This window comes from Elgaria multicarinata, chromosome 7, assembly GCF_023053635.1.
Source record: "Elgaria multicarinata webbii isolate HBS135686 ecotype San Diego chromosome 7, rElgMul1.1.pri, whole genome shotgun sequence".
In the NCBI taxonomy this organism is placed as follows: Eukaryota; Metazoa; Chordata; class Lepidosauria; order Squamata; family Anguidae; genus Elgaria; species Elgaria multicarinata.
In genome coordinates this window covers 52,551,170-52,662,354 of record NC_086177.1, presented here as the reverse complement: position 1 = coordinate 52,662,354, position 111,185 = coordinate 52,551,170, and the positions used below count along the sequence as shown (strand labels likewise).

General features: G+C 40.4%; 3 protein-coding genes across 5 annotated transcripts; 2 read left to right on the top strand and 1 right to left on the bottom strand.

Moving 5' to 3' along the window:
* The first annotated feature begins 7,221 nt into the window (after positions 1 to 7,221).
* Positions 7,222 to 26,826, top strand: TWSG1 (twisted gastrulation BMP signaling modulator 1). Of its 2 annotated transcripts, none has more exons than XM_063130568.1 (5): positions 7,222 to 7,280; positions 10,569 to 10,732; positions 18,395 to 18,494; positions 22,954 to 23,217; positions 25,670 to 26,826. In XM_063130568.1, exons 2-5 carry the CDS (start codon positions 10,610 to 10,612, stop codon positions 25,849 to 25,851), a joined length of 669 nt encoding a protein of 222 aa, XP_062986638.1. In that variant the 5' UTR covers positions 7,222 to 7,280; positions 10,569 to 10,609; the 3' UTR covers positions 25,852 to 26,826. The 2 variants fall into 2 exon arrangements, with proteins under 2 accessions (XP_062986638.1, XP_062986637.1); XM_063130567.1 differs by lacking the exon at positions 7,222 to 7,280 and adding an exon at positions 7,554 to 7,559.
* Positions 26,827 to 31,989: 5,163 nt separating this feature from the next.
* Positions 31,990 to 64,346, top strand: RALBP1 (ralA binding protein 1). 2 transcript variants are annotated; one of them, XM_063130559.1, is made up of 10 exons: positions 31,990 to 32,234; positions 43,866 to 44,162; positions 46,653 to 47,111; positions 50,248 to 50,597; positions 54,021 to 54,182; positions 56,068 to 56,199; positions 57,164 to 57,271; positions 58,680 to 58,801; positions 59,197 to 59,317; positions 62,929 to 64,346. In XM_063130559.1, exons 2-10 carry the CDS (start codon positions 43,919 to 43,921, stop codon positions 63,205 to 63,207), a joined length of 1,977 nt encoding a protein of 658 aa, XP_062986629.1. In that variant the 5' UTR covers positions 31,990 to 32,234; positions 43,866 to 43,918; the 3' UTR covers positions 63,208 to 64,346. The 2 variants fall into 2 exon arrangements, with proteins under 2 accessions (XP_062986629.1, XP_062986630.1); XM_063130560.1 differs by lacking the exons at positions 31,990 to 32,234; positions 43,866 to 44,162 and adding an exon at positions 45,557 to 45,671.
* Positions 64,347 to 69,887: 5,541 nt separating this feature from the next.
* Positions 69,888 to 110,542, bottom strand: PPP4R1 (protein phosphatase 4 regulatory subunit 1). The gene is made up of 20 exons (XM_063130564.1): positions 110,357 to 110,542; positions 109,792 to 109,836; positions 96,152 to 96,287; positions 93,931 to 94,037; positions 91,895 to 92,037; positions 90,498 to 90,644; positions 88,431 to 88,538; positions 87,496 to 87,561; positions 85,819 to 85,977; positions 84,165 to 84,295; positions 83,283 to 83,794; positions 77,423 to 77,598; positions 77,151 to 77,249; positions 75,715 to 75,900; positions 74,581 to 74,742; positions 74,156 to 74,256; positions 73,272 to 73,392; positions 73,043 to 73,177; positions 72,302 to 72,443; positions 69,888 to 70,988 (listed from the first exon to the last, which is right to left on the bottom strand). Exons 1-20 carry the CDS (start codon positions 110,361 to 110,363, stop codon positions 70,825 to 70,827), a joined length of 2,847 nt encoding a protein of 948 aa, XP_062986634.1. The 5' UTR covers positions 110,364 to 110,542; the 3' UTR covers positions 69,888 to 70,824.
* Between the last annotated feature and the right edge of the window lie 643 nt (positions 110,543 to 111,185).

Sequence of the window (111,185 nt, the reverse complement as noted above, 5' to 3'; positions counted from 1 at the left end):
ATATGTTTAAATACTATGGTCTTTTCAATACCTCTTCACCTGAGGTAGAGGTTAATTTGACAGGTCTGTAATTTTTTGGATTCCTTTAAACAGGAGTGTTACATTTGCAACCTTCCAATCCTCTAGTAAGAATGCTGATTTTAATTCTGCTGCACATTAATGTTAAAAGATCAGCAATTTTTACATTTGAATTCTTCAGGCTGCAATCCTTATATATGTTTACCTGGAAGTAAGCGCCATTGAACTCAATTGCACTGTTAAGGATTGTTGGATGAATACCATCAGATCCCAGTGACTTCTTAATTTGTAATTTAGCTAAAACTTCATCCTTTGTCATCTCTATCTGACATACCTCTTCAAATGCCCTCTTAAAACAATGATTCAGGCGTATCTCTCCAACATGCAAATAATTTAGTCTCTTCAGTCTCTGTCATTAGCTATTGTTTGTTTCCTTCTCTCAATGTGTTTAAGGATGCATGTTTAGACAGAAAAAAGTCCTACAACTCCCAGCATTCTCCAGCTAGCCATGTTGGGGGTTGTAGGACTTTTTTTCTGTCAAAACATACATAAGACAGCAACCTTAATAAATGTTTTTTTTTCATTAAGTAATTTGTCCTCAATTAATTTGCTTGCGATTCTTTATTTGCCTGCTTTTTAAAATCATTGATAGAGTTTCTGCTTTTTATTTGCTCATGCATTCATTTGCTTCGCTGCCTTTTATTACTTTCTTGCAACTTTTTTACACACCCAGGAATCCTCTTGCACTTGGTCATACCTTTTCAAATGTGTGTTATACACTTTATCTGAGTCCCTGGTTTTCTCAGGGAAGTTGTTCTTCCTGACTTTCCCCAACAACTTTATTTTAATTAATCCCCGCACTTCTTAAAAATACTCTTTTCTTAACATTAGCAACAACTGTGTTGGATCTTCACTCCAAAAGATGTTGAAATTGATGGTGTGGTCAGTATTTCCAAATGGTTCCGCAATAATTACATTTCTAACTAACCAGATCCTAGCTCCATGGTATCAAATCTGTTTACACACAAGCCTGTAGCCAGGAAAACCCAGACTGCATACTTGGACAAGGTGTTCACAAAGCTGCTTATCAGACATGAGATAATAGCTTTTCATGGTTTTACATAAGGTATTTTCAAAGTGGATTTTAAGAATTAACAAAGTGGGATTTAAGAATAAAATAAAGAAATAGGAGTTATAAAGTTACTCCTTTCCATTGTCCTATTTACACTTCTGCATTTTGAGTCTCCATTTGTATTATTGGATTCGGAATGTACCAGAGCAGGGGTGTGGAAACCACCTTACAAATGTTGGACTCCAACTCCCATTGTGCCTGACCATTGGCCATGTTGGCTGGAACTGATGGGATTTGGAGTCCAATAATATCTGGAGGGCTCCATTTTCCCTACCCCTGTTCTAGAGCAAACCCATGGATGACGAGACAGCTGAGTTCCCCTCACCTGTCCCTTCAATGGAAGAAACAAATGGATGGAGGGAAAGCCACATCCTGTTAGGTCCCCAGCAGAACTGAAGATCAACTCTTCCCTCATATCTCCTCTCATAGAATCATAGAATAGTAGAGTTGGAAGGGGCCTATAGGCCATTGAGTCCAACCCCATGCTTAATGCAGGAATCCACATTAAAGCATATGTGACAGATGGCTTGCAGGTTCATCTTGAATACCTCTAGTGTAGGTGACATGACTACCCCCCCCTAGGTAATTGGTTCCATTGTTGTACTGCTCTAACAAGTTTTTCCTGACGTTCAGTCAGAATCTAACTTCCTATAACTTGAGCTCCTGCGTTCTGGGATAATCAAAAAGAGTTCCTGGCCCTCCTCTGTGTGACCACCATTCAAGTACTTGAAGAGGGCTAGTATGTCTCCCCCCTCAGTCTTCTCCAGGCTAAACATGCCCACTTCTTTCCATCTTTCCTCATAGGGCTTTGTTTTCAGGCCCCTGATCATTCTCATTGCCCTCCTCTAAACCTCCTCCAGCTTGTCTGCATCCTTCTTGAAGTGTGGTGCTCAAAACTGGGCACAGTTCTCAAGAAGAGGCCTAACCAGTACCAGATAGAGGGGAACCAGTACCTTGCATGATTTGGAAGTTACATTTCTATTGATGCAATCCAGAATAGCATTTGCCTTTTTTTGCAGCCACATATTCAGCTTGTGATCTACAACAATTCCAAGATCCTTCTCTCTTGTAGTATAGCTGCGCCAAGTATTCCCAGGGCTGGTGCTAGCCTATTTTGCGCCCTAGGCAAGGCAAGCTACTTGCACCCACCCCAAATTGCCAACTTCGATTCAGCCGTTCAAGAAGAGTTTCTGAACTATTATACTTTCCTTTTATTATGTTTTTTCTTAAAACATCTAATTTGTATAAAACTGTGACCCTTAAAGGTCAGTACTGCGCCCCTCTGAGGTCTGCACCCTAGGCGGCTGCCTAGTTGGCCTAATGGTAGCCATGGCCCTGAGTATCCCCCATCTTGTAACTATGCATTTGGTTTCTTTTTCCTGTGTAGAACTTGACATTTATTCCCTTTAAATTTCATTCTGTTGCTTTCAGCCCAGCATTCCAGCCTATCAAGATCACTTTGAACTTTGTTTCTATCTTCCAGCTATCCCACCCAATTTTGTGTCATCTGCAAATTTTGGTAAGCATTACCTGCACCTCCTCATCCAAGTAATTAATAAAAATGTGGAAGAGCACTGGGCCCAGGACTGAATCCTGCAGTACCCCACTTGTTACCTTCCTCTAGTTTGAGAAAGTATCATTGATAAGCACTCTTTGAGTCCAATTCTGTAGTCAACTGTGGATCCACCTAATAGTTGTTCCATCTAGCCCACTTTTAGCTAGTTTGCTAATCAGAATGTCATGGAGCACTTCATCAAAAGCTTTGCTGAAGTCAAAATATATTATGTCTACAGCATTCCCACAATCCACACGGGAGTATACCTGATCAAAAATGATATCAGATTTGTCTGGCAGAATTTGTTCTTGACAAATCCATGTTGGCTTCTAGTAATCACTGCATTGTTTTCAGGGTGCTTACAGACTGACTTCTTTATAATCTCTTCCAAAATCTTCCTAGGGATTGACGTCAGACTAGGTTCCTCCTTTTTGCACTTTTTGAAGATAGGAACAACATTAGTCCTCCTCCAGTCGTCTGGCACTTCATCTATCATCCATGATTTTGCAAAGATAATAGTGGTTCTGAGGGTTCTTCTGCCAGTTCCTTTATTACTCTAGGATGCAGTTCCTTGGGCCATGGAGATTTGAACACATTCAAAGAAAGTAGGTGTTCCATGACCATTTATTTATCAATCTCAAATTGCGATCCTGTCCCTTCAGCTTATGCTTCATGCTTGCCAGGACCCTCACACATGATGCCTGAGACCATGAATTTTATTTATTCTTCTTCTTACACAAGTGTTTTTATGTGTAGGAAATATATATATGTGAACTGCATTTGGGGTGGAAAATATATCCTGGCATAATAGCTTTATTCCTTCAGTCTCCTGTTGAGGTATGAAAATGGATAGGAAAAGAAGAGGCAGGTGCTCATGCAGTATCACTTAATTTGCTGTGAGATAGATGGGCCTTGGAATGCACAAATCACAGCCAGAAAACTCTATTCAGAGTTTTCTTTTAACTTCCATGCATGCCATATGCTTATTCTTCCCAATGTAGATATTCCTGGTATTCCGGTTTGAAAAGGAACTCATTGCTCTTTAGGGCGTATGATAGACAGATAATTGCAGAGCCTTAGTTGTCTGGGCAGGCACTTTATCATTGCTATGCTCTGCACAGTTCCTCAGGGATGGCTCTATTGTAAGGCAATACAAATAGTTGCCTGAAACATCTAACCACACTAAGCAACAACAGGCACCACCATGCATATCCATACACAGCCCCACATACATGTTCTGTTTGCAAGAAGTGGGTGCTTCTCCCCTTCCCTTTTCCTCACCATAATGGAGGAGGGACGGAGGAAGGTATGTGCTGCACATGCAGCTAAGCTTAAAATGTATGCCTCGAGCACTATGTGGAGGATGGAGCCAGTTGTACATGATAACCACTGCCCCACCTTCCTTCTCCAGGGATGTAAGTAAACCACAGGGTCTGATAAGAGGGGTCTGGGTGGACAAGAGGTAGTAGCAAGCTTGCTCAAGGCTACTAAAGCAGATATCGATTGTCAATGTCCATCCTTTCCCCCATCTCACTGCCACTGCAGGACACCTGTGCTTTTAACAGTTTTATTACAAAGAGAAATTGACCCTTGAGAAAGCTTAACTTGCTGAGTATTTGCCTAGGATGCAGCCCTAGAACCCAGGCATTTGACATTTTAGAAATTACCCACTGGTGTTAGATGTACTTAATTGGGATATGCAAAATAATGGATCGGTACACCTAGTAAGAAAATACTGTTGCCCTGTTCCCATTTATATAAAACATCTCTGTACAGGTTTTTGCATTGTATATGCATAAAATATTAACAGGGATGTGAATTGGATTTGACAGGTATATTAACAGAAACTATGAAGATTCTTTATGACACCTTAAAGACTAACAATTTTATTCTAGCATAAGCTTTCATGGATATTGTCCACTTTGTGAGATTCATGAAGAGTTAACTTCAAATTGGCAGATCATTGTACACATGCTGGGGGTGGGAGTGGAAGAGATTGGGGGTGGAGGAAGAGGTGTAAATAGTGCTGTCAGAGGAAATTGAAATGCAAAATATACATAGAGTATGATAATCTTAACAGTTCCTTGTGCGACAACACAGACATCGTTGCAATAGTGAGCCGGTTAACTTATGTAGTGTGATTTAAAAAACAAGACACCCTCAATGAATTTACCTTCCCATTGCCACTGTCACCAACTGCAATTCCTCATCTCCATCATTGCAATCACTTGCTTGACAGGCAGTGTGCCAATGTAGGTGGTGGCATTTGCTGCTGCTCCTTTCCACTACCACCATTTTCTGGGCCAGGGCAAGAGGCAGAGGAACAAGCAGGTTGCAATGGTGAAGGGGAGGAGCAGATCTAGGGATCACTTGCCAATGGGTTCCTTCTGGTGTGTGGTCCCTTGGCTGGTGCCTGACCATCACGACCCTTGTTCCAATGGCCCTCACCCTTATTCAAACGAGAGGAAATAGAGTAGAATGTCATATGTTAACTGGCTCACCATTGCAATGATGTCTGTGAATGACAACTGTTATGGTTATCTTTACTGTCTGTACTTTTTTGGCATTTCAATTCCCTCTGACAACACAGTTTACATGTCCACCTACTCCTCACACCCCAGCATGATATAGATCTGCCAGTTTGAGGTTAACACCTAATGGATCTGATGAAGTGGACAGCAGGCATAGGAGCCCTGATCTGACAGGGTGGGTTGGATGGCGTGTTGTATTCTTCTCCTCTAAGTACTTACACCTTCTTTCCATTACTGGAAGGGCAAATTATGGAAGCCACCATCTCCATTTATCCCCATGCTCACCTGTCCCATATGAAAAACATTCAGCCACTGTTACTGTGGGTTATGTTGGATCACCTTCCCCTCATCTGACAGAGTACAGAATTTATTTCCTTTCACTTCCTTTCTGCAGGCTTTCTTAATTTGAAAACTGAAATGTTTGATTTCTCCATGAATTTATTTGACCCACTAAGGCTGCAATCCTATATCCACTTACATGGAAGACTTACTACAGAGTAGACATGCATTTATTTATTTAAATCATTTATATGCTGCTCTTGCAAGGCTTACACCAATTAACAATTAGACAACCCTTGTCCTCAGCTCACAAATTAAAAAGGGACAGGACACAAGGGCTGAGTCTGGACAACACGCTAATCAATGGTTGTTTCCCATTCTGTTCCTATTACCTCCCCACCCTTGATTAGTGTGTTGTCTGAACTCAGCCAAACAAAGGGGGGGGGGGCAGTTGCCCAGATGGATGGGAATATATCAGTTGCATTCAGGTATGCACGGCATCTATTGTCCATCTGGGCTCGCCTCTGCCTCTTTTTCTTTTTCCTCTTCTGCAGTTTCTCTTCTTTAGAATTCAAGCGTTATCTGTTTCTTCTTCCATTCCCTCAAGGCAAGATGCTTTCTGAGATGCCCTTCTGGTGGATAGAGTCATATTGTTATTAAGGCTTTACTCCCATGCACATTTGGGATTAAGTCTCATTGTCCCTTGTTTATTCGTTCAGTCCCTTCCGACTCTTCATGACTTCATGGACCAGCCCACACCAGAGCTTTCTGTCGGCTGTCCCTTAACATGCTTTACAGTGCAATCCTATATGGGTCTATTCATAAATAAGGGCCATTGGGTTCAATTAGACTTACTCCCAGGGTAAGTATGTATAGGATTACATGTTTTACTTCTGCGTTTTCCACAGATAGCTGGTTGGTCACTGGGTGAACAGAATCCTGGACTTGACATACCCTTGGTCTGGTCCAGCATGGCTCTTCTAATAATTGCTGCCTTAACCTCCCATAATTTAATTAAGGCAGAAAATTTATACACTATGCTGGTTGGGGGATGCTGGGAGTTGTAGTCCAACACATCTGGAGGGCAGGGCACCCAGATTGGGAAGTACACACTTACCTTAGAATAAGCTCCACTGAATATAATTGGACTTAGTGGACATGTATAGGGTTACACTGCAAAGTATGAGAAAGGATGAATTTTGCTCACTTTTGGAGTCTTTGAAATCACTTTTGCAATGTATACTTACAGATAAAGCTGGGGTTCTAGTGATTGGATCTTTTCAATTTTGCCCTAGCCTGGTGGCAATCTATTTTCCCCTAGTCACGTTATTTGGCCTAGAAAAACTTGAGCCTGTCCTGTATACCTTTGAAAAAGGAATACAAGTTTAGTAGAAACTAGGAGCCTTTATAAAGTCACGCCAGGGCCTTCATTTCCCTTGAGTCCAAACGTAGAGAGTCTTTAGCATCTATCCTTGAAAGAATTATGAATCCTCTTTCCGGTCAGATCAAACTGTAACACTAGTCAGCCGCAATCCCGCTGAGCTGTAAGGTGCTACTCCACGACGCCAAAGAAGTTAGTAGGAGTTTGTTTTGCCGTTGAAGTCAATAGTTAGTGGGCAGGACTTTCCCACAGAGGCACTGCTCTCCTCCACCCCCCGGAACCTTCCCGCCCCAAAATATTAAAATACAGAACTTCTGTGATGTATGCACGGGCAGCCTGGGAAAAGCGACGGCGTAGGCGAGCCCTAGAGACGCCTTGAAGTAGGTAAGTAGGTAGGTAGGTAGGTAGGTGTGCGGGTGTAAGGCCGAGAAGGAGGAGACGAGTTGGCCATCCTTTTCCCGCCTCCCCTCGCAACTGGAGCCGCTTTGGAAAGCAGGAGAAGGGGCCTGTCCCTTTAAGGTACCTCTAGGCTGCCCGCCGCCTGGCCCTGTGCTGAGCGCAGCCAAGCGGGGCTGCTGCTGAAGGGAAGGCGCGGGCTGAGGTCCCGCTGCTGCCGCCGCCGCGCAAGCCAAAGCCGGGGGGCTGGGCGGTCTCCAGAGCAGAGTAAGGGGGCGCCCGCCTCGGGAGGAATTTAAGAGCACGCAAGGGCCTCTCTGCGAGGGAAGGAGTGCGCTCGTTGCCCCACTTAGGGGGCGCCCTAAAAGGGCGGAGGGAAGCGAAGAGAAACACTGAAAGAAGTGGCAATGCGAGGGAGTCGTCGGGGCACAGCCGTGTTGTAGGGGACGAGGTGGGAGCGCGGGATCAGGTCGTTGTTCTGTCCGGGGTGGGGGATGTGTCCGATGGGATTTTCTGTTTGAGGGAACTGCGTGGGCTGCTTCTCTTGCCCCGAGGCGAACTCCTTTTCTTTGGAGCAGGGATGGCCGACTGGCCCCTCCATCTCTCCGGCTTTCCTTTATCTCTCTCGCTCCAAGCTCTCTCTTCCCCCCCCCCCCCCCGGCCCTTTTAATGTTTCCCTAGCTGCTGCTGGTCCATGCTGCTCGTGAGGGGGTCGGCATTCGTTTACTCCGCGGAACCCGCTCTTCTGTTCTCTCCCCCCCCGCCACTCGCCGCCAAATCCGCTTCAGCAAGGCTCGCCAGAGGTGGGGAGCTGTTTTTGTCTTTCTTGGCTCGGTTTTGTGCTTTTTGGCCGGTGCGTTCGCCTTTTCCCCGGAGGTCGGTCTCTCTCTTTTTAAAATAAATTAAAGGAAAAAACTTCAGCATCCTCGAAAAGTTTCCTTCTACCCAAGGCACTAGACCAATGTTTTACTGAGTAGGGGGGTAGTTTGAAAGTTGGTGGGTTTTTTAGCATGTCAGTGCAAGTCTCTTTAACACATGTTGTTTGTCTCTGACTTGCTAGCACGCGAGTAGAAAACAGGATAGTTCCTTATGGGTGAAGAGGTGTAAAAGATAACTTCTGAACAGCTTGAAGTGCCCTCTAAAATGTGTGTGTTTTTGTGTTACGAGAACATATTTATCATATGGAGTTAGAAAGGTGGAGTCAAATGAATTCCATAAATTAATCTGCAGTAGTCTTTTGTGATAGTGATTTGCTGTTTGTTCCTAGAAGACTTCTAGGGGTTTCATGCCGGGCCTCAAAAGTTCTTAGCCTTTCAAGGGAGATGGGCCAACCTATCTGCAACAAAACAGCCAACACAATTATCAGTCGGTTTGTCAAAACTCAGTTTTACAAGTGGCTTATTGGCTGAGGTTATCAGACCGTAACATACATTCTCAGATGTGTTCCTCTACATTCTGGAATACTAAGAAGCAAGAAGTGTTTGATGTGGAATGAACTAACCTGTTAGAACCCCATGCTGTGATATTCTTCCTGTAAAGTGTCTGGAACCTACTGTTCAAGCTAGTATCTGGTGATGCAGAAAAGTTCTCCTTGTGTGCTTGTAAGCAGTAGTATCACATGAATGGGAATAACAGAGCCAGTCATTTGTCATTTCGACTCTCCTAGGCCTGCTTCAAATCCTGCATTTTTTATTTATTTCCAACTTCAGACAAGTGCTGAATCAGTTGGCAAATAGAAGATGTAGAGTATTGTCAGATGAGCATTTTATTGCACACTCATTACTGGCCACTCGTGCTTTTTTGCGGGTCCTTTTGATGATGCTGTCCACCTCCTGTGTGCCTCCTGTTCCTTCTGGCCTTCTTTCCCTCACAAAATAGACCCCAGTAAATCCGATTTTGGGCGGGGGGAGTGAAATGTGCCGCTATTTCCTGCTGTATGCAGGATAAGCAGTGTGGGGAAAAACACGCCCACTGAATGGGCCACATGTTTTTTGTTTACTTCCTCTTTCTTCAGCTTCTGAAGAAAGAGGAAGCTGCTCATCACAGAAGCATGATTCAAAGTGATGGGAGGGAAACGCGATCCACCCCCCACCCACCCCGCCTGAAGAAGCTTGTAGTTTGTCCAAGGAAGGATCTCCCTGGTATTTTTTACTTGGTGCTCTGCTATTTCTAGACTATCACTAGATAGCATAATTTAGTAGGATGTATTGCCAAAAACAAAAACTAAAAAAGGAAAATGCAAATTTCCATAGTATCTGCATATGATCATTTATAGGTATACACAAATATTTCTCACTGTACTGAAGTGAGGGCGGGGGAGAGACCATGACTAGGGCTGTTTCTACCCCTGCCTTTCCCCCTGGGATCATCCCTGTGCATCCAAATGACACACAGGGGATCCCAGGAGCAGGCAGAGACAACCCCTCCATTTTCCTGGGATAATGCTTAGGTGTAGAAGGGGCTTAGGTGACTTGTGTGCCTCAGCCTGCAGTCTAGGTGCTAAATGTTGGTTAGCTCCAAAGCCCCCTACTCTCCCTTCTTTCTGATATTTTTCTTTAAATCAGCCTGACCCTAACTTCCAATTGAAAACACCTTCAAGCACAGGACTGTCCTCCAACAACCCTTCAAATAAAAAGGACATATGGTCATCCTATGGTTTAGGGACCCAGAAATTAGGAATGATGAGAAATGCATATGGAATACAACTAAATAAGAGGTAGAAGTAGAAAGGGACGTTGTCAAATCACTCAATTCACAAATGCATATACTGTACTAATACAATTGCACAGCATTCTGTTCATGAACATGTGGTGACCATCCAACTCTTTGTTCAAAAGCCTTGTTTGTAAATTAATATGTCTATACAGCTGGTGTTGAAACAGTTTGGGGTTATGTTAAAACATGTTCTCATTTATTTAAATATCAGAGAGTAGTCTTTTGTATCAGCACCCCTGCTAGGCCTTCCCATTATAGAAAATATCTTATTTAGATCACAATGTGTTTAACTGAGCAACTGCCATTTTCCCCTAAAACTATTACCTTGATTAGAATTCATTGTGTCAAGCTTTACATAAACTTGAAGTCTATAGAAAAGTAGTGCCTGGCCCATGATTATACCAGAGCTCCTGCTTTTTGCCACATATGCTGCTCTGTTGAGTATAGAAAACCCACAGAAACAAAACAAAAACTGCCTTAGAAGGATTGTGTGGTAAATATGAAAGGGACTTAACTTCTGCTTCAGCAAATATGGGCTCTTCATACAGCTTTTTATTTCAGAGCTGTCTAAAAGTGCCAGAACTCTCCCACCTGCAAGAAAGATGAAGTTGTGGTACTTCACAGTGCCTGTGCTAATTAGTCTGCTGCTGTTTTTCTGGATCCCATCATCAATGTGCTGCAACAAGGCTCTCTGTGCAAGTGATGTCAGCAAATGCTTAATACAGGTATGAGAAAATATTCCCTTTTGTCTGTCATAAAATACTTCTAGCAGTTTGGCTGTCTACAGTATACATTTATGTAGATAAATCATAATTCTGAAATAAGTAGAATAATATGTTGAAGAAATTGGGAACCTTTATTTTGCCTCTACCTTTCTTTAAAGTGAATAAAACAATATGTAACTGTTAATTCATTTCCATATATTGTTGAACTAAACTGATTAATGAGATGAATTAGCAGCTTTAGCACCTATATTTTTAAATAACATTTTTGGGGAGTTTGGCCCCACTTTTCCCCAAAAGGCGGAGTTATCTGGAGGTTGAATACAGGACCTTTTGCTTACTATCTGCTCTCTTAAACAACATGCATGTAGACTTTTGTAGAATTAGATCTCTGGAATAAAAGTTAGCTTGTAGGAAACTGTATGTGATGGTGAAGATTAATTAAATATACTGCTCAATTGAAAATGGAATAATTACTGTAGTGATGAGGTTATTGTTTTGTTTTCCATAACATATGATTGAGAGAGAGAGAGGCTATTCCATCAGAATGGTAATATCCTTATTGAATATAATGTAAAATTATAGGATGTATTCACTCTTGACCTGATTAACTGCTGTTATATTCCTTAGAGTTTGGCCTACTTCCACATTGCTTTTCATAATATTGACACTGTGACCAGAGTTGTTTATATATATATACATACATACATACATACGGAAATATAACTGTGCCCTGAAATGTATGATTCTGTAAAATCCATTAACTGTGCTAATGAAGCATATTTTCTCTTGAATCTGATGGTTTTAGGTTGTTGTTGTTGTAATGGAGCAATGTGGTACTAGGAAAAGACTCATGGATAACTGAATTGCATGGATAGGTGAATATGTGGGAAGGGGAAGTAAAACCATGCCGGTGGCCAAAGGTGAATAAGCCGGAATCTCTTGGGGTCACTGAGAAGGCATTTGTCCTTTAAACAAAAAACAAACAAACAAAAAACTTGACAGGAGGGAAGCTGAAATTCTCAGGAAATCAAATTTTATTCAATGCACTGTATACTGTACCATATTCTTTATATGCAGAATCATAGAAAATGAATTGTTCTTAATACTTGTCAGAATTTTAAAATAGTACTCAATGAAGAATTAGAGTTTGGAATATGTCAAAAAGTGCTCTGTCTTCCTGATTCAATCTATACAACAATCTTGGGTAAATACTGCCAGTTATTGATGGGAGAGGCTGAATTTAGGCACCATCCATTTCCTTCCCTCCTCCAAGAAGATCAGAACAACAACAAGAACAACAACAACTACCCAGAACAAAACACAATAATCTGTTAGAATAGTGGCAAGTGTGGTAAGGAAAAGGTTGTGTACTATGTGGACCAAAACCAATATATGTCTATATATGCACACACATACAAAGCTACACAGGGAAAACTTGTTTAATTTCTACCCCTTAGAAAAGAAGTATATTAAACATGAGGCAATTTGTGAAGTTCAGCAGGAGTTTGTGCTTTAGCATGAGGATGTGGCTGTGCTTCATGTGGAAGAAAAATGTGTAGTAGATTCACTGTAAATAAAATGGGCCTTCTATATTTATAGCCTATCTTGTGGCCAATGTCATCATGTAGCATCAGCCTGAGGATATGGCCTGAGTAAGCATAATTGAGAAAATACTGAGTAGGACCTGGAGGAAGGAGCTGGACCACTCATGTTGTAGGTGGGCGGGTGGGCATCTTCCAACTGTCCTTCCCTAGCTATTTGGCCTAAGGAGATTTTGCACAATGTTGTGGATTTGAGTTGTTGCCAGCTAAACAACAGAGAATCTGTGTTCACCTTCCTCATAGCAATTACCCCATCCCTTCCAAAATCACATGGTGTTATTTTCTGTATTATTGTGTTGCCATTTGTGCTTCTGCAACAAGCAGGGTCTCAACTAGATGGAACACCAATGAACATCAATTGGGAAGGGGCTTCTTTAAAAGGGGCCGCAGATTTTTAGCATCTAAAACTATGCCATAGAGATTTGATAGACAGAAGTCATCTGTTTAATTTGGTATTTGTTTCATGCTATTCTTTCCAGGCATGCTACCCAGCATTCAGCTAGGCCTTAGGTCCCTGCCAAAATTGTTAAACATTATTACTATGATAAACGTACTGCCTGTTTCCATACTACACAATGTGTCAGTCTCTTTCTGTCTTTGCTCCACTCTAGTCATGTCTGCACAGTTCTCATTTTGAACTGTACTGGCAAACTATGTTTAAAATTAGGATCTTGATGAATCCTGAATCAAGGCTTAATTTGTGGTGCTGAGGAATAAGAGCAAAGATGTCATTGCTGTGACATGTTTGCTTTTCTTTGTACTATGTTTAGGAAGTGGTTCTAAAAATAGTTTAAAGTCTTTCCATGTCAACTAACACACGTATACATGTTATGCTAAATTTATGACAGAAAATATCAGTTTAGTTCTGCCAGATTTGCAGACTCACCCTGGGATCTGAAAATAGAGATCTCTATGTGTTTATGTATTTATACTGAAACATTGCCATCAGTAACAATGTTCCTGTATTTGTTACCAATTTAACACTTTTGTAGATGATACATCATCAACAGAAATACTGACAGAATGAGAAGAGAAAATCTTAAAATATATATTTTTGTCAGTGAAGGGAACACAGAACTTATTCATAAATGGTTTGGGTTCAGCTATTGCTTATGAATATCAGTAGTAGAGGAATTTTTTTTTTATTTGTAACATTTCTATACCGCTAATTATAATAGAATCAGTGGTTCACAACAGGAGACATTTATTTATTTATTTATTACATTTTTATACCGCCCAATAGCCAAAGCAGGGGTTCTGCTTGTGGTCTTCCATTAGGCATCTGATTATTCACTGTGGAAAACAGGATGCTAGACTAGATATAGGCCTTTAGTCTGATCCAAGAGTCCTACTCTTATGTAAAGATCTAATATAGATTTTTTATATACAGTAATCCTACTAGCAATACATTAAACATATTTTATAAAAGTGGAATTATAAACCAAGGAAAAGAATGGTTACTGGACATCATATTGCACTGAGGTTCGCTCCAAAATATAATGAAACTCATGAATGCACATGTTATTAAATGCATTTTATTAAATGTTGTCTGTAAAATAAAAGTGTCCCCTGAACAAGCAGGACGTGAATGCAACAGCACCCTCCCACCCATGTGGCCCAGCAGCTGGTGTACATAAGCTTTCTGCCTCTGATATGGAGATAGCATATAGGCTTTCTGCCTCTGATACTGGAGGTAGCATAGAGGCATCAGGACTAGTAGCCATTAATAGCCCATTTTTGCCCTTTTTCTAGCTCTATAGTATCTTTTTTTAGGTACTCAGATAGTTTCTTCCAGCAGTTTCTTGTAGAAGTTTAGAAGATAAAGCAGTACTTCCAACCAGGCAAGTCAGTAGTTGAAAAGTCCAATAGAATAAAATGTGGATCACCAAGGATTCAAGTGACTAGGACATAAAGAAATTTGCTAATCTGGGCTGTCACTTGTATATAAATATAATCTTGAAATCTATTTTTTGTCTCTCAAGAAGAATATCTGCCAGGTCCAATAAAAAAATAAAAGGGAGGTAATTCTTATATGTTCCTGTTGTCATTGTTGCATTCTCATGGTTTTTTTTCATGAGATGAGCAACAGAATGCTAAGGTTTCTGAGGTAATAAATAATCAGCTAACTAAGAAGACATGAAGGCAACAATCTGTAAAGAGAAGTTGAGGTTTAAACTGCTGAAACTTTCAATTAGACACCAGTTGTAGTTCTGATTAACCTATGTGTCTTTAGATTAATCAGAACATTTCTGTATTGGGGAAAGATGCATTTCAGTGTTGTGGAAAAATAAGATTAATAATGTCTCTCCAAACAATGTACAAAATTATGCATGGTATGGAGAATGTGGATAGGAAGACATTTTTCTCCCTCTCTCAAAATACTAGAATCCGGGGTCATCCCATGAAACTGATTGGTGGGAGATTCAGGACAAATAAAAGGAAGTACTTCTTCACACAGCGCATAGATAAATTATGGAATTCGCTACCACAAGATGTAGTGGTGGCCAGCAATTTGGATGGCTTTAAAAGGGGGTTGGATAAATTCCTGGAGGAGAAGGCTATCAATGGCTACTAGCCCTGATGGTTATGGAGTATCCGAGGTAGTAAACCATTTGCTGGGGAATGTGGGTGGGAGGGTGCTGTTGCTCCATGTCCTGCTTTGTTGGTCCCTGATCTACAGCTGGTTGTCCACTGTGTGAACAGAGTGGTGGACTAGATGGCCCCTCTGTCTGATCCAGCAGGGCACTTCTTATGTTCTTAATGTGAAACAATGTGTGAATAGTCATACTGGTGTACTTCTATTTCAAAGCTTGATGGACACACAGGCATTTGAAAAAAAGAGATTTATGCTTTACTAGATATATCCAGAGAAAGTTTGTCATGTTTATGTCCCATTAAAACTTACGGAACTTAATTTAGTCATGATTGATTTGTCTTATTGATTTCAATAGAACAGGTGTTTCTAGCTTTCTGTAGGTTGAAACTGTATAAAGGTAGGAGGGCACTGAACTGAGAGAAGAGGAAAAGAAGTCATTTATTTTATTGCATTTATATCCTGCCTTTTTTCCTCCAGGGAACCCAAGGCAGTGTACATAAACCTCCTCCTCTCCATTTTATCCTCACAACAACAACCCTGTAAGGTGGGTTGGTCTGAGAGTTTGTGGCTGGCCCAAAGCAGTGGGTTTCCATGGCAGAGTGGGGACTAGAACCCAGATCTCCAGACTCCCAGTCCAACACTTTCACCACTACACCACACTGGCTCTTGGGGGAGATCAACCAAAATGTATTGTTCTAAATATTTTTTCCACCCACTTAGACAGCAAGGATTACATGAATTGTTCTGCATTTTATAGAATGCCGAAGGGTGGTCCACATAAATATTTATTTTATCAGCTCTGTAACAGATGTGAATGAGATCAACAATTTCTTGTCTTGAGACTTGCTTGTTTTAATATCCTGTTAGTCATTTCTTCTTTCCTGAGAGCTTTGCCTTTCATAAAGTTCTTGGCAATCTACATTTTAACCATTGGATAGTTTGTGTGAATTGCAAGCAGAAAAGTTAGAGCTATAAGATATAGTTTGAGTGTAGGCTGCCTTATTTTAATGAGGTGTATTAATAATGTCTCAATTGGCAATTTAACTCAACAGTAATGTGTGACTGTTTCACAGCAAATAGTTCAAGGCAGTAATGCTATTTATAAACACAACCTAGTAATACTGGTGATACTTGCATTTTTCAGCTGAAATTATTACTACTTCTTTAAAGAGCAGAGGAAATCTAAAGCAGGGGTTCCCAATGCGGTGCCCATGGATGCCATGGCATCTGTGGTTTCCCAAAATGATGCCTATAGACACCTTTTTTAAAAAACCCTTTTATTATTATTCTTTTCCATTTTTGGAATTTGGAATTATCAACTATAGTCCACTTTATTATCTCCTTCAATCATACCAGAGTGATATTTTATAATTCTGGGACATAACATGTCTCCTTGAGTGTTTGCCATATTGTTAATGCTACTCTACATTTTTATTAGACCATATAAAATTAATTACTATATTTTACCAAGTTGCATGTTTTCTTATTGATATCTTAATAGGAAAATTTTCCATTATCATTTTGGTAGTACTGTCATTTTTATCAAGACTATCTTACCAAACCAGGATATGTTCAATTTAGATCATCTTATAACATTATGATATTTGTGATGTATTGGCACACAAAAGATAACAGGGGAGGCTTTTTTTTTAAAAAAAAAAAAGTCTTGTTTACTAAATACAAGTAAAATAAAGACGCTACATTCAATCTCTCTAGGGCTTCAGAAGGTTTTCTAATTCAAAATTTTCCAGAAACACCACCTCACAATTTGTGGGGCCTGAGCATGTTGACAAGTTGCTTGGTCAGATTAAGCTGACCATGTGCTTTCTCAGTCCTTGTCTGTTGTGGCCAATACCATCTTGGCAAGATGAGGACAGCTGGTTGGGTTTAGGAGGTAGTTGACTCCTATTTGAGAGGGAATGGTCCCAACTTCCTCAAAGAAGCCAGTGGTATGACCACTCAAGGAAAAATCGTTGGTGAACCAAAAGGTTTGAATAATTATAGGCCAATGGCAAATGTTGTCTTCTTGGACAAGATGCTCAAGTGAGTGGTGGTTGACCAAATCAAGGCTCTTTTGGATGAGACTGGTTTTCTGAGTCAATATCAATTACTGTTCAGTACAGGTTACAGCACTGAAATAGCCTTGGCACCCTGTTAGATAACCTCTATCAGGAGAGAGATGGGGAATTTACTCCAATAATTCTCCTTGACCTCTTGATGTTGGAGTTGGGTGTGGATGGTACTGCTTTGCAGTAGTTCCACTCTAACCTCAACCCCTGTTTTCAGAAGTTGGTGCTAGGAGAATTCTGCTAGACTGTGGCATCTTCATTTTGGGTTCCCACAAGATTCTATCTTCTCCCTCTGTGACAACCTCCTATGTTCTGATTAACTCAACAGTGTGATCTAGAGTATCTGGGAAGTTGGCACCATGCCAGGAAAACTGAATATACTTATGTCACCTTTTTGTTCTCCAATACACATCCAAAACGTAAACTCTTTTATACAATGGTATGTCAAAAAACTAACTGGCCAACTCTTCTAGAATTCAAGTGTAGGGTTCAGCCACTAAGTATATTTTTTATTTGCTGGACAGACCACTGTAATCAGAAGGGGATGCCTTTTTGATTTCTATAAAATTGAGTTTTCTTACTCCTCATCATGTTTCTAATAATACCTAATCTGACACCAAAATACTGTTTGTCAGACAATCCTCTCTGTGATTAACTCTGCATATGTTCTGAAACCCAAGACTCTAACAAGCAACTAGATAAATGTCTGATTGTGTATTTAGGTTCTACTATTTATTCACTGTGGTGTGGTTTTAGCACTTTCACCTGATAGTAGTTTTAGGTTTTTTTATCCATATGTTGTTGTGCTGTGTCAGTCCCTCTTTCCTCTGCATTTTAAAAGAATTTGATTATATAAACAAATGTATGTATTCTTTATTCAGTGCAGAAAAAAGAAGAGTCTTACCCTTCCCCATTTATTTTTATATTATAAAGGGATAGAAAAATCAGACAAACTCATGTGTCATATGTCTATCCCTATCTAATTTAAAAATAAATGGAAATGTAAAATTTCTCTTTAAAAGAACAAAGCAAATCATTGTATGTTGTACAAGTTTCACATGGGTTTAAGTGTAGATAGTTGCCTACCTTTTAGTTGTGGGTTTAACTGAAGATTTTGTGGATCTAACTCTTTTCTTCTTCACTAAAAAAAGAGCACACATCATTTGTTAATTCATTATTATGTTTGAAATGCTATGCTGATGTAAAGTCTAACCCTTACTTAATATTTGGATTCACATTTGGGGAATACTTTTATTAGGTCCAACAAATTCATAAACAAATATATGGGGTCTCTTGTGCAAGATAGGGTTTCATTGATTTCAGATTTATAATTGTACTAGTGAAAAAAAATCAGCTTGTCTTCAGAAAGATGTAATGTGATGTGGTGTATTTCCAGGAGCTGTGTCAGTGCCGACCTGGTGATGGAAACTGTTCATGTTGTAAGGAGTGTATGCTTTGCCTAGGCACACTTTGGGATGAATGCTGTGACTGTGTTGGTAAGTTCATTCATTCTTTATTGCCTACTTTCTCACCACTCCTTCAGATGGTAAACTTTGTACTCATGAGCCTTCAACTTTTAAGATCCATGTCAATGCCATCATTAAAGGGTTAGATGCATGTCAATTCCATATTGCATTTTGGTCTATACATGAAGTCAAGGAACACCTAACCATTCACAAGAAAAAGGTGAAGTGTGAGAGCCCTCTGTGCTTTAAGCAGAGGTTTCATAAAATATGGTTCCTCAGCCTCTAAAGGAGTACAGGGCCTTTTATGGGGACTGGGGGCTCATCTACACCAAGCATGATATTCCACTACGAAAGTGGTATATAAAAGGCAGGAGTCACACTACTGCTTTATTGAAGTGCACTGCAGGATCTACACTACTGCTTTATAGTGGTACTGAAGTGCACTGATAACTGTTGGGGGCCATGACACATTACACCAAGCAGGATATAACACTATGAAAGTGGTATATGGTATGTGTCATAAGCCCCAACAGTTGTCAGTGCACTTCAATACCACTATAAAGCAGTAGTGTGGCTCCTGCCTTTTATGTACCGCTTTCATAGTGGAATATCCTGCTTGGTGTAGATGAGCCCTGGGAGAACGTAGTGTAGGCTGAAAAAAATTCCAGCTGCCTGGTCATTCCTAAAACCTTTTATCTCTGAATATGATGCGAGAGCATTTTAGAGTTCAGAAAAACTGTCATCTATTAGTTTGAGATATTGAATTTTAATTTGACGTGCTTAATGCATCTTTAGTATATTCTGCTGTTACATGCTTATGGGTTGCACATGCACACTTCCCTCTGCTGACAGGGAATGTCCTCACAGCAGTGCACAGGCACAAACCCAGAGGAAGGATGGGGATTTAATAGTTTTGGTTCATGGAAGCAAGCACTGCTTTCCCTTAGCCAGTACAGGAAGCCATATTTCCAACCCTCAACACTTACATCAGAGATGAAGGGAGGCTGCACTTTCTTCCCCCCTTCAAATTGACCATAGTGTGTATATGTAAAATTGGGCATGGAGACTGTGTGAAACTTAAGTCTATCCCCTGACAACTGCCTTGGGGACAAAGGACTGAATCATCACTTCCTTTCTGAAGTAGCTGTGGGGAATGCGAGTTAATCCCTCACACCCACAATATTAATTTTGTGGCTTACTTACACTTCGGAGACTTGAACCATTTGGCTAATGGAGGCTCACTAAGAGAATTGGGTTTAACTGTGAACCAGATTTGTTTGGGAAGAGGAGGAAGCTCCCTTCTTCTGTGTGTGTCTGCACTGGTTGATACGATATGTGAACAATGTGGTTGATGCTTCCCTGTGGGAAATCCATTCACTGCTCTGCGAATGGATCCACAGAATTAAGATGAGTAACAAGGTTCCTTTCCACATCAAGAATCAGTAGCTCCCTAGGAGGGGAGGTGCAACACTGGCTTGGGAAAGAACCAAACTAATTAACCATACCATGTTCCTCTTCATAGATGTTATGGGACAGGAGTGGGATTCAGCCGCACTGTTCCAGTAATTAATTAATTGGCCTCCTGATAGAGGAAATTACTGCATAGCAAGGCTGCCCTATTCCACTGAAGTGTAAAACTCCGTTTACTTGTGATAGGAGCTGCAAAACTGTACGGCTTATCTGTATTCCAGTTTACCACAGGTCAAAGTTGTATGATATTGATTTCTATCTGACAATATTCTTCTAACCACTATCAAATTAAATTGTCCTGGGTTTTACTGAGCCATGGGTTGTTCTGTGTAAAAAGATTGTCTTTTTTCTCATGCTGTTCCCCAGGGGGCCTGAAAATGGGTTATTCATTTTCTAATCCCCAAGATTGTACATTAAAAAAAAAACACCTTTAAAAATTACAGCTGTTCGTTTTGTTCATACTGAAGCGTCATTTCACAAACTCATGCTGCAGGTGTAAGCAAGAAAGAAAACAAGAAGCAACAGAACATGTTTACCTAGGTACATAGTCTTTTGTGCCAGGCAGAATGGACAAAGGTAGCTTGGAGAAAAGGGTGTGCAAGGATGCTGCAGCTATAATGGCCATGGTTAGCTTGATATTTCTGTCTCTACTGCAGAAGGGGAACAGTGGAAGGGTGGTGGAATCTCTACAACATACTTTGTCCTTGGATTTCTTGTGAGATCCAAGGACATATTGTATTCTGTTTATGCCAAAGCTCAATGTATCTTTCCATATCTCAGTTCCTACAGCTTCCCCGCATTATCTGTTCATTACATAACAATAGTTTTCTTCAGAACAGCTTAAGGAAAAGAAACAAAAGAAGGACCAGCAATGTAGCATAAACTGGGGATGGAGGGAAGCTATGGGACCAAACCTTACATAACTAATATTTTTCCATATTCAGTCAGTGCTTTCCAGACACCAAAGCAGACCACAACTAGGCATGTATCTGTGATGGTACATTCATAAATGTCCACGCATGCACATATAAAAACAACTTTCAAAATATGCGCAAGAGAAATATGTTAAATATCTTCTGTCTTTTACATAGTAACAGTCAAAATATGATGGAGAATCTTAAATACAATTAGGGTGCAATCCTATGCATATCTAGACAGAAAAATGTTATATAACTACCAGCATTCTTCTGCCAGGCATGGTGGCTGGGAAATGCTGGGACTTGTAGGACTCTTTTTTACTGTCTAAACATGCATAGGATTGCACTCTTAATGTATTTTTGTTTACACTCAATTTAAAAATTAAGAACGTGTAACACAAATGTCAAGATGCAAATAAAAACATTTCATTATCTAATGCTATGTATTTGAGCCAATTGGAACAGGCACTATGAAATGCACAGTTGATATTTATGTTTATATAGATGTCATGCACATCTTCAAATTGAATTTATCTGCAAATTGTTTTTCATCTTATGGAAGAATTATTAAAATCATGGCATGCTCTACTGAAACTCTCTATTTTAGTAGATGCAGCTACTTCATCATTTTTTGTAATTGTTTAGATAATGAGTAGCCTGCAGAATAACTAAGTTATGATGATACCTGGTTAGTTCAGAGGTCAAATGCAGTGAAGCAATTCTTCAGACCTCCGTTTTCACATCTGGTCATGTAACCTGTATATAGGTATGAACATACCATTTATTTATTTATTTATTTATTTATTACATTTCTATATCGCCCAATAGCCGGAGCTCTCTGGGCGGTTCACAAAAATTAAAAACATTCAAAGTATAAAACAACAGTATAAAACCATAATATAAAATACAATATAAAAGCTCAACCAGATAAAAACAGCAGTAATGTAAAATTACAAATTTAAAACACTAAGTTAAAATTTATTTATAGACGGTTAAAATACTGGGAGAATAAAAAGGACTTCACCTGGCGTCTAAAAGCATATAATGTAGGTGCCAAGCGAACCTCCTTAGGGAGCTCATTCCACAGCCGGGGTGAGAAAATAATCCTATGTGAGAAAATAATGCACATGCCATTATTGTCCTTCAGGGAAGTAATATTCTGGTGAACTAGCATAATCTGACATCCTCATCAATGTGCAAAAAATTAGAGAAATAATGCAATAGCAGTTCCAGGCATATAACACTGAATATGTTTAGTTATGCCATGACATGGATGCAGAGTCTAGCGTGTGTGAAAATGTGGTAGAGGAGAGAATTAAGCCCACAGACTTGATCTGGTAATTCTGAAAAAAGTTTGAAGTCATTGCTGAAGCAGACAAGATCAAATTCTTGAAATGTGATGAAATAAGCCTTCATGAATATGATCTTGAAATGTTATGGCTGTTACATTCTGATTTATATCGAACTAAAGGGGACTTGGAATTTGGCCTTCTATCAGAAGGAGACAAAAGTTTCAGTGTCTGCACCCGTGAAACAGGAAGTACAAATATAGATGTTTGAGGTTCAGTCTATGTCCTTATGTCCAGGGCTTTCATTTAAATTGGTGGTGTTTTCTTGGTATTGCTTGCTGCAAACACTGGATTTAAAAAAAATCTGGAAGAAAAATTTCCAGATAGGTATACAGTAGGATTTGTATTCTTTCAGTCTCTTCTTCCTGGACTCACATCCTTGCGTAGCAATGACAAAAATAAGCCACCATCTGAACAATACCCTCTGTAGCAGGGGTCTCATTTATGATCTAGTGAGTTGGAGGAAAGGCTCCTCTTGTCCCACTGAAAGATTGTTAACCTCTTAAAATGTGGACTGTGGCATACGAATTTCCATATATGTCTCGCCAGATAATTTTATGCCACCTGTAAAAGAACGTAGAAAAGACAGAACGGTAAGACGTTTTTATTTAGTGCTGCAGCAATTTTCCATCCCAGAAGATGCATCTGTAAATACCCACAAAGTTATTAAAGTCAATCTTTCATAATATTTTTTAGAATGCTGGTTTTCATGGGTGCATCTTTTTGAGCATTTTCTTCTTAATTTACCTACAGGTATGTGTAATCCTCGCAATTACAGTGACACACCTCCTACTTCAAAGAGCACTGTTGAGGAGTTGCATGAGCCAATTCCTTCTCTTTTCCGGGCCCTTACTGAAGGTGACACTCAGTTGAGCTGGAATATTGTTTCTTTCCCTGTTGCTGAAGAACTGTCGCATCATGAGAACTTAGTCTCCATTTTAGAAACAGTGAACCAGCCCCAGCATCACAATGTCTCTGTTCCAAACAATGTCCATGTATCATACTCCACTGAAAAAGGTAAAGAATTTCTGCTGAAAGACTGACCACCTAGAGTTGTTTTTGTGAGTTTTTCCCTTTAAAAAGAGAGAGGTGGGGTGAAATAGAAGGTACATGTTGTTTTTAAGTACAGATAAATGTGGTTCCTTCTCCAAAGTATTGGGATATGCTAAATGAATGTAATGTGACAGTTCAGAACTAGAACCAAATGTGAGTTAGAAGTTATACCAGAGAGGTTTCAGCACTGCTCTTATTCCATAAGGGATATATTTTCTTGTTAATGTTATTTCAAACCTGAAATGTGTTTGGGTCAAGGAAAAGGTTGTTCTGCCCTGAATTTGGCACTTAGCCATTTTCAGTAGTGTAATGATCTGAAGCCTCACTCAAACTACAGTGTTGGAAAATTCACTTTGATCTTTGCCTTTTGTATTAATTAGAAGCTTTTTCATTATTTTAATTGGAGGCTAGGTGAAAAATGGTTCAGAATGTCACAATTATAAAATAGTCCAATTCATGTCTACTTGGAAGTAAGTTCCATTTAGTTCAGTGCATCTTATTCCTAAAGAATGGTCCATAGGATTGCAGCCTCAAATGGTTTTAAGATACTCCTTTTACTAGAATGGCTTTCTAAAATTCTTTTAAATCCCTCACAAATCCCTCCTTTATACACATTCTGCTATATTTTTTGTCTCTGTTAGTTGTCAGAGTGGCACACAGAATCACCATGTTGGCCTTTTCATGTAACTAATAGACTGAATCGTAATTACTTCAGACACATTGGCTCAGTTCAGACAACACGTTAGTCAACGCAGTGTGAAAACTCCACTCAACAGTTGAGTTTTTAGGAGGTACTCCCCACACAGCATGTTCTAACTCCATAATTGTGTGATTGTAGGCTACTGTGGAGTTGAGTAAATCCACTGTGATGTTTGATTGGCAGTTCCTCTGCCCTCTCTCCTCCCCTGGTCCTCCTGATGGTATCCCAAAAAAACAATCCCGGCGGCTCTCCTAGAGTGACACTTGTTCCTTTTGGCGCTCTTGCCAGGGAACTCTGTAACCAGTGGGAAAAGTCAATGCAACACAACAGAAAACTCCACGGAGCCCACTACATAACACACAACACAACAATTGTTCAGGAACTCTCCTCTGCACAGCATGCATGTTTCCAAAAAAACTCCACCATTGCATGGCATTTTCCCGCCAGACAACACCTTTCTCAACAGTGGTGTAAAAACTCCACCATGGAGTTCTAAAACCACTATTGAAAAATGTGTTGTCTAAACTGAGCCATTTCCATTTCATACTGATTTTGAACTGCTGACCTGGTTATGTGCCTCAGTAATAATACCCTTCATTCAACGAAACTCAGGTGTTGAGCTTTCCTAGTTTCCTTTGAATATGATAACTCAATTCATTCCAGATACTTTAAAAAAATGCAGAAATGTTTTATATTTGCATGATATTACTAAAATACTCCTTTATCAAGTGTGGGGGACAAGAGAAAGCCAAGGTACTACTTTCCTTTGTGTGTTCCGTTTTAGAGGCAGGACCAGCATCAAAGGGGGGCATACTTGGGCACCTGCTGACAGCTCATAACAAAGCAGGGGCCCACTGACAAGAGCCCCCTGGACCTGCTGCTCCTCTTCAGCATTGCAACCTGCTTGTTCACATGCCTCTCACTCTGGCCGAGACAACAGTGGTGGTGAGAAGGAGAAGCAGTAGATGCCACTGCCTCCTTGTTCACTGGTTCTCTGCCTGTCAAACAAACAAGTGGTAGCAATGATGAAATAAGAGGAGGAGCAATAGCAGCTGGTGACAATGGCAGCAAGAAGGTAGACTCGGTGAGGGAGAGAGCCCATGGAAGGCGTCTTGCCCATGGGCCCTCAAAAGCTGGAGCCAGCACTGTTTATAGGGCTTTGGTATTAGGTTGCAGGGGCTAGAATGGAACTTTTGATGCCTAGAACCTTGGCAGTGTCTCCATTTAAGCAACCTAGGGCAGCTGGGAAGCAGAGCTTGAATACTGAGGGGAAAGTATGGGGATCCTTAATGAAATTCATAAGCCCCAGCCACCGATTCCCACCCTGCAATTTTAGCCAAATATGATCTTCTGCTCCCCTATAATTTGAGCATTACTGGGGAGACAACAACATCCACTCCCACTGAAATCCATAAGATGGAGTACATATGGCCCATCAGTCCTACAACATGAAGTTCTCCAGACCGCCAATCCCAGTATTGGTATCTCTGAAGAGTAAAGTCATCTGTAACTTTTCAAATCAAAGGCATGTGCAAAATACTGTGATAGGAGAAGACAAACCTACACAGTCCTGTTATCGTTGGGAAACTTGGGTGGAACCATCAAAAGGATTATGTTGAAAAGGCCATAGCTGCACATCAGTCCTGTTATTTGAATGATCGGTAATTTAAATCTTACGCAACAAACTAAAGGCTTTTTCCTACTCTCTCCATTTAGAACGCATGTGTACTGTGGTTTACTTTGATGACTGCATGTCAATACATCAGTGCAAGATTTCTTGCGAATCTATGGGTGCATCCAAATACCGATGGTTTCACAATGCCTGCTGCGAATGTATTGGACCTGAGTGTATCGACTATGGTAGTAAAACTGTAAGATGCATGAATTGCATGTTTTGAAGCTGAAAAGTTGAACTTTAATATTATAGACACCAAAGTTATTTTTTATTGATAAAAATTGAACTTGCAAGTACTGCTTGCGATTTTAATAGCTACAACACAATTGCTGGGATCTAGAGATGTATAAAATTTTAAACATGTAATTTTACCCCTCTTTGCATAAGTATACAGTATTAACTAATCAATAATTACTCATTTTCTTAATTGGTTAGTATAGTCAACCTTATGATTAGATTGTTTCACTTTGATCTGCATATATCAACTTAATTAATTTACATATTGTAGTTACTACAGTATATCTTGAGTAGACAATCATGAAACGTCACAGAAATTGCTACTCAGAGCACAAAACAAAGTGCTGTAATTGTTTGTGTTTGCCACATATTTCCAAACATTCCCCTTTGGACTGATGCATAGCTTATTGCTACAGACCACATGGATTTCAATTATGCGAAGTCTTTTAAAAGCAAGTTAGCAACTGCAGAAAGAATTATCTACCCCATGACCGTTTGTTTGTAAGAAAGAGAGAAAATTGATCCTGCATTTTAATGCATCAAAGCAAATTTGCTAAACTTAATTATGTCCATAGCATCTCTTACTCCCCTTACTTCCCCTAGTTGTTGAATTCAGTGGGGCCATTATGAACAAAAAAGAGAAGGTGCATTAATTTGGAACTGAGGTGTAAATGTACTGAACTTGGAAATTATTGATATAAAAAAACACCAAAATGTTTGTGTACAACGCAATTGTATTAGAATGTTTTTTTAAAGTATCTTTTTTTATAAGACGGCTAATGCTATATATGACTGTTCATAGTTTCTCCTCTTTTCCATCATAGCTTTTGATAATACATAATTACTTCCCAATTCACTATTTGTGTTTGTCTGGATGTGATCTGTGGGCACACAAACTTGCAGCATACAGGGAAAAATGCATCTAATATGCCGAGGAACTTGCCAAATAAATGATTGGTGTTCTAAGCTTTGACATCAGCAATTAGTCTCTTGGGGGCGGGGCTTCTGGCACAGCCTTTTCCCCCTAACTCTTTCAACAGTATAGGTGACTAGTATGGTCAAAGCTGACAGCACCAATTATGCGTCTAGCTGGGCAGAAGTTGGCATGCAGTAGCATGTGCCGCTCAACTATAACTACAGTGTTCTAGGAGTTCAGTGGCTAATAGGAAGGATTGTTGGTTCTACTTAAATTATTTGTATATAATAATTCATATGTATTGCTGTGTTAAATCTCCTAGTTCTTTAATTGAAATTCAGAAGTTCTCAGTAAAATATGCTTTATAGTTATATTGTGTATTCTTACTATCACTTTGTAGATCTCTATTACCTGCTGAGAGAAATAATCTGGGATGCAAACCTTATTCTTTTCCCTCAGCACTAATGCACAGATCCAAGACTGTATTTCTAAATACGGAAGTGCAGCTCCTTAAAGGAAGAATCTGTACTTGCCATTTTCTCCGGCCTTTGAATATTTATATTCCCTTTCTTCTGCAAGTAAGTGATCTTACAGACCAATAGTCCATTGAATTACCTTCGGCCTTTCAAGAGGGTCAGGGGGATCTACCAAATATTACATGCTGTGTCTTACAGGGTTGCAGTGGGAAGGGGAAATTGTCAAAACTCTGAACCATGTGCAACTATTGCAAGATACCTCCATCTGATTTTGGGCAATTCCCACCTTTCACTGAAGTCCTGTAAGACGTAGCTCAATGTTCAGTAGGTTACTTGCCCCCAGGCATCTGAGAGACTCTTTGGGGGGTACAGGGGGCTTCAGGAGGAAATTGCTTTAGCTGCCTTTTGCTTGTGCAATGTTGGATATTAGCCTTTTTTTTCAGTCAAAAAACTTTGCCCAAAATTGTGTACATATATTGGTGATCTACCAAAACTTTGGATTGTATTTTTCCTTCCTAGTGTTACTGAACTTACACACTTTAGAATACTAACAATGCATATTGGATAGTCTTCTTTCCTAGAGGAAAATATAACTATCAATTAGCCTTTTCTCTTTTTTAGTGGTTTCTTATCTCTCATGGAAAGCTACACCTTGACTTATGAAATTTGGTAGTATCCAGTTACTTGGTGAGGATGTTGCAATATGAAAATTCCCCTTTAGGATGGCAAAGAAACTTGTTCAATGGAATTAATTGAATAGCGTTGCAGCTATTGAAAATCCTTGTTTGACAATGAATATTACAACTGTAAAATAAATAATTCTAATGAAGTCTTAAGTTTCAGTTTAAGAATCTGTTGCTGTGGATTTCTGAGATCATCCTAATAATATAAAGATGTTTATAGGAAGTGTTATACTCAAAGCTAGTCTCTGGGTTATTTTTAATGACATACATTAAAATCTTGAAATATTTATTAAAGATGGTCCAGTTACTTTGTAATATTTTAGTTCATTATACTGCCTTGAATCACCTACTGGGTACTCAGTATACATACAGTAAAATGATCTATGGCAATATTAATGTATTTTCTTAGATTTACATGTTTCACTTAGTATTTTAATAAACAACATTCTGTTTAATTGTGTGGTTTTCATATATTGTTTCGCTATATAAAAACATTGTAAATAAAGATTAATTAGCATTGTCTTTTCTTTTAATAGTTCTGTTACATAAATCAAACATAAAGCCTGAAAACTCTTTATCTGAAATCCCAAGTTTCAGTTGACCCTGATATGGGGAATCACAGCTCATAGGAAATCCTCTCAAATAGAGGATTAGGGCAAGTTTATTGAGCAGAATCAAGCAGTAAAGCTTTCACTTTTGGTTTTGTGGTTGCATGGGACTGCATATTTTTATGGCCCCATATGAAAAAGTTTCCCCACATATAGATAAATTAGCCTATCAGCAAGGAGAGTTCAACCTAGCTTTCTTCCTGACATGTTGTTTCCTGACATGTAGGTATCTGTCTGGATTTATTTATTTGTTTATTTATTTATTGGTGGAAGCTTCAAAGGTTCAATTCCTTGCCTGTGGGCCAAAGTCAAACAGTCCAGGGAATGCTTTACCACTTGATTCTACTGAATGTAGAAAGTGGCTCCAATGGGGTGTGTGTGTGTGTGTTTCTTTCTTTCTATAGTGGTGTTTAAGTACCTGCCTAATGGCAGGCTAATATAGAAGTTATGATTATTTATTTATTTTGTTTGTACCCTGCCTTTCTACCAAAAAATGGCACTCAAGGTGGCTTACAGAATCAATTAAAATTGACAACAGCAACCTGAACATGAGTCAGCAGTGCAAAATAGCTGCTAGAAGGGCTAATGCAGTTCTGGGCTGCATTAGAAGAAGCATTGTATCAAAGACGCGTGAAGTCCTTATTCCTCTCTATTCGACACTAGTGAGACCATACCTACAGTATTGTGTACAATTCTGGGCACCACATTTCCAGAACGACATAGACAGGTAAGAACAGATTCAGAGGAGGGCAACAAAGATGATACAGGGACTTGAGGACATGCCCTAAGAGGAAAGAAGACTGGGGGTGGGTGGGGAGACACGTTAGCAGTGTTCAGGTACATAAAAGGGTGCCACAATTAAACAATCCCTTAATTGTTTGTGAATTAAGGGACTGCTTCAGCTCTTCCAATTAGGTCTGGGAGGGCAAGTAGCCCCTCCTCATGGAAAACAATCAACATATTTAGACCCTGCCTGCTGTTCCAGGACAGCTGATATCCTGAAGGTTCCAAATGAGCTCTATGACACAGAGAGAACAGGAATCCACCATAAGAAACTCTTCTGCATAGATCAACAAATCATAGTTCTTCAACATTTTTTTAAGGTTAAAACCTTGGTATGGTGCAAATGGCATCCAAAAGAACAGTTCTACAATCTCTATGTTCTTGCTCTTGACAACTGATTCCCTAGTTATTTAAAATTGATCAGCTTTGAAGTGCCAAGGCTTGTGGCTAAACAATGTAGAGAACAGTGGGAAATTTGCTATTGGAAAGCCACTCCCTGTGCTGAATGTCTAAATCAACTCTAAACCCCGTGTCTAGAATAAATAAGAGAATATTCTCAGATTGACTTCAGAAACCACAATGAGACACTTGAAAGGTGATGTTCTTTTAGGCATATAGGATAGTGTCCAACTATTGTTCCAGAACATTAGTGCCAAGAGGATCACCAGGCCTATGACAACATATGTTGGTGTTACTGAGGCAGAAAGTTAAAAGGTCAATTAGTTCTCTTATGAAGTAATAAAATGAACAAAGGTGAATCCTGAACAAGGATTTAATTGTTTGTGGGTCTTGCTAGCTTTGAAACCACTGCCCTATATCAGTGCCACTTGTGCGTTAGTTGTTGGAGAAGGAGGGGAAAAACAATGGCTCACTTATTAGTTGTATTCTAAAAAGAGAAAAAAACAAAAGAGCAGAAAGAACTGAAGTATTTATAAATAAGAGTGTAACATGAACAGACCAATTAAGTCATCATTCTCTTTGATTTTCATACCCTTTCTTTCAACTTTCCCCCTCATTAATTTATAACGCTGGCTGGGAGCCCAAGTTTAGCAATACGAGACTGGTTCAATGTTGTGTGAGCTTACCAATAATTGGGAAATCGGGAAGGAGATTATTTCTGAAGTAACTAGATCCAGATTACAGGTCCTGAAAGTGAGACTGCTTGATCTCAGCATATTAAATTTCACAAGAAACCAGTGCAACTTAACATGCTCTTGCCTGTTTGCATAGATCAGAAATAAGAGACATTTCAGTGTGTTTGTCAGCTAAAGCACCTACTGTTTTTCCTAAGGGAGTAAGTAACAGCTCCTTTTGCATTCATCTCGAGAGTGGATCTGAGGAGATGAACTCAAACACCTTTGTTGTTGCAGACAAGTTATTACAAATACATGTGATACCTGTTTGGAACTCTTGGCATTAAATCTATATTGCTTCCAGTTACAGGAAGTGAGATAGTAGCTACATGATTATGCAACACACAAAGACTACAGTGCTTATAAAGACTAATCGGGATGTTTACAGCCTTAACCTTGGTAGCTTTTGCTGAATAGAAACATACACATTCCTGTGGTGGACTTGTTACGTTTCCACAGAAATTACAACAAAGAACTTATTCTGTGTAAGGCCTGAAGAAAGCAGCATCTCAAATGAATACACAAAGCAGGTGGCAAAACTGCCACACAAATATAGGGGGTCCAAAAGTTCAAGGATTATAATTGAAACTTGTGGAAATGAATTAGAACACTCATTTAATTAAATTCTCATGCTTATTAGGAAATTTGAAGGAAAAAAAGATTTGAACCAAGCAGTTGAATTTACTCCAAAACTCAGTTTTCTTTTTTAAAGGAAAAGGTTGAGAAGGGTATTGATTAATGAAGTAAGGAATAATGAAACCATCCTAAGAAATGGCATGGGGTGTATTTGTATGTGTGAAAGCCATATATACTGCCCAGAGCTCATTGGAGGAAGGACAGGGTGAAAACATCACAGATCCTTCAACAGGAACCTTTGCATCACTGGGAATACAAGTTCTTCTGGGTGGAATCAGCTCCTGTGTATCAAGAAGACTTGGCCGATGAAGACAGAATGTCATGGTTGAACAAGTTTCACTTTCACCATATACCAGTTTTTGTTCCAGGGATGGACAGGAAGATGTTTTGGACTTACTCCCGGCATCCCTGACTATTTGCTATGATGACAAAGTCTTCTGGAGTTGAAGTCCAAAAAATCTGGAGATCAACCTTCTGTCCACCACTAGGCCAACCTTCCCCAAGTTGGTGCCCTCCAGATGTGTTTTGTGCCGCCATTATGAATGGCTCCGTAGCGCCATCGTGGCTCCCGCTGACACGAAGACCAGCCCCAGAACGAGCGAGCATTCATTCTTATCTGCCTATCTTGCGCGTGCATACCCGAGGCTCGAAATGCTTTCTCTCGCCAAGAACTACATTTCCCAAGATGCATCAGTCCGAAAAGTGGTAGGGAGAACATGAGGCCAACTTTCTACCGTTATGTAAGCAGATGAGAAAGAGGGGGAACGAACGCGCAGGCGCAACTTCTCTCCCAGCCCGTATTCGGCTTCTCCGGGGGAAGCGCTCTCTCTCCTTCAGCGACTATGACGGCCCCTCCCTGCGCGTCATGCGCGTGCGCTGCCTAATTCCGGCCTCTGCCTTCGGCAGCCAAAGGGCTGGAAGAAACAGACCGGAGAGAGGGAGACGGGGAAGGGAAAAGGGCGTTCGCGCATGCGCCTCGAAACTGCCGCCTGCTATTCCCCAGACCCGACCTTGTATGCGGGGCGGCAGCGGCGCGGGGATGGGGCGCGAAGCGGGGCCCGAATGACACCGGAGGCCCGGAGCCGAGCTTAGCGCAGCCACGGGACCCCCCACCCACGCACCCCACGCCCTCAGGTCAGTGCTGGCTCCCCATGCCTCGGCTTCTCTCTCCCTCGAGGCAGCACCATTCTCGGCAAGGCGGGTTGGGGGCTGGCGGGGGCTGGAAAGGAAGAATGTGGCCGCGTCGGTAACCGCCCCGGTGGTGGTGGGGATGGGCATTCGCTGAGGCGCATCCGGTAGTGCGCCTGCGCGCAAGCCCCTCTGCAGCGCCCTCTTGCGCGCTGGGGTGAGTTGAGTTGCCCAGAGCCTTCCAGTAAGATGGTGCCCTCCAGATGGACTACAACTCCCAGCATCCCCCAACCAGCCTGGGAGTTACAGTCCAATCCATCTGGAGGGCACTAGCTTGGAGAAGGCTGACCCAGAGGCTTACCTGGGACCTAGGTGGTTACTTCTTCCTCCACTTTTTTTAAAGAGTACTTCTTAGTGGTGCCCTTGGTAATGGGCTACATACTGGGGGTCGGGTGGGATGGAATGACATATGCCCCATACTACACACAAACAGAGTCTTCTAACTTACCTTAAGTGATTTCAGGCTGCAATCCTATTTGCACATATAGCTGGGAATAAGCCCCTTTGTACATTTGCACTGTCAGAGTATCTTCACTGTTCCCTAACCAGTTTTATATGCTTGCACTGATTGGTATAGTGGCAGTAGAATCTGGAACCCATCCTCATGCCTCTTTGCAACTATGACAGGATGGTTGACAGGTAATAATGATCTTAAAGCTGGTTCATATGTTGCTGCATCTGGCTTAGCCCTGTCAATAAGTGCTCATGTAAGTGTTCTGATCATGGAAGCAAAGAAGTATCTGAAGTAGGATTCTGCAAGGGCAGTTTCTGTAGAAATATTGCAAAATACATTTTTGTAGTTGCATAAGTCACGGTTACGATCTTCCCAGTTACCAACTTTAGATTATTATTTGCAGGCGCAAGAGCAAATTGAAGTTCTTTTTTAAAATGAATGTCTGCAGAAATTGTGCTTATACATGTGTATTTCAGCTGCTGCCATTCTCATGAAATGTCAAGAAGCTTCTTGGTTCCACATCTGTCTTTCTTTCAGTCCTAATTATGTATACAGCAGACAATGTATGAATATATAGATACCCATATAGCCACAAATATGAGAGAGAGAGAGAATAGGCAGTTGGTGGCCTAGAAGCTTCTTCTGACCTTAGTATAACCTCCACTCTCCAAAATGACTCCATTTATTGGCCATTTCCTAAGAACCCTCTTGTCTTTCTGACACGGAATGTGCAGTTGAGATGAATAATAAATTATTTTTTATTATTATTATTATTATTATTATTATTATTATTATTATTATTACATTTATGTACTGCCCCATAGCTGAAGCTTTCTGGGCGGTTTACAAGTTAAAAACAGTGAATATTAAAAAGTATACAAAATTTAAAACCATCAAAAACGCAAATTGGATTCTGTCAAGTCACTGTTGCTTTTAATTATGGCGAGAATATTAAAAAAAAGACTTTTGCTGTCTCTTGATTTGTGTGAGAGGAAATGAGTGGGTGGGAAAATGTTGCTGGACTTATAGTTGCTGACCAGAGATACAGATGCTAGTTAGTCTATGAAATTTCACAGGTGATTTTTTTTGGAAAAGTCTCCAGCTTTTCTTTTTGTCCATTCCGTGTTCTTCCCTACATCTCTACATCCCTTGCTTTAGTCTTTCTCTATTTTTTAATGTCTCTTAAGTTAAAGATATATGAACCCACTCCGTACTAATCTTTGCTTTCTTTGATATGCATTGAGTATGACAAAAATATTGAAATGCTGAGAACTGGTGTGTGTGTTTTTAAAACACAAACACATAGATTACTTTTATGTGTTTTGGAGACAAGCCTATGATAACATGAATGCCTGATTTCATCAGGGACTTTGAGACTTGAAGCAGCAGTTTTCATTGCATGGGTAGCAGTAGCATAGATGAGAATGGCTCAGTTCAGGCAACATGTTTCTCAGCGGCGGTTTTAGAACTCTGCAGTGGAGTTTTTACGCCACCATTGAAAAATGTGTTGTCTGATGGGAAAACTCCACGCAGAATATCATCCACGATGATGGAGGTTTTTTTGGAAAACACTCCACGCAGAATATACACACTATGCAGAGGAGAGTTCCTGGACAACCATTGTGTTGTGTGGTGGGCTCCGTGGAGCTTTCTGTTGCGTCGCATTGACTTTTCCCACCAGCTACAGAGTTACCTGGCACGAGCAACGAAAAGAGCGAATGCCACTCTAGGAGAGCCGCCGGGATTTATTTTTTTTCAGCAATGGATGATGGGATACCATCGGGATGACCGGGGGAGGAGAGAGGGCAGAGGAACTGTCAAACATAGCAATAGATTTTACTCAACTCCACCATAGCCCACAGTCACACAACAGTGGAGTTAGAACATGTGTGGGGAGTACCTCCTAAAAACTCAACTGTTGAGTGGAGTTTTTACACTGTGTTGACTAACGTGTTGTCTGAACTGAGGCAATAAGTATATATTTACCCATGTTCTTTGACATGCTATTCTGTTTTATTAAAATGAATGTGCTCCTTGTGTATAAAATGTAAGCTATGCCATCAGTATTCTCCATGATGTTGCTATTGATCTGATGCTTTCCTTAGATGTTCAAGAAGCTATGGCCAAGAGTTCTTTTTACCAGTTGCAGTTTTCCTAGAGAAATCAGACTTCCCCTCAATTACTCATGCCCTGTCTAAACATACATAGGATTGTGCTTTTAATTGTAGATTTTCTAATTGACTTTTGGCATGTTTTGATTATTCTGTTTGGTTATTATTTTAACGTTTTTATGTTTTTGTAAGACACTTTGAGATAATTCCTTATAGTAAGCAGGATGAAAATTGAAGTGTTTTTTAGAGTAAGAATGTGATATAGTTGACAAATCATAGAATCATAGAATAGCAGAGTTGGAAGGGGCCTACAAGGCCATCGACTCCAACCCCCTGCTCAATGCAGGAATCCACCCTAAAGCATCCCTGACAGATGGTTGTCCAGCTGCCTCTTGAAGGCCTCTAGTGTGGGAGAGCCCACAACCTTACCAGGCAACTTATTCCATTGTCGTACTGCTCTAACAGTCAGGAAGTTTTTCCTGATGTCCAGCTGGTATCTGGCTTCCTTTAACTGGAGCCCGTTATTCTGTGTCCTGCACTTTGGGAGGATCGAGAAGAGATCCTGGCCCTCCTCTGTGTGACAACCTTTTAAGTATTTGAAGAGTGCTATCATGTCTCCTCTCAATCTTCTCTTCTCCAGGCTAAACATACCCAGTTCTTTCAGTCTCTCTTCATTGGGCTTTGTTTCCAGACCCCTGATCATCCTGGTTGCCCTCCTCTGAACACGCTCCAGCTTGTCTGCGTCCTTCTTGAATTGTGGAGCCCAGAACTGGACGCAATACTCTAGATGAGGCCTAACCAGGGCCGAATAGAGAGGAACCAGTACCTCACGTGATTTGGAAGCTATACTTCTATTAATGCAGCCCAAAATAGCATTTGCCTTTCTTGCAGCCATATCACACTGTTAGCTCATATTCAGCTTGCGATCTACAACAATTCCAAGATCCTTCTCGTTTGTAGTATTGCTGAGCCAAGTATCCCCCATCTTGTAACTGTGCCTTTGGTTTCTATTTCCTAAATGTAGACCTTGGCATTTATCCCTATTAAATTTCATTCTGTTGTTTTCAGCCCAGCACTCCAGCCTATCAAGATCACTTTGAAGTTTGTTTCTGTCTTCCAGGGTATTAGCTATCCCACCCAATTTTGTGTCATCTGCAAATTTGATCAGCGTTCCCTGCACCTCCTCGTCCAAATCATTAATAAAAATGTTGAAGAGCACTGGGCCCAGGACTGAGTCCTGTGGTACCCCACTCGTTGCCTCTCCCCAGATTGAGAAGGTTCCATTGATAAGTACTCTTTGAGTCCGATTCTGTAGCCAACTGTGAATCCACCTAATAGTTGTTCCATCTAGCCCACTTTTAGTTTGTTAATCAGAATATCATGGGGCACTTTGTCAAAAGTTTTGCTGAAGTCAAGATATATGACGTCGACAGCATTCCCACAGTCCACAAGGGAGGTTACCTTATCAAAAAATGAGATCAAATTAGTCTGACAGGACTTGTTCCTGACAAATCCATGTTGGCTTCTAGTGATCACCACATTGATTTCAAGATGTTTACAGATTGACTTCTTTGTAATCTGCTCCAGAATTTTCCCAGGGATGGATGTCAGACTGACTGGTCTGTAGTTCCCAGGTTCCTCCTTTTTGAAGATAGGGACAACATTAGCCCTTCTCCAGTCATCCGGCACCTCACCTGTCTTCCATGATTTTGCAAAGATAATAGACAAAGGTTCTGAGAGTTGTTCCGCTAGCTCCTTCATTACTCTAGGATGGAGTTCATCGGGTCCTGGGGATTTGAACTCATTCAAGGAAATTAGGTGTTCTTTGACCATTTATTTATCAATTAATCCTGCCCCCTCAACTTCTGCTTCACTTTCTCCAGGGGGGTCATAGACCCACTTTTGGGAGAAGACTGAGGCAAAGTAGGAATTGAGCACTTCAGCCTTTTCTTTGCCATCTGATATTAATTTGCCATCCTCATCAAGCAGTTGAACCACCATTTCTTTCCTCTGTCTTTTATTACTTGCGTATCTGAAGAAAGCCTTTTTATTTCTTTTAGCATCCCTCCCTAATCTCAGCTCATTCTCAGCTTTAGCCTTCCTAACGCCATTTCGGCACTTCTGTGCCACCTGTCTGTACTCTTCTTTTGTAGCCTGGCCTTCCTTCCACTTCCTATATGTATTTTTGTTTTTGTTTTCAGGTCATCTCTAAGTTTTTTGTGGAGCCACATTGGTTTCCTCTGTTGTCTTCTCTCTTTTCTCCTTGTTGGAATTGTTTGTAACTGTGCCTTTAAAATTTCCTTTTTTAAATACTCCCACCCATCCTGCTCTCCTTTTCTCATTAGGTTCACTTGCCACAGGACCTTACTTATCATAGTTCTGAGTTTATTAAAATCAGCTTTCCTAAAATCCAGAGTACGTGTATGGCTACACTTAACTTTTGTCTCCTTCATAATCAAGAATTCAAGTATGATGTGGTCACTTTCCCCCAGATTTCCCCGTAACTGCCACTTTATCCACTAAGTCATCTCTATTGGTCAATATCACATCAAGGATTGCCGATCCTCTAGTTCCTTCCTCCACTTTCTGTAGGAGAAAGTTATCACCCACACATGTCAGGAATTTCTTGGAAGGGTTGCTTTTGGCAGACTTTGTCTCCCAACAGATATCAGGGTAATTGAAGTCCCCCATCACTACTACGTCACACTTCCTTGAAACACTGGCAATTTGTTTCTCAAAAGTTTCATCCTCGTCTTCTTGATTGGATGGTCGGTAGTAGACTCCGATTATCATGTTCTTTTTATTCCTTGCCCCATTTATTTTAATCCAGACGCTGTCGACGGGGCTCCCAGTCTGATCCGCCTGTATTTCTGTGCAGGGATAGGTATTTTTAACATATAGTGCAACTCCACCTCCCTTTCTATTTCTTCTGTTCTTTTTGAACAAGTTATATCCTTCAATTGCTATATTCCAGTCATGGGAGTCATTCCACCAAGTTTCAGTTATACCTATCAAGTCGTATTTGCCTTCATGTAATAAGAGTTCAAGTTCATTCTGTTTGTTTCCCATGCTCTGGGCATTAGTATATAGACATCGAAGACCATGTGTTTTATAGTCTGGCTTTGTTCCTACATTGTTGCAGACACTATTTGGGGGCACTATTGGAGCTGTTCTCTGTACTGTGGTGCATTGGCCTTCATCCATTGTTGCCTCAAAGTTTACGTCTCCCACCCCCATAAGATTCAGTTTAAAGCCCTCCTGATCAAGTTCTTCATGCTGTGGCCGAATACATTCTTTCCAGCCCTTGTGAGGTGCAACCCATCCCTTGCCAGCAGTCCATGTTCCAAGTAGCGTAGCCCATGGTCCCAGAATCCAAAACTTTCACGTCGGCACCACCTTCGTAGCCAGTCGTTCATCCAGAGTATTTTTCTTTCCCTTTCTAATCCTCTTCCAAGAACAGGGAGGATGGATGAGAAAACTACCTGGGCCCCAAAGTTCTTCAGTTTCCTTCCCAGAGCTTCAAAGTCTGCTTGGCGACATCATTTGTTCCCACATGGATGAAAAGAAAGGGGTATGTGTCCGTGGGCTTTATGAGCTTTGGTAACCCTTCAGTCACATCTCTAATCTGTGCTCCAGGGAGACAGCACACCTGGCGAGTCCATGGGTCTTCACGACATACTTGGGTTTCAATCCCACGCAGCAGGGAGTCTCCCACAACGACTACTCTTCTCCTCTTCTTGGTTGATCTACCTTCTGCCTCTTGTTCATTGTTGCACGGTGTCTCCTGTATTTCTTCCTCTGCAAACTGTCCTTCAGTCTCATCCTCCAGTAGCTGAAAGTGGTTGCTTAACTCTAATGGTTCCACCGGTGCAGAATGCCTTCTAGTTCTTCTGCTCCTAACTGTCACTCTTTTCCAGGGAGTTTCCTCTTCATTGGTTTTCCTCTCCTCAGCATACTCCACTTCTGCTTCAGCTGGCTGTTGCTCTTCAATCTCATGTGCTTCTTGTTGCTGTTGCAGTTCCATCGTTCAGTCTAAGAACTCCTTGTCTTCTCTTATTCCTTGGAGGGTGGACACTCGCCGCTCAAGTCCTATCACTTTTTCTTCCAAAAGTGCCACCAGCTTGCACTTGTTGCAGGTGTACGCCATGTTGAGCTCAGGCAGAAACACGAACATTGCACACCCTTTGCAGGTCACCACCTCTAAGGACTCCTTTCCATCTATATTGTCTATTTCTGCTTTGTTTTTTTCCTTTCTGATTATAGTGGAATTGCCGTTGCTTTGTCCTGTCCTCTCTGACGGTACACAACTATATGAGTATGTCTTCAGGGAAAATAAGATTTTTTTGGTTGGGTTTTTTTGGGGGACGTGGTTTGTTTGTTTTCTCTTTATGTTTCCCCCCTCCCCTCTTTTTTTTTTCTTCGAGGCCTCCCCCTTGACCTCCCCTGCCGAACTCCCCCTGTCAAACTCCTGTTCGCTCGCTCTCTGTTCGCTCTCTCTCTCTGGGAACTGGCTTACTTTTCTAGCTTCTACTTCAGTTGGGCCAGCTGCTCTTCCCTGCTTCTGCTCAGCTCCAAGTCAGGAAACAGAATGAGTTGATGTGTAGTGCTATAACACCATAGCTTGTAGATTGCTTTTAATTCAGTTCTCGCATTGTTTATCATGTATTTTAATTACAGAATTTAATGAAAACTGAAACGTATCATGACAGGCTGAGGAAACATACCTAGTGATTTGTTTTATAGAAATGTTTAGATTTGTAACCTTGCTAATTATCAGCAATAGAGCATATATAAAAGATCCCAGGGTAAATCTTCAGTATTTCTAGTTAAAAGGTTTAAAAAAATACTTTTGCATGAGATCCTGGGGAATTCCTGTCAGGCATGGCTGGCTATAGTAGTTTAGATGCGCAATTGGTCGGGCTCAGTATAAGGCAGATGCTTATCTCTGTCAATGCCAAAAGAACTTGCTAAGAAAGGTTAATTTTGGTACATTTTGTTTTGTTTGATCCTTTTGTTAACATTTTGGAAGAGACTCATAATTGTTCTCATCACGCAGAATGGCTATGTTAGAGGTAGCAGCAATTTTCCCATAGGGTTTGAAAGCATCACTTCTCTCTCACAAGCCTTGGGAGGCAGACTAGTCCTACAGACAACCTCCCAACCTGAAGTGGACACTAACCATTCAATAGACCCAAGCGCCAACTCTGCCCCCACATCTATTCAGGCAACGCTGTCACAGGACCCAACAACATCAGTCACACCATCAAGGTCTTTTTCACCTGCATCCTTATATAATTTGTGTTATATGCCATCTCTGACTCTGTCTATTGATTAGTTCTTAATAAACACATAACACATGTCTTAATTTTTTCACCACTTTTTTCAACTGCATGTTATCAGATTTCCAACTGCACATTTTCCCCAACAACACATTTTGTGTCCAACTGCACACTAAAAAAACCAAAAAACTGGTTGTGCCATTTCTTCTCTAGTACTGTAGATGTGTTTTTAAAAATTTAATTGGATAGTCCATCCAGCTAAGCTATTTTTTTTCTTTTTTGCTAACATGCTATTAAATATGAGCATATATGAACACATGAAATTAGCTGCAGCAGAGTAGTTGTGGGGAATTGGCATAAGCAATAGTTTCCCAAAACAGTTCAGAGAGGAAACATTCTGTATTTGTTCTTTCTTCCAACAGAAGTTTGAAGAAAACTTCTGATGATAAATGTTGAATTGTATCTGAATGTTTACTCATAAACTGTGTGAAAAGTAAATTGTGTGTGGGCTTCTCGGTATTGTTGTGGCTGTTCTAGTCACAAAATTGGAACTTGAAATAGGTCAAAGCAGGTTTATATGTGGTGTATATGTTCTTTGTGTTCTTCTCTGTGACCTGAAAGCTTAAAGCTACTTACAGAAATTTATTTTTCTCGCTTGTAGTCTTACGTCACTGGGGCTGAAAATCAATAGGATTACTGAAGACCCCAGTGGTTTAGGTTTAGAACCATGAAGCGTAACCCAATGTATGTTTACTGAGAAGCAAGTCCCACTGTGTTCAAATATGCTTAGGACTGGAACTTTAGGGGAGAAAAGCAGTTTCATGCAGTTCTGAAATAAAGCGCTGTCTTTTCAGAAGGAGTTCAGAAGACACCTTAAACCATGGCTTTAACCACGGTGAATAAAGCAAAAAGCCTTATTCACTGTGGTTAAAGCCATGGTTTAAGTGTCTTCTGAACATGGCCTGGCTTACTGGCTTAACCACCATGGTTTAAGGTGACTTCTGAACGGGCCGTTTCTCTTCAGTTTAAGTTCTTGAATATGCATTTTGAAGAATTTGATTTACATATTATTATTATTATTATTTATTTATATAGCACCATCGATGTACATGGTGCTGTACAGATAACACAGTAAATAGCAAGACCCTGCCGCATAGGCTTACAATCTAATAAAGTTGTAGTAAACAATAAGAAGGGAAGGAGAATGCAAACAGGCACAGGGAAGTGTAAACAGGCACCGGGAAGGGTGAAGCTAACAGTATAGAGTCAGAACAAACTCAAAGTTTAAAAGCTATAGGGAAAAGAAAAGTTTTTAGCTGTGTTTTAAAAGCTGTGATGTGATGTAATACAGGAGATTTCTTAATGGATTGCCCAATTTTATTTTTAATTTAAAACAGTTGCAGGTGATCAGATTTGATTGGACCAGTAGTGCTGGAAGAGGGAGTGTTTAACCTTTTCCCTTCACACCATTTCCCCAATCTAAAGCAAGCTAGTATTGGCCCTGTGAGTGAAAGCATGTTAGTACCTCTTGCATCACCTGTGGTTTTGCCCTGACTTTTCCTGTGAAACTTTTGTTAGCAGTAATTGTAGACACAGTGATTCACATGAGAATTATGATTTACCCTGATAATTTTAATGCCATGATGCTGGTTTTTGAAATAAAAACCTGTTCTACCAGTGCATAATGTATGCTTGATATACTTTTGAACTGAGGACAGAGTGTACCACTTCACTTACCTGCAAGTCAGCCTGAAGGCATTGATAGCCAAGACAGGAGTTTCCAACAGGAAGGTTTTATAGTTTTGCCCTAAAACAACCCTCAGATTCTATGGTGGAAATAAACTGTTTACATGCAGGAAATTAGCAGAGGTATACGTTAAAACGGTGGGCTATTATAGTGCTTGCTTTGGCTTCCTCCCCTCCCTCCAAGATATGAATTTCCCTATCTCTGAGCATTGACATAAAAGAGAGGAGAAATTATGATGAGCTAATAGCACTGTAGGGCAGGTACAAAGAACTGGGGAGAAAAGAGAAGTGTTCAGTGTAGGAAAATCCCTTGAGCACTGGAAAGTCTGGTGAAATTATCTCTAGCCTGTGAAACTTTAGCAGATATGTTTGAAAGATATCTCTAGATATTCAGAGATATTCTTGATCTTTTTCCAGTTGCAGTGCTTCCATTTAATTTCAGATTTCAAGTCGCTTGCTTAAAGTTAGGGAAAAGAGAATTGTGAAGATTGCTTCCTTGCTCATTTTTTCCAGGGAGGTGCTCCCGTTAAATCCCAGTGCCTTCTTTAAATGGAAGGAGCCCTTTAGTTCACAAAATGGTCAATCTGGATCTATCCCATTTTCTCTGGTGGTAAACAACCTGGAGAACTGGATATTACATGTAAGAAAAAGAAAGACCATATTTGAGATTTTGGGCCTGTCTTGTTTAATTGATATGCAAGCAACTCTGGGAGCCTATTTGGATGAGAGGTGGCATTAAAATGCTTTACATGAATAAATAAATAGTTGCCAACCTTAGAACCCAGAGGGGCTGTTAAGCAACCAACTACCCCAGCAAACATTGACAATTAATAAAGAACAGTCATATTTTAAAATCTCCTTACCCTCAGTAAAGCTAATATGTGTTTGCGTGTGTCAGTGTGTTTCCTGAAAAAGTGTAAAAAGTCTGGAAAATGGTAGAAATGCAGATGTGGGGTGAAGTGTGCACTGTGCAAGCAGTTGCAACATATTTCACTCTGCCAGTTTCATTTGAGCTGCCAGTCATTTTTTTCTTTCTCATGAAACCATTTGGTTAGCTTTAGTGAAGTACTCAACAACTGAGTAAGTGGAGCATTTCCCATGGTTTTGTCTGGAATATTTGGCAGGGATTTAATTAAGTTCGTTTGATGATCAGATAGCTGTAAGATGCTTTCTCAAATATACTAATCTTGTGGCACTTTATAACTAACAAATGTATTTTACCCTCTAGAAATTTCCAGAAATATATCCAGTTATTGATACTTCAAATGAAGAGTTGAAAAATTAATTGGAACCTTTACCTTATTTTGCATTCAAACCATGTGCTGGGTGTGGCCTATTAACCCTGGTGTTATAGACAGCTAACGGATCCAAGATTGAATCTGTTGCCCAGAAGAGTATCTTGTCTGGCTGTGCTGCTGCTCACTTCTCATAATAAAGTGGGTCTACTTTGTGCCCTTGAATCATCATCATTGGCCCAGTTGATATATCACAATAACTCAAGTGTTTTTAAAAACCCTGGGTGGTTGTTCGGAATTCGGCAATGTGCTGGTACATGCTGCCTGGTTGTTGCCATTGTAAATGGGAGTGGCTAAGTAATCCAGGTTAATGTCATTCCATATGAACTGGGCCATTGTATTTTCAATGGAAGATGGTGCTTGCCTTCAACATGGGATAGGGGACAAATGTATGCAAAAGAAAGGCTGGGATGCTTAGCCCGTGAAGAGGAAAATGTACCAATGCCTGATTCTCGGAGTTAATTATATAAAGCTGTTTGAACAAATTCTGCAAACTAAAATTGTATTATATGGTGGCATATTTCTAAACTAAATGCGACTAAATGCGTGTACTCTCATGATTGGTCCTGTTTATATCATGTGGCTAATTCTTTGCTTGTGAATCAAAATTCAACGCATATAGTTCTGTATGGAATACATTTCCTTGCACTGTGGAGTATTTTGCAGTGACACCATTGTCCCTTTTGTTGCAGGCATAATGGACAGGTAACAAGATATAGTTCTGCTGTGGTGTCAGAGAGTAAGAATGACGGAGTGCTTCCTGCCTCCAACCAGCAGCCCCAGCGAGCACCGCAGGGTGGAGCATGGCGGGAGTCTTGCCCGGACCCCAAGCTCTGAAGAAATCAGTCCAACAAAATTCCCTGGCTTATATCGAACTGGTGAGCCTTCACCACCTCATGACAGCCTTCATGAACCTCCAGATATTGTATCTGATGATGAGAAAGAGCACGGGAAGAAAAAAGGAAAATTTAAGAAGAAAGAGAAAAGAAGTAGGTAGCTTTTTCATCTGTATTATACCTGTCTGCTTTTTAGTGCCTCTGCGTGTGAGTGTGAGATGTTGTTCTTTTTTACTTTTTGATTTATCCGTCAATGTACCTGGCACTACCAATATAAACATTTTTACTTTAAGCGTCTCTTCTTTAAGGCATGAGAAATGGTTGTAAAAGAAATCTACAACACTTCTTCTCAAATGTTTAGTATGGGATGCCTCACCATTTATCAGGTTATTTATAAAAATGGTAGAGCTTTCATAAAATCTAAATGAGGGTTATAAAAGTGTTTCCAAATGGGACATAATATCATCTTCACTTTAAAGTAAGAAGTTTACCTTTTAACCTTGTGCCTTGACTAGTGGCGATCATTTGGTTCTCTACTGTGATAACTGCTTTATATTTTTATGTATTTTATGTAAGCCAGTAGGCATTCTGAGAAATTAAAGTGTTTAGCTGCAAATTATGGACGTATCTTGCAATATCTTTTTTTTAATGATACTTCGTTAGCACATTCTTGAATATTAATACAATTAGTGGAGTCTCAGGAGTTTTTTTAAAATTAAAAATGGTAGCATTCTTATTTCCAGTCTGTTTCTAAAGTTCTGATCAGAATAATATACAGAATTTGAACTTCTTACATTACAATCCTATGCCTATTTACTTGGAAGTAAGTTTATAGGGGAAGACAGATCATAGGGGAAAAGGAAAATAGGACATATGGTGAAGCTGAAGGAGTTATTGAGGAGTTTGACATTTATAGAGAGGTCTTGTAGGGCAACACTAGTTGGCCAGGAGCAAGCGTTGTGGGACCATGGGAAGGGGAAAAAAGTATCTGTGAGCCAAAGGAGGTTTGGATTAGAGGAAAATCCATAGCCCTGTCTCTATGAAGGACTGGAACAAAGGCAGGATCATGGGTTTTAAAAATCTAGTAGGCTAGGATGAAGAGGCCTAGTAGATCTTTAAAAATCTGAAATTGCAAAACCTTCATGATTTTCTTCTTTCAAGCATGTTTCTGAAAGGCTGTACCGTGGCAGTACATCCACCTCTTAGTTCCAGTTTGGTCCATATCCATTCTCTGTACAGAGTTCAAGCCCTCACATTGGCAGCATGTCAACCATGCTGGAAAATCCTAGAGATGATTCTTTATCAAGTTTAAATGCTTGAAAACTAAAAATTGATGTAGAGTGTTTTCTGAGCCATTCCCTCCTACATCTTAGCACATATGCTGCAATTAGTGATGGGTGTGTGTGTTTATATTTTTAAAAAATATTTTCCTGTTCTTGCCTACAGGATAGGCAGGGCTAGTTGCAGAAGAGGTGTAGCTTATTAGACTCCTGTGCATATATTTCAGAAGCAGTAAAGTACCTGATAATTTGCAGCGAAAGCAATATTTGTCTTATGACTGTGGAATTGAAATCACGTATGCAGTTTGCATAATCCAAATGAGCACAAGTAGTTGATGATGTGTCAGGATGGTTGGGACGACTTTGCCTATCGAATTGAAAAGTAAGTTTTCTTTCTTTTTAGAGGGTGTGCCTGAGTATATTAATACATTTATATTTTTAGAATATCTGGTTTAGATGTTTTTAAGAGAGTGGTCAATTAAGGTCTCAATCCTATGTATGTTTAGACAGAAAAAGAAGAGCTACAACTCCCAACATTTCCAGCTGGGTGGGAATGCTGGGAATTGTGGGACTTCTTTTCAGTCTAAATATGCATAGGATTGTGCTCCAAGTGATTTTGAATACAGTCCTCCACTTCCCATTGAAGTTAGTAGCAAAGTTCTCTTTTATTTTAAGGACTCAGGATTTGGATTATATCATTTGTCCTTTTCAAAGGTTTTTTTAAAAGTGTGTTTGCAGAGATGTTGATTTGTGACCATGACAACTTACTATGTTGATCACAGGAATACATAGAATTTTGGACAGTTCCTTCCCTTGAAATCAACTAGGAGCTGAGAAGAAGTTTAAGATAAGCAGATATGTGCCATTCATTCTGGTCTTTGCAATAGAGTCAGTTCTATGTTGATCTTGATGTATTTTCTTATATGGTGAAAACACAGACGGAAACCATTAAGGCTTCATTTCTAAGTCTACTTATCACTGAATAATCCCATTGAACTCCGTGAGTGTTTCTTCAGAGTAACCATGCTAAAGATTGCATTGCAAGTTGGAATGAATGCAAACTGTGTACTGCAATAAAGATCCATGAGTAAGGGTCAGCAGGTAACCAAATGATCCCACTCGTGGGTCTCTCCTGAAAAATGTGTATGGATACCAGGTAAACTTTTTCATAAATATTCTTCTGTGAAGGAAAAATACGTCAGAATCAGCCCCAAGTACTTGTCTTTCTTAATTCTGCAAAAGGTAAAGCATGTGTTGGTAAGTACCGCGTTATTGGTCAGCATGACATTTTCCTCCTTTTTCTTGAGAGATTAAACACTTGACATTTTCTGTCCTTCACTACTGCTTCTTTCTCTCCCTGCAGCGGAAGGCTACGCAGCTTTCCAGGAAGACAGCTCTGGGGATGAAGCCGAAAGCCCTTCCAAGTTAAAGCGCTCCAAAGGGATTCATGTTTTCAAGAAGCCAAGTTTCTCCAAAAAGAAGGAAAAGGATTTTAAGATCAAAGAAAAACCCAAAGATGAAAAGCATAAAGAGGATAAACACAAGGAAGAAAAGCACAAAGAGAAAAAATCAAAAGACTTGACAGCAGCAGATGTTGTTAAACAGTGGAAAGAGAAGAAGAAAAAGAAAAAGCCAGCTCAAGAGGCAGAGGTACCACCGGTGGATATCCCCAGACATCGCCCTGTGTTTGGAATCCCTTTGGCAGATGCAGCAGAAAGGACCATGCTGTACGATGGCATCTGCCTGCCAGCAGTTTTCCGGGAATGTATAGATTACGTAGAGAAATATGGCATGAAATGCGAAGGCATCTACAGAGTTTCAGGTATTTGTGGCGTACCTGAAGGCAGATTTCTTGTCCTTCCCCTTGGTTAAGACTGGGGGTAGTGATGGAACCCTCCATCTTCAGCACTTCCTGAACTCAGTAATATCTGTAATTTTGTTTGCAGTTTCCTAAAATTAAATGTGTTTAGCGATGCTGTTGAATTTATGTTTAGCTCTGAATTTGAGACTGGAAGGCTCCTTGATATGTAGGTATAGCTGAGAACAGTCCCAAGAATTTGTCCTATTTATTAGAACTCTTAACAGGTTAAATTAGTGTTTCCAGTCTTCTGTAGTTGAGGTCAGAGAACGCTTTATCAGATCCATTAAAGTTCTGCTTCCCTAGAGTGGCACTTTTGATTTCCAAGCCGTTTCCTCAGCAATCTGCCACCTGCTTGCTGAGCATAGCAGTTTAAAAAAAACATAGTTCAGTCTTTGTGATGGAAAGGGAAAATTGGCACATGACACTTCTCAACCCCATTCTTCACAACACTTGCTCTGAACTCAGCTGTGGACTGCAGTAGGGCTATATTGGTATAAGTAGTTTGTAGATTATAGCCATTTATATGTAATCAGAGACACTGGGTACCAAGATCTTATTCCTGCTGTTTGCTGTATATTTTTATTTAAATATATTGTATAAAAAGATGCTGTGCTAGTAAGTAATATAGTGATTCATCAAGCAATACAGCAGGGAAAGAGTATATTCAATTGCTTTTTCTTCCTGCAAGTTCGTTTTGACTTTCTTCCAAAAGGAATTGATGCACAGTCCTCAGAGAAAATATTGAGCAATATTTTAGGATTTTAGTTTGGATTTGTAGAAAACACCCTGTAGTAATGCCAAGATAATTAGCAGTCACAGTAGTTGTGTAACCTTGGCCACTTAAAAGTAACAATGATTTGAGTCATTTATTTAATGATACAGCTGTATTTTGAATTGTGAATGCCACCTGTGAGACACATCATGCCAACAATCTAAATGCAATGCACGAACTGTTTTGACAAGAAGTGAAATGCAAATTTGGAGGCAGAGTTTAAAGACACAACTGCACAGGAAGTAAATATTTTGAAGGTTTCTTATAAGTGAACATTTCTTGTTAGTGACACACAAATATGAAAGCTGTTGTCACACTTTCTCTGGCGCTGTAAGTCAGAAGTATAGCAATTTATTTTCCTCTCAGAGGGCTTTTTGATGTTCGAGGTTCCCAGTCTTTTATCCTCTGTTATGCCCATCTCTACGACTGCTCAAGCAAGAAAGCATAAAATATGCTTCTCTTGGTAACGGGGTGAGGTACTGATCTGTATCTAGGCTGGAAAGAGGATTCATGCAAGTATCAGAAAGCATTCAGGCAATAGTCAGAACAATAAAGACAAATAAGCCATTCTGTTTGATTATAAGAGTCTTGTAAGGAACCCTATGTAAGAAGAGCCCTGCTGGATCAGACCAAAGGTCTATTTAGCCAGGCACTCTGTTCACACAGGGGCCAAGCAGCTGCCTGTGGGAAGCCCATAAGTAGGACGTGATTGCAACAGCACCCTACCGCTCAGGTTCCCAGCAACTGGCAAATGAAGGAATACGCCCTCTGATACTTGGGTAATATATAGCCATCATGACTAGTAGCCATTTATAACGTTATCCTTCATGAATTTGTCTAGCCCCCTTTTAAGTGATCGAAGTTGATGGCTATCTCTACATCTTGTAGTAGTGAATTCCATTGTTTTACTATGTGGTGTATGAAGAAGTACTTCCTTTTGTCTGACTTGATTCTCCCACCATTCAGCTTTATTGCATGAGCTTGGGTTCTAATATTATGAGATAGGGAGAAAAACATCTTCCTGTCCACTTTCTCCACACCATGCATAATTTTGTACACCGCTATCATGTCTCCTAATCTTTTTTCTAAGTTAAACAGTCCCTGATGTTGTAGCCTCTTCTCATAGGAGAGTTGCTCTAGCCCCTTGATCATTTTGGTTGCCCTTTTCTGCACATTTTGCACCTCTACAATATCCTTTTTGAAATGTGACCAGAACTGTACACAGTATTCCACGTATGGCCGCACTATTGGTTTGCATAAGGGCAGTATGATATTGCTAGTTCTGTTTGCAGTTCCTTTTCTGTTTCTGCCCAACATGGGCTTTGCCTTTTCCACAGCAGCCACATCCCGGATCAACATTTTTGTCGAACTGTTCACCACCACCACTTCCCCAAGATCTCTCCCTTGGTCAGTCAATGCCAGCTCAAGTCCCACAAAAGTTACTGGGCTGAACTCTTTTTTGTACTACCCTGCTATGACACTAGCAAGCTGATTTCCATGCTGGCCACAGAGGAAAAACAGTCCCTCCTCCTGATAGCAGAGTAGTAAAGCTGTTGCCATCTGCAAAATTGACTGTTGGAGGAGAGATGAAATTATGTGTTCCCCGTCTGCCAGGCTGCTGTATTTTGGGGTGAGGGGAAGAGGGACTTCCTCTGCCACAAGTTGTTACATACAAAGCTATTTGGATACAGTGGATAACGCACCAGAAAGATTGAACCAATGACCTTCTGAAAAGAATATTTAGTTAATAAACTAAAAGGGATGGTCAAAATTCCTATGCCTAAAAGTTACCATTTAGGTTGCTGCTCCTCTATCTTCACCCGCTGCTGTTCCCATAAGTTAGAGATTAGCCCTTTGTTTGTTCCTTCCACTACACATACTTTCATTGTCCCTCCTTCCCTCATACGTCATCTATGTCATCCACTGGCCCAGTGTTTTGTGGCTTTACAAAATGAAGATAGCACCAAAGCCAGTGTCTCAGCATTTTTCAAGGCAACTAGAAGAAGTTTCATTAGCTATTAAAGATAGAATCCTATGATAACTACCTAGGAGAGTCCTATGATAACTACCTAGGAGTAAGTCCCACTGAACTTGCTTACTTCTAAATCAGATTGTGCTGTTCAATGGGATTTTAGTATATATTTCTCTTATAATGATTTGGTTTTCATAAGGTGTCAGCAGTCCTGAGCCTCTGTGGTGGGTAGGACAGGTTATATAAACATAATTTAACAAGTAAGATAACGGCTCTCTACATTAAATATTGTAAATTTGGTTGAATTGTGTTCTCGGAGGTTTTTAAAGAAATCATTCCAAATGTTTTTGAAGGAATTAAATCAAAAGTGGATGAGCTAAAAGCAGCATATGACCGAGAAGAATCCCCCAACCTGGAGGAATATGAGCCCAACACTGTAGCCAGCTTGTTGAAACAGTATCTGCGGGAACTGCCTGAGAACTTGCTTACCAAAGAGCTGATGCCTCGCTTTGAAGATGCTTGTGGGAAGAGCCTGGAGGCTGAGAAACTGCAGGAGTGCCAGCGTCTCCTGAAAGAGCTGCCCGAGTGTAACTTCCTCCTGATCTCCTGGCTGATTGTGCACATGGACCATGTCATTGCAAAGGAACTGGAAACAAAAATGAACATCCAGAACATTTCCATAGTGCTCAGTCCAACAGTTCAGGTACAGGTGCCAGCCGGCATATATTGAAGGTGCTTTTTGAAATGAATGTTTAGAAATCACCCTGCTCGTTCTGTGCATGTCATGAATTGCTCCAAACCCTATAGGTGTATGTTACAGTTCTGCTGCTGAAGCTAAGTGGGCTGGAGACTGCTTGGGAACCATGAGGAAGCTGTCCTGGGCTTTTCAGAGGGGGGTCAAAGTGTAATAAGCTGTGGCCCATAGCATCATGTTGGTAGGGACAAACAAGACCAATGTAATGGCCCCATGGCAGGACCCATCTGTACTCTCCAGCTCTCAGAATCCCGACTGGTGTGTCACTTGTCAGAGACAAGCTGTGCTATAGAAAAGTACCTGCAGAGCACGTAGCTCCAGATAGTACACAGGCAAGTAAGCTAAGCCAGATGCTCCTACACTAGTTCTCTAAATTAGAACATTTCTGCTTAACAAAACTGAGTTTGGTTTGTATGCCTTTCATTGCCTACCAAATCTCAGATGTCAGAGCTTAAAACAGGCATGCTTTATTTGATGCACTTAGTGTCCTCTTTACTATCTTGGATGACTTTAATTACAGAGGCCATTTTTTTGGTATCCTGATGACAGATTAGGTAGGAACTTTGGAACTTAACATTTTGGCCCAGAGAACTGGTTTCAACTATCTTTTAAAGTCTTTGGCCATGCAGGCATCAGGAAGAGGTGGGAAAACTTAGGCTGCAGTCCTAAACACACTTACTAGGGAATAAGTCCCATTGAACATAGTGGGATCTTTGAATAAACCTGCATAGGATTGGACTGTTAATCATATGGCAAGACGCTGCTAAACACTTGAATCAGAATTAAAACGAGCTTTTAACTAACACTAGATTTGGGGGTTATGCTAGGGATTGACACTTTACCAGTCTGTTCTTTTTCACATTTCAGCAAGAAGTCCCCATTTAAATCATTTAGAGTAAAGGATAAAGATCAGGTGTCTTTAGCACAGAAAAAGCAACATTGGACTCAATGTAACATCCAAAAGTCACTGCTAAACTTGCATGTTTAGTTGCCTGATCTTTTCATGATATATCAAAGTCAGTTGAATGTATGGCAAGTGTCCTTAATCTATAGTTGATACACTTCAGAGATGGAAAACCAGAAAAGTACATACATAAGCAGCATTTTCCGTTCATTAAAAGCTTTTAAAAGAGCAAAAACAATTTGCACCGGGAAGGGAGTGTTTGGAACGCACTGGTGACATAGTTTAATATAACAAATGGTTAATTGAATTCAGATTTTAGGGTGCCTTCATTTCTTGTTAGCACTTAACGGCTTAATCAGAGAAGGTGTCATTATGATGTTCAATTAGATCAGTGGCAGCCATTAGATTTGCCTGCCTAGGGTAATGTGACATCAAAGGAGATCAATTAATGGCATAAAGGAAGGTGAGGCAGTCTGAATGCATTTGTTCTTATAGAAAAAATATTCAAAGGCTGTGAGCATGCTAATCTTGGTATAAAAAATGATAAGTTTGAAAACAGGGAAATTGGTTATTTAAAAAGCCTGCTTCCCAATCTCTGAGTCTTTGGCGAGAATGATTCTTTACTGTCATAATGTTCAAAGATATTTCTAAAACTAGGAATATCAGAGACTTAAAAATAAATGAAAATCAGGATTTTTATGCTAAAAACATTAAAAACGTGTGTAATGAGAGTGTTTTAAACATGCTAACAGTAGCCAATGTCCAAAATCCAGTGCATAGTTATGTGTACCTAAGTTCTACTAAAATAATTGGGGTATCTCTTAGATAGTTGGTAGTAATGAACTGTAGACCTCTGGTCTCCTTCCTGAATGAGCACTACAGTTCTCGTAATCTAGTTTTAATTTTATTATTGAACAATGATCCTGTCAGACCAGTTGGTTGAGTAATGTACAAAAGCTTCCGGATGAAATAGCTGTGCAATTTGTATTGATTACTGCAGTCTTATAAAAAAAATCAAATCATTTGATAGTGTTATGCTACTGTTCTTGTTTTAAATATATTCTGTTGTGTCTTACAATTTAAATTATTCCCTTCTTAGAACTGGAGTCTAGGTAATGTTTCCTTCTTAAAGGCACTATGATTTTTATGTGATTCAATGGCAGTGAGTTCTTCTTGGCATAAGGATTGGGTAATGTTCTTTGTTGTCTCTGCTTTGCCAGCTACTCTCTGCTCCATCTTCCTTCTTAACAGAGCCAACATAAATGAAGGCAACATGGTCATACTCTGCCAGGTCTCATTGTGCACATAGGATTAAGATACAAAGTGCAATTCAAGTCAGGACTTTCTGGACTCCAAAACCTTTCCAGGTGTTACTACAATAGCTAAATATCAAAGCAAATCAGTTTCAAAATCATGAGCAGTACTAGCTCTTTTCAGCACTGCAGCAAACTTCTGACAAGTGATTGGAAGATATTTGTTAGGTTTGTTACAGTGCAGGTGAAGAACATTTTTTTAAAAAAGAATCATGTCATCTTTATCAATATGCAGTCTGCTACTTAAAAGGCTTTGTAAAAAGGATTGCATCGGATTAAAATTTTATTTTAGCTGGAGATGCTGGAATTGTTATTCTTAGCATTTTTCAAAGCAAGTATTTTGCTTTGTGAGCTTTGTGACATAGTGCCTGACTTTGAACATTGCACTAAACTATAGTTTAGTAAGTTGTGAATTAGCCTAATTTAGTCTCTCCTTCACCTCTCCTCCTGTGCAGCCAGTTTAGAAGGTTTTCTTTCCATTTTTGTTTAACTACAGCTTGTTTTGTCTGAAACTGGCATATTTTGGTTAATCTTACCTATAGTTAGTTTTGAACAAGGCAGCTTTGTAAACCAGTTTGAAATTGGTTTGTTTGAAACTAACCATAGTTAAGATTAACCACAAATGGCCAGATTAGGGTGGCACAGCAAGCTGTGGTTAATTGAAAGCTCAAATTTCGTTGTGCTCTAGAAAGAATGAGGAGGCCAGGCTCGCTTAACAAAGTTTAACATGACATTCACATGCAGCCATTCTATAAGAAAGTAAAATTAGTGTATAATAATGTGTTAGGGTTAGGTCTTCAGAGGTGCCTATTTGACATGTTGAATATCCATATCAGTTTAGAGAAGAATGTTCAACGATAGTCAAATTGGCCTAAATAACATAAATTCTGTGGAAAGAAGAAAGGAAAGATTGTCAGAAAGGATCTTGCAGGTTTCCTTTCTTGATTCTGCCACTGTCCTAGAACCATGTACAAAAAGGCCATTTAGTCCTCTCTGAGCCTTCATCCTAGTCAGAAAGTTCAAACATTATTTTCAGAAGGTGAAGAAAATGTTTGTACATGTCAGATGTTTTAGAATTATTTGGCATACATGTTTGCAAAATGTTTGGACAACTCTCTCTCTCTAAAGTGTACTGTGATTGTTATGTCTTCTCAGATCAGCAACCGTGTCCTGTATATGTTTTTCACTCATGTCCAAGAATTCTTTGGTAATGTGGTTCTAAAACCTGTGACAAAGCCTCTTCGCTGGTCTAATATGGCAACAATGCCAGCATTGCCAGAAACACCGGAAAGCATCAAAGAAGAAATTAGACGACAGGTTGGTCTTCATCTGAAATCTATCCTTATTCTGTTGACATTCATCTTGATTAAAGCAATTCTGAAGTCCCAATCCTCTGATTTACCAGCATTTTAAAATGCTTTATTACTCTAAATTACACATTATACATCCAATTAATACTAAACATGATATGAACTAAATTGTATACAGCCAGTAAGAAAATATTTAACAATATAATTTTTTATTTGCTATACCTCAGTCTTCTAAACTCTTGTTAGTTTTGTCAATTCTGCAATTTTCCAAACATCAAGTGAGGGGATGGTGTTGCTTCTCCACTTTTGAGCCACCAAAATTCTTGCAGTGATTGATATGTCTCAAATTAACTCTTTGTGGCAGCTTTTAATTATAAGAAGCAATCAATTCATTCTAGGATTTTTTAAAAACAACAACTTGGATTTAAGAGAAGTGTTAAGGCTCTTACAGTTTCACTTATGCTCCCAAAACATGGCCATGTTAAATGTATTTATTTATTTACAAATTTGAATACTGCTCTATACCTAAAACAGATTCCAGACTAATGAACAGAACATAAGAAGTAAAACAGTAAAGCTCAAAACACCATATTAAAATTATACCTTTTAAAACAGAATGCCAATAAAAAAGGGGTTGTCAGTTAAGGAATGCTTCCTGGAATAGAGCTGTTTTCAGGAAGCACCGGAAGCATCACAGTGTTGGTGCCTGCCTGACCTCCAAAAAGGGGCTAACATACAGAAGGCTCTTCTCCTGGTGGACTCTTATCGGGCCATAGGTCCATGTGGAACTACCAGGAGCATGCCCTCTAAAGACCTCAGTGACCTGGCAATTGTAGTGGCTGTCGCCAGAGAAAGAAGTGGTGGCAGAGGAATCCCACCTCCTGCCCTGTCATTGGAGGTGATGTGCCTGCCGGTTATTGCTGTGGTGGCTGCGCGGGACAGGTGATGGGGTCGTCGCTCGGTGCTGACCGGAGGATGAATCTGGTGCCCTGACATGTGAGGAGACCATTCTGCAGCCTCTTGTTTCTGTGGCAGCCGCCAGTGGAGAAACACGCACTGCCCCTCTCGCAGAAGCAAGAGGCTGCGGAACAGACTCCTCACATGTGAAGGCACCAGATCCATCTGCTGGCAAAGCACTGAGCCATCTAATCTCTTGACAGGGATGACGTCGCTCGGCACTGACACACCCTTCCCCATCTGCACCATAGCAACAGGGAAGTGGGAGGCTGCAGCAACACTGTCCCCTTCCCTGTTGCCTTGGCCCCAAGGGGAAGGAACTGTAACAAGCAGGACAGATCCTTGCGTGTCCCATCCACATTCGCCAGAAGAGAAGGGGAATCTTTTCCAGTGGCAGGAGAGATGCTTGCATCTCCAATTAAACCTTCTCTTCTGGCGAACGGGGACAGGATGGGCAAGAATCTGTCCTGCTTGTGACAGCTGCAGGACAGATCATTGTGGCCCCCTCCCCGATATTGGCAAGTGGATTTCTCCCACAGTTTGATATTACGTGTCCAGCCGTGGGAGACATCCTTTGCACCCTGCCATGTGATCCATTTGGCTCAAGGGGATAGAAGGAGCTCCTTCTATCCCCTTGAGCCAATATCCAGATGGATCGCGGGGCGGGGGCAAAGGACATGTACATCTCTGGCAATCAGCGGCACCCCACCCAGGGATGGCATGTGGGGAGCCCCCGATTGCACCAGCCTGCCAAGGTATGGCATGATCAGCGCCTGCCCAAGCGCTTCCCGGGACGGGATTATTTCCCATGCCGATAGAGGTTGCTTAAACAGTCCACTTTTGACTAACGCATTGTCCTAACTGACCCGGGGAGAGTTATTTTTAAGCCTAGAAAATGAGTCAAATTGCTGAAAACGGTGTGCTTGTGTCACTAGGAGTTCCTTTTGAACTGTTTGCACCGAGACCTACAGGTGGGGATCAAAGATTTATCCAAAGAGGAGAGATTGTGGGAAGTGCAAAGAATTCTGACTGCTCTCAAAAGGAAGCTAAGAGAAGCTAAAAGACAAGTAAGTTTCTTTGTATTTTAGTTCTGTAACCCGCAAAGGTTGGAAGGAAAGTTGCCTGTTTTCAGCTGAGGGGATAGAAACATGGCTTCACATGGGAAAAGTAGGCCTGTCTAGTCATCCCTTTCTACTAGGGTAGCGTTTACCTGAATACAGTGCAGGATTGTGTGGCCCTTTATCATTCTGATGGATCAAAATACCAGGTTGTGTGCTGCGCTTCCCTCTTTTCTTTTCTTTTCTTTTTAATAAGTGACCCATTTTCACCTGGCAGTGCAGCATAGGTCCTCTTGGTCAACACTCCATTAGAGGGAGGAGATAAAAACAAGGAAGTAGCCCTGGCAGCCGCTGCGCATTGCTAAGGGTTGCATTCTGGGACCTGAGTGATGCTCCCTATGGTGATCACCTGCTGCTTGGGAGTCTTTGCGCCCTGCAATGAATGGCCTGGAGCAGTAGCTTAAAACCTGATGTGTTAAAATACTGAAGCGGAGTCCTGATAACTCACTCTTTGGGCTTTGGTTTCTGTTGGGAAGGCAGGGGCCATTGTGCCAGGTGACCCACCCACCCACCCCTTGAGGAAGCTCTGGGTTTCTATCTTTCAGTTTTACATTTTAGGGGGTCTGACCTTTCAAACTTCTGTTGTAATTACATTGCGTTTTATCAGGCATTGCCTTTTGCGGTTAATCAAGCTGTGCTCAGGTATGCAGAAGTGTCTCAAATTGCCACCATGCACAGTCTGCTTGTTCCTGGAAAATTGGAAGCTGCTGCACTAATTTTAACACCATCATCTGTCCTAGAAAGGACAAGTGATTAATCTGCCCAACTAATGTTGTTCTAGAAAGTTTGAAAAGCCTTAAGATATTGTTTCAGGAAAGTGCAAGAACTCCATGCCACACTATTTAAATACTGTGGCATTTAACTATTTGATTCTGTGAGGCAGCAGGCATTAATCAAGCTTTTTTCAATGCAGGAGTGTGAAACAAAGATTGCACGAGAGATCGCCAGCCTTTCAAAGGAGGACGTTTCCAAAGAGGAAATGAATGAGAATGAAGAGGTTATTAATATTCTGCTCGCTCAGGTAGCTCCTGTTGTTAACCATATTTACTTTCTGATTCTTTTTCCTTTAAACATTGACAAAAAAAATCCCAGGAAGCCTTTCCTTAATGACCAGCTATGGTTCATGGTTCACTTTTGAATTTGATTCTTTTAAAAATCTTTTTAAGGTGTTTTATTCTGTTTTTATTTTATTTTATCTTGTACACCACTCTGAAATTTTGAATGGGTTGTGGCATATAAATATTGTAAATAAATAAATAACTAAATAAAGTTGAGAGTAACAAGTGCTCATATTTTAAAGAGATCTTTTCCTTTTACTGGTGCAACTATAGATTAACATTTATTTAAAACAATCTGCATGCATCTAAGTTGAGTTTCTTGGCCACCTGAAAAGCTTTGGAGAAGTGGTTAAAAATATGTCACAATCTCAGAACAGCCCCTTCTTAACTCAGTTCTCTGGGATTCATACAGTTTGGGAGCTGAGGGAGAAGACTCCAGGCAACTTGCGTTTTCAACCACTAGTGGATCAATTAACGAAGTTGGGTACACGTAAACACATCTTAACTATTGTTTGATTAGGATAACAAGCTTCCTTTGAAACAACCACTCATTGGATGCATTAAATGAATTCTTGTCAACCAGTCAGCCCTACTACCTTTCCTGCTACTCTGCAGCATCATTGGCCGTCCGTACTAATGCTACTGGTTCTTTAGTTTTTCAGTAGCAAGTTCTTTCACCATTCTGTACTATCCTCAGTTCTTTCCCTATTTCCAAACAGATATACCAAAGCAGTTCCTTAGGTGCCTCCAAAACACCAACCAACCCCTCCTTCATTCCTTCTTCCTCATCCTTCCTTTGCCCCAGCCCCACCTCCCATCCACCAAAAAAGGTACAGTCCAGTGCAAAGTTACCTACATTTTGCAAACATAACTCAACAAAATCATACAATACACTCCAAACATGTTTACTTAGGGATTCTGTGAAATAGACCACACTTAGATTTTTCATTGGAGCTAAGAACATTCAAGAGTTTAAGACTTAGGGGCGTGGTGGGTGGGTGGGTGGGTGGGAAATATAACTGCATAAAAGCTGTAGCTACATTTATCTGTTTTTGTATATTAAAGATCAAGCAGAAAAAGGTGCTTCCTCCTATAAGGATGTGCAAGAAATGCCTCAGTCTAGAAGAGTACATGGGGAGATGTCTTTGTGCTGTGGGGCATTATGCTCCCCCCAAAATCACACACACAAATGTCCCTTCCCCTCATCCTCTTCTACTCAACTGCATCCCAAGCTATACTATGTTTTGGTTGAGAAAGAAAATAACAAGCTCAGTATAGGGGCTAGTGATTATGATATCCCTCATATTAAAACACCCAGTGTAGTATCCCTCATATGGGGACCTACTGAAATAATCTAATTGCCTCTTGCAGGAGAATGAGATTTTGACAGAACAAGAAGAGCTGCTGGCGATGGAACAGTTTTTGCGCCGACAAATTGCCACTGAGAAGGAGGAGATAGATCGCCTCAGAGCAGAAATAGTTGAAATGCAAAGGTAACACAACTTTTTTCTGATCAACGTTTGCCTTTAAATTCTAAAACAACATTTTAAAAACAATAGCTCAGATTCTAGTTCCACTGAAGTTGAGTTGAAGGACTATTAGCTTGAATTTAACTAAAATCCAGTAAGTTTAATAGCTCCATCAACAGAAACTGTTCTATGTTTTCATAGTAGCTCTAACCCATTAGGTAAGCTAACTAACTGTAGTACCTTGAAACTTCTTTGTAACTATAGTACCTTGAACGTTTATATTCATATATAGTTACTTTTCAGGGCACACTTAATTGTGCTTCATATTGCGTCCATTATGTGAAGATTCTTGAAGAATGTCATATAACGGACCAGGCCGGCAATGATAAATGCTAGAAATCTGTGCTTGTACATTTTAGTCGCCAGCATGGTCGAAGTGAAACCGAAGAATATTCATCTGAGAGTGAGAGCGAGAGCGAAGATGAGGAAGAGCTGCAGATAATCTTGGAAGATTTGCAAAGGCAGAATGAAGAACTGGAGGTGACGCTGCTTTCTTGCAAACTACGTATTTGTTTAACTTTCTGCAGAACTGGGAGAGGTTTAATCAGTAGGAGAAGATTTGCAGGGCTGTCACATAGATTTTCTTTCTTTATTAGCCAAAGCTTTCTGGGTGGTGATGATGGAGCAGATTTGTTTTCTGTTGCTCCAGAACAGCCTTCTTGAACCTGGTGCCCACTGGATGTTTTGATCACAGTTCCCAAGATTCCTGACCATTGGTTCCAGTGGCTCAGGCTGATGGGAGGTGAAGGCCAAAATATCTGGAGGGCACCAGATTGTAGGGAAGGCTGCTCCAGAGGATAGGACCAAACCAGTGGGTTCAAATTACAAGGAAGAGGATTTCGACTAAACATTAGGAAGAACTGTCAGGGTAATATCCAACTGTGCCCCAGCACTAGCATAAACCAACCGTTGCACAGCATAATGAACGCTTGCTAGGGAAAAGGGGAAAAAGTGTCAATTTGCTGCTGAAATTGGAAGCTACCTCCTTGACATGAATCAATTGTGGAACAGTGTGTGCCTCAGAAAGCGGTAGACTCTCTTTCGTCATCAGAACTTTTCAAGTCAAGGCTGGATGGCCCACCTATCAGGGATGCTGCAGCAGCACATTTTCCACAGAGACAGTGGGTCGAATGAGATGACCTTTGAGATCCATTTCACAGTGGAGGCTGGTGGCTCTGTTGTCAGTGGGTGGTGAATCCGCTCCGGGTTTCAGTCAGAACTCTGAAGGAGCTATCCAAAGTGTGAAGGATTCTGACTGAAACTCGGAGCAACCAGCCTCCACTGCTGTTTCAACTCTGTGATTTTTGATAATGTGTTCTGAGAACACGGCCTCAGATGGGGCTTGTTCTCTCAGGCTGCAATCTTCTACCCAGTGACCTGGGAGTAAATCTCATTACTTCTGAATAGATGCAGAGAGAGTTGCACTGTTTATGCTGTTTCTGTTGATAGCTTTCTGATTGGTTAGAACTTTTCTATTCAAAGAATGGTATACCTTTATAATTAGAAATGTGACTGTTAAAGGTAGATATGTTTTGCATCAAAATTACAAAATAATCGTAATTTGGCAGGCGTAAGTTGATTTTAATTGAAAATGTCTTGAATATATATGCAGTATTACTGTAAGGATACCTACAGCATAGGCAATTAAAAAATGTTTTGAGTAATGGAAAAACTGTCCTTTACTCATTTCCATTGGTTTTACTTGGAAAATAGAAAAAAATAGAACATGGAGCTACATAGATTTTAATAAGACTAGTGATACATTGCAATTGAATCAGTGCTCAGCTAGTTTTGCAAGTATAGAATAGATATTTTCAAATTTTGAACCTGTGTCCAAAGGTCAGAAACACGCTTGGCCACTTTACTGTATTTTATAATAACTGCAATATCTTGCATAACTTAGTAAAAAGAAAAGAAACCAAAATGTGGGGGGCTGGGCATTTACAATTTAAGCACTGAATTGTATAGTTCTATATTTGCCTTCTGTATGTGGCAAATTAAGTGCTTAGTACTTCAGCAGCCTTTATTATATTTGCTCTTGCACAAACATTTTACAAATCGAGAGACTAGCCTATGCCCCTCAGTGAATCCTTGTTTGTTGGCACTAGAAAACAGGTATTCCACACACAATCCCACTCACAGGAGTCAACACTAGCTCTTGTACTGGTGCTGCCTATAGAGCTTACCTTTGTATTTAAGAATCATAAATGTGTTTAAGAACCTTCTAATGCCTTTGATAAGCACAATTTGAAAATGAAACTGACTCTAAACTGTGTGCAATCTACTCCAGTCTCCCATGCAATGAAAAAGCTGTAATTAAAAAAAATCTGTAGAAAATAATCATGTCTTCTATTAGGACTCACCCATTTTCTAGTGTAGAGAAGCACACACACACACCCCAGTAATAATAATAAAAAAACCTGCACTGGCAAATAACTTGGCAACCCTGATAAATCTTCCCTTCAGGAAATATGGCCATGTCCTTTTGTGGGTTCTCTGGACAAGAAGCTTGCTTATTTATTTATTTTTATTTGAAGTATTTTATCCTGCTCCTGAGGCAGAATGGCCTTGAAGTGGCTTATATATAATCAGTAAAACAAGACAGTCCCTGCCTGCAGGCTTACAATTTAAAAAGACACGTTATGCAAGGAAAAAGGAATGAGGAGGGAAGAGGGGAAAAGTTAAGTCTTTCAGTAGCGTTGGTGGAATGGCCATGCTTCCTCTCTCCTCTCCCGCCAAACAGCCTGCTGGAATGACAGTTGAGGGCTTGAAGTGAATCTCCCTCCCATTCAAAAATCTTGCCCTCTCCCTGGCGAAAGCACTCTGTGTAATCTGTAATACACCGAAGTGCTGGAAAGGCAGTTTTGTGATCTCATGAGGTGGGTTAGGGAAGCTGATGGATGCAGTAGATGGAAGATTGAGTCCAGAGGGAGGCTTCCTGTTCCAGTGAAAACATGCAACTTGCATTGTTTCTTCAGACCTTAATCCAGCATTTTCATTGGTCTCCCAAGTGCCTAGAGAACATTGGGAAGAGTGGGTTGGGGATTGTGCCATGGAGCTTGGCCCCACTGCCTGAATGAGAGAGGACTTACAGGAGAGCACTTGTCTATTTTCCAAGACCCTAGCCCATGCGAATAGTAACTAGGTGTTGTTGTCATTGTTGTTGTTGTTGGCTAAACTTTAAGGCATGCAAATCTACCCCACCCTCCAAATGAAATTGAGCCACTTGAGCCTGGTGTAAATTTCAATACAATAGAGTAGATTAACTGTCACACATAAACTGCCCTACTAGAAGAGCTGACCCAAAATAAAATTTGAGGAAACTCCTTGAAATTGACATCTCAACGGAAATGTTTAATGTTCACATAGCCTTTTACAAAGCCCTTTAAGGGTGTTCAGCTTTGAATTACTATCTCAGTAAACTTTGTAACCATCTGAAAGGTAGTTCAATATTATTACCATCTTGCAGTTGGAAAGGTGAGGTGGAGAGAGAATGGCTTAAGAAAGTCTATCTAGGCTGCAATCTTACGTTCCTTTTCCTGGGAACAAGCCCCATAGAACTCAGTGGGGGTAGACAGGTATAAGATTGTACTGCTCGTGAGTTAGTAGCCAAGGCAGGATTTGAACTGCAGACTTCCACTTCATATTCTAGCCACCGCGTTACTTTAGCTTTCGTAATATTCTTTTCGGAGGCATAGAGCTTCAGAATAAAGTGTAGCTGTAAAAACTCTTGTATATAAACAGACCATTTTAGAAACGTTCAAACAGAATTTTCCAGTGACTATTAAAAATGGTTTTTAACTTTGAATTACTACAAAGACCTCTTTTACTGAGCGGCAGAGAGTTGGGAGCAGGGAGTTCAGGGTGTCTTGTGTTGCGGTTTAATCTTGGTTGTCATAAATTTCCAGTTCTTCCTGAGGCTGGCTTTTCCATGTGCCTCACCCTCCTCTTTTGCTCTGCCGTGAGCATTCTTGTTCCCCTTCCAAGGCAAAGCGGCAATGAGTGATCCCCTATTAATGATTCATTAGCCACATAAGTAGCTGCTTGATTGTAATTGAAGTGACCCTTTTCCCCCTTTGTGCTGGGTAAAGATTAAGAACAACCATCTGAACCAGGCGATTCATGAGGAGCGTGAGGCCATCATTGAACTGCGAGTACAGCTTCGGCTCTTGCAGATGCAGCGAGCAAAATCAGAGCAGCAGGTGCAGGAAGAAGAAGAGCTTGAGAAGCGGGGAGGCACATCGCCACAGCCGCCGCAGCCGCCAAGAGACGTCCTCTCGGAGACAAAGACCGCAAAAGAGCCGCCAAAAGCAATCAAGGAGCCAGTGAAGCCATCACCAAGCAAAGACCGAAAGGAAACGCCAATTTAATTGGATTCCTAAGGTATTCAGGATATTGCCTGGGCAAAGCCAGGACTGTGCAACTTACTGTAAATCTGAGGCTTGTATATTCTGTAAATACTTTCTCTTTTACACCCTGGAGACATTTTGTCTCCTTCCTACCTGTGGCTTCTGCCTATCAGGCTCAGGTAACTTGGAAGGACAAAGCAATGAGAGGTGGGCAGGAGGGTGCAGCGGAGCGGTTACTTGGCCATGTCAGACGTTGACTTCAGGTGACCTTCAGTGATTCGGGGGGGGGGTGTTCTTTCAAAACAACTAGTTAACCGCTTTGAAGCAGTCTTGGGTGACAATGCATGAGAATTGTCTGCCCACGGGCTGCTTCACACATGACACTCACTACATAGGTGTAGGAAAAACCACATACCAAGCCAGGTATTTAACAACTCACCTGGTAGCCATTAGCAACCAGGAATTGCATGCAGGCAAGTGAGCAGACTGGGGAAGAGGAACACATTGCGCCATCCATCTTTTGCCAGTCTACTTTGTTTCCATGCAAAATGGAAAACCCCTTTCTCTGCAACTAGCACGGAAGCCAAGCAGGCTGGCGGAAGAGGGACAGATCGCTCCTTCCGTTCTCCGCTTATCCACTTGATGGAAGGCATTTTGTTCCGAGCCTGTTAATGGGGTAGTAGCCTGCAGTTTCCTGCTGGTCACGGAGAAGGGGGCTTCTCTTCCTCTTAAGCCAGGATTGGAAACTCAAGCTCCTAGCCTCTTATCAGACTGGTAACTTTGATGGAATTATTTACAAGGCAGCACATACCCATGTGTGTGTCATGTGCAGATCATGGTTGTGTCTATTTTCCTGTGTGCAAACATGTTTGGGATCCAAAACTGTTGGTAGCAAAACACATATGAATACACCGTGTAGGTAAAACATCCTGTGTGAAGTGGCTCTTGTGTGATAATTGGGAGACCCACCCATAACTGTACATTACTTGCTTTGTGAATTACTTTGCTCTCATTCATTGTAATTTCTGCTTATACTCACTCTTGCTTGTGCCTTTTGGTAACAGGAACTTTATAAAATAGATTTGTCCTGAGCAGGTGGAAGGTCTACAAGTGCAAAACATTAGTTATTTAACATTTTCACCTTCTCCTAAGAATTTTTTTTTTAAAAAAAACCCTGTATGAAAGTACATATTAAATTAAAATGAAAAATAAGCATATCCCTGTAAATGAAAGGTGTCCACTAAGAGCTGTTGAACCGTGGCAATGCACTTAATTATAGGATTGATTAACGGGAATGTCAAATTAGTTAGCGGTGGGAATACAAGTACTGTGTATAGTAAACAGCCTCTTAATGCAGACTAAAGTTTCATTTCTTCCCTTCTTCAAAGTTGATTTCTACAGTAGATAAATCTCTGTGGATAATGCTTTGGTGATAGCCAGCCCAAAATTTGTGGACAAGACCCAACAGAGGCTCCAAGTTTGGGAAAGGGTCAGAGCTGATTGTTGCACTGTTCTTTTATGGTGCTAAGATCAATTCCAAAGTACAGTACAATCCAAAAGAACTCCAGCCTTCCTCCCAAGCTTGGAGCTGGGCTGGATGCCATCTACCCCATCTGCCACCATATTGTGCTTCTGAGGAGCATTGAGTTTGGAAGAGGACTCCAGCGTTGCTCCAATAGTTGCACTGTGCTTCTGATGCTTGGAAGTGTGGCATGATGCAAATAAGTGCCCGCCCACTAAAGCTTAAGAGTTGGAAATGGAAGGGTTGATTGTCCTCTACACTCATTCAGTGCTTCTGAGGCCCTCGGAGCATCTCTGGAGCATAGTGCGATGGCTAGGCCAAGCCACCACTTCCTGGCTCAGAGGGAGAGTTGTGGCTCCTCATACTTTCGAGAAGGTGGTGGGTCACTCACTAGCCAAGGTTGAGCATATTTGTAAACTTCTGGGTGATGAAAGAGGGTGGCCCAGAAAGATAAATGTCTACCCTAACCAGGTAATGTGTCTTTCTGTGTACAGAGGTTCAAGCTATTCAAGTGTTCTCAAAGAGCTGGACCAAGGGATTCCTGATGGAGATCAGGGTTCAGCTGCCTTGTGCTTGATTATTTATTGTTGCCAGCAATTGGAATGTTAGGGTAGTTTTTGTCTTTCAGCAGCAACCATTTTTAAACACCTAGTTTAACTGAATTGGTCATCTCAGTAATGTTGAACGGAACTCCACAGGGTGCTTGTTGCTTGTTTAGTTTCTAGTCTGCATATTTATTTTTGATGTATTTGTTTCCTTTGCATATTGCACTGTTGTGAATCATTGGCCGTGATTTAATTTTTGTACTAATAACACTTTTGAGATATGTTACAGAGAACAGCATATTTTTAAAAAAATCTTGGAAGAAAAGAATTTATGGAGACTGGTCAGATGTGTGTGTAAAAGCATTTTCCTTGGCCTGTTACATACCTTTTATATTTTCTTGCAGTATTTCAACTTTTTTTTAATTCACACTAATTTCTATTAAATTGAAAAACTTTTATATAATCCATGTTCATCAAGCAAATCTCTTGCTGACAGTTACCTTATATTTTGTCAAGACCATGTTAATCAAGTAAATAAATTCATCATCCATCTGCAAATGCTTTTATTAATTTGACTGTAGAAAACACCAAATATAGGAGTGCCCCTGGTTTCTCTGGCCCACATCCAGAAATTCTCATTCACTTGTAATGGTTGGCCAAATCTTGAGAGATAGGAGCGGATTGCTTATATTCCCTCTCTAGGTCCCATGGTGCCCTGCCACTCCACACAACTGGGTCACACCCCATTGTTCAGCACAAGGCCTCTACAACGGATGAGTGAGGGCTCTTCCAAACCACTTCTGACTTTTCTTGTGGACCAGGAGTTCTTTGGAGCTGCTTGGAGTTCCCTGAAGCTCTACATTTTATATCCCCTACAGAGATATCCATATAGTCTTTCTCCTCAGGAAAGGTGACAGCGTTGTAGAAAAGGTATTCTTCCCCCCACTCCACTTACTTAGGAGTACTGCTTTTAGTAAAAGTCCAGAGAACCAGAAATGAGCAAGAGCAGCGATACTTTGGAGATAGCCAGTCGCCTTCTGCCATGCATCCACGTTGCTGGAAATCAAATTTGAAAGCTCTTTCAGACCTGCTGAGGGGGCTGCATCCTGTGTGTGCCCCTGCCATCCCTCAGCATATAACTCTTAATACTTTACAAGGTTCCCCTTCCCCTAATGAAGGATGACACGTGTTCTGGCCCTAAAGTCCACAAGAGGTGGTGGCTCCTTGTGCTGGTTTCCATAGGAGTGTCCCACCCCAAGTCAATTGTGTCTCCCTATCAAAGGTGTATTTGTCCCAACATTAACAAGAGGTCTCTCTCAAGGCGTCCTTTGATGTATAAGGTTACTTCAGCTAGCATTCTAAGGCAGGACAAGAGAGCTGTTACAGAGATTACTGTTTTTAGACATCCCACTTGATTGCTTTTCACTGGCTTAATATGAATTTGCTTTCTTAGTGGCAGATGTGCCGTTAGTCTCACACACTGGTTTGTTACAGAGGGATACTAGTCTGTTTGCAGATTCGTGTAGGCTCTTCTGAGGAAGTTGTCTTGCAAGTTCCATGAGGTACTTAGTTATTTCAGAGTTATCCAGTCATTGCTTCTTTTCTCAAGTCACTGTTCTAATGAAAGGTTGCCTTTAGAGCAGGAAAAGGCTGATTTTAATTAAGCTTCCAAGGATTCATGTTCCAAGTTAAGGTGAGTTGCACTGTGACCATTGTTTTTAAAAGAGGAGAAACACACGAGACGCCCATCTAGATGGGGCTAAAAGATGGAAGGTGAATATAAAAGTCTACTCCTGCGCGGCACCTGGTACACAGCATTAAAATATTAAAACAGCAAGTGGATTAAATTTTTAAACGATTGTGAGCACTTCATAATTGCTAAAGAAGGTATACAGCAAATGTAACAAGAATTTTTTCCCCACTAACAGGTTTGGCATATGATCAAACACCACGGCTCTGTTCAGATTTAACTTGGAGAAGGGTGGTTAGCGCTATCTACACCAAGTGCTCCCACCAGGTGACCAGGGACCCATGCTCCATAGTGTGGTTACCCTAATCACCTACTGCTCCACAGAAATCCATATCCTCTGACTGGTCCATCACGTATCCCAGCGGCCTCAGTGGCACTACAGCCAGCTGCAGGCAGCCATTCTTCTTTCTTTCAAAAAATAGGCAAAACAGCTAAAATGGGCATTTCCCCCATAGGCTAAAGTGTGCGGATGTGCATTTTTTGCAATTTCGCAAAAGTGCATTTGCACATTCTCATGCTTTAGTCAATGAAGGAAAAGCACATTTTGCGAGTTCTTTGTGCTCCATTTGCTTCTTATCCTGTGCCATGGAGATCCCACATGGTAGCAGGAGTGGCAGCCCTGTTTTTGACGGCTCTTGTGGCTAAGCTCCAGGACAGTGTTTGCTTACCCATGGGGTCCTGATAGATGACACACTAAGCCATGGTTGGGGCCACTAACCCTTTTGCAGCACATGCCTAGTAAGGGTGGTTAAACCCTGATTATGTAGCCACCATGGTTAGGAAAAACTACCTACAAATGACACACTAAGCCATCATGATTAGCTCAAAACTTAACCATCATGACTTAGTGTGACATCTGAACAGGGCCAATGTTTTTCCAGTTGGAGCCAAGTGATGGGGAAATAAGTTAAAAGAAAGGGATTAGTTAAACACATTAATATGGTCAGTGGTGGGGAAATAAGTTAAAAGAAAGGGATTAGTTAAACACATTAATATGGTCAATGGGGCAAATTAATCATTTGACATTTTATTCTAACCCTTCTGTGGGAATGATATAGGTAAAAAATATAAAAGAGGCTGCATGAACATGGAGGTGGGCATACAGATCAAGCTTATCTTTATGCAACAGACCAGTGTGGGTGGTGCAATGACTGGTCTGATCTTGCAACTTTGCTCAAGTTAAACAGGTGTAGATCCAGTTAGCCCCTTGAGTGGGAGACAATGACAAACTCCATGGAAGAGAAAGACAAATACAAAACAACCAGTCAGGTAGTAAAGGAGCCTACAGTTAACAAAATGTACAAAACCACCAAAAGCACCAGCTTTATGCACACCAAAACTGACAAGACAAAGAAATGTAGTAGCCATTAGGGATACACTGTATGTGTGGTTTGCAACTGGCTTGTGGAATCTAAACAGTAAGCCCTTATCATGGTGGACATGAACACCAGGAGACTGCATGACATTTGGATAATGTTTGAACTGTACATCCCAAGTCACAATGTTCCCACTTTACAACCCAGCCTTTCTGCTATACCAGAGCACACAGTGGTGGCCAAAATTGTGGACACTTTTTGAAATTTTCATGTTTTGCAACTTTGCATGCTTATAGAAAATGTTCTGTTTCACAAAATTCAAATGTTTATGTATCAATTGAAAGACCTGATTCACTTAATACAACAATCCTGCTTCTTTTCCTAGGTGTCCAATCAACTCTTTTCTTTGGTGCCATTGTTCTATGTATGATGTACGTTCGTACATTTTTAATTTGAGAAATACTTCAAATATTCACACAATCTTCAATTGCGCTTCAGTTACAGAACAAACAGCAAAACTGACTTTCCCCAACTTGAAACATGATATATCACAGCTACTGCCATGTGATTGGTCCCCAGAACAAGGATTGTGATTAGCCAGTAGGGTTTGCAATTCCAATCCATCTTCACTCAATCACACCTGTGTTTGTTTTTAGACAAAGTAAGCATAACGTTTTTTTGTACTGAATTCAGCATTAAATTCTCTTTCAATTGATATATAAACATTTGAATTTCGTCAAACAGAACATTTTCTATAGGCATGCAAAGTTGCAAAACATGAAAATTTCAAAAAGGGTCCACAATTTTGGCCACCACTGTAACTTCTATACTACTTTCAGCCAGAACAATTTTCTTATGCCAACTATTGGGAGGATTTCCCAAATTCATGAAAAATTATTTCATTCAAACCAGTTGAACATACTTTAATGCTCAGGCAGTAGCCTGGACTTCTCTCTTCTCAGAGCTTCCAGGCTATGGCCCTTGTGTAAAGGGCTTTATCTAAGTAGCACAGGTTAATGTAGAAATGTGTGTATGCATGCACACACAAAGAATACATACAAACAAAGATGAAAAGTAACAAGGCAGCGTGAAGGCCAGGTTATGGTCTAAGGATTCATAGTAAGGTGTTGTTAAGTAGTTCTACTCTAGTGATTTTAACTGCCACCTTGTTAACTATCATGTCTCTTTGCGTTCAGGTATAAACACACACATCTGCCACAATCTAAATAGGAAGAGGTATGTGCGCATATCCAGGAGTCAAAAGCCCAGTCCACAAACCTGGCTTTGCATTATGACTCCTGAACAAACAGGGTTCTTTTCCCTCATGTCTCCTGGATTGGGCTTTCAGTACTGGTTGTACAAGTGCTTCTTCCAATTGTGCCAGGACATCCACCTCTCATCTTGAGGAAAACATGAATAAACATTAAAATGCAGTGACACCATCATGCTAATTTAAACACACAATTTTAGGCACGCACATCATCAGAATAGGAAAAGGAGAGACTTGATAAAACCATTACATATTTGCAAGCTTTTATGTGGTATTAAGAGAAGGAGATTGCATTCACTCTTATTAATAAATTTTTTATTTGGACAAGGAGAGAACATTTTAACACAACAGTTTGAAATAGCATGATTAAAGACTGCAGCACTCCCAAGAGTGGTAACAGATATGTACAGTATATGAAGAAAAAGTTGCACCTCAGAGCCAATCATGATCAAGTTAAAAATACCTGACTTGAAGTACATGTGCTAATACGTTTCCTTCAGGTCATGACCAGCATGAAAAAAAACACCATTAGGACACAGGTACTCAGTGTAGATTTCTGCTAATGGATACAGCAATATGCTGTGTTTAAGGATTAAAATCAAATTCTGGTTTAGTGTTAGCACTGAGCCCTTAAGGTGAGAAAACAAACACCAAATCTCTACTTTTCCCTCATTTACACACATCAAAACTATTCACACTTCAGGATGTGCCCAGCTGCACACAAATTACACCTTTTCAAGGATAAAAACTTTTAATAGCTAATACTGGAGGCGTCTCTTGCTTCTTGGTACAAATCTGCCTTTACAGGCTATGAGAATTTCAGCTATCAGTTCCTAAGGAGAAAAAAGTTTGCTAAGTGAACTCCTCAGGAGAAAACAAATGCCGGTCTCTGGGAATCACATCCCTTCTACACTGAAAATGCTCAGCCCATTCAAGTTTCACATATTCAGGAAGACAGAAGATTTAAGGCTCCGGTGGCAAATACAATCCTCTGAGCAAAGTTTTTCTAGAGTCAAGATTCAACAGGTAATGTTTATTTTTTTTCCCTTGACTCTCTAAATTCTTGGTCTCAGGTTTAAACAACATCCAACTGAAGTCAAGTCTGGCAAGAGAGTCTCTCCATGAAAAAGAGTTTTCAGTCATCCATTTTAGGAGCACTTGAGGATTGCCTGCATTTTGTAATGTTTGGTGTGTGTGTTTTTTATTAAAATTATAGTAACATTCAGGAATTACTTTTAGTAAGTTGAAGAGGCTGTGCTCATGGCATCATCTGCAATTTTGGTACTGGCGGGGTGGATACTTGCGAAGTATTTTACGTCATTGTCATTATCCATTTGGAGAGCCACGATTGTCTGTTCCACTGCTTCTTGATGAGAATTGACACACATTAGAAAATATTCTGTGTGGAGAGAGAGAATGAAAGGGGGCGGGAAGTTAGCATTGGAATTAGAAGTGCCACGTCTCACGCAAACTCTAAATTAGATACAAACAACACAGCAAGCCAATACTAACGATTCACATGGTGATGCAAGCAGAACACAACTCACACAGCCCATCTTTCTCTTCCCCCTCCTCCTCAAACCTCTCTAGAGGGCTGAGTAATGATGCTGAACAGCATGGGCTGTGTCACATACAACTCCAGTGGTGGGAGGGTTCTTGCACCATTAGAGCTACCATCAAATACAACTCAAATGTTTTTCCACTTTTGATAGAGAAAATGATTTTTTTCACATTCAATTCCAGATAAGATGCTTTAAAACAACAACAACAACAACCCTCACCCCACTTTAAATGCTTACGGTCATAGTTTAACAAAAAATCATACCCACCCTTAGTAGGTCCATATACTGGGAGCAGGATCCTATTTCCTTCTGGCTCAATACGAGGTGCTGGTTATAACTTAAAACAGGACCAGCATGAAATGAAAAGCATTTCCCCCCCCTTAAAACTGATTAAGAGCACCCCCTTAAGCTCATCATCCAGGCCCCAAGTGAAGACTGTCCCTCAAACCGCAATGCACTTCCTCTAGTAATGCACAAAAGCCAGAATCGGAACTTGCTTTTGAAGAAAGGCAGCCTTTCTTCAAACGCAAGTTAGGGGTGGCCAAAGCAACAAGTGTACCAAATGACAATGGTGCACTAAAATCTCTATGGGCTGGTTTGTATGATCGCCAGCGCAGTTTAAATAAGCCATGGTGAGTTGCAGTGCATACCAACCACCATTGTGAATATTCAAGCTGTGGCTTATTGGGATATGCGAACCTGGGCAGGGTGGCTTGTTGCTGCAGGTAAACAAGCCATCCCAGAACCCTACTACAAACCATGGGTTCCAGGTGGCTTCTTATCCATGGCAACAAACCACTCTCCCCGTGTTCGCATGTCACGGCAACCGCCACTACATTATTCCCAGTGCTAAGCCAGTATGCATCCCAACCCATCATGCCTTATTGTGCAAACTGGGTTTATGTCTCCCTTCCCCAAATCTGGCTCCTAGAAGATCTCACTGCCTCCTAGCTAGAAGTATTTCAAACATTAAGATCTAGTACAAAGCAAAAGACGGGCTTCATAAAAATATAATGGCATGAGAATACTTTCATTGGCTAACAACAAACATACGGCAAAAGAATACACATAGGAAATGGGCAGAGATTTGACAGTTTTCTACAGAACAGGAAATGCAACAAGAGCGCTCGAGGCCTGTAGTGCCACCAACCTTTCTCTAAAAGCGTCTGCCTTAAGGTTTTCGCAAGTAGGACTCTAACATTTGGAACTCTATCTGAGGCCAAGTACAGTAAATGGGGCAGGAGATGTTCAGCAAAATGGTCCATTGGCAGGCAGTCATCTTCTATAATAGTCTGAAAGGAAGATGAAGCAAATACTCTAAATTTCAGTAGAAAAGAAAGCAATACAGATTCCAAGAATAGCCCACAAGGACTCCTGTCTACTAATACAGCTGAGCAAAACAAGAAGGAAAAAGAGGCAAAGCCTCAAAATACCATGGGGGAAAATATATATATCTGCCACTACCCTTTTGAGGGTTTGCATCTTTTAAGGCTTCTTGTGTTCGGGGCTGTCCCCTCCCTGCCCACCCCTTTCCCCTCAGCTCTAATACATCTAGCTAATTACAAGGAAAGCTTCAAATTATCTTTTGGATAATGAAATAAACATTAAATTAGAACGAAAGAAAGATCAATGTTATTAAGGCTTAACCAGTGGTGAGCTCTGAGAGCTCTTTACCTTTGTGTACGGAGCACAGTAACAGGGATAATAAAATCCAGTTAAGCCCTCACACCTCTCATTCCTTTTGTAACTATCTCCATACACAAAAACACACACACACACACACACACACACACACACACACACACACACACATATATAAATAATCCAGTGTTGAAAATAGAAGTGCCAAGCAAGTTGCTGGATACCAGCAGTAAGGAAATATAAAACTTACCTGACAAATAAAGACAAATGTTTGTCGACCAGACCATTTTGGGCATCTGCAGAACCTTTCAACCAATTCATTCATGAGGTCGACCACAAATGTTGGCGTTGGAGCATTATATAGCTTCTTTACCATTTCACCAACCTAAAAAACATGTAATGAGTCCAATACATAGGTTACCTGCTAAAATGGTTACTATATTAAATTCTATTTTTAATATCAATGATTTAGCTCATACCAGCTTGTAGGAAATCCAACGAACAGAGGAAACTTTGTCAGCACAAAGGCTGAGAGAAATAGGTCGCAGGTAATCGTATATGTCTCTGGCACTATACAGATCTAGAAGCAAGATCAGCTGCCTACAAGAATAGAATGAACAAAGGGCCAAAACTAGTAAGAAATCATGAAGATGGTGACCACCCCTTGGAAAATGTCATAATCCTGAATAAAAAAAACCTGGCTGAGTGGCAGCAAGCAAGCATGCTGTCTCCTACGCGCTTGCTGCTTCCTTCAATCAACAACCCAGGAAGGCTCAACTCCTAGGTTGTTGTTGTGATGTCTGGCCCGGGACTCTGGGTTGTTCAGGGGTTAACCCAACAATCGCCCATGGTTTGTTATTGGGACTGCGTTACACTGGTCCTTTAGTTGCTACACTGGTACCAGTTAGTTTCTGAACATAATTCAAAATGCTTAGTGTTGACTTCTGATACCCTATACTGAGAGTAAGCACATCAGTAGTGGTTGTCAGTCTGACTGCTGGCCATTTCTGGGAACTGCTGGCTTCCTCCAATCTCTCAGGCCAGGACTCAATGGCTGTTCTCCACAGATGCTCTGAAACTTTCCAATTGTTAGGCATTTTGCTCTGTCATCTTACAAACCTGAGAGCCAGTGTGGTGTAGTGGTTTTGAATGTTGGGATTAGAACTAGAAGAGGAGAGATTCTCCTAGTCCCAAATCTCTCAGCCATGAAGCTCTCTGGGTGACCTTGGGCCGTTATGTACTATCATCTAGGAACTCCCTCACAAGGTTGTTGTAAGGATAAAAGAAGCACTAGTTACAATGTAGTTCTTTGCTGAAATAAGGTTTAATAGCAAGATTTGGAAGAACTAGGTAATGAACTTACTCAGCAAGCTCTGCTCGGAAACGCCAGTTCCTGCTGTTATCTGTGACTAAGAATTCCTGAAGCTGGTAAAGATATTCCCGTCTTTTATCTGGGTGAAGAAGCTGGAAAAATAATTATGAACATTGTCAGAGCCATGGAGACACAGAACACAATTTTTTAAAATCAAAAATGAGGCAGTTCCAAAAAGAACTTTTGAGATCTCCACAAAATATCCTAGAACAAGACAGCAAAGTAAAATGCAATGTAAATCATAGCAGAAATTAAATAATCACCAATTTCATTACAGATGACAACCATTAAGTTTTACTTCCTTTTATTTTAGAAAGAATACTAGATATTTATGTATTTCATGATCTCACATAACAGACCTTTGGAGGGAAGTGAAAAAGCAACTTTATTTTTGTATGCATAAAAGAAGAATGTACCTTCAGAAAATCATGCAAGTGCTTAAGCACACCAATCCTGACTTCATCAAGGTCCTTTAAGAAGCCATTGAAAACTGGAACCAAATCACCAGCTGTAAGCTGGTCTCCAAGGATGACTGCAAGTTCATGTATAGAGAATGCCAATGTCCTTCGAACTTTCCACTGACAGAGAGAGAGAGAGACACACACACATTCATTCACAAGGCACACTAGTTAGTAAATTTTACAAAATGGTTTCAAGTCTAGGCTTAGTTTCCTTGCATAAATATTAAAGCAAAATAAAAGCAAGTTAGTCCAGCATTTTGTTTTAAGACGACTAGAAAAAAGTTAAAACGAAGAAGGCTAAAGCTTTCGGTGGCAACAGGGGAAAACAACACATGCCTTGTCTCCCTCTCCCTGTTCCCCAGGAGAGACTTTTGCGAAACCAGTAGGAGAAGCAGCACCAAAAACTGTAGCATCAGAGCCACGTAAGAGGCATCCCTCGCACCAGTGCCGGGTGCCCAAAGCATAACCTTAGGCTTTCCACCACTGCACAGTGGAACACTGGACTGGAATTTAATCCTGTTTGGCTTCTTTGTCTGGAACTTTAGAAGTATTAAGATTAATCCTGCACTGCTAGTAAAGTCTGGACTTGTATGAAAGCTATAGGAAACTCTTGTGATAAATGTCAGCACAGAGCAAAGTATTTGTCTAATCCTTGCTTTTAATTCTCTTACTAGCTAAGTGGATTTAGCATTTGTTTATTGCACAGTGTTTAAACAGGAAGAGTGGTGTTTTATAGACATTACATCACAGAAAGCTGTTCCAACAGCAAATCTATTATATAGCTGATCTGAGTAGACTGAAGTAAAATTCCAACAGGTGCTCTGCTGCCGAGAAAGATAAATATAACACAGGCATCCACAAATCCACTTCCTAAGATACCAGCAGTGACTACTCCTTCTCAGGTACCTCTGCTCTCAGGAAAAGTAACAAGTGTTATAGTAACCAGAATTGGCCCAATATATTTGTTTTCTCATTACATCTATTGGGGACTTTAGGCTTATTTCTGGAAGACTAGAGAATCCAAAGTACAACAATTCAACTTCACATGGTCCCTATACGTGCAGGTTCTTTGAGAAGCTGAAGCATTACCTGCATATCAGAGGCTAGCGTCTCATAGGTATCTTTCAGGCAGTGCCAGTTCTGTCTACCTAAGGTAAGTGCCACACCTGGAAGGCTATAGGCACAATGCTTTGCAATCTCTGTATCAACGGTCTGAGCTCGAGAAGGATCAGTCATGGATAAATACTGGTCCAGCAAGGCCTGAGGTACAATGTCCTGAAACGGAAAGCAGAAATAATAATAATAAAAAAACGTTTTGCACAAACCACTGTACCAAATAATTAATAAATATGCTAAGAAGGCAATGCTGTATTTCAGAGCAGATTTCAGCTTTCTGAAGGCCCCCTCTTTCACAGAAGAACAAACATGCCCTACATTTATGGCTGCTGAGCCAAATGAAAGAATATTTTATGTATAATTCACCACCAATCTCTAATACCTATTATCATAACTTTTATTTTGAAATTTAATGCAGAGGGCTCAACAGGACCTTGAAAAGAACTGGTACCCAATTGTCTATATCTTCAATTTAGCTCCACCCTTTCTCATGGGACTTGCATAACTGGTTTTAAATGAAATTTTGATTAGAAGGGAAAACACCAGCATTTAGGAATAGTTAAATGCACCAATGAAAACAGATTTAACAATTCACAGAGGGAAGTTTAACTCCACCACCTCTGCCTGAATCAGGTACTCTCAACTCATCCCATGGATCCCGCAAGCAGCAGAGTGGTGTTGTTGTTCTGCTAACTGCTAGCAGAACAACTAGCACAAGAAACACCAAGCCTAACAAGGCTGTCATGAATTGCGGAATGTCTTGTTCAAATAGAATCAAGGGGTTGAATTTGACACTGGCACAAGGATGAAAAGAGGGTTTCTGAAAGCAGTAGAAGCTTTGCTCTGGCAAAACAACACCACTGAACATAGCCCATAGCTTTCGACTGCTACGTACCCTGGACATCTGTTTCTAAGGAGTTAGCAGTTGAGAATTAGACCCTGTGCTCCTCCACCCATTGAGTCTGATTCCCTGATGCTGTTCCCTTGAGAACAAAAGGGAACAGGGAGGAACAGGACAGGCTACCATCATGTTCAGTGCCATGTGATGCAATCTTTTTAATGTGCCTCCGAGTGTCAGTTGTCTTGAATGCAAAAGGTGTGCGCGCACACTCTGACATGGGACAGTCATTTCCCTTCTCTCCACTGCTCGGCCCACCACACTTCAGATTTGCAACTCAGATGCTCACATGAAGGTGGTCTGAGATAGAATGTTTGAGTTCCAATTTTAAACGTCCAAGTCCATTATTTTAAAGAAGAGAAGGAAAAATTATACTTGAACCGTTTTTCAAGTAAATTAAATTTCAGAATAAAAATTATGATTATGGGTATTAGGGGTTGGTGGTGAATTATACATAAAATCAATTTCTATGAAGTTTTCTGAGGTACAAGAAGGAAACTCTTAAAAATACCTGAATTTTAGATTTTCTTTCTTCTTCGGGGCTGAAACTATTATTAGTGCTCAAGTCAGAGTCATTATGAATATAATGAAGAGCAGATTCTACAATGTCCTGTAGTGGAAAGGAAAAACACAACTTACAATGCAGGCCTATGCTGCAGCACCTATGCATGCTTACTCAACAGTGAACTACTAAAGAGTACAAAAATCAAATTATTTCTTTTCTGGCATTAAACTCCAATTTTAAATTCTTACATGTTAAATTAATATCAGTCAAGTATTTACCTCAACAGCATCATTGATTAAAGGCACTGTATCATCCTGATTTAAGTTATAGTTCAGCTGGTCTTTGAGGCTCAGTTCATTCTGACAACCCACTGACTTCCCAATGACTGCAGTGGTCTCCTCCTCTGGGTCCAGATTTGAGGCCCGGAGGGCAGCAGAGAGCACCTCCACTTGTGCTGTGCATCAAAGGAAGCAGACACAATATGTCAGAAAACTGTTCTATCCACGGTTATTTCAGTAGGCTAGTAGCACTTTCCACAGATGCTCTGAAGGCAGAGTATCTCTGCCACATACAGGGACGGTCTCTTCCTATAATCAGCCCCCTCACAAATTACATTTCATAAATCAAGTCCTGCTTCATATTCCATCAATACAGGAGATGAAAACTTCAAGCTGACAGAGGATGGCCCAGAGGCTGTGGAGTGATCTTTTCAGACCCAGATTCACGTCCTCATTCAACTATGGAGCTCATTGGGAGACCTTGAGCCAGTCACCCAATCCTACCCCTGCAGGGTTGTTGGAAGGATAACGTGAAGATGGGGGAGAACCTTGTATGCTATCCTGAGCTCCTTGGAAGAAAGGTGGGATAGAAATGTTATAATATTTCATTAACTTCAAAAAGGATTGAAACACTTATTTTATTTATGTATTTAGTACATTTCTAATCCACTCATTAATTAATGTGCTCTGGACAGATTACAACATACAAATTCTGATTGGCTTTTGGTTTGCCTGGCTAGATGTTAAGAGTTGTGTTGAATACATTTTGAGAGTCGTGGGCCCTTTTTAAATATTATATCTTTTTATTGGTATTAGTATTTGTTTAAAATTTATTTTGTTTGAAAGCTATTTTGAATTTATGGAAGAGCAGACTTAGTGAGTTGATTGAGAGCTGCAGAACAGCACATGTTACAAGCCCACCAGGGGTTTCTGAGCAGATGGGGAAACGCTGCCTAGAAGATGGCTTTTCCAGCCTCAAAGGAGATAGTAAATAGGGGTGTGGACAAGCAGGTCTTTGGGGCTGCCATGGGAATACTTTTACTTCTTTCTGCGAACATGTGAAGACGTTCAAATCATTTCATTCAAACAAAACTCAAGAGAGGACCTTTATTAGTTTCAGTTTTTTTGCTTTGTCCCTTTGCTTCCTTTGCTGCAATTCCCATTAAGTCATCGTTTTCTCTCAGCAATCCCTTTCTTCTTTCATCTCCTGGTTGGCTGTGTTATCGTGGGTTAGCGTGTTGTCTGAACGCAGCACATTTTCCATAGGGTGGCTTCTTAACCATGCAGTGTGGTTGATTTTTCTCGAACAAGACACCATGAGAACTCATGGCTTGTTGTTGGGTTGTTCAGGCTAGTTCACAAGCCACACTGCATGTCTAACGAGCAACTCTGTGGGGAAATGTGCTGAGATCAGACAACACGATAATCCACCCTGCAGAAAACACACTGTGTTCAGGCAACACAATAACCTATCCTGTGGAGAATGTGCTGCGTTCAGACAACATGATAACCCACAGTTAGTGGGTTAGCTTGTTGTGTGAACCCAGCTTTTAAGTACTCTCCAGCTTACTTAACTAGATCATTCTTTTCCGCCCTAGCTTTTCCCTCTTATTGGTGTCTTCTCTCTTTTTTCCCCTGTACTTTGCTTCTTAGGAATTTAAGGTATTATTCCAGCCTTATAATTTCCCAAATCCCACATTTCACTAAGCTAGGCCATGCCTGTAAATATTAAAGGCTATTCTTTAAGACACCTTGAGAATTGCTACTTCTCAATTCTATTTCATTTTATTTGTTTATTACATTTAATTACATTTATGAGTAATAAATACAATACAATAAAAGTAGACCTGAGAAGCCACAATTAATTCCCAGGTTGAAAACTAAGGGGGTCCCAACTAAGGTGGATCTGAAAACTTTTTAAAAAAAACAAAAATAAATTTTCAGCCCTCTCAAGAATGTTGATAATGTGAAACATTAAAATGACACCCAAATTTATTTGTTTTCAGTACTCATGTCACTGTATCATGATTTTTCAGTGGCTTTCGAAAGTCTTTCAGGTTTGACAGTAAAATATCAGAATCACCAGGGTATGTATGGTAGCATTGAACCACTGCTGATTCAAGGTCATGCTATGTTCATGACAATGATAAGCAAATTATACTTCCAAATTCTGTTTATACTTCCAAAATTTGAATATTAGCTATCGAGGTTCATCTCACTGTGTAGTTTGATGCAATTCTTGTCACTGAGCAAATTCACCACCACAGTCTAAACGTCTCAGTGTTTGTAGACAGACAATGCCAACTATATGGCTCTCCCCCAGATATACAGTGAGCTGTATCAGAAGTAGTTAAATCCAGTTGAGATGAAAGCAGCAATTCATTCTGGGAAAACCATCATTTCTGGCTATTTGCCAACTGAGACATGGGTCACTGTGTTGGTTAAGCTCAGCCTAGGTTTTGGGCTTTTCAAAAGATTCAAAGGGGATAGAGTCTTCTTTTGAAAAAACAAAACAAAGGTTCAGTGTTGGATATACAACTGGAAGAACTGAGACACTGGGAACTAATTGCTGGCTGCACTGAGCCAGCTAAGAATGTCTTGCTGACCTATGAGCTGCATTTATGATGTATCCATAGAATTAACAATAACAGCAATTATATAGTACACTGAATGTTTAATGAGATTCCTATATGCTACTTTATCAATCTGTACAACAACATTCTACAGGGATGTCAGTATTATTGCTGATTATGGGTAGAAGAGGACGGGAAGCTCAGAGGGAGCAGCTTGCCAAAGGGTTTCTAGCAGTGAAATTATGGCTGAAGTTATAGTTGAATCAGGGACTACCACGTAGCCATCACACAATATTACGGGTCGTCTGTTCAAATGTGATGCAACAGCAACTTCTTAAACTAAGCCAGGGGTGGGAAATATATGGCTCTCCGGATGTTTTGGCCTACAACTCCCAACATCTGTCATCACTGTTTATGCTAGATAGGGTTGATTGGAGTTGTAAGTCAAAACATCTCATGTTTCCCACACCGGATCTAAACCATATCCCAGAGGACATCACAGAAACAAAGGAAGGAGATTCTGACATTTCAGGACCATTTCTTTAGGGTATGCAAATAAATTCCTACAAACTGGAATTTATTTTAGAATTCATTTCCTTCATTTAATATTCACTTTGTTGTAGTATTATATGGGGCATCTTTAGTAACTTGATGTCTTTGACATCTGGACTGCATATTGATTGCATACCTTTGTTGGTGCCAGTATTAACACCAAAATCTAATGCGTTTGGCTCTTTAGCAGTATGGGTCAAGCTCTTTTTCAATACAGTTGGAGCCTTCTTTTTTTCTTCTTCGTTCTAAGCAAAATGTAACCCTCTTTCACTGCCTAAAACTTTGCAACATTTACTTGGTGACTGCCAAGTCATTGCTGGGGGGGGGGGGGATGTAACACTTCCACTGTAACATGACATAAGTATTATGCCTACACTGGCTGCAGCAAACCATATGATCTTATTTACCCCTGTCTATGATGTCATCGTATGAGAAGTTATAGTGAGACACTGACAAAATCGTGTTACCTACCATAGCCAATAAGATTAAATGACTTCATGGGCAAATGAGGAAGAGGACTGTGAGGGCAGAGGGGGTGAAAAGCGGCCTGGACAAGAACGGCATTGAAACAGTGCATACGTACAACAAATACACAATGAAACTGAAAATGGGAAGCACTTTTAGATACTTATGAAAACAACCATGAAATGAGGTAAGTAGTTTGAGGTCAGCCCTAGTTCAAACTGAAGTCATATATTAGAGTCCTCAAAGAACAAGATGAACTGAGCATAATCCAGCAAGACGTAGTCATGATTACGTTCAATTCCAAGCAATGGAAAGGGACAGTTAGTCTCTTTGATTTCAATGGAAGTTAGACAAGACTAACTTTTGCTAGATTGCTAAACTGTTAACTGCACTAGTAGACACAAAGGCTTAAGTCAGGGTTATTCACTAATGATTTCTTCAGGATTCAAAATCCTCTTCAGTGGCCCTCTGGACCAACAATCTTAAAGTATTTGGTTACCTTACATGAGGTTGGTTCGAGAAACAGATGTGCAAATTTATTATTTTTAAGGACAGGCTAGCGATCTGTTTAGTCCAATTTAAACTACCTACTATTTTTAATTTCTCCAATAATGATATTTCACTTACTGTATTTTATGTATTATTTTAGTTGAGTGTGTTCGGTCTTTACTCTTGCATTGCCAAAGTACAGTATCAGAACACAATATCATGGGGTTTTTTTTAGTTTTATTATTACCGGCAACTTCTCCTTCCTGCTTTCCTAGAGTGCCCTTACTTCCTTTCAGCCTGCTTCCTTCCTGCTTCACAACTGAGAAAGTTGCTATGTGATGATGCTACTGAGGCATTTTTAAAAAGCCTTCCACTGAGCATTTGCCTATAGAACATTTCAAGTGCTAAATCACATGTTTCAGATGACTTCTAACAGAATGATCATTAATTATTATAATACTTCAAAAGGGACTGCTTACTTTTTTAAAAAATAAAATAAAGACATTTTTTAAATGTAGCAAAATTCTAAATAGCTTTATTTTAAATGATACAATGGATTAAAATGTGTAAATTAGGACAATTAGCAAAGGAGCAATCTAGGATTCAAGAGACATATTTGGAAGGGCTGACAACATATTATGAAACAGACAAGATAAACCTTATTTTGAATGGAGAGAAGGGAAGCTGGTCTGTTTCCTGCAGAGTTCATAAAGAAATACACTGCAACCAACACCCTTAATATAGTAATAAATCTTGTTAGCAAAATATGTGTATTTCATGGGTGTTAAAGTTTTCCAGGATATTCCATTCATCAATATCCAAGAACATGCAAGAGCCTCAGAGGAAACTGCCAAGAAGAGAGGTATATAAGAGGAAGAGGTATGTGAGGACACTCACGTTCAAATTTATACAAATTATCACAGATTTATGCAAACAATCATGAATTATACCACACTGCCCATTTTCACATACCACAGAACCTTTAAAATAAATGCTTCTGGAGACACAGGGATCAAAACGTATTAAAAGGCATTGATGGTTTGTTGCTTGGTTGTTCCTATAATTTATATTTATGTGTATGCAGAGTACACTCGCATAAATCAAGGCTATTTGTTGATAGATATCATTTGATTTTAATTATCTTTCAGATAACATACAGTTATCTGAATGTTATTCAACCAATCAACAGTTATTCAACCAATCCAACATCAGTGTCATGTATAATCAACAGAGAAGCATCAAGATGGTAATCATTGATGAAGTTGCCTACAGAGTTCTGGGACAATCTTCCGTGAACGCTTTGAAGTGATGACTGACTGAGGGCCAAATCAAATGCAACATTAAATATATCTTTGTATTTTATATGCAGTTTTTAAATACAAACAGCTTATTATGGAAGATTTCCGCCCAATGCAAATAGCACCTTAAGAGAAGTGTTTTTCTGAAGTGCTACAACAGGGGAGGAAAGGGTTAAACACCCTCTCCATGACTTCTGGGATCCAGATACATAAGCACCTGCACACACCCCACAATGGTCTTTGCATTTTCTAAAAATGTGCATGTAACACGGAAAGATAACTGAATGTCGCAAGTGATTTGATCCTAAAAGATACCATAGTTATTCTGCAATTTACTTAGCTATAGGATTTTAAGACAGTTTCATTTTAAAAAAAAGAAGGGGAGAAAGAAAAAGCAATTGGTATTTGGTCTCAATCCCTTTCTTTTCTGGCCATTTAATTTAAACCACACCTGGAACTAAAATTGATATAATATGTTAATACCTTTAACATCTGGATCATCCATATGAGGCTCCAAATTTTCTATCATTTCTTCCAACTCCTTCCTTGTAGCCATAGTAATACTTGAAGAAGCTGATGCAATAACTTCCTGTTCTTTTTCCTGAGTTTCTGAATCAAGTATTCTTGCAGTTTCCTGAAGCTCTAAATCAATATCTATCTTGGGAAGTGGAGTCCTCCAGAAATGGAATGAGTTATACAGTTCCTGTTCTGAAACAGAGTTTACCTGGGAACTCAGTGCAGGTGCTGGTAGCACTGCTATGCTACAGTGATCAAAATTTTGTGCATTCTCATCTGCAGTTTCTTTACATGAGTCTGGAGACAAAGTACAATGCAGCATTGTCTCAGCCTGGAAATGAACCAACATGGAGCTACTCTCTTCCTCGTCATTTTCAAGGGTTTCTGTAGAAGCACTACCATCAACATCTAAAGGCAACTCTGTCTGGCTTTGTATATCCTGTGTTGAGACATTGTCTGTATCCACAATTCGTTCATTGCTGGAGAAAGAAAATAGATGTGAATATTAAAAAATCTACTACAATGGTAATAAATACGTATGTGGCTACATCATGGGTGATCAACTTACAGAATGGGGGATCAAAAAGGGAAAAACAAGTGGAGGTTGGTAGGATACATGGTAAGGAACAACAGCAAAAACACTGACAAGAGACAAAGGCATTTCCACAATAAATAGAAATTTGGTACAAACCTATCCCAACCCTTCCTAATTATTAGAGAATATCGACATTTTATTACCACCCCTCAGAACATGATGTTTCCTTCATAAAGAATGGCAGAACATGCAAAGAAGTGTAGTTTTTAAAAAAACCAATGAATTTTAATACGTTTACTTTCATCACTCCTTACCTAGGTTCTTCTGCAAGGTTCTGCTCCTCAGTGTCTTTACATTCTTCTTCTTTAAAAAACTGGCCACTGCTGGACGGATTAGCAAACGTTGATATAAAAGGCCCCAGGGACTGAAAGGCAGCTTGGCGGACCTAGAGTAACATGTTCCAGAGAGTTCCTTTAAATATAGCTGCTTGAAATGAACACTCCAGCTGTCAGGAGTGGAGAAGTGGTAAGTTCCCAAGGGTCTGCTATAGGGGAATCATGCATGTGGGAACAGGGCTCACAAGTGAAACACGGAAATGCAATCTGCTAATGCCTCAAGAATAAGAACAGAGGCTACAACCAATATTGCACCTGAAAGAGATGGGTGCACTCTCGCAAGTCACACCAGCTTCTCAAGACAAAGACATTGTAATAACAGCAATATATCCAACTGTCTCAAGGAGAAGACCTATAAACACCAGAGAAATCTAGCATCATTCAGTCTTCTCTCAGAGGTATAATTTTACTGAAAAATCTTAAATTACAACTACATTTTTTCCACCTATATTCAGAACTCATAAGAGTACACATAGCCTTAAAAGTAGAGCAACAAGCACCCCTTTGGCAAAGCAGCTCTTGAATAGGTCAGTATGAAATCCAAAAATACTTGCAAATACATGTTTTTTAAAAGCTAAAGGAGGAGCCAAGTAAGGAATAGTGAGGGATGTCCAATGCCAAATTGTCAGTAGTTTGACTTCACCCGAGGGAATACGTTTGTAATTTTTGCCTTTTACACATACTATTTGCTGCCCAATTGTTTATCTCCTTGTCAAACCACTTCATCCACCTCCATATTACAATAGTACTTCCACTGTGCATGATTTTGATTACTTTCATAGCCAAACATTATTTTTGGCATCAATTTTACTTTTGGCACTGAGAAATAAAAGTGTCCTTATGCTATTTGAAAGATACCATGAAACATTTATTACAAGTAAGTTAAAGAGACAACACCTTCAAGGGATCCAGTTGCTTTGAATTTCAAAAGAATGTAATTCCTTGTAGGAAACAATTGTTAATGCCAGTAGTCATCTGAGATTTCATACATACTTCTGGTACTTAGTGTGGAAACCCCCCAAATAGGGCAGAATTCTGAAAATCTCACCTTTCATGAAAAAACACCCCCACTAGCCCTCATATTACAGAGATATCTGAAAATATATGAACAATGGGTTGGATCCAGATTGGCCATTCTGTAGATGGCAGAACTCCTTTTATTCACCCAAAGCTCTGAGATCTGGTGGAGGCTCCCTACTGGGGGAAGGGAGGGGATCTTTGCCAAGTCCCCCTCTCCCCTGAAACTCCCCACATTGCTTCCCAACCTGCTCTGGAGGGTCCCCAAACCTCCAGACCAGCTTTTTAGGCACGTTAGGAGGAATTGACAAAGATCCAACACCTCACCCCTTCCTCCAGTGCGAGAAGTACTCTGTTAAGTGCAACTCTAGATCCAACCCATTATCTGCAAAATGCTTCAAAAGGTCGGAGGATGGAGCTTCTGTATCTTGTATAATATATGCTCCTCCCTCATGTTAGCAGTATTACCAATATATCAAGGTTTAAACCCTTTCTAAATAGCTAAAGATACATAGAAGTTGAGGATCTTAAAGAAGGAACTTAACAACTTTCTTACCCATCGTGAAGGGTCACTGATAAGGTTAATAAAAAGTGTTGACAGTTTTGTTCGACGGATTTCCTGTGATGTGGCGCATGAAACAGCCATAAAGCATTCAGCACAAGCCTTCCGAACACCCCACACATTATCAGAACAAAGCTGGAAAAATCTAGGTAGCTGAAGAATATAAGACAGAGCTATTTTTATATCAGTCATTTAATTAAATTATTGGTTTATCTTGAACAAATACTCATAAACTTGAAAAATATTGTCTAGTATAGGATATGGATAAGACTATGGGGAACTGAGGTTTTACTGCCCACTTTTTGAAATACTATATTATACTGCTCCTTTTAACTATTACGAATATCACTTCTGGAACAATAATAATAATAATTCCACTTCCCCATAAACAGCATAAACCACACTTTGATAGGAGGCATGGAATATTGGCAAGGACAATAGAGATTAGATGTGACCGCATTACTATTTAGGGATGGCACTCAAATTTATGTTTGCCACAATACAATCTTCCTGGGAAGAAAGTTACTCCATATATACCATATAGACCTATTTTTGCATTTGATTTATTATAGACCATGCATTTCTGTTATGCAGAATATTTTGCATCATTAAGCACTCAAATTAAAAAAAAAGATACATGTGTGTTTGGTGGAGGTCATATAAGCATCTCACAACAAACACATGTTGAACAATGCAATCTTATTCATATCTACTCAGCAGTAAGTCCCACTGGGTCAACAGGGTTTACTCCCACATAAGTGAGTGTGGGACTGAAGCCTTGCAATCTTTTAGAGATTTACTCAAGAGTTAATCCCACTGAAATCAATGGCTCTTACTTCAGGGTACATATGCATAGATGTGTGCTACATATATTGATAGGATGAGAGAAGAGCATTGAAGAAAGCAGATTTCAGTAACTCTACATTATGGAGACACATGTGTAACGATAGAAAGAAACTGTGTAATTCAAGAAATTAGATGACACCTCAACTTATAGTGACCCTGTTCAGACGACATGCTAAGCCACAGTGGTTTCAGAGCTAAACTTTATGGCTTAGCTCATCATGTGAACCATGACTTACTGTGTCGTGTGAACCATTCCTAACCATGATGGCTACATAACCATGACCTTAACACACCACTAATCATTTGCTGTAAAAGGGTTAGAGGCCTAACCATGGTTTAGCATGTTGTCTGAACAGATCCAAAGTCTCCAATTTGTCAAAAATGTTTTCATGCCTCAACAATGAAAATTGTCTAGTTATGAGATAGTCATAATTGTCCTAGCTATATGCACTAAGCACATTTCTGAAGAACTACAAAGTCATGATCACCATAATTACCAATCCTACCTCATTTGATTCCACCCCCCACCTCATGTTTCATGGAAATTACTTAAAAATCAAAATCCAGCACAAGTGAGTGTCCCTATGCTCCAGTGATTTTAATGGGACTGGAAGGAAACTATAACTCTATGGGGAATGTGTGGCCCTCCAGATGTTTTCTGGAACTACAACTCCCAGCATCCCTCACCACTAGCCATGCTGGGTAGAGTTGATAGGAGTTGCAGTCAAACACCACCTGGAGGGTCACATGCCCTTCACTCCTCCTCTACTACAATATACGGAAATGCAGCCTTTCAAAGCCTATCTGGAACTCTGACTTACTTACCAGCATTTCTTCTGTGGCTTGTTGTCCAACTACACTACAGATATCACCAAAATTGGCCGCACACACCTGAAAATATATATGTATATATTTATTAGAATTGCAGATGAATGCACTGAGGGGAGCAAACATTTAGAGTTCCAAGATTATTCAAGAAAGTTAAGACTGCAGTTCTGCAATTGCTCTTAATAGTATGTTTTGCAATGAACTGAAAGTCTATTGTACTATACCACAGAAATACTACTCACTTCATTCTTCATCTTGTAATGTTGTTCCCCACCTCAATCCAGTGGGAGAGGCAGGTAAGAGGAGCTGTTGTTGTTGTTGTTGTTGTTGTTGTTGTTATTATTATTATTATTATTATTATTATTATTATTATTATTATTATTATTATGTTTCAGTTGTGGCTCAGGGTGTGAGGCCAAAAAGATATTGGGTTTACTTGTAGCAAACCTTGGATTATCACATTTTAGCCTCATAGCCACCCCTTAGCGGTAGGTTAAGCACTGAGACAGTGACTCACCAAAGGCCTCCCAGGGAGCCTCATGGCAAACTAGGTGGCTGAAGCCATGTTTCCCAAATTCAATTCCCTGGATGCAACACTGATATCTCAAGTTAGCCATTGTTTCATGGATGCATGAACAAGGTTCCTTCCTTATTAAAAAAAAATCAAAATTATTTCAATAAAGAGGCTTGATCTGCTTGTACAAAGGTGCCCAAGAGATCTGTGTATTCACCCAAGAAGATGTGGGTATTTTGTGCTTATACTTAGTTGAAATTCTGTCATAAATGGTTTATTCTGTTTCAACTATAAGTAAGCAATAACAAGATATACAAGGCTGAATTAATACCTGTCATCTCCAGTTATCATAGGTAGTCACAGTTAACTCTAGGAGGTGAAAAAAGCAGGAGGGATTTACCAAGGGAGAAGGTCATACCTTACGAACATGAAACATTCTGCAGTCACAGCACATCTCACAAAATCTAGGAAGAATGAGCCTCTCTGTGATGTCCTTTCCTACCATAGAGGCCATTTTGCACATTATCTAATTACAAAGAAAACACTGATTAGCTAAATATGTGGACGGTCTACATTCCTAAGTTTGCAAAATATTACACCTCTAATCAAACAAGAGCCCTATGAAAACATGTATTATAAATTATTTAATTACTATTTTCTACTGCATCATTAGTTCATTGAAATAAAAAGCTCTTCCCAATATAAAGCTAATGGCAGTAGGGAGATACATAAAGAATCTAAACAAAACTATCTTACTCTAAACACACAGTATTGTCAGAATGTATTAACAAAGAAGAATACAGAGCTCCAAGCATATTATATTTAGGGCCAGTTTTCAGTTTACGTTGGCCCTTTATTTCATTTGTATCATCATCATCATCATCAACAACATTTATGTACCGCCTGAGCCAACAGTGTGGCATAAAAGCATAAAACAATACAACCTGTATTTGGATGAACAACAACACATACAAAACTGCAGCTCAGATTGATACAGTTTTAATTGTTATAAATATCACAACTGTTCACATCTTTAAGCTGTAAATACATATGTTACTTCGCTCAGGCAAGTAGAGACATGGAAAGCTATACCCATGAGTGCAAATCAAGTTTTTTTAAAAAAAAAAATAGAGAGAGAGAAATCAGTAGTTCTATTGAAAATTTTAAACTTACAAGAAAAACTAAATGGAGAATTAAAAATTATATTTGAAACCTATAGCTAAGTATGAAATAAAGAATATTTCAAATATAATGAATATTTCAATTAACTGGAACCAGGGAATAAAAAAAACCCACTAAGAGAGCAATCTTATGCCCACTAGACAGCATTGGGGGATGCACAGGATACTTCTGTTTCCTGGCTCCAAACTCCTCATAGCCGGTGTAGAGAGAACTGCATCCGTGGCCACCCCAGCCTCTTTCCCTCCCCCTCCAAGGCACCGCTGCATGTGGGCGAAATCGCCCATCCAGCAGAAAAGTAGGGCAGCTGGAACGTGGAGCCGCCACTCTCTTCTTGCCTTGCTTTGGATATCCGTCCCTAAACGTTCGAAGTATACGACTACTCTTGATTCAATATTACTGAATAGAACAGTTAAACCTGTCAATATTTCTAGTGCCTACACACATACATGTACACACAAGATAAACCTGGAAACAACTATAAACTAGGGCCCTGGGGGAATCCTATAATTCCTCCGGCTTGTAGGCGGAGCCAGTGGGGGCAAAAGAGACCCCTCTTTTGCCCCCACTGGCTCCGCCTACAAGCCGGAGGAGTGGCTAAACAAACATCAAACCTTCTAGAGTCATAAGCCATGGTTTGTTGTTGTTGGCTTATAACTCTGGCTTGTCCTGGGAGAGACAAGCCAGAGTTCCTGTTTTGCACATTTCAACAGAACAAATCACAGACTGAAAGTTTGTTTAGTTGCTCCTACTTGTAGCAAGAGCCAAGTGGGAGTGATAGGACAGCAGGCACCAGCTTGTTGCTTGAGCACAATAAACCAGGGTCCTCCTGTCAATTGGCTTATTGTTACATCTGAACTGGGCCACCATGTCTGAAATAAATCAATTCTTTGCATACAAGGCCTAATTGAGAAAAACAGAGGCAAATACATTTTTGATTAGTTCTTTTCCACGTATTGGTTCTCAGTCCACATTAAGTTCATTGACTGCAATTGTGCACACAGTTCGGATACTTTACTTCCATAGAAATTAATGGAAGTTAACCAGCCTCTATGCAAGATTGAAACATGTCACAATTTTTCCTGTTTACTTCCTTCATATAAATGTTCCCAGTACAAGCATTTTGCTGATACCTGAAATACTCTTAGCCCTATAGTTATGTCGTATCTTAAGGTGAAAAACTCTCCTTTACATCTCATTTACTGAAGCAAAAGTACACCCTGCAGGCAAGCAGCTCTATTTGCTGTGCGCTAAATCCAAGTATTTAACCATGGCCTGGACCAAATAACTTCATGCTCCTACTTACTGCCACAGCCTCTGTCTTCACATCATCATTGCTGTCTGGAGCAGTCAATTCTACAAGAACCGGGCATACTTTGGTCTCCACATCATATCGCTCAATAAGTTCTTGCTCTAACAAAACAAGTAATGCTGCCTGGCTTGTTTTTCTCACCTGTGTTTAAAAAAAAAAGGTAAAAGAGCGGTGGGAGAGAAGGAAACATGAATATGTGAAATACTGAGCTCATAATAAATATGAAAAGAGTCCAAATGTACCTTAGTAGCTTAACCAGCTTCCCCCCTCCCAAAAGAACATTAAAAACAAGAACCAGTGTTGCAAGTCTGTGCTATGAGAGCTTTAACTCCTGTGTTAAGATAAAGTTGACATGGAGCAGAATTAAGCCCCTACTGCAGAGGTGGGCAAACATGTGCCCCTAAGGTCTGCGTGTAGTAGCAATTCAAGGGCCACTGCCAACTGAGGTGGAACTCTCTCTCTCCCTCCCTCTCTCACTCACAGACACTTCTCCTACCCACCCCCTCCATCTACCTTGATTCCCTCTTTCTGGGGCAGGAAATGGTGACCTCTCTCTGCTTTGACTGCTCTAACCAGCCTTACTCCATGGTTCCTCCCTCCACAAAACTTGACTTTTCCCCTGAAGCCTTTGTTACAGCTCCTTAGTCATCATACCTTACTAAAACTAACCAAACATTCTTCCCACTTACCCTCCCCTGTCTCTTCCTTCCCTGTATCACATTTTGAGGTCCAAGCTCCTTAGGGCCAGAACTTGTCTTGTTGCTACTTTAAACCATCGTGCACATTGATGGCGCCATATCTATATATATAAAACACTTAGGTATGTTTCCATAAAGGCTTCAGCGGATACAGGTTACTAATCAACAGTAACGTGTAATGTCAGCTGATACAGGTTGCTAAGCCCCTCGCCTGACTCCTCCGGGCTTTCCAAAGTAATCCTATCCCCCTTTCTGCCTCTTCGCTCCCCCCCCCCCAAAGGGGGCAGCGCCACGGTCCGGAGCATGAGCGAGGCATGGCCGGTTTCTTGGTGGCCAGGTGGGAGGCCGCTCGCCTGCTGTGAGCAGAGGCCCCGGCCTAATCTCATGTGAGCTGGGCCCAAGGCTGACAGGAACCCCAGGGAGAGGGGGACACCTGCTCCCCCTCCCCCTGACCTCCCTGCCCCCCAGATCTGCCAGATGGCACTGTATCAGCGGCCTCCAAGCAGCCCGCACCCCCGCAATATTTAATTAATAAACTTTAAGATATGCTACAATGGCGTATGTTACGCCGGGTACAGCTAGTAAACAAAGAATTTGTCAAAACTATTTAGTTGTTTAGAATAAAAAGTATAAATATTACGTGAATTCTATATATGATCTTATATAGAGTTCAGTTATTCAAGGGATTCTCACCTGGTTATTCTGGTCTGCAAGGTATCTCACCACAATTGGTAATAAATATTTTGAAAAAGCATACGGGATTGAGGGCCTGTTTTCTTGACAAAACATAGCAATATGAGGCACCTGTTCCATCAATTCAGCTCGTACTGTCGGCTCTAAATGTCAAAATGCACCAATAACTCATTTGCAAGTCAGAAGTCAAATTCCTACTATAACGCAGTGCTAGAAAATTACTTCTAATTGGTCACAATTACCCTGTTCAGAAGCCATGCTAAGCCACGGAGGTTAAGCATTTTGAGCTAAACATTTTGGCTTAGCATGTTGTGTGAACCATTCTTACCAGGGTGGGTACATAACCATGGTTTAAACACGCTCACTAACCATTTGCTGCGAACGGGTTAGCGGCCTAACCAAGGCTTAGTGTGTTGTCTGAACAGGCCCAATTAGAATCAACATTTTATGAATTAAAATATTCAATAAGTTACTAACTGTTTTTTGTTTTAATAGTACTGGATTTTTCATTCTTCAAAAATTCAACTTATTATTAAGTATTTTGTCACCTAATTGTTCCAACCTTACTAATTATGCAGCTGAGAAAATACAGGCACAAAGTTTCCATTGATCTTTTGGTGGTTCCAAAATAGGGGTTATTGGGAAGACGAGGGATGTGGAGCTAAGGGTGGGGTAGAGTATATATTGGTTTAAGAAATTTCATTCAACTAGTTTTAAAATATTCAGAAGAAAAAGGATTTCATTCAAAAGGCTATTGTACCAACTTCCTCAAGAAAACATTTCATGATAAATATGATATTTTGGAATCTATCTAAATTAATCAAGTACTAGTTTTCTTGGCAGATAAAGACTTTTATGACTTTTGCTTCCTATAGAAACTTTCATTTTAAGAATGTTTATATAGCTTTTCAATATACACATTTCCAAGGCAGCTTACAAATAAGAAAAGAAACATACACATCAACAGGCAGCAGATAAAAGCAGCATAACATAACACAATAACAATGGTTAAGGCCTGAGAAAATTAAAAGGTCGCCCTTCACCTGATGCCAAATAGAGTAGGGACTAAGCAGCATTCAAGAAGTGGGAATCCCACTACCAAGAAATTCCTTCTCACAATTGCTACCTGCCACATTTCAGATGGTGTGGGGCAACTGGAGGAAGGCCTTTATGATCTCAGTGCTTAGGCAGGCTTGTGCTGGAGAAGGCAGGTATTCACGCCCAAGCCATTTAGGGCTTTAAAGGCTCCAGCATTTTGAACTGTGTTCAAAAGAGGTTCCCAGCACTCGTTTCGGGTTAGCAGACTAGTGCCTGTGTTCTGAATGGCAGTTTCTGAATAGTCTTCAAAGGCTGCTGCACATACTATGTATACACTCCAGTAGTCTAAACTGAAGGTGACCAGGACATGGATAACAGTGCCCAGGCTATCTATGTCCAGGACTGGTCACGGCCGGCACACCACCAGTAGCCCACTGGTGGAAAGTGCTTCATGCCATGGAAACCACTGGGGTACTCAGAGATAAAGCTGGCTATAAGAATACTCTGAAACTTCAAACCTGCTTCTTTAAGACAAGTGCAAAGACAAGTTGAATTCTACTTCCCCATGCAGAAGAACCACCAGTACCCCTATCTTATCTGGATCAAATTTCATCTACCCATTACTGATCTCAGACACCAATTAATTTATATATATTTATTCAGTGCATTTTTAGTCACCTTTCAAGACTCCAGTCTTCCCAAGGCAGCTTACAATATAAAACAGACAACTCTAGACCAATACAACAAGTTCATAAATAACCCATTTTTCCTTTAATCTGTCTTCCTGCAATACTATGAATTTAGTTTTATGAGTCCTGATGCTGCAGCATGTGCAACAGTAACTAGAGGACATTGACAGTGACGCTCAAAGAAAAACATGACATCCAGTTCAATTTGATAAACCATTTTCATTAGGGTTTCTGTGACTGCCTTTAAACTTCCTAGTCTTAAACACCCTCTTACTCCATAACCCTACAGCGATTGTTCATATACCATACCTGAATCATCCGCTAGCCTGCTGACTCTTTCCAAAACAGCAATACAATCACGCTCATCATCACTCACTTCTTTCAAAGTGTCCAACAAACTTCGAGCCACCATTTGCCTAGAACATAAAAGAGTAAAGTAAAGTATATTATAGTAAAGTATATTATAGTCTTTACATTGTGATAATTTACCTATCCCAAAATAATATATCACAATTCTATCCTAGCCTTCTCCGGAGAACTCAAAGTAGTGTATTCTGGCTACCCTATTTTGCCCTCATAACAACTCTGTGAGGTTAGGATGAGAGTGTGTGACTTGGCCAAAGCTTTATGGCTGTTTGTGGCAATATGAACCTGCTTTCCCTGGTCCAACATTTTTTGTTGTTCCTATTCAGCTACCCACAGGATCAAAATTAATCTGAATAAATACTTAGTATTAGAAAATCAGAACATCATTTTAAACTAATATTACCGGAGAAAATATTGGAATTATACTCACTCCTACTCTACTACATAAGGATTCTAAGTGCAAAAACAAACTACTTGCCTTAGAATTCAATGACTAAGATGAATTTCACAATGTATGAATATTCCAACGTCAGATGGCAGACTGAGCCTCATAAACGGATTTGTATTACGTTACAGACCTGCACTGCATATCTACTAAAAATGTAACATCTGAGGTGGCCACCCATCTTTAACTGTGTTCACCTACAGCAGTGGTTCCCCAACTTTTTCTGGTAACCGCCCCCTTGGTTCCACAAACTCATGCCCAGTGCCCCCTGCATGCAGCCCCTTTAAATGGGAAGCACCCGCTGCAGGCTGGCCAAGGGAGGGAGGGAAAAGAGAGCAAAAGCCTCTGTTTTGCAGCCAGCGGGGCGGGGCACACCAAGCAGGGTACGTCTCTTCATTAGCGCTGTGGTGCTTTTTAAATATTTCCATTCACCGTTAAAAGGACTCTTCTTAAACAGTATTAATACATGTGTGGATTTTTCCCCTATATGGCTTGGGACGAAACTACTTTCTCCCATAAAAATGTCCCTGGGTTTTAAGACCTTCTAGAGAGGCACTTCTCGGAAAAGACCACCTCGAGCGCCCCCCTGCTGCCCCCTTGCCTCTTAACGCCCCCCTATGCAATCCCACTGCCCCCAAGGGGGCAGTACCGCCCACTTTGGGAACCACTGACCTACAGCATACTTACATTTGGACAACAACTCAGGGTGGGTTAAAAAAAATGGATTTTTTAAAATTTAAATTGGATTTTTTTTAATTTAAATTGGATTTTTTAAAATTTAAATTGGATTTTTTTTTAATAAAATGCTTTTTGAGGAAAAATCTATCTAAAGATAGTTTTCTATTTAAGATACATTATAGTCCAAAGGTTATTCATCATGAAATAAGGATTAGTTTTTAATTATGTAGCATGAGGCTGTTTAAATTTTTTGGTAAATGAATTCCATTAATCCATTCACAATGTCATGCTCTTCCAGAAGTTTCTGTAAGATTATTTTTCTCTTTTCAATAAAGTACAGCAGAAAAGTTGTCCAATTATGAATGATTAACCTATTAAACTGGTGACAGTTCACCTTGCAATAATTTCATAATTATCTATCTATGATGTGTTTCTAATAGTATAACCAAATCAGTATTTTTTTGATATAACTGTAAAAATAATCTTAAAAATAATCCGAAAAGTTGCTATTCTAAAAATGAAACCTTCATCTGGTTGTAAATATTAAGATTATGTCTTTGGTAACTGAGTTGTGTAAATATAGCGAGGAAGAGGGCACTTGGGGGGGGGGGAAGTCACATGATTAAATCGAGTCTTTCTGAGTAGTGATTTAAATCATGATTTAAATCAAATCCACCCTGCTTAGCCTCCTCAAACATTACAATTTTAGGGCATAATCTTATGCATGTTTAGACGGAAAAGAAGTCCTACAACTGGGAGTTGTAGGATGTTTTCCTGACTAAACATGCATAGGACTGCTCTTAGTGTGGATATAATACAAGTCTGTGATGCATATCTTCTTACAAAGTAATATGTGAAGTAGCCCTTGATAAGGGCAGATAATCCACCAAATGTAAAAAGGTGGACTGCAGTATGATTTCAATTCATAGTATGTCCTTACAAAAAAGATTTTTTTTGTCTGGCACACAAGAAATAAATAAATTTTAAAAAACAACAACTTATAAAAATATGAACTCTGCTCTTTCGGCTTACATACCATACCTATTAAAAATATTCTCGCTTGCAGCGTACTTGTCCAATCTTCCCAGAGGCGTCAACATTTCATCTTGTGAGACAAAGTCCAGGGCTGAAGGTATAATAATCACATCAGACTCTGAGCTGTAGTCATCCACACCAACTATCAGAGACATCAGAAATATTCCTTATAATCACAATTCTATATTTTGAAATAGACGAATCCCTAATGCTGAGAAAATCCTATGTGAGAGTCTGCTTTCTTAAAACTTCCATGTTCTTTTACAATACTTTCCCTTTTAAAGCAGGTTTTAATGCAATTCCATAATTGTTCTTGAAATTTGCACTTATTTTCTCGTACAAAATATTTTTCCAACTTCCCGAGTCTCAAATATTTTGCGAAGTTACAGGACGCATACAACTTTACCATACGTAGACATTAAGTGACTGCTAACTTCCTACTGGTCTTTCAATCGACTGACCATCTTTGAAAGCATCTCCAGTCAAAAGAAAGAACTCTATGATATAGCCAATGTATATACGTGTGTGTGTGTTTGTGCGAGAGAGAGAGAGAGAGAGAGAGAGATCTTCTAGACTGATTAAGATCCAAAAGCCTGGAAACGTAGTTTCAACCAAACCAAAATTACACCCTATATGAAAGCATATAGTTAAGTGGTCTCTTATACAAGAAGGATGCTGGTGAACGTCCATACTAGTACCAGTTACTGAGAGCAGCTCCACACTTTACGTGGCATTCACAGTTGCTGCGGGTATATTGGTGTTTCCTACAGCAAACATGTAAAATGAGGACAATGTACCAACCTATCAGCAAATGTGTCCTTATTGATCTGGGGCTCCTAAACATATATATGCTGGCCTTTAAGAATTGAGTACGTCATCCTCATTTTGCCTATTTGCTGTGGGAAAACACTTGTGTAACACCAGCAGACCTGCTGCAAATAAATCTGCTCCGTAAAGCATGGAGCTGCTATTAGCTGTCCCAGTAATGCAAATGAGACACCCTGTAAAAAATAAAGTTTTGCCAACATGGAATTACTCACAGGGATCAGTTTAATTACAAAAAAATGAAATCACATATCTATTGAAAATGCTTTTCCTAAAAAGAGTTAGCAAAACTAACGGTCAGCATCAAGTATATTAAACATTTTTTTCTTAAAAACAGAACAAAAAAGACACGCACACCCCAAACTCTATAGATGCCATTTCTGGCAAGTAAATGCAATATCTTGCCTTTACACACTATGCCTAGCGCATTCACTATTAGCAAATAACACTCCTCTGAGGTTTCTTTCTAAATACTGAGAGAGTACAATACAGTGGAGCAAACTAAACATTGACATTTCCTCAGAAAGTGGGAGAAAACAGTAGAGTACCTTTCCCCAACCTGGTGTTTCTAGATGTGTTTGACTACAAATCCCATGACATTGGCTGGGGACGTTACAGTCAGACACATCTGGGGAGCACCAGATTGTGGAAAGCTGAAACAGAGTATTCATCCATCAACATTTTTCCACTGGATGAATGCATAAGAAATTAGCAGCATCCATTAGTGTCTCAGCATATTTGTTTTATTTATTTATTTATTTATTTATTCATTCATTCATTCATATCCGACATGTTACCACATGTGATCTCAGGGTGCATCACAACAAGCAGATAAAAACAGATACAATTTAAAAACAGTAATGTCAAACAACAATTACCTAAAGACCTGTTGAAAAAGAGAATTCTTCTATTGGCTCCAAAAGTTACATAACATAGGAGTAAACTGAAGTGTGTGTGTGTTTGTGGGGGGGTAGATTTCACAACTGGGATGCTACTGCTGAGAAGACCTTTCAACAAGTTATAGGGGTTATTTTTTAACGGGCCTGTTCTGTTCAGACAACACGCTAAGCCGTGGTTGGGCTGCTAACCCTTTGCAGCAAATGTTTAGTGTGTTTAAACTGTGGTTATGTAGCCACCATGGTTAGGAATGGTTCACACGACACACTTAGGCCTTAGCTAGACCTAAGGTTTATCCCGGGATCGTCCCAGGGTCATTCCTGTTCATGTAAATGACACACAGGATATCCCGGGAGCAGGCAGGGATGACCCTGGGATAAACCTTAGGTCTAGCTAAGGCCTAAGTCATGGTTCACGTGACATGCTAAGCCATAATGTTTAGCTCAAAATGTTTAACCACTGTGGGTTAGTGTGTTGTCCGAACAGGGTCAGAATCTGTCACTGATGGCATCCTCAGAAAGGCCTCCCCAACTAACCTCAAACCAGAGCAGCATTTATTTATTTAAAATACTTCCTGGAAGCCCTTCAGGGCAGAAGGCCTCCCAAGGCATCTTACAACACTAATATACATAATCAATAAGATATAAAAAGCGATAAAAATATAAATACAATAAAAACAGCAATAAAATCCAATGATCCAAAAGGAGGCAGATAAGAAAATTATTATTATTATTATTATTATTATTATTTATTAAACAGCAGCAGCAACAATAGCAACAACAGCAATCATATAAGGTAAAACAATGTTTTCAAGGCCTTCTTAAAAGCCTGCAATGATGGAGCATCGCGGACCCCCAAAAGTAACGTATTCCAAAGGTATGGGACCACTGCAGAGAAGGCCCTATCACATGTGGTCACCCACCTAACTGCTCTCACAGGTGAGCAGATGAGAAGGGCCTGTCTTGCTGATCTTAAAGCTCATGCAGGCCAATATGGTGAAGGCAGTCCTTCAAGTAATTTGGTCCCAAACCATTTAAGGCTTTAAAGGTCACATACAGCACTTTAAATTGAGCTCAGAAGCACACTGGTAACCAGTGCAGTTAGTGTTAACACTTGGGGGGGGGGGGTTATTCTGCACCTTCTGAAGTTTCTAAACCATCTTCAAAGGTAGCCCCATGTACAATGCATGACAGTAGTCCAGCTTGGAAGTCACTAGTACATGGATATATATGGGGTCATATTTGGGCAAAGACATTATACGGATTATATGGGGAAAGGCACTCCTTAAGGTATTCAGGTCGGAACTGTTTAGAGCTTTGTACTTTAGTCACTGGGCCCAATTCAAGGTGATAAGGCTAATAGGCAGCCAGTGTAGGTCTTTTAAGGACCAGTATAATGTGGTTCCTGACATACACACCCGTTGACAGTCTGGCTGCTGCATTCTGCACCAGCCACAGTCTCCAGACTGTCTTCAGCGAGTTGCAGTAACCTATGAGTCAGAAAAACATTTTTGATTTGTAAGGGCAAACATCTATTAAAGGACTCCAGTATTAATAGATTCCAGGATTTCCACCCTAATAATGCCAAAGAGTAGAGCAATGATAGTTTACCTCACTTGAGAATCTTGGCCAATTGCAACTTCCAAATTAAAACTGCAAGTTCTAGTAGTGTGTGTTTCCAACCTTTTTAGATCTGTGTTCTGTACTGCTCAGTTGAGAGCCATTCCTTCCCATAAGATACCTGGCCCTAAGAAGTCCCTAGTGGCTCTACCACAATGGTACTGAGTCCACTCATATTTGGTGCATGCCCCTTCCCATACCTTGCTGTAATATCATTATGCCAAGAAACACGCATGGGCGGGGGGGCGGGGAAGGCAAGGATCTACTCCCCTTCTTCTTAAATTGAATGCATTAGTTGCAGTGTCACTCATACTGACAGAAAAGTGCAACCACCCTAAGTAAAACACATGCCTATAAATCAAGGAAACATGAAGACAAGAATAATTCCACCTCTAACAAAAAGCTAAAATCCATTGAAGAAAAGTTCACCTCTCTTCAAACTGTTAAGATTTAAGCATGGCAATACAATATGTACCAAACAGATACAGAATCATGGATGTTTAAAGTCCCGGAGATGCAATAATGGTGCACAATACTGACAAGAAATCCAGGTGTGCACTGTAGTTACCTTATAAAGCACAAACACTTTTTCTTAGTTTTATTTATCCTACAGCAGTGAACATGACACCTTACAGAGTTACAAAAGTAACTGATAACCCCTTATTTCCAAGGAGCTAACAATCTAAAATAAACTGAAGAAAATAACGAAGAAAGGGAGGTAGGTTGTTAATGAATGCCATTACTCATGTCTAAAGGTTGGTTATAATTGGGAGTGAGGATTAAGGGGATAGAACCAAAGTCATCTCAGAAAAGGTACAATTTGAGGAGGGTTTTGAAAGAATGAAGAGAGGTGGCACCTCATACTTATTCAAGGAGCAGGTTCCACATGTCAGAGGCAGTATGGAAGAAATGGCTGCAATCATTTAAGGGAGCAGGTGACCTTCAGTCGGCAGAAGGTGATAGAGCTGGAATAGCAGAGCTCAAGATGGCGATGTAATAAGAATAAGAAACAAGGGCTAAAAGATACGGTGGCACACGGCCAAAGGTGGTGCAAGCCATGTTCAACTTTAAAGGTGAAAAAATAGTCTCCGATAGAAGTGGATGAAGGGATCTGAGGGAGAGCATCATGTGATCAGAGCAACAGGAAAGGTTGAGTAACTCTTGCAGCAGAGTTTTGGATAAAGGTGAGAGGACAGATATACGAGAGAAGTCAGGGGTAAGGTTGTAGTCATCAACGCAGGCAATGACCAGAGCATGAACCCGAGGTTTAGAGAGGTTTTTCCAGTGTTGTTTAGTGAGAAGTGGCATAACTTGGCAACTGATTTAATGTGGGGAGCAAAGGAGAGAGATCCTTGTTGTAGGGTTATGTGGGGGTTCCTTAACTCTCACATAACCCCTAATGGCTGGATTCAGATGACACAACCCCACAATCAGTGGTGGCACTTCTTTGGTTTTGCTTATTACAAATAAGTCAAAGACACTACTAAATGAGATATCTATTGATTTAGAATAGAATCTTTTTTTCCAGAAAACTCACATCACTGATACATTGTTAGGTTTTGAAGGTGAGGGCTTAGAGCAGTTTTACCATCTGCCCCACAGTTGTGAAAACATTAAAGTAGCAGCCCCTATACTTGTCTAATTGGAAGTAAAGCCTAAAAAGTTCAATGGGCCTTACTCCCAAATAAGTGAACCTAAGATTGTGACATAAGCTGCCTTATGCACAGAGATCAGGCCACTAGTCTATCACTATTCTTTACTTTCCAACCAAGAGAGTCTACCTGGAGATGCCAGGGGTGGAACGTCGTGTTCTTCTGCATGCCAAGCATGAATGCTACTGCTGAGCTATGGCCATTCCAAACAGAATTTGCTTCTCCTGAAACTCATGGGAATACTAACCTCTCTATTTTAGCAGGCTCTTATTAAGTGAGATTGAAAGTTAGTTGAAATTTTAAGCTATGGGGTTTCTCAATTATTTATTCTTAATAGCCACAATCTTGAAGCCAAGACAAACGAGAGAACACATGAGAACTCACCACTTTGTACAAAGATTTCCCTAACAGAAGCTAACAGCTGGCTCTCTTGCACTGTACAAGCTTCCCAGTTGTTCTCATGAATAAAGTAGAGCTAATGTGATGGAGTATTCTATAGAAAGTCCTGAATACATACAGAAATTGCTTCTGCCAGATCCCTCACAACTGCAGTCTACAGGCATAATCCAGCACATAGTACAGTGTGTAGTTATCTACGTGCTGGACTGCAGCCTATTTCTTTTGAGTTTATTTAATTTGTTAGTTTAAGTATTTTCCGATTTGTCCTGAGCTTTCAGGATAGGATAAATAAAAACAGAAATCAACATACAACCATGATTTTATCTTCAAGCTTCTTGCAACATTATCCATGTCAACAGCAATCCCAATAAACTGGATTACTAACTCTCGTATACAGTTTTTAAACACTTTTACAAATTCAGTAACAGACACAATCAATTTGGAAATACCCTCTGCCTCCAAAAGTGTGGATGAATTCAATTCCTTCAAGGATCTACCATCAATGGGATCCACAGCTGCCATTTTAACTGTACTACCTCAGTTCACCATTCTGCCTTCAGTAAATGACCCAATCTAGCAAAAGACTCTTTAACACAGCCTTCTAATAAGAGCAGTGCTTGTAGCAAGTCAGAAAAATCACCTTCCAAGGCACCTTCTTTGTGCCTTCTACAGAAAGAGGAAAACTGTCATGCCCCAATTTAAACTCCTTCTAGTTGACTCGTCATGCTTTATTTTACACTATAGCTCTACACCGATGATAACTGACTTACTTATGGAATACACATCACAATGGGGGCCCTGATGCATGTTTAGGGCTTTCTGGCATTATCATTAATTGCAAAGTCTCCCACATTTCTACCCATGAGTTAACTGTTACACCCATTCACAAAATCCTTGTTAAATCTTCCTTGTAGAAAAGGGAAGCACATGTGGTAAACTACTAAGGTAAGCTGGACAATTTTCCACTGCTATACTTTCCCATAGAAAAATGCTAATTCTATGAGATAATGCACTAAAAACAATAATCATGAATGGATACAATACTAGTGTAATTGAAACTGTCCAGGTTGCAATTAACTTTTTGCAGGTAGCTATCCCTAGGAAGTGCATGCATGTGTGTGTCCTCACTACATTTCCCAAATTAGTGCAACAAATTGAACATGCTAAAATTAGTACATTACTTTCCAGTGCTTTTGTTCTTTTTTCTTCACAATCGCAAAAGTAAGGGACATGTATGCTATTGAGTGGTCAGGTCTTTAAATATTTACAAATATCCCAATAAAAATAATTTCAAGGTAAAGCTTTCAATTACTTTGAACACCAATAAAGTGTGCTTTATTGATCTTTTTCCATAATCAAATAAACTACTTTGACCATAGGAAAAATGTTTGAGATACTTATATAGCATGAAAAATTTAAGAGTACGTTCTTAAAGGACTGACACTCTATAGACTCTGGGATTGGAGCCTGTCTGTCCTCAGCCCTGGCAGTCAGGGCAGGAGGAATGAAGGGATTTTTGCCTCCTGCCACTGTATTATTATTATTATTATTATTATTATTATTATTATTTATTTATTTATATAGCACCATCAATGTACATGGTGCTGTACAGAGTAAAACAGTAAATAGCAAGACTCTGCCGCATAGGCTTACAATCTAATAAAATCCTAGTAAAACAATAAGGAGGGGAAGAGAATGCAAACAGGTACAGGGTAGGGTAAGCAGGCACAGGGTAGGGTAAAACTAACAGTATAAAGTCTGCACAACATCAAGTTTTAAAAGCTTTAGGAAAAAGAAAAGTTTTTAGTTGAGCTTTAAAAGCTGCGATTGAACTTGTAGTTCTCAATTGTTCTGGAAGAGCGTTCCAGGCGTAAGGGGCAGCAGAAGAAAATGGACGGAGCCGAGCAAGGGAAGTAGAGGCCCTTGGGCAGGCGAGAAACATGGCATCAGAGGAGCGAAGAGCACGAGCGGGGCAATAGTGTGAGATGAGAGAGGAGAGATAGGAAGGAGCTAGACCACTGCTTTTTAAGATTTTTAGCTAGACAGGCCTCTCTGCTGACCTATCTCTCAGTTTGCAGGGACGGGAATGGAGAGGATCCTGGATACTGCAGACCCATACTTCTTCTTCCCCCCTCCACCCACCATCCCATCCTTAATTCTTCTTTGAAGTTACTGTTGAGAAGCTACTCAGAAGGAGATGCTGCTACAGAGCTTTCTGTGGTGACTGGAAGGCTTGTTGGTGAGGGGGGGATTGGGAGAGAAATTCACGCCATCCTATGGTTGATGGGACACCTTCTTGTGGACCATAGGATTGCTCTGCCCAATGGTTTATTTTTTTCTTATTTTTATTTGCTAAATACAAGTCAAGTTAGTATGATAAATCAGATGCACAATGGAAATTTTTCCAATTCAACATTTTCCAGAAAACCCAGACTACTGTGTTAAACACTAACCATTTTGTGACAATGACTAGATCATAATTGTTATAGTGATGCAAACATGAAATAAAGTAAGCAAACATAACCACTGCATATGCTTTAGTTAAAGTCTGTATTTGAACTACACAGATTTGGAAAAAAAATCATAGGGAAAAAAGTAAGTTTACATTACCTTGCTACAATGGTCTAATCTCTAATTATAATGAAGCTCTAATCTCTAATTATCTCCATCACACTATGCGTGAGAACTATGTGGGGAAAACAGGCTAACCACAGTTGAAGACATTGGTGGACACCTTACAAATAATGTAATAGCTTCCTAACAATTCTAACATATGATAATTAGCCCAGGAGACAATGAACAGTGCCACCAACTCTGTGCTGGAAATTCGCTTACGAATTTAAGAATTAGTTCCACAGACCACAAAAAAGTTATTTTATGGTTCTCTCTGAAATTAGGAGTTCTCAAAGGTGTAGCACAGCTATTCACTTAAAAGTAGACTGAAAGCACCTCATTTGATTAAAGATTTCAAAATCTAGTGGCAGATCCAGAGGTTAGTCCACAGGTAAGCACAGAGCCAGACATCACATAACTGATATACTTTGGGAAGAGTCTTGATCATCATAGTTTTCCATTAAGTTTTGAATTTAAAAGAACATTTGACAACTTAATGACAGAAATACAAAACAAAGTTTATAAAATAAGTGAACTAGTATAAAGAAGCTCAGCTATATTATTTTTAAAATGTACTGATAGTTTTCAAGTTTAAAAAAAAACACCTAAATGCTAAATTATAAGTTTCAGGTTCAAATATAAATTCAAGGGATAGCTTGAGTTTTTAGCATTTGAATATTGGCAAATATTCTACATTCAAACTACAAATTCCATTAACTACATGGAACTTGTATGCAAAGCAGCTGCAGTAGTCCAGCACATATTTTTCAATGTGTTTAATGAAGAATGAATTGCATGCTTCCAGGCTATTAACCATTAACAATTGGGACAAGATACAGCAAAAGATTATGGGCAGACTGAGGAGAGGGATTCCTTTTTCATTCATAGCTTTAGAATTTTACTCCTCTTGACAATGGATTTTTAATTGGTTTCCCATGTGCCAAAATATGTTACATTTGCACTGACAGTTTAGCCTAACCACCAGTTTTCTTAATGAAGTTCTCATTAAGATCTTCCCATGTTCTCTCTCACCTATGGATCAAATGTTCTAAAATACCTATTTTTATTATAATTTTGCACTATGGTAAGAAACTGTATGCTCATCCATCCGAAGAATCCTTAATTTTCTAATTTAATAATGCTTTCCAAGAAGATGCATAAGTATATCCCTTTATAAACACTATTTCTAGAGAATGAAAATTCTGCAACTATGTTTATCCATTAATTATTTTGGAACACCATTATCCGAATGTAAATATATAAGACCTTGATCCAACATGATGGAATTATGGAGAGGGCTTTGAAATTAGTGCCATATGAATATAGAAGAGAATTCAACAAAATATAAAACAGCAGCTAAAAACCTAGATAAGTGTATTGAATTCAAAGAGAAACTCAAACTTATATGTCTACTGCCTAATGGCCTACAACAGTATTTCCCCCCTTAATGCTGCTAGCCCTGACTGATGCACCTGGATCTGGAAACTCAGGAGGAAGGCAGGTGCAACCTAGCGGCAGAACTGGCCACTGCCAGGGAGGGCCTTTCAGGATGCAATCAACACTTTGCAGTGCAACAAGGAAGCCCAAATGATTCCATTATTCTGTTTCCCTCATATGACTGTAAGAAAAGAACTGTAATTCATCTCTTCAACTCACTATTCATTAAACTTCATCTGTCCACAGGAATGTTGATCCACACTTTGGCTGTAGCTAGACCTAAGGTTTATAAACCCCAGGATTGTCCTGGGGTCAAACTTGTTCATCTAAGTGCCACACAGGGCATACAGCGCTCAGGCAGGGATGAACCCAGGATGATCCTGGGATAAACCTTAGGTCTAGCTACAGCCTTTGTAATAAACTTACTTAGTAATCGACATGAGTTGATTAAATTTCTCTTTAATAGCTGGTCAGAGGATACATCTGAGATAAAGAAGTTCCTGTCTGAGTGCAAGGACCTTCTGATCACCCTAACTGACTTTGTACTAACTAATCTAAGAGGGGAGGACATAGTTATCTTAAGAGAACTTGAAATAAAGAAAATCGAACAAAACTCTACACTAATAGACCATGTTATAACAGCTACTGAACCCACTGATCAAGTATACCAAACTGGGAAGGAGGATAAAATAGATGCTAGAACTGATGATGCACTGACTGGTAAGATGTAAACACAGTGGGAACTCAGGAGGAAGCATGCAATCAACACTTTGCACCCCATCGAGGAAGCCCAAACTTTCAAGTTCTCAACTGTCAAACAGAAGTTATAATCACATATATGTTATTAAAGTGAGTGAGAAAGGACTGGACAATAATATGCTACACCTTCTGCAAGTAGTCACTAATGTCCCCATAATTGCTACAAACAAATTATCATCTGTTTTGCCAACAGCTTGCACAGGAACTTAAGGCCTTTGATATTCACAAATCCTTGACAAAAACAAACTAGATTACCATAATTTACTGTATGCAGCTTGTTGCTGAAATAACACAAAGAACTAAAATAAAACATACAGTAGCCAGTCTCTCCTTAGATATCAGCTATTAAAAGCAAATCCAGTTTGCTGGCTTTGTCAGGGTCTCAGTTATGGTCAGCTTAAGGCCCCATCTCAATCCTCAAAATCAGGAGAACAGATCAGATCCTTTGATGACCCATTTCTCTGTATAAAAAGGGCCAAGACAGCTGCAGTACTCCAGGAACACACAGGTCACAAAGTTCAGGATGAAGCATGCAAGAACAAGAAAGAAAGTGTTCTTATTTGAAGAGCTTTGGCACAAAGTAGGCTTCTACAGGGAATGACCCTAATACAGAATTCAAACACTCTAATCACTCATTGAAAGGTGCTCCTATTTGATAAAACTTTCCCACTATAACCCTAATCATAAAAAAGTGAATGCATGAGCTCAAATAACAAGCATTACTTTTTTTGGTCAATAAAAGAAAGAGAGGGATACAACCTAATGAATATTAATTTGTATACAGCTGTACAGTGATGAACGCTAAAACCTTCACTCCTTAGAAACACTTTAGAACTTTGCAAGAGAATTTCTGTTTTCAAAGTGATTCAATCCAAGAGCTAACAAGTTTACACCTATAAAGTATACACCCATAAAGATTAAGGAGGAGGATATGGGAACCAACAGTAGCCAATATTATGAAGGATACTATGCTATCCAATTGCCTTAATATTCCCATTATTGAACATGTCTTTTTAATAAAGAGACATCTTTTGAATCTCTATTTTATTTAGTTTTTATTTCATTCATGTTCTCAGTTATTTCCTACAGTTCCTTTTTCTATCGTTTAGTGCACACAATATTCTAGTTATCTGCACAGACTCTTATTACATTTGCTACTTAAAAAATAATAATTGTGCAATCCTATGCAGGTTTAGACAGGAAAAAGGCCTACAGCTCCCAGCATTCCCCAGCCAGCATGCTGAGGAGTTGTAGGACTTCTTTCTGTCTAAACATGCATAGGATTGTGCCCTAAGTCACTCATACATTATTACTGGGATATGCTGAATGTCACAGCTGATCCTCCAAATACATTCTATTCAGAACACCAATATGCACCACTATTTTAATATAAGCATATTTCTTATGCAACCTAATGCTATTCATTCTAACTGGCAGCAGCTCTCTGAAGTCTTGTGTATAGGCCTTTCCTAGTCCACAAGCCCCAAACCTTTTTTAAACTAAAGAAACCAAGGTCAAAATCTGATGCATTCATAACCCTACAGAACTGTAGATTCAACATAAAATTTCTTCAGAAAACTATACATCCCTCTGTATTTTGTCTAATATACAAGAATCAAAACCCAATGTTCGATCAGTGGACTTCCACTTGCATAATGGGCTGTTCCTCTCCTCTCCCCTGTAGCCCCCACCGCTCAAAACTTCTCCAAAGGATCCTCTAACCCTCTGGAGCAGATTTTGAGGGTGCAGGAATTGCTCCTCTTTGGCCTTAGCTAGACCTAAGGTTTATCCCGGGATTGTCCCAGGGTCATCCCTGTTCATGTAAATGACAAACAGGATATCCTGGCCGATGAGACCATATCACGCCAGTAATTTTCCAGCTTCATTGGCTGCCAGTTCAGGTCCGGGCCTGATTCAAAGTGCTGGTATTAACATTTAAAGCCCTAAACGGCTTGGGGCCAGGCTATCTGAAGGAACACCTCCTCCCATATGTACCTGCCCGGACCTTAAGGTCATCCTCAGGGGTCGTTCTCCACAAGCCTCTGCCAAAGGAAGTGAGGCAGGTGGCTACCTGGAGGAGGGCCTTTTCTGCTGTGGCACCCCAGCTGTGGAATGAGCTCCATAAGGAGGTTTGCTTGGCACCTACATTATATTCTTTTAGATGCCAGGTGAAGTCTTTTATTCTCCCAGTATTTTAACAGTCTATAAATTAATTTTAACTTTGCTGTTTGAAATTTGTATTTTAAATTTGTATTTTTTGCATTGCTGCTGTTTTTATCTTGGTTGTGCTTTTATATTGTATTTTACATTATGGTTTTATACTATTGTTTTGTTTTGAATTGTCTTAAATTTGTAAACTGCCCAGAGAGCTTCGGTTATTGGGCGGTACAGAAATGCAATAAGTAAATAAATTAAAAAATATCCTGGGAGCAGGCAGGGATGATCCTGGGATAAACCTTAGGTCTAGCTAAGGCCCCTGTTTCATTGAGAGAAGCTGTTCCATTGGCAGCAGGATGGGTTAACTGGATAATACCCAAGGTCAAAGAGACTGCCACATCACCAAACTTTACCAATTTGGGGTTTATGCTTATCCTTCATGGAAAATAATACATTACTAATTTCATCACTCTACCCCAAAATTAATATAGATAGTCTCATTCAATAGATGCACTATAACTGAATAGTTAAAAACAACAACCCAGAATAAAAGAAATTCTTACATTACAACCTTCAATCAGCATTGATGACAGATAACAAACAAGTTTCATTTTGGGCAAGTACAACAATACCATTTGTCTTTCAATATTAAGACTCTGTTGTTAAGCTTCAAGCACAACATGACCTAAATCTCATCATCAGAATAGCAGCAGCCACGCTATCAGCACAACCAACCCATTCAACCAATGACTTTCCCCATTTCGACTTCGTGGACTCGAGAAAAGTAAAGAAGAAAAGAAAGAAAACTACACACACACTCATACATCTGTATACACACAAATAACTTTGCAAGCCATACACATAAATGCCTGTATGTGGGGAAACGAGCAAGGACAGCTGAGCATGGCTGCTTCCTCCCACAATGCAACTCGAGCCTCCTCCACGATTTCAAACCATTTATTCACGGAAGCAAAATCAACCGAGAGCTAGACACACGCGCGCAATCCAGGTCTCCCTCCGGTCCTCCCTCTCCACCCCCCCCCCCCATCCCCGCGCCAGGCGTAGGTTATAAAAGGCACAAACCCGCATGAAAAGGGACTGGGCTTCCTCTCCCCATTTCATTCCCGCCCCAGGATACCCCGAGTTTCCGGGTGCGAGTGAGGTGGGACCGCCCCTGCCCATCCCATCCCACCCCCCCCCCCACTCCAAGCCGTACTTCGAAAGGGACGGGCAGGGCGCCTCCTTGCGTGTTAGGAGAAGGCAGAGGGAAGCGGCTGGGGCTACTCACATCCGTCTATCTCCTCCTGCGGGTCCTCCTGGAGCAGCGACAGATCTAGACAGGAGGAACGAGAAGACAAGACAGACAATGTGAACTCTGGCCGAGGGATCTCCCAGGCCCCCACCTTCGCCCAAATCACAAGCGCGCCTCACGGCTCTGCGCCGTCTTCGCACACGAAAACACACAACACACACACTTCAGACTAGCCCCCTCCTCACATTCACACCCACAGGGTGGGGGGGGGGTGGAGAAAAGGGGGACGCCTACATCTGGCAACAAATCCCAGCAGCCCTTCCTACCACACATCCCTATATAGAAAGAGGCAAGCGATCCACACACCATTAATTAAACGAACAAAAATCCCCTCATAAACCAACGCCGTAGTTTTCCGCGCACACGTATGGACGGAGAGAGCTGGGCACCCCACCCCCCCACACCCTAAATCGGGGAGTTGCTGAGGGGACTCGCTAAAGAGCTTCTGCGGGGGGTTTCTTTGTTTTGACCCGGAGGGGGGTTTCTGAGGTGTTTCTATCGCGCTGGGACGGGATGGGGGTGGAAGGGAGGTGCTACCTACCCGCCATGTTTCTGCAAACCTCCCCGCCCGATTCCAGGGGCTACATTTAACCCGAAGTGGCAGCAGGAAGCGAGGGCTGAGGAAAGGGGACTCGACTGGGGTGGCGGTTGCGGCGGCGGGGTGAGGCCTTTAGGCCCAGGCAGCGTTTCCGGGCGTCCCCGGGAGAGTCTCACACAGAGCCAGAGAGGGAGGGGTCTGAGCCGGACACACAAACGGCTGCCCCCGCCTCCGCCAGGGAGGGAAAGAGGGCGAGCCTGACACACAGAGGCAAGCGGAGCTCTCGTGCTTTTGCCCTCTCGTCTTCCCCGGTCTGACTCACTCGGATCTCAAAAGCCGCCTGCGTCTGGCGTTGCTTGGAGGAGTTGCTCGCCTCAGCTGGCCCGGCTCCAACGGGACCGGTGAGGCAGAATGAACAACTTTAGACACTTCGGAAAGCACACCGTATCTGTGTGCCCGCAACATACTGCTGGGAATAGTTCGCTTGACCGTGACCCTCCACCGCTTCCCCACTATCCCCATCTCCTTTCCCAGCTTCAGTTTTCTGCATCCCCACCCTGGTACACACTGCCACAGTTTCATGGCTGCTACTTGTGGCTGCTTGCGGGGTTTCTTTCAGATCCACGCACTTTCCCTAGATCTAGATCTAGGTCTGGCTCTGATTTTTCAACTATTTATTTCTACTTGGCGCTGAGTTTCATTTGTCGTTTTTTTGGCTCAAGCACTGCATTCTATATTTCCTCCTGTCACTTTCTGACATTCTTGCGTTTGATTGGCATTGACCTGATTGTTTCTGGCTTTGTCTTTCTGTTATTTAGTTTTGACACCCTTC

Excerpts from the sequence above, each read along its gene's own strand:
- TWSG1 (XM_063130568.1), top strand. The coding sequence starts at position 10,610 with ATGAAGTTGTGGTACTTCACAGTGCCTGTGCTAATTAGTCTGCTGCTG. Across the intron at positions 18,495-22,953 it reads TGAATGCTGTGACTGTGTTG|GTATGTGTAATCCTCGCAAT; the intron begins GTAAGTTCATTC and ends ATTTACCTACAG. Across the intron at positions 23,218-25,669 it reads ATCATACTCCACTGAAAAAG|AACGCATGTGTACTGTGGTT; the intron begins GTAAAGAATTTC and ends CTCTCCATTTAG.
- PPP4R1 (XM_063130564.1), bottom strand. Across the intron at positions 92,038-93,930 it reads CAGGCTAGCGGATGATTCAG|AGCCGACAGTACGAGCTGAA; the intron begins GTATGGTATATG and ends TTTGACATTTAG. Across the intron at positions 74,743-75,714 it reads CGCTAGCCTCTGATATGCAG|TGGAAAGTTCGAAGGACATT; the intron begins GTAATGCTTCAG and ends TCTCTCTGTCAG.
- RALBP1 (XM_063130559.1), top strand. The coding sequence starts at position 43,919 with ATGACGGAGTGCTTCCTGCCTCCAACCAGCAGCCCCAGCGAGCACCGC. Across the intron at positions 56,200-57,163 it reads TAAGAGAAGCTAAAAGACAA|GAGTGTGAAACAAAGATTGC; the intron begins GTAAGTTTCTTT and ends TTTTCAATGCAG. Across the intron at positions 57,272-58,679 it reads TTAATATTCTGCTCGCTCAG|GAGAATGAGATTTTGACAGA; the intron begins GTAGCTCCTGTT and ends TGCCTCTTGCAG.